Below are 138,450 nucleotides of genomic sequence, written 5' to 3'. Positions count from 1 at the left end.
GCTTAACCAACTGAGCCACCCAGGCGCCCCGGACTCCTGGTTATTTTAATGGTAAATAATATAAGACGCCAATATCTGGGCATTAGGGGTATACATGGTAGTTAGTGTGTGGGGGGGTACTGGACCTCACCTGGTAGTGACAGAGTTGGAAAGAATTTTGTTCAAGATACAAGTTTATATTTGATCTTTCTGATTTGACATAGCAGTGCTATGCCCCACCGTCCTGATCGTCTGTGGACCCCCTGGTCACACTGACAGTCCTTTGAGGCTGCCTTTACCAATATCCCCACCTTACAGCTGAACAAACAGACTGCAAGAAGTTAGGTAACTTGTCTAAAATCACACTGCAACCAAGTGCAAAGCTGCCCAGCTCTGTCAAATTTCAGCAACCGGGTCCCCACAAAGCCCTGCCTCAACCTCCACCTGCTGTCAGAAACACAGAACTCTGTCATTTGCAAAGATTCTCCACCAAGTTGCCCTATTTAAGATTCCCAAGGCAGGGTTTTCCTAGTCTTGGGTGGAGGGAGGAGAAAACACTACCCAGATTCTTCTTTTCCTCCTGCAGGATTCGGGAGTGAGAATGACCAGAAGAGCCCTCCACGAGAAAGGTCTGAAGACAGAGCCCCTCAGGAGGCTCCTTCCCAGAAGGGGCCTCCGGACAAACGCCCGGCCGGGTTCCGCGGTGCTGCCGGACACCAGAGCTCCCGGGGGAGGAAGCAAGGCCCCGAGGGCACCCAGGACGATCCCCCAGGGGAAGGGGAGGTGAGCTGGCTCCCCAGGCAAGGCGAGGCCCTTGGGTCTCTCTTGGCCGCCCCAAGATCCAGCCACCGACCTGTGCCGCGAGGGTGGAAAGAGCCTCCCAGCCCTACAGCTACCGTAGGCACTTCGGGCCCGAGCGGCCCTCGCCCGCCTCGAACCTAAGGTCACAGCACCCATCTTGCTCGCCACAGACCCCCGCACAGTGAGCAGGCCCACCGGCACCCCAAGTGTGCAAAGGGCTTGGGCGCACCTCGGACCTCACCCAGCGCCTGAGGACGCTTCGCCGCCAGAGGCCCCGGCCGCACTGGAGTGCGGGGTGGGGGCCGGGACCGCAGCGGCCACCTCCTCCCGCACCAGCGCGCCCACCCCCGCGTCCACCGGCCTCCAGCCTCCCGCGACACCCTGGCCGGCCAGCCCTGCGGCCGCGTCGCCCCCAGACCCCGGGAGGCCCACGCACGCGCGGAGACCCTGCCCCCCCCAGCCACCGAAACCCCATCTCCGGCCCCAAGCCCCATCTCCACCCCCACCCCAAACCCCACCTCCACCACCTCCTCTGCACCTCCCACCGCCACCCCAGCCTCACCCACGGCAGGCCCACGGAGGCCGGGCCGCGGGCAGGGTTACCTCAAGCACCAGAGGACGCGCTCCAAGAGCTTCTACCCGGTGCCAACCTCACCAGTCCCCTGGGAACCCCTGTGGGACAGAGGCCTTTCTGCCCTGGCCCCCGCCCGCCTCACAGCCTGGCCCCGCCGTCCTAGGCTAGTGGGGAGGGCCTGAGGCTTCTGACAGAGCCCAGAGACCTGGAACATCCTCGCCTGGAGAAGGCCAGGGACACATGAGCCCTGTGAGTGGTTCCAAGGGCTTTCACCAAGCTCTTCCTTCCCAAGTCCACTGCTGGGCCTGTCATATTAGGAAATTATGTCTCCCGTTTATTGAGAGCTTACTCTGTGCCAGGGATTGTGATTTACAGCGATGATCTCATTTAATCCTCACAACATCCCAGTGACACCGGCGTTCTCATTATCGGCGTTTTACAAATGGAGAAACTAAGTCTCAGAGAGGTTAAGGGACCTGCCCAACCTCACACAGCCAGTATGTAGGGAAGCAGCTCACAGCCCCGGGTGGGCCTGCCTGATTCCACGGCCCGGCCTGCGGCAGCGCCCCTGCTCATACAAGAGTTAAAGGTGCAGCTTTGACAGGGCATCCAATTACGGAGCAATTACATAAAACTGTATACTAAAATAAGCACTCTCTGGAATGAGATTGCATAAAATTTGAGCCTTCAGATAGTTCACACTGAGACCAAAGCTTCAGGCTCAGCCCATGGATCCCTGAAGTAACCTTTTCTCAGACCTCTCTCTGCCTTTAGAGGGATGTTGGCCAAGGAAGCTCTACTCCAGGACCTGCTCCTGTGCAGAGACTCCCTGGAAGCCAGGAAAGATGGACTCTCCATAGTTTGCCATCCCACTGGGCTGCTTGGGAAGTTCATCCAGTTCCTCTGGGCTAGGGTATCCAATTTCCCAACAGATACTCATCTTCAGGATTTGGAAATGAGAAATTGGAATTCTTGGGAATTCCTGAAATCATACTATCCTGTATTTTTCATAACTTTCTGTATTTTTTAATAAATAAGAGTCGTTACAAAGAACTGTAGGCTATAGCAAATATTAAAAAACCGAAAAATACCAGAGAACATTATTGGGTAGCATTTGAGTAACAAAATGTTTAAATCTTCAACAAGATATCTGTACCACACAGCAGTATGTGTTGAAATTGCCAATTTGAGGACTAGTTTGTTTCCAAAATTAGATTCTTGTAACATCATTCATAGGATTTGTATGAGATATATGATGCATGTAAACAGATTAATACTGTTTGTGAGAATGACTGTTTACAGCAGATAGGGCCACAGATCCCCTTGTGATATGGCAACAGCTATGAAAAAGAATGATTAGACTGTGACCACTTCTCCTTTTTAAACAAATATTTATTTATTTAAGTAATCTCTACACCCACCGTGGGGCTCGAACTCATGAAGCTGAGATCAAGAGTCACACACTCCTCTGACAGAGCCAGCCAGGCACCCCCACTTCTCTCCTTCTGATCCAAGTCCCCAACATGTTTACCTTAATCTTGGACTCCGTATATCATCATTTCCTTCTCATGCTTTCTACTTGATGTCAGTGATTCTTTCATACCAGGAATGCCTCTATGTTTACTGTTAAGCATGAATTCTCACAGGAGAATTATAACACTTTTCCCTATTTTCCCAATCTCTTGACTGATTGGTCTTGGGACTCAGAAAAACATAGATTTCCCAGAAAATGTCAGGAAGGACTTCCTGCATAGAAATACTATTCCGGGCTGAACAAGACTGGCAAGGCAATTCTGCTACAGAAATAATTACCTAGTATCTCCTCAGACCCAGTCACCAGTGCTTCCTGGTTTCAGGGGCCTCAGAGCCAGAAGATCCAACTGTGGATCTCAGCTCTGCCAGTTTCTGGGTGTGAGACTTTGGGCAAGTCCCTTTATCTCTCTGAGCTTCCATTCAATGGATAAGATGGTGCCTGGAAATAATATACTTGTTTTGTGAGGCGATATTGTAGAAGGGTTAAAAGTGTGGCTTTAGAGTCAGATGGTCTGAGGTTTGAATCTGTTACTTACTACCTCTTTGATTTGGGGCAAGTTCTAGCCACTCTGAGCCCCATTTTCCTCCTCTGTAAAATGGAAAAGCTGAGCCTACTTCATAGGATTTGGGTGAGTTTAAATGAGATCACGTATGGAAATGCTTCACATGGAGCATGGTACAGTGTAAATGCTTGATAAACGAGGAGCAGAGTAGTTATTGTCTGCTGTATCTACCTCACAGGGCCGTTGTGAGGACAAAAGGGGGGTTATGTTGTGGAGTTGCTTTCTAAGCTGTGAAGTGGTGTCCACGTTCTTTCCTTTCCTTCAGAGATGGGATGGTCAGAAGCTACTGGCAGATATTGGAGCTATCTCCAAGTAAGAGGCCTGGGGCTACTTTCTGATATCCACGGAAGATATCTGTATGGGGGAGAGGTGTTACCATGGTTACCTGAAAAACAGGGTTTAGTTGCGATCAAGCGGGCAAACTCTGGCATCATCTGACTTGGGGCACCCTTGGGGGGCTCGGGGGGAGGATGATTTTCAGAAAGAGGCTTTGGAGAAAGGATTGTGTTAAATGGAGCCTGCCCACTATAGGTTTGTTTAATAGGGATTGGATCAGGGGAAGGGGACGTGGAAAAGAAGGTGGCAAGGGGGCTCTTTGACTATTGTCTGAAGCCCTGTCATTGACTAAACCCAAGAAACGATCCTATTAGCTGGAACCAGTGCATCCTGCCCCTGCTGTGCATGACCTATGATGTTCATTCATCCCTAAACGGTAGACCAAACATGGATCAAAGGGCTTTCCAGAGATGAGCTTCTGTAATCCTGACAGCAGCCCTGTAAAGAGAATACTAGCACTACTCCCATTTTGCAGACGGGGGCTCGGGGTCTGGGAAAGTTAAGTCCATTGCCCAAGGTCACACAGCCTATTTGTGGTTGAGTCAAGATTCCTCTTGTCTTGAGACAAGAGTCCAAGCCCTTAGTCCCCACCAGGCCACCTCAGCTCATGAGATGCCAGGTGCTGAGCTTGAACAAGGAAAAAGGAAACACAAATGTATGGAGTTTGGCGCCTAACTGGCTTCCTCGCTTATCTTCTGTGACAACTCTCTCTCTCTCTCTCCCGATATTACTCCTACTTTTCTGAACACTGTTTCTTTGCTTCCAGAGACATTTTTCTCTGCGCAGCCCTGAAGTCTGGGTCCTCCCTGCCCCATTCCCTGGACTCTTTTCTCTTTCTTTTGCACATACAGGTCTGTGAGGGATCTTCCTGTTGCCCACAGCTTCAACTACTGGTCATCTCTTTAATCCAAACTGCCCCTCCGAGCACCAGCCTGATCCAGCCAACCACCTCCTTGACATCCCCCTCTGAGGTTCCAGGCTCTCAGCTGAATTCTTCATCTCTCCCTTAGCATAAGTCTTCCCTCTGAGTTCCCCTTCTTCCTTACCACGGCCTCTTAGTTTCAAGTACTGGTGTAGCGATAGGGAATCCAAGAAGCCTGCACAGACAGCCTCATGAATCTGTTCCTGCAGCTAGACGTGGACTGTAAGGTGTGTTCTCTGAGAGCTGCCAACAATTTAGGGGTGCACTTGGAGAGTGGAATTCATCATTTAATCCGCTGTGTCCTAAGTGCCCAGCAGTGCGTCAGGTCCAGTAGCGGGGTAGAGGATACATTCAGGGGTGAAACAGATGGGGTCCCTGGGTTTAGGGAGCTTTCAGGCTACTAGAGAAGATGGGCATTAGGAATCCTCCCAAAATACGAAATCTTACAAACTGTGATAAGTAACATGAAGGAAAAGTTCAGGGAGCTACGAAAGAATATAATAGGTCTGCATTAGGTTCGAGTGGGGGTCAAAGGCCATTTTGAGAAATGATAATTACTATATCCTTGAGAACTGAGTTGGGGGGAAGAGAATTCCATATAGAGGCAATAGTAGGTGTGGGCATGAAGACCCAGACGTGGGCAAGAACTTGGTATGTTGGGGAAACTGTAAGGCAGCCACGTCAATGGAGCTGAGTATGCTGGCCATGAGGACTGGTCAAGATAAGACTGGACAGTCTGGCTGGGGGTGGTGGCAGGTGCCTTGTGGGCCATGGTAAGGAGCCTGGATTTTTTGGTTTGACTTTTTATTTGGAAATAATTTCAAAGTTATAGAAAAGTGAATATTACAATGGACATCTGTCTGTCCTCTATCCCAAATTCATGTGTTAAATTACTAATTCTTTATCTATATGAAGCATTACAGGTGACTTATTCTGAACTATCTGAGAATAAATTGCATAGATCACATTCCTTTACCCCTAAACAGTTAACAAAAACAGTTATCCACTTCACTAAATTTAACATTAATGCAACACAGTATCTCATTTACCACCCATTTTGTCAATTACCTCAATAATGTCCTTTACATAGCATTTTTCCTCTAGTCCAGGATCCAGTCTAGAAATGAAGTGATGCATTCCACTGTCATTTCTGTTTAGTCTCCTTTAATCTGGAATAGTGTCTTTAATCTTAAAGATAAATCTGGCTTTGTCTTTTATGACATTAACATGATGGAAAAAATCAGTTTTCCCCATTAAGAGACTATTTCTCATTTTGGGGCTTGTCCTCTGTTTCTTCATCACACATCCCTGCTGGGAGATGACATAAATGTTATTGTGTCTTTCTCACTGAGGCAACAAAAGGCACACACTGCCTATCTCCTCCTCCTTGGTGATTTAAATATTGTCTGATTAATCTATAGTTACTGTTTTTCCCTTGTCACTGATAAGCAATCAGGGAGATAGTTACAGCCATGCAGATATCCTAGTCCGGAGATTACTAAATAGATGAATTTTATCATCCATCAAGTCCTCTTGCCTAAAGAAAACCAGTGTCAGGAGGGTTATAGAATGACTTAGCTCTCTCTCCCCTTGACATTCTCCTGCCTATTTATTTATATATTTATTATTAGCAGGAACTTTTGGGTTTCCATTTTCCAATAATTTTAGTTATTAACCTTAATTACTTTGGTGCTCAAATTATCCCAGATTTGGCCAGTGGGAGCCCCTTAAAACTAGAAGCCTGGATTCTATCCCAGCTTCACCGGACCGGCATGGTTCAATTTGCATATTAGACTGTGTGTGTGAGAATGCATTGTACGGGCACAGAGGAGGAAGTAAGGAGACCTGGCAGGTGGCTCTTGTGTAGTCCAGGTGGGAGATGTGGCTTAGACCAGGGAATTAATTTGGATGTTCAAGAAAATTTAGCGATACAATCAGCGGGAACTCGTGGTTCAGGAAATGTGCAAGCAATCAGAGAGGGATCAACCAGAGTAGCTGGGTGGATGGTGGAGATATTTACTGATATGGGGAAGACAAGCAGAGTAAGGGGGTCAGGAGGGATGGGTATTTTAGACAGTTGAGTTTGAGATGTCTTTGACATCCAGGTGAAGATGTCAAGTAGTAATTAGATATGTTTTGTTCTGGAGAGAAGTTCAGACCAGAAAAAAATTTAGGAGTTGTCACATATGGATGATTTTTGAGTCCATGGTCCTGGATGAAAGGCTGAAAGGGGAGAGTGTGTGGTGAGGAATGAGAGGGGCCAGACTGGGAATCCTAAGGGAGTTCACTGTTTGGGGGCATGTGTGTGTGTGGCAGGAGATGGCAATGGAGAGATGGGGGGCCAGGTCATGGAGCCTGCAATGTCAGGCCAAATCCTGAGGGCTATGGGGAACCACTGAAGGGTTCTGAGTAGGGGAGTGAGTGCCAGGGTATGATCTGAGTTTTAGAAAGATTGTTCTGACAGCTAAGGAAGGATGATCTGGAGAGTCATGGAAGTGGCTAATGCCATGGTTCTTTCTAAAGTAAATCTGCTATCCTCTTGCCACTGGAGATTGCTCAGATGGATCCGTGTGTCTGGGATGCCCTCTCTTTACTCACCTGGGCACAAAAAAGATGATCAACACATCTGCCTCAGCTGCACTTACCAGCCTCCGGTAATGAGAGCAGACCCCATCTCCCTGCCTCATTTTAGCTGGAGAGGCACAGCTTGCTTCTGGAATCTTTTCTTTCTTTCTTTTTTTTTTTAGCCAGGTGCATTGTAGGTGGGAGTGTGCACGAGCTGGTCCCTGAGGTTTGTGAGAATCTGGCCACTGTGATCCTCTGCCCTCGCATGCTTTGAGTTCAGTGTGGTCTCTGCCAGCCAGGTAACTGCCCATTCAAAGTATGTTGTCCCCTCCACACCCCTGCTCATGCTAAGGAAAATGGGTTGAGTCTGGATAAACATTCTAGTGCATCTTTCACTTACCAGGGGTGGTGCTATGCAGGAGGCCCGCAATCTTGTCTAGAGCATGTTGACAGCCCATTGGAGACACAAGCAGAGTCAGAATTTCTAGAGACCACAGGGAGGGGCAGATGTTCTGGAAGCCCGAGAAGGCAAGACTGTTACTAGTTGGAGAAATGAGGGAAGGTTCCCTGGAGAAGGTGGCATTTGAACCAGGCCTTGAGGACAGAGAGGACTATTTTCCATTTCACAAAGGAAATATTTGATTATTCAAGCAGAAAAGAAAAATAAGGAAAAAAATTAAAGCCCCCCTTCCTCACATTTTATTGACATTGTCCACACAATCGTTGTTGGTTATGTGAATATCCCATTAGGGATAGTTAGCCCTCTTACTGTTAGAATAATTCATTTCCAGGCCTCAAGACATTGGCTTGGAGCCTGTGGCTGGGCAGTGGGGACAGAAGCAACCCCGGAACCAAACGCAACTCAGGAATCAGTGCTTGAGCCCATCCACTCATTCCTTCATTCAGCAAACGTTTATTAAGGACTCACCTCTCCCAGGCCCTGAGGATACAATGATGATCAGGACATAGTTCCTGTCTAGGAACTCAAGTCTAATAGAACGGGAACCACGGGTGGAGAGAATTTATTGTAAAGCACATGAAGATGCCCCAGGCAGGCGCATTGTGTTCAAGATGCGGTGCTGACATAGAGACACTAGCTGGGGGCACGGAAGCCTTGGTGGTAGAGGAGCGCATGCGCAGTGAGAAGGGGGAGGCTTGAGGACACCTGTCAGAGGACCAAGTTCCCGCGGAGCACCGCAGCATACCTCTGTCCACAGGCTGGAAGGCACATCTCTCCTACTCTTATGCTTCTGGGTGTTTGCTTTTTTCTGTTTTCTATTTTAAATATTTCCTTTCTCCTATTTTTATGGGGGGGCTATTTTTATGCTCTTTTCCAAAATCTCAACTTCTGTGCTTCATTCATTCATTTTATTTTTCTTTTTTTGACCCTAAAAGCATTTAAGGCTGTTAATTTTACCTCTGCAGATAGTTTTGACTGTATCCTATTTTTAAAATTATTTTTTAAATAGTTTGTTTTTTACTTTTGGTTTACTTCTTGTCCTAAGGGTAATTTGATATGCTATTCACGTTTTCCCATTTCGAAGTGGCATGTTTTATATTACTGTCATAGCTGTATTGCATTTGATCAGAGACTGACTTTTAGAATTTCCACTTTTCAAAATTTACCAAAATATTCTCTGTAGCTTAATATTTGTTGAACTTTGTCACTGTCCATGGAACTTGAATAGAAGGTACACTGTTTGTTTTCAGGTTAAAAAATTTTGTATGGTCATATCTTCTATGTCCTTATTTATTTTTTGATTACTTGTTCAGAAGATGTGTTAGAATATTTCCAATAAAACCATTTTTCATGTTTCTCCTAGTATTACTCAACATTTTATTTCATGGATCTTTGGTATTTAACACATGAGAAATTAATTACATTGTGGAGTCAAGACAGCCTGGATTTAAACCCCGGCTCCATCATTTATTCGCTTAGACTCCTTATCCAGAAAATGGAGATAATAATGGTATCTCCCTTGTATAATTGTTGGATTAGGTGAGGTGAATGTAAAGCACGGCACATGGTAAGTCCTCAATAAAGCTAGAATTTACTGTCCTGATCATTGTTATGGCCTGGCTGACCGTTGCTGGCATTCGAAGCCTCTGCTATGGAGGCAGAAAAGGCCTTGAAGAACCTCTTTCTTTTTCTCTAGCCAGTGCACATTTGGTAAACAGAATGCCCCATGCAGAACGTTAGAAGTCACTGTGGAAAACGGAGAAAGCTGAGAGCTTCCCAGCATGCGAACACAGAATGACACATATTAGTTTTGATGGTGGGGTCACTGGGTCAGCCTGTGCATGGACATGTGGGTATTAACGGCATTCTCCAGCCTTTCATGCGGGGATGGGGCAGGTGGGATGCCAGGAAGAGGGAGAGGGCCCAGCTTTCCCCAGATGTCATTTCAAACCTTGGGTCCTCCACCTCAGATCCTCAGGTCCCTTTACCAGCCCCGCGAGCTGGGATTCTGTAGGTTTCCCTGCCAATGGCTAACACCGGCAACCTTCAGAGGTTCACTCTTGGACACTGGAGGCATTTATCCATGGGAACTTTGATGTCCTCACACCCTCCCTGCTCCAGGGGGCCTTATAGTCAGTGATTGGTGTGTCAGCGCTAAAGTCCAGCTCTTTTGGCTGGAGCAGGACAAATTTTGCAGTGCTATTTATACTCCAGAGCTGCTCCCACACTGGCTAGTCTTCTTCCCATGCTTACCTTGTTCACCTACTTCATTCCCTTAATGGGTTTTCCTGAGAACACTTCTTTAATAAATCACTTGCCTGGATTAAGTTTCTGGGAGAATCTGACCTAAGACAAACTGCTTCACTCTTTCCTGGCAGGAGGAATTCTGATAAGGACTGAGCATAGTAGTGAGTTCACGTCTTATTCTTCTCCTTTTTTTTTTTTTTTTTGAGTTTATGTCCTTTTGGTTGCAAGAGACATAAATCCAAAGGTGGTAGCTTGGACAAGAAGGTCAGAAGGATGTTGAGTCTCCCAAGTCATCCCAAGAAGGAAAGGAGTACCCCTGGGCCACAGAGCCATCTGAAATCAGGGCATTCTTTCCCCAGTTCTTTTGATGACTCAGGTGTGCTTTATTCCCTGAAAGCAGTATTTCCAAATAGCTGGTAGTAAGGCTGCAAACAGTGGCCCTACCTCATCTTCCTTAGCTCTTCCCTGCTTTGTTCAGTTTGGGACCAAATGGCCACAATTGGGGCAAAGGAGATATTTAGCACAATGGGGTGATTCCTCACTCTAGATTCTCTTCTATTCCTGGTGAAGGAGGGGCTGTGGCAGAAGGGAGGGGTGCTGGACAGAAAAAAAAAAAGCTGATGACCACCACATAATTCCTTTGATGAAAAGAGCAGTGAACTTAAAAAGGCATGGCTTACTTTTACACCCATGTTCATAGCAGTACTATTCACAACAGCTAAAGGCAAAAACAACTCAAGTGTCCATCAACAGACAAATTGATAAACTGTGATATATATATACACACCAAATGGAATATTATTTGGCCTTTAAAGGGAAGGAAATTCTGACACATGCTACAATGTGGATGCACCATGAGAACATTATGCTGAGTGAAACAAGCCAGTCACAAAAAGACAAATACTGTATGATTCCATTGATATGAGGTAACTAAATAGGCAAGTTCACAAAGACAGAAAATAGAATAGAGGTTACCAAGGGATGGTGGGAACAGGAATAGGAGATTGTTGTTTAATGAGTACAGAATTTCTGTTTAGAATAATGAAAAAGTTCTCAAAATGAGTAGTGGTGATGATCGCACAACATGAGAATGTATTTAATGGTCAGTGGATTATGCACTTAAAAAGTGCTAAGTATTAGAATTCTCCAGAGAAACATAACTGATATATATTATGAAGAGATTTGTTACAAGGGACTGGCTCTTGCAATGATAGGGAAGCTGAGAAATCCCAACCCAGGAGCCAGGGTGATGTATGTTTCAGTCTGAGTCTAAGAACAAAGGAAGACCAATGTCCCAACTCAAAGAAGCCAGGCAGAGAGAATTCTTTCCTACTCAGCCTTTTATTCTATTCAGGTCTTCAATACATAGAATGATGTCCACCCACATTAGGTAGGGCAATCTGCTTTACTCAGTCTACCAACTCAAATTTTTTTTAAAAGATTAATTTGTTGGGGCACCTGGGTGGCTCCATCATTGAGCGTCTGCCTTCGGCTCAGGTCATGATCCGAGCATCCTGGGATCGAGTCCTGTGTTGGATTCCCTGCTCAGAGGGGAGTCTGCTTCTCCCTCTCCCACTCCCCCTGCTTGTGTTCCCTCTCTCACTGTGTCTCTCTCTGTCATATAAATAAATAAATCTTAAAGATTTATTATTTATTTATTTATTTATTTATTTATTTGAGGGAAAGAGAGAACATGAGCAGGGGGGTGGAGCAGAGGGAGAGGGAGAAGCAGATTCCCACTGAGGAAGAAGCCCGATGTGGGACACGATCCCAGGATCCCGAGATCATGACCAGAGCCAAAGGTAGATGCTTAACCGACCGAGCCACCCAGGTGCCCCACCAACTCAAATCCAGAAAAATCCTCAGAGCCATAACCAGAAATAATGTTTAACCAAACATCTGGGCCCCCCAAGGCTCAGTCAGGTTGACACATACTTAATTAACCATCACAATTGGTAAAATTCATGTTATGTATATTTTACCACAATAAAAAACAAAGGCATTGGCTTAATGTTGACCTGTGGCTGAAATGGAGTAACTGGGACCAGGTTACCCTCTTGCCTGAGATAACAAGGCAAAATACACAAAACAATGATTTTCAAGACACTGGACATGACAAGAAAGGACAGTGATCCTTGATGGCCTCACTGGTGAATTCTACCGAACATTTATTTGTTTATTTATTTGTGTGTGTGTGTGAGAGAGAGAGAGAGCACAAGCAGGGGAAGTGGCAGGCAGAGGGAGAAGCAGGCTCCCCACTGAGCAAGGAGCCTGATGTGGGACTCAATCCCAGGACCCTGGAATCATGACGTGAGCTGAAGGTAGACGCTTAACGACTGAGCCACCCATGCATCCCAGTCCATCGGACATTTAAAAAGAATTAACATCAATTCTTCTCAAACTCTTTAAAAAAACAGAAGAGGGAATACTTCCTAACTCATGAGGCCAGGATTACTCTGATACCAAAGTCACACCAAAACAACACAAGAAAAAATTACAGACCATTTTTACTTGTGAATATTGATATAAAAATCCTCAACAAAATACTAGGAAACCAAATGCAATAGTATATTAAAAAGATTGGGATGGGAGTGCCTGGGTGGTTCAGTCAGTTAAGTGTCTGACTCTTGATTTCAGCTCAGATCATGATCTTAGGGTCATGAGATCTAGCCCCATATTGAGCTTTGCACTGAGTATGGAGCTTGCTTAAAATTCTCTCTCCCTCTCCCTCTACCCCTCCCCCCACATGCTGCTCTCTCTCTCTCTCTCTCTCTCTCTCTCTCTCTCAAAAAAAGGATTGGGGTGCCTCACTGGCTCTGTCTGTGGAGCACGTGACTCTTCATCTCGGGGTTGTGAGTTCGAGGCCCATGTTGGATATAGAGATTACTTAAAAATAAAATCCATAGATAAATAGATAGGTAGAGATAGATAGATGATAGATATAGATAGATAGATAGATAGATAGATAGATAGATAGATAGATAGATAGGGAAATAGATTAAACACCATGACCAATTAGGATTTATCCCAGAAATGCAAGCATGGCTTAACACACAAAAATTAATCAGCATAATACAGCCCACTAATAGAATAAAGGGAAAAAAATACATGATCTTTTCAATTGATGTTATAACACATATGACAAATTTCAACAATTTTTAAGATAAAAACATTCAGTACACTAGGAATAGAAGGGATCTTTTTCAACATCATAAAGTGCAGTTATGAAAAACCCACAGGTAACATGGTGGTGAAACTCTGAAAGTTTTCCCTCTAAGGTAAAGGACAAGACAGGGATGCCCACGTTCACCACTGCTATTCCAAGTTCTAGCCAGAGCAATTAGGCAGGGAAAAGAAATAGAAAGCATACAAATTAGAAAAGAAGTAGAATTATGTCTATGCACAGATGACATGATCCTATACATGGAAAATAAATCCCAAAGATTCTACCAAAAAGCACTGGAGCTAATAAACAAATTCAGCAAAGTTGCTGGGTACAAGATTAACACCAAAAAAAAAAAAAAAAATCAGTTGTGTTTCTATAGATCAGCTATGACCCATCCAAAAGGAAAATTCCATCTACAGTAGCATTAAAAAGAATAAAATACCTAGGAATAAATTTAACCAAGGAGATGAAAGACCTGTATGCTAAAAATTGCAAAACATTATTGAAAGTAATTAAGGAAGACCCAAATTAATAGAAAGACAACTTGTGTTTATGGATTGAAAGACTTAATATTGTAAAGATGGCAATGCTACCCAAAGTGATCTACAGATTCAATGCAATCCCTATAAAATGCCAATGGCTGTTTGTTTTTTGTGTGTGCATTTGTTTGTTTTTGTTTTTGTTTTGTAGAAATAGAAGAGCCAATCTCTAACTTATATGGAATTGCAAGGGGTCCTGGAGAGCCAAAACAATTTTGAAAAAGGAGAACAAATTTGGAGAATTCATACTTCCCAATTTTAGAATTTATTGCAGTGCTACAGTAATCAAAACAATATGGTACTTGCATAGAAATAGACACATAGGTCAATGGGATAGAAATGAGAGTCCAGAAATAAATTCATACATCTGTGGTCATTTGATTTTTGTAAGAGTGCCAAACCACTCAATGTGGAAGGAATTGGTGCTAAGGCAACTGGATATCCACATGCAAAAGCATAAAGTTGGACCCATACCTATATCATATATAAAAATTAACTCATAACGAATCAATGACCTAAATAAAAGAGCTAAAGTATAACTCTTAGAAAAAAATAAAGTGGTAAATCTTCATGACCTTGAATTTGGCAATGGAGTTTTAGATATGATACTAAAATCATGAATAACAAAAGAATAGATAAATTGGATATAATGTAGGCACTTATATCTATAAATTTCCCTCTAAAGCGCTGTGTTAGCTGCATCTTATATATTTTGTATGTAATGTTTTCATCTTCATTCATTTCAAAATGTCTTCTAATTTTCATTTTAATTTCTTCTTTAATCCATTGGCTACGGTGAAGAATATGTTCCTTAATTTCCACATATTTGTGAATTTCTCAAATTTCCTCCTGTTACTGATTTCTAATGTCATTTTATTTTTGTCAAAATTGTGTGATTCATTTCACAGTGTATACAAACACCGAATCATTACATTGTACACTGAAACTAATATAATGTTCTATGTCAATTATACCTCAAAAAGTTGTTTGATTCAATCTTTTTAAATTTACCGAGACCAAAAATAAATAAATAAATAAATAAATAAATAAATAAATAAATAATAAATTTACTGAGACTTTTTAAAAAAAGATTTATTTATTTCAGGGGTGCTTGGGTGGCTCAATTAAGTGTCTGCCTTCAGCTCAGGTCATGATTCCAGAGTCCAGGGATTGAGCCCCACGTCAAGCTTCCTGCTCAGTGGGGAGTCTGTTTCTTCCTCTGCCCCTCACCCCACTCATGCTCTCTCTCTCACACTCTCTCTCAAATAAATAAAAATCTTTTTTTTAAAGATTTTATTTATTATTTGACAGAGAGAGACACAGCGAGAAAGGAAATACAAGCAGGGGGAGTGGGAGAGGGAGAAGCAGTCTTCCCGTGGAGCACGGAGTCCGATGCAGGGCTCGATCCCAGGACCCTGGGATCATGACCTGAGCTGAAGGCAGATGCTTAACGACTGAGCCACCCAGCCTCCACCAATAAATAAAAATCTTTTAAAAATACTTATTTCTTTGAGAGAGAGAGAACATGAGCAGGGGGAGGGGCAGAGGAAGAGGGAGGGAATCCTGGAGCAGGGTCCCAGTTGAGCGTGGAGCCTGATGTGGGGCTCGATCCCAGGACCCTGAGATCGTGACCTGATTCCAATGGAAGAGTTGGATACTCAACCGACTGAGCCACCCAGGTGCCTTGAGACATATTTTACGACCTAATGTATGGTCTCTCTTGGACAACATTTCATACGCACTTGATAAAAAAATGTGTATTCTGCTGTTGTATGGAGTGTTCTACAAATTTCTGTTAAGTCTAGTTTGCTGATGGTGTTGTTCAGGTTGTCTATTTCCTTGTTGATCTTCTGTTTAGTAGCTCTATCAAGACTCCAACTATTATTGTTGAATTGTCTACTTCTTCCTTCAGTTCTGTCAGAAAATAAACTGTCAACCAAAAATTTTATACTTGGAAAAATTATCCTTCAAGAATGAAGGAAAAATTAAGACATTTCTAGGTAAATGAAAGCTGAAGGAGCTCATTATTAGTAGACCTGCCCTGTAAGAAATGCTAAAGGGAGTTCTTCAGGCTCTAATGAAAGGACACTATGACTCAAAGTCATTAAGAAAAAAATTAAAGTTTAACACTAGTAAAGGTAATTTCATAGATAAATATAAAAGCCAGTATTACTGTATTTTTGGTTTGATTTGTAACTTCTCTCTTTTTCTTGTATGATTTAAAGGAAAATGCATAAAACAATAATTATAGATCTATGTAGATGGCCATATAATGTATAAAGATATAAACTGTGACAATAAATAAATAAAAGCCAGGAACAGAGATGTGTGGGAGGAAAATGTTTGAATAGTATTGAATCTAAGTTGGTATTTTTCAAACTAGATTGTTATAAGTTTAAGATGGTAATTGTATGCTGTCTACAAGAGATCCCCTTTTTGGTGCCTGGGTGGCTCAGTTGGTTAAGCGACTGCCTTCGGCTCAGGTCATGATCCTGGAGTCCCGGGATCGAGTCCCACATCGGGCTCCCTGCTCAGCAGGGAGTCTGCTTCTCCCTCTGACCCTCTTCCCTCTCATGCTCTCTATCTCTCATTCTCTCTCTCTCTCAAATAAATAAATAAAATCTTAAAAAAAAAGAGATCCCCTTTTTTTCCTAAGATTTTATTTATTCATTTGAGAGAGAGCGAGAGCATGAGTGGGGGGCAGAGGGAGAAGGCAAAGAGGCAGAGGGAGAAGGAGATTCCCTGCTGAGCAGGGAGTGCAACACAAGGCTCCATCCCAGGACACCAGGATCATGACCCAAGCAGAGAGCAGATGCTTAACCCACTGAGCTACCCAGGTGTCCCAAGAGATCCACTTTATTTATTTTTTTAAAGATTGTATTTGTTTATTCATGAGAGACAGAGAGAGAGAGAGAGAGAGGCAGAGGGAGAAGCAGGCTCCCAAGGAGCAGGGATCCTGATGCAGGACTCGATCCCAGGACCCTGGGATGATGACCTGAGCCGAAGGCAGACGCTTAACCATCTGAGCCACCCAGGCGCCCGAGATCCACTTTAGATATAAGAACATAAAGAGGTTGAAGGGTGCCTGAGTGGCTCAATCAGTTGAACATCTGACTTTAATAGTTTTTTTAAAAAAGATTTATTTAGGGGCGCTGGGGTGGCTCAGCCAGTTAAGCGTCTGCCTTTGGCTTGGGTCATTATCCTAGGTCCTGGGATCAAGCCCCATGTCTGGCTACCTGCTCAGTGGGGAGCCTGCTTCTCCCTCTCCCACTCCTCCCCACTCGTGCTCTCTCTCACGTGCTCTGCTCTCTCTCTCTCTCTCTCTCAAATAAATAAATAAATAAATCTTTTTAAAAAGGTTTATTTCTTTATTTTTACAGAGAGAGAATGTGTGTTTATTGGGGGGGGCAGAGGGAGAGGGAGAGAATCCCAAGCAGACTCCATGCTGAGCTCAAAACCGAGGTGGGGCTCAATCCCACTATCCTAAGATCACAACCTGAGCCAAAACCAAGAGTCAGAGACTTTAACCAACAGCACCACCCAGCTGCCTCGAGTGTCTAACTTGTTTCAGCTCAGGACATGATCTCAGGTTCATGAGATGGAGCCCCGTGTCAGGCCCTGCACTCAACACAGAGTTTGCTTGTCCCTCTCCCTCTGCCTACTGCTCCCCCTGCTTGTGCTCTCTCTCTCTCTCAAATAAATCAAAAAAATCTTAAAGAGGTTGAAAGTAAAGGAATGGAAAAAGATAATCCATGCAAATAGTAAACAAAACAGACCCGGGGTGGCTAAATTTCTATCAAAATAGAGTTTTTATTTATTAGACAAAATAGACTTTAAATAAAAAAAGATGGCAAGAGGGGCGCCTGGGTGGTTCCGATCGTTAAGCGTCTGCCTTCGGCTCAGGTCATGATCCCAGGGTCGTGGGATTGAGTCCCGCATCGGGCTCCCTGCTCAGTGGGGAGCCTGCTTCTCCCTCTCCCTCTGCCTACTGCTCCCCCTGCTTGTGCTCTCTCTCTCTCTCAAATAAATAAATAAAATCTTAAAAAAAGATAACAAGAGACAAAGAAGGATATTATGTATTGATAAAAGATTCAATACAAGAAAACATAATAATTATAAATGTATACACAGCTAATAAAAGAGCCTCTAAATATATGAAGCAAACATTGACAAAATGGAAGGGAGAAATAGACACTTTTATGGTAATAACAGTTGGAGATATTACCCTACTTTCAGCTATGGAAAACAGTTTGGTATTTCCTTAAAAGGATAAACATAGAGTTACCATATGATTCGACTATTTCTTCCTTCCAAACAACCTGAAAGCAAGGACTCAAGCAGATACTTGCATGCCAATGTTCATTGCACCATTACTTACAGTAGCCAAAAGGTGGAAATAACCCAAATGTCCATCAAAAGATAAATGGATAAACAAAATGGTGTATGCACACAGTAGACTATTTTTCAGCTTTATTAAAGGAATGAAGTTCTAATACATACTACAACACAGATAAACCTTGAAAACATTATGCATAAGTCAGATGCTAAAGAACAGATATTGTGTGATTCCACTTATATGAGCTATCTAGAATAGGTAAATTCGTAGAGACAGAAAGTAGATTAGAAGTTACCAAGTGCGGGCGCCTGGGTGGCTCAGATGGTTAAGCGTCTGCCTTCAGCTCAGGTCATGATCCCAGGGTCCTGGGATCGAGTCCCACATCGGGCTCCCTGCTCCTTGGGAGCCTGCTTCTCCCTCTGCCTCTCTCTCTCTCTCTCTCTCTCTCTCTCTCTTTGTCTCTCATGAATAAATAAATAAAATCTTTAAAAAAAAAGTTACCAAGTGCTGAGCGGAGGGAGAAAAGAGCAGTTATTACCTAACGGTTACAGGGTTTCCGTCTGGAGTGATGAAAACATTGGAAATAGATAGTGATGATGGTTGCACAACATTGTGAATGCAATTAATGTCACTAAATTGTACATTTAAAAATAGATAAAAGGCAAATTTTATGTTATATATAACCAAAATTTTATTTTTTAAAAGATTTTATTTATTTATCTGACAGAGAGAACACAAGCAGGGGGAGTGGGAGAGGGAGAAGCAGGCTTCCCACTGAGCAGGGAGCTGATGTGGGGCTTGATCCCAGGACCCTGGGATCATGACCTGAGCTGAAGCCAGACACTTAACTGACTGAGCCACCCAGGCACCCCACAATTTATATTTTTAAAGTTGTATTCTGAGACCTTGCTGAATTCACCGATTAGATCTAGGAGTTTGTTGGTAGATTCCTTGGTATTTACTCTGTAAACAATCATGTTATCTGCAAGTAGTGACCATTTTGTTTCTTCCATCACAGTCTGCATGCCTTTTATTTTCTTTTCTTGCCCTATTGCATGAGTTAGAACTTCCATTATTTTGTTGCATGAGAGGAGAGAATGGACATTCTTTAAATTTTATTTTCCAAATGTTGCTAATGCTGTACAAAAATTACAGCTTAAAAAAATACAACTGATTGTTTTTATTTTTGACCTTGTTTCCTAGACAGAGCTAAATTCATTTATCAGTTCTAGTAGCTGTTTTACTGTTTCCTTGTAAATAATGTCACCTGCAAATGGAGACAATTTACTTCTCTTCTGAAACTTATGCCTTTCCTTTTTCTTGTCTTATTGCACCAGTTAGTATCTCCAGTATAGTGTCAAATAGATGTGGTGAAAGTGGTCATCCTTGGCTTGTTCACAATCTTAGAGTGAAAGTATACAGTATTTCACCTTTAAGTATGATTTTGGCAATAGATTTTTTCTTTTTTAAAAAATTAATTATTTTTTTAGAGAGAGAGAGCATGTGTGAACAGGAACAAGGGAGGGGCAGAGGGAGAGAGAGAGAGAGAGAATCTTAAGCCGGCTCTGCACTGGGCATGATCTCATGACCTGAGCAGAAATCAAGAGTCAAATGCTTAACTGATTGAGCCAGCCAGGCACTGCAAATTCCCGTCTATTGAGTTTTTAATTTTGGTTATTGTATTTGGCTATTTGTATTGTATTTGTATTCTATTTGTTTTTTTTTTTTTTTTCAAATCCGCTAGGTCATTTGGTGGTGGTAGTGGTGGTGTTTGCTGCTTCTTGCAATTATTTTTCAAGTTTATGTTTTATTTCTTTAAACACAATAATCAGGGCGCCTGGGTGGCTCAGTTGGTTAAGCGACTGCCTTCGGCTCAGGTCATGATCCTGGAGTCCCGGGATCGAGTCCCACATCGGGCTTCCTGCTCAGCAGGGAGTCTGCTTCTCCCTCTGACCCTCTTCCCTCTCGTGCTTTCTATCTCTCATTCTCTCTCTGTCAAATAAATAAAATCTTTAAAAAAAAAAAAGAATAAAAGTCTAGAGTCTGAACAGGATGCTTCTCTCCTGGGCGCCTGGATGGCTCAGTTGGTTAAGCGACTGCCTTTGGCTCAGGTCATGATCCTGGAGTCCCAGGATCGAGTCCTGCATCGGGCTTCCTGCTCAGCAGGGAGTCTGCTTCTCCCTCTGACCCTCTTCCCTCTCGTGCTTTCTATCTCTCATTCTCTCTCTCTCAAATAAATAAAATCTTTAAAAAAAAAAAAGAATAAAAGTCTAGAGTCTGAACAGGATGCTTCTCTCCTGGGCGCCTGGATGGCTCAGTTGGTTAAGCGACTGCCTTTGGCTCAGGTCATGATCCTGGAGTCCCAGGATCGAGTCCTGCATCGGGCTCCCTGCTCAGCAGGGAGTCTGCTTCTCCCTCTGACCCTCCCCCCTCTCATGTGCTCTCTCTCTCTCTCACTCTCTCTAATAAATAAAATCTTAAAAAAAAAAAAAGGATGCTTCTCTCCAGTCCTGTCACTTGATGGCTGATTTACAACTTGGGGGAAATAATTGTTCTACAAGAGGAGCCCTTTACTAGAGAGTAGATATCCTTCCCGCCCTCCTCCTCAACCTCAGTCTCCACTGATGGACTGACCGCGTGCCCTATGGCAGCCACCGCTCCCGCCACCCCTTCCAGCCCCAACCAGTAAACAAGAGTTGGGGGAGTAAAGATTGTCTCAGTGATTTCATTTATTTATTTATTTATTTAGAGAGCACGCGCAAAAGCGGGTGGAGGGGTGAGGGTGGGGGAGGGGCAGAGGGAGAGGGAGAGAGAGAATCTCAAGGAGGCTCCAGGCTCAGCGCAGAGCCTGACACGGAGCTCGAGCTCCCGACTCTGCGGTCATGACCTGGGCTGAAATCAAGAGTCGGACACTTAAGCAACTTGAGTCACCCAGGCGCCCCTCTTAGTGGCTTCGACTGAAAAGATTTCCCAGGTGATTCTGATAGGACCCTATCACTCATTAGAGACTCACGGGGGTAACTCTTGCCCCTTACAGAGGTGAAAGGAAGCCTTCTTGACCTTTGACTAAGTTACCAAACCCTGTTCTGTGCTCTGGTCCCATCCGTGCTTCTCTGATTGAAACACTCTCCTTGTGAGGCGCCTGGTTGGCTCAGGCGGTGGAGCATGCGAACCTTGATCTCGGGGTTGTGAGTTTGAGCCCCACTCTGGGTGTAGAGATTACTTAAAAATAAAAAAATCTTAAAAAAAAAAAAAAAGAGGGACGCCTGGGTGGCTCAGTCGTTAAGCGTCTGCCTTCGGCTCAGGTCATGATCCCAGGGTCCTGGGATGGAGCCTCGCATTGGGCTCCCTGCTCAGCAGGAAGCCTGCTTCTCCCTTTCCCACTCCGCCTGCTTATATTCCCTCTCGCTGTCCCTCTCTCTCTGTCAAATAAATAAATAAAATCTTTAAAAAAAAAAAGAAACACTCTCCTAGTAAATATTGTAAACATTTATTTTCCCAAGACCCCAAGGCTGCTCCGCCCCCAGCCTTTCTACCTCAGGTGATGGCAACTCCTCTTTCAGTTGCTCAGGTCAAAAACCTCAGAGTGATTCTTAATTCGTGTCTTTATAACCCATTTCCAACCTTTTGAGAAATCCTGGGGGCTCCACCTTCAAAATATATCCAGAATTGGATATCTTTCACCACTTTCATCACCGCCACCATGGTACAAGCTACCATCATCTCCTACACACAGTGGTATTGCAATAACCTTCTAGCAGGCATGCCTGCTTCTGTCCTTGTCCCTCTGGTTAGTTCTCAACCTAGCAGCCAGAATGGTTGTTTTAAAATGTCAGACGATGTCACTCTTCTGCTCAAAACACACAATGGCTCCCTATTTCAGAGTAAAAGCCAAGCATACAAGACCCAACAAAATCTGCACACTCTCTCTCCCCCCAGTCGCTTCCCACCACTCTCCCCTCACTCACAATGCTCCACCCACACTCTTCTCCTTGTTCTTCTTCAGTAACACCCGTCAGCTGTTCCTTCTGCCTGCCATGCTCTTCCACCAGAGAGGCCGTGGAAGCAGAACCATCTTTCCTCCTTCAATTCTCACTTTCTCACTTGTGTGTAATCTGGCCAGACTTGCTCCCTTTACCTTGCTCTACAGTAGTGCCCCCATAGCCATGGTTTCACTTTCCACAGTTTCAGTTACACACGGTCAACCACAGTCTGGAAACAGAGAATTCTTCTGAAGGTCAGTAGTAGTCTACATTGCAATGCCTACTCATTCACCTCACTTCAGCTCATCATGGAGGCACATCATCATAAGAAGAAGGGTGAGTACAGGACAATAAGATATTTTGAGAGAGAGAGACCACATTCACATAACTTTTATTACAGTATATTGTTATAATTGCTCCTTTTTATTATTGTTGTTGTTAATCTCTTACTATGCCTAAATTATAAATTAAATAGGAAAAAACGTAGTACATGTAAGGTTCAATACTCTCTGGGGTTTCAGGCATCCACTGGGGGTCTTGGAACATATTCACACACACACACACACACCTACAGGTGAGAGGAACTACTGTACTTTCCCCCCCCATAACCTTGTCCCATCTTCTAGCACACTACACAATGTCTTGTCTCCCTTGTCTAAGCTACAAGAAGGCAGAAATCTGTTTTGTTCACTGAGTCCAAGAACTTAGAACAGTGTCTGTCACAGTGGCAGGTGCTCAATAAATGTTAAACGTAAACTTTTTTTTTTTAATGTAAACTTTAAATGCCTGTATTCCTCGCAAAACTACAACTAAGAAGTATGACTAACAATATCAGGTGATAGGACCCAGGGGTTCTCGGACTCCCACTACCTTCACCCGCACCTAGGAGGTGGGCAACTACTTTGAATTGGAAACACTGAATTTTCAGTTCACCAAAGCCCTTTCTCTGCTCGGCTTCTGCAAAGTGTGCGTCCCGGGCTCCTCTTGTCCAACCTGGGCGTGATTCCTCTTCTCCCAGCGCCAGGGTCATTCATCCAGCCAACCAATCAAAATCTCCGTCCTTTTGCCCCTTAAAAGGACTTCGCTTTCCGAAAGATTGTGCCAAGAGGGGCGGGACGTAGCAACTTTAGCAGGTGGGCAGGACGCCCGGGCGGTTGCCTACATCACCGCGGAGCCTCACCCCTCGGCGAAGAGAAAATGGGCGGGGTGTGGAAGCGGGCTTCCCGCCCCTATCACGGCGCCGCTTGGGATTGGCTCGCCACTATCGGGCCACGCCCCCAAGCGGGCTCTCGCCACTCCCCTAGCGGTTAGCTGCCGGGGGCCAGATTCCGAGGCTCCCGCCTGGCGAGGAAACCTCAGAGGCCGGGACACAGGCGCCCTTCCCCGAGTAATCGCCCCAGGCCGGCGCGGGGAGATGTGCTTCAGCACCCGGGACCCTGCGATCACAGGTTCCCCGGTTATTCATTCAGGCTGCGGTCCAGCCCGTACCGTCTGGATCCAGGGCCAGGAAATTGCGAGAAACCTCGGCCCAGGGCCGGCATCTCGCCTAAACCGCTATTGAAAGAGGGATTGGATTCAGTAGATGATCTCCAAGGAGCCAACCCCGTCGGACAGATCCTTTTCTTCACCGAAGTCCCCGGGCTTCTGTGGGCTTTGGCTTCCGCAAGTGTAAATGAATAGGCATTGGGAAACCCAGAACTGGCCCCAGCTCTGGCACTCACTTGCTGGGTGACCTTGAACAAGTCACATCCTATTTGTAGGCTTGTTCCCTCATTTCGCTGTGAAGGGGATCGGACTCGATGTCCTCTAAGGTCCCTTTTCGTTCTTCCTAGTTACGAAGCAGCCTTGATAACACGTGTGAAGTTTCTTTGTAAATGTTCACCGTGTAGGGGCACCTGGGTGGCTCAGTCGTTAAGCGTCTGCCTTCGGCTCAGGTCATGATCCCAGGGTCCTGGGATCGAGCCCCGCATCGAGCCCCGCATCGAGCCCCGCATCGAGCCCCGCATCGGGCTCCCTGCTTCTCCCTCTCCCACTCTCCCTGCTTGTGTTCCTGCTCTTGCTATCTCTCTGTCAGATAAATAAATAAAATATTTTTTAAAAATGTTCACCGTGTATACATATTGTCAGCGATTCACATTGCTCTCTGCTCATCCTCCTTCACTTTCTGTGCCCAGAAGTTCCAGGAATGAAGGGAAAAGTCTTGAATGGCACCTAAAAATAAAATAGGGACTGTTAACAGATACTGAAGGAGTGAAAGCCTGCAGCTCAGGAGATGATGCTGGAGAGGAAAATGGAATAATCCTTTATACTTTAACCCCTTCACTTTACAGAAGAGAAAACGATGAGAGTAGCTAAGTCGGGCTGCTAATAGGAAGAACGCAGGTTGTCTGGTTTGACTGCATCATCAGTCCCTTTACACATAGTGCTGGCAAACAGAAGGCATAGCCATGTAAAAGCAGGTAAAGAAATTGTCCACAGAAATAAAAGCAATTTAGTTTGTAACTTTAACTTAATTCTTTTCAATTTAATTAGAAACTTCCCACTTTCGTTTACTTAAGATTTGAATCCTGCCTACATCTGGGGTGACCTACAAAGCAGAAACAGACCAGTAAAAAATAAAACAGAAACAAGTCATTTCCCTCTTCTGCTTTTCCTTTTTGTCACCCTTATGTCCCCAGAAGAGCTTCTCAACTTCTGATGTTCCCAAACCCCCCTCTGTAGTATTCTTCAGTGATCATCCACCTACCTTCCAAAAAAAAAAAAAAAAAAAAAAAAGCCAACTAAAGCCAAAACCCAGGTGTGACATTTATATGAAATGTCCAGACAAGGCAAGTCTTACAGAGACAGAAAGTACATTAGTGGTTGCCCAAAATACGTATGTGTGCGTGTGTGTGTGGAGATTGAGAGGAAACAAGAAGTGACTCCTAATAGATATGAAATTTATTCCAGGAATGATTAAAATGTCATAAAATTATGGTGATGGCCACACAACTCTGTGAATAGACTAAAAAAATCCCTGGATTGTGCATCGCACTATAAGTAAGTGTACAGTATGTGAATTCTATCTCAATGAAGCTGCAACGAGAGACCTACCAGAAAGCAGTAACAGGGGCGCCTGGCTGGCTCAGTCGGTGGAGTGTGTCACTCTTAATCCTGGGGTTGTGAGTTCAAGCCCCACATTGGAAGGAGAGATGACTTAAAAAATCTTTTAAAAAGGCATCGGCGGAGGGGGGATACACATGGCAAAATAGAGGTGAGTCTCACGCGATACTGAAGAAGTGAGATACTGTCTAAGAGAAAATCAGAAAGAAAGGGAATGTTGAGGAGGAAAAGAAATCAACGCTGATCTTTTGTGATTTTTTTCCCCTTCCTGGGCTACTTCAGAGATGGCAGACAGTGTGTGAGTAGCTTTCCTCCCGGTCTGGGCTGTCTTCTTCCTGGAGGAGTTCCTGGAGGGAGAAACACGTGGTGGGTTGTTCACATCTTAGAGAAGTCTCCCCTGGCCTCCCCATCCAAGATTTCAACACCTTCCCTGTCCTGAGCGCTTCCTCCGCTTGGTTTTTTCCTTCTTATTACTTGTCTGTCTTCCTTAGAATTTAACCTCCGTAAGGACAGGGATTTGGGGGTTTGGGTATTAATTTTTAGCGGTTTTGTTCACAAGTGTATCTACAGTGTCTAGAAGAGCCCAGAGTAAGCCCTCAATATTTAGTGAGTGAGTAAATAAATGAATGAATGAACTACAACATGGGGGGAAAATCTTAAAAGAGTATGTTGTAAGTCTGACAGATTCATAGCTGAGGCAAGGGACAGAAAAAGCCTTTTTTTTCCCCTCATTTGGACCCATCTTAAAGTGTGGACATGTGCGCGCGCGCACACACACACACACACACACACACACACACACACCCCTCTAGAGTTCAAGGAGAGAGGTCCAGAATGACATCTGAGTGGTAAGGGACTAGCATGATGAACTCACAACTCATAAGTTAACAGGTTTTTTTTTAACAGGATCATCGATATAGAGACAGCAGAGAGGATGAAAGCCATTCACCTTTTTTTCTAATATTTTATTTTTTAAAGTAATCTCTACACCCAATGTGGGGCTCAAACCCACAACCCCAAGATCAGGAGTCGCATGCTCCTCCAACTCAGGCAGCCAGGCACCACTGCAGTCACCTTTCTGACTACCAGCACTGGTTTCTGATCCAACTCCAGCTCTCAGAATCAGTTTAACGTCTGCAAAATTTCGTAACATTCTAAATCTTCACTTCCTTCTTTCTGCACAATAGGATAATACCTTCCTAGTTGTAAGAATTTGGTGACATAAAATATGAAAGCAGCTGTCAGTCCCTGGCAAGCAGTAGGTGTTTGATTAATTATTGCTTTCTCTCTCTGCCTTTTTTTTTTTTTAAACTACTTTTGTCTCCTGTGAATACGGGGCTTGTTCCTCAAGAGTTTAAAGCTACATTGTCAGTTTGATTTTTTTTTTTAATCCGGGTTTCGCTTTGGACTTTAAGAGTTTTGAAGATATATATTAATTCTAAAAGCGTAATTTTTAATTTTTTTCCTTTTTTTAAAGATTTTATTTATTTATTTGAGAGAGAGGATGAGATAGAGAGAGCATGAGAGGGGAGAGGGTCAGAGGGAGAAGCAGACTCCCCGCTGAGCAGGGAGCCCGATGTGGGACTCGATCCCGGGACTCCAGGATCATGACCTGAGCCGAAGGCAATTGCTTAACCAACTGAGCCACCCAGACGCCCGTAATTTTTGATTCTTTAGGTAGGGAGTTAAAGAAGGATGTGAGAGAAAGTTAGTGAATGGGGAGTTGGGTTTGGCATTCGCTTCAGCTCTACTACTTGGCACATTACCCAGAACCCTAAGAAGCGGAATTCAGAGTCCCTGGGCCCTGCCCCAAATCCCTCTTTAGCCTGAGTTTTGTTTTTGTTTTGCTTTTAAAAAATTGAATTAAAGCACACATAATATAACATTTGCCACCCGAATATTGTCCAGTGTAAAGTTCGGTGGTATTAAATACAGCCTCGGATGTTTGGAAGGAGTATGGAGCAAAGCGTGGGAGACTGGACTCAGCCCGCATGGACTTGAACTCCTGGCTCAGCCCATTACTAAGTGGTCTTAGGCAAGTAGCTCAGCCTTGGGCCTCAGCCTTGTCATCCGCAAAGGGGAGATACTCACAGTATTGACTCCACAGCTGGAAGGAGGCCACGGGGATGAAGCCCTTGGCAGTGCTTGGCTCAGAGAGTGCCTCAGTACATGTGAACCATTGTTGTTATTTTAGAGCTTGGAATTCAGAATCAGAATTAGATTGGGTTTCACTCACAAGGGCACATGGATACAGCTGGGTCCTAGACGCGGCTTCAGCTGAGTCCCGAGCAGAGCCTCCAGGTTGAGGGGTCTGTGAAGTGCTCCTCACTGTCAGGACTGAGTAAGGCCTCTGTTCTCTGTTCTCTCGGGGCTGCCTCTCCATTCCTCTGCATCACTCAGGGTTGAGGGGGGAGCAGGGGTGCCGCCTCCAACCGCAGGACTGGACTGAAACTCAGCATCTATTGCCTGTCTGGGGCACCTCCTTATGGAACGTATTTCCTCAGATCCTATGTGCCAGGCAGTGTGCTGGTCACCAGGGCAGTGCCAAGATGGATCTGATCCGGACCCCTCCCTCCGAGATCTTACAACAGAACTAGGGGGATAAGATGGGCATGACTATGCCACTTACCTAGTTATTAAGTATTTATCGATCACCTGCCATGTGTATGACATTGTATAAGATATTGATTGAGTGAGAGTCACAGAAATCCACAGGAGGGAGAAATGATGGTGGTTTGGTCATAACACAGCTAACCCACAGCCTGGCGTCCAAAAATGCTGATGAGATGGATGCAGGAATGGATGGAGGGATGGATGGAGTTGGTTAGATGGCTGGTTGTTAGGGAAGATTTTACATGGTAGGAGACCGAGCCAAGGACCTTGTGGAATGGAGGTAACTCACTGGAGAAGATGGTGCAAAGATACAGTCCTCAGGTTCATTTGAGAGTCTGTGAGGCCATTAATCTCTGAGGGTTCCTTTAGGGCCTGAGTGGAAAATTCAAATGGCTATGGGGTCCAGGAAAGAAGAGGACGTTCGCGGAGGCTGGGTGCTTAGTCGCTGGTGTCTTTACACCCGAATGCCTCTTGGCTTACCTTCCATTTGTGCACTTTGATAGAGACACAGGAACCAAAACCTGCTTCTCTTACAGGAAAAACATCAGCACAAGCATGGCAGCTGATCCTCAGGCTCAGAGACAGGGAGGACTCGGGAGTGGAGGGTGAAGCAGGGGGTGCAGTCCTCCTAAGGGGGGGCACCCACTTCTCAGTTTGAACCAGTTGCCTAGTGTAAACATGAGCGAACTGTTTCCAGCTCTTCTCATGCATCAAAAGCTAGAAATGTGGTTGTTACTCTTTTTTTTAAGATTTTATTTGGCAGAGACACAGCGAGAGAGGGAACACCAGCAGGGGGAGTGGGAGAGGGAGGAGCAGGCTTCCCGCTGAGCAGGCAGCCCGATGCGGGGCTGGATCCCAGGACCCTGGGATCATGACCTGAGCCGAAGGCAGATGCCTAATGAATAAGCCACCCAGGCGCCCCTGGTTGTTACTGTTTTAAAACTGAAATCTCCCAATTCTAAAGTAAATATCAACTCGAATTTTTGAAAGAAATTGCCCGCCAGTTGAAAGACACTTTGGAACTGTAGCTACCAGTCTGTAACTTCTACTCAGGTCACTGAGACAGAGATCAAGGTAGGGAGATGGGCAGAAGCTAAATTTTAAGGGGGCTTGAATGCCGTGCTAAAGAGTTTTGACTTGAGCTCACAGCTTCAATTTGGCGCTAAAAAGGTTCTCTGAAGAAGGGTGTGGCTTGACGCAAAAGTTTGGGGACCGGTGGGGTGTAGAGTGGCATATGAAATAGCGAGGAAGCAGTCAGGGTTGAAGGTTTCTGCAGTAAGACAGGTTTGTGACAATGCGACTGAAAGACGGTGGCAGTGGGACCGGAAAGATGGAGCGGACAAGAAAAAGATGAAGGCCAAAAGGGTACGGAGAGGATGCGGGGAGCGGCGGGGAGCGGCGGGGAGCGGCGGGGAGCGGCGGGGAGCGGCGGGGAGCGGCGGGGAGCGGCGGGGAGCGGCGGGGAGCGGCGGGGAGCGGCAGGAGAAAAGATAAGCGCGGTTCCATCAGGCCCCGCGTCTCCCGCCCGAAAGGGAAGAAAGGGAAGGGCCGGCCAGGTCGGGTGGAGGGCTGCAGAGCTCACGGACGCCGGCCCGACGATCCGGCCGTCGCCCCGCATCCCAACCGGCCAGGAGCGCCAGGGCCCAGCCAGCGCCGCGCAGTCCAGCTCCGCTCCCGGCCGGCGGGGCGTCGGGGACCGGCCCGTTTACAAAGCAGGCGTCCTAAGCGAGTCGCCCATAAAACCGGGATGATGCCACCGGCTTCTCGGGGCGGCCGTGGGGACCGGGGGAGGCGGGCGCGCCGGCACCTGGGAGCGGGCGCTTTCTGAGCCGGGGCTCTGGAAGGCTCGAGGTCCCTCGGGGGAGCAAGCTGCCCGGCCTCCCGCGAGCACCGCCCGCCGGGCCTGCGGGGAGAGGCCAGGAGCCGCCTCCCCCCCCGCCCGCCGGCCCCCGGCGATCACGTTCAGAGACACCTCTCCCCGCACGGCCCGGGGCGCCCCTGCCCCGCGCGCGGCGCTCGCTCTCTGGAACTCGGGACGCAGGTGCGCTGGGGCCCCGCCCTCTGCGCCCCGAGGCCGCCGCCGAGCACCGCGCGCCCCGAGCCGGCCGGCGGGATGCCTGGAGTCCGGCCGCGGCCGGAAGTGCGCCTTCCTCCCTCCGCCCGCAGGGCCTCTCTAGCAGCCGCGGGCGCCGGCGTCTCAGTGGGAATAACCCCTTCGGCCCCAGCGGGCCCGAACCGCCGCTGGCGGGGCGGGCGGGAGGCTTCGTCCGCTTTTCCCCGCCGAGGGCTGACTTGTCTTGTGTTCTCCCCGGGCGACGGTTCGGTGACCCTCGTGCCCGGATCAGGAGGACAGCGCCCAACTCGCTGGGTTCGTGTGCCCGCTCGGCTAAGGTGCTGAGCCGTCTCGGGCGGGTTATTGAACCTCTCTGAGCCTCGGCTTTCCGATCTATAAAATCACCGTATCTACCTCAAAGGCTTGCGTAAGGATTCAGTGAACATGTAAAGGATTTAGAAGAGGGCCTGTCGCCCAATAAGTGCTCAGTAAATGCTAGTCGTCATTGTTAGGATTTTTACTGCTTCCTTTTGAAAAAGGACAGGTGTTAGAGGGTCAGTTGTGTGACACGAGAATGAAAAACGTGATAGACATGATGGTAAGAGCGGCTATTTCCTGAGGGCCTTCTTTGAGCTAGGTTCCTGACACAGCCTTAGGGCCATTCTGGGAAAGCAGTATTATTTATTATTCCCATTTTTATAGTTGGAGTTAGGAACTGAAGGGATGTCAGCGTGGGATTTGAACTCAAGGCCCTCTGACCCCAGGGCACGTGCCTTTTCTTCTGCTCCACACTGCAGCACTGATTTTATTTTATTTTATTTTATTTTTAAAGATTTTATTTATTTGAGAGAGAGTGTGCATGTGCACAAGTGCCGAGGAGCGGCAGAGGGAGAGGGAGAAGCAGACTCCCCACTGAGCAGGGAGCCCAATGCGGGGCTCCATCCCAGGACCCTGGGATAGCGACCTGAGCTGAAGGCAGACACTTAACTGACTGAGCCACCCAGGCGCCCTGCAGCACTGATTTTAGAAACCTTTTCTGGGAATTCTGAACTGAAGCATCAAAACCAATAGGGCTGTCAGACATGGATGTCCCATTAGTCCTGTGCAAAGCTACCCAATTCCTACACCAGGCTAACACTCAATAATGAACAACGCTGCCCCAGCATGGACGCTATCCTTGCTTAAAGACAAGCATCCTGTGACCTTCAAAAGAAGCAAGTTGCAGACAACCAAAGAGAGAAAGGCACTGAGTAAATATATATATATATATATTTGACAGAGAGAGAGACACAGCGCGAGAGGGAACACAAGCAGGGGGAGTGGGAGAGGGAGAAGCAGGCCTCCCCACGGAGCAGGGAGCCCGATGCGGGGCTCTATCCCAGGACCCTGGGATCATGACCTGAGCCGAAGGCAGACGCTTAACGACTGAGCCACCCAGGCGCCCCATGAATAAATATGTATTTTAAAGTTTATTTTTTAGCAATCTCTACACCCAACTTGGGGTTGGAACTTAACCACCCTGAGATCAAGAGTCAAATGTTCTTCCAACTGAGCCAGCCAGGCGCCCCTATTTTTTTTTAAAGATTTATTTATTTTAGGTGGAGAGAGAGCGCAGGGGTGGGGGCAGAGGGAGAGCGCTTGCCCGCGCAAGAGAGAGAGAGAAAGAGAGTCTCAAGCAGACTCCATGCTGAGCAGGGAGCTCCACGTGGGGCTTGATCTCACAACCCTGAGGTCATGACTGGAGCAGAAACTAAGAATCAAAAGCTTAACCGACTGAGCTGGCCAGGCGCCCCCAAGCACCCCTATTTAAATAAAGCCATGTTTTCATGTGCAAAACCCATCACCAGTCCCACCTTTGACACAACCTGTGGAAACCTGGGGGACCGGTCCGGCCAGCCATTTCTCCCTGCCTCCACTCTCAGGGTCCCTCTGGCCAGTTTCCCCTGGGCTCCAGCGTTTAGTACTAAACGCCCTTCCTTAGAGTTCGTGGAGCCTGGAGGATACGGTCAGGCTGTCCTTGCCTTTCATTCCCTAGGGATTTAGCAACTGGACAATCATACAGGAAAGCAGCCAGGGAGAAGGCAGGCCCAGGACCTGTGAGGGAAAGGGGTGGGCGGCCACGGGAGACAAGGAACCAGAGACTTTCTCACCTCCCCACCCTTGGCCACACTGCTCCCTCTACCTGGTTTAAGCTTCGGGAGGGCAGGACCTTGTCCATCTTGTCTTCTGCACCCTAATGCCAAGAGAGTGTGGGGCTTTCCCGGGTCACTCCACAAGTTAGTGGTTCGGTCAGAAAAGGGCACTGGGCGTCTCACGTCATGTACCCAAGGGCGGGATGTGTGCGGCGCCACCCCGGTCTAATGACCATACACGCTTTCTCCAGCAAGGAAGATCATGCCCTTACAACACAGGGTGGAGGTTGTCTAATAAGACTTCTTTTACATTTTTCCCTTTCACTTCCTTTTATTTATTTTTTATTTTTTTAAAGATTTTATTTATTTATTCATGAGAGACAGAGGGAGAGAGAGAGAAAGAGAGAGAAGCAGAGGGAGAAGCAGGCTCCCAAGGAGCAGGGAGCCGGATGAGGGACTGGATCCCAGGACCCCGGGATCATGACCTAAGCCGAAGGCAGCCGCTCAACCTCTGAGCCACCCAGGCGCCCTTTCACTTCCTTTTATATTTGGGGGGGAAAATTCATACGGTATAAAAAGACAAAAAAGGAAAAGCAGGCTGCCCTCCTGTCTCTGCCTGGCCCCAGCCCCTGTCACCATGCCCTGAGCACTGTGACGGATTTCTTGTGTCTTTCTAAAGGTAGTCTATGCATGTGCAAGTGTCTCCTTCTAGGAAAACACAAATATGATAATGCACTGTAGTCACTTGCTTTTCCCCTTGCTTCTTTCATATAACAGCATATTTTGGAGAATGTCTCACGTCAGTCTGTACATATCTGCTTCCTTTTTTTTTTCACAGCTGCTGAGTATTCTGTTATATGGATATGCCATAATTTATTTCATCGACTTCCTTGTTAGTGGACTCGTAGGTGATGTTCAGTCTTTTGCTATAGAAGGAATATTTGGCTGAAGAGCATTGTGCCCATGTGCCACCAGGCCTGTAGGATCTAGAAGTGGAGTTGTTGGGTCAAAGGGTGTGTACATTTTGAATTTGGATCAGTGTTGCCAAATTTTCCTTCCCCCCAAAAGACAGTGCAGATGTATGCTCTTACTAATGATATTGGAGAGTGCCTGATTCTCCACATAGTCTATAAGCAAACTGTATTTGCAAACCTCTTAGCTTAAAGATAATATTTCATGGTTTTTATTTGCATATGAGATTTCTTTTATAACAAACACTGGTAAGAAGAAATGGAAACCTGACATTGGAGGTATAAAAATTTGAAAAAACATCGTGCTACTTTGAATTGATTCTCACCTCCTCATCTGACTTGGAGAAGTAAAATGAGAAAAATTGCCAACGAGCAGTGCTCCAAGCCACCTAACTCATTGGAGAAGAGATACAAAATCTGGAGACAGACGAACGAAGTCCCAGTTTTCAAAACAAGGGAAAGATATTAATAACACAAACCAAAGGCCAGAAAACTTGATGCTTAACTCAACTGGAATCCTAAATCAAACCATTGAACAGATGATTTTCAAGATGGCTTGGTGCAGGGAAGAATAAGAGTCCCGAGTCCTACAGGATGGCATTAAATCTCAGTTCTTACTAGCAGGGTGCCCTTGGGCAAGTACTTCATATATCTCTGAACTATTTTGTCAGCATAAAACAGGGGCAGCAATAGCCACCTGCCAGAGTTATGGGAAAACTATAAATTAACTCATGTCAAATGCTTGGCACAAAAGATGTTAGTTAAAACGGAAGGAAGAAGGTCAAATCCAAGCCCTCTGGGGTTACAGGTCCTAGACCACTGAGAAAAAGGAAGAAGGTGACCTGGAGACAGAACAGCTGGAAGCAGGCACAGCTTGATTGCCCCTGTATATCTTTTTTTTTTTTTTTAAGATTTTATTTATTTAAGAGAGAGAGAGAGAGGCATGAGTGGGGCGGGGGAATCGGTGGGAGGGAGGAGGCTGACATGGGGCTCGATTCCAGGACCCTGGGATCATGACCTGAGCCGAAGGTAGACACTTAACCAACTGAGCCACCCAGGCGCAGCCTTGATTGCCCTTGTAAAAGGCGGCCTTGCTCCAAGCGGAGTGGTCAGATCTCAAGGGTGAAAAACCAAACAACAAAAGCTCCTATATTAATCCCCCTTACAATGTTGAAACAAAGCAATCTTCTTGCTAGTTGTGTATTTCCAGAGCCACCCTGTTCCATTCTTTGTGAAGGGCTCCTGGAGATACTGTGTATCTACCAACCCCCAGAGCCGAAAGATACATGTTGTAGCTAAGCCCCTTATTGGGACTGCTTAAGGCTGGGATGTGTGATTTGTAACAGCGGCTTTAAAAGCGTACTGGCTGAGCTTAGGAATTTAGCACAGCCATGATCCATCTCCCACCGCACTGGGGCTTTGCGTGCCCATCTGTCTGTGTTGGACTGGATTCAGAATTAGGGGATGGGGTTGAAGACATGGTCCTATGCATCACGAAATGTCATTTTGATGAGGACTCCCAGAACTTTCTCCCGGGCCTCCCATGAATTACGTAACCAACATTTGCTTGGGCCTCTAGAAAGCTCGGCAAATGTGTGCCTCGCTTTCAGCCGTGGTATCCACAGACCTTTACACCATATGTTTTGTGTACCGACCCTGGATTCATGTTATCATTTTCCCCTTTGTTTTCCCTTTGCCTTTTCTGTTTTGGGGGGTTTTTGTTTTTGTTTTGTCTTGTTAATGACACTTTACGACCGCGGCTATTATCAGTGATAGTGGCCAGTGCTGAGCAGCTGCGGGTCTTACTAGATGCCAGGCACCTGTTGTAGGATATGTGGCTCTGTAAAGGCCTACGGTCCTTTTTGAAACTAGGCAAGGCATAAATAAACAAACAAACAAGCCCAACTGCCAGACTCACTCATCTCCTTTATGGTACCCACTTAAAGGTGTCTTTTTAATATCTGATTTAATATCTTTTAAATATCTATAATATCGTATATACTAGAGAAAGGCTGCACATCTTTGACTGCACAGTTCTCTTTACGGACCTGTATTTGAAAACGAACAAGTGTACAAAGCAAAACCGAACCTCTTAGCAAACAGAAACCATTAGTCAAGGGGCTCAGTCAGTTAAGTGCCTTCGGCTCAGGTCATGATCCCGGAGTCCCGGGATCGAGCCCCACATCGGGCTCCCTGCTCGGCAGGGAGTCTGCTTCTCCTTCTGCCTCTGCTGATCCCCCTGCTCATACTCAGTCTCTCTCTTTCTCTCTCAAATAAATGAAATCCTTATTAAAAGAAGAAGAAGAAGAAGAAGCCATTAGTCAAGGGATGATAACCTTACAAGAGTCAAACCCTAAGAGTCTGGTAAGGAAAGCAATGATCCTTAGAGGGCCCAGAATACTCTCGAATCCTTTACAGGGAGAAAACAAGAACAGGAATTGACTAGTCGGTCAGGGGCTCACTAATGCTGGGCCCTGGTCTGAGCGGTCAGGCCACGATGCCTTTAATCTGCACATCCACCCTATGAAGTAGGAATTATTTTCTATGGTTATAAGGTTACTTACTAGGTTCACAGACCAAGGACATTTTCTAGATTTCATTTAGTTGGATTTCAGCAAGGCATGTAATCAAATCTCTCCTCACATCCTTTAGACAAGACAGAGACTGAATATCCTGCACTTGGAGTCACAACTAATTACAAGGTTATGCATCACTAAAGCCAGGGAAAAGCTCCTAGATTTGACCCAGTATTTCTATTTCTGGGACTGTCTTTTAAGAAAACAGTCAAGGGTGCCTGGGTGGCTCAGTTGGTTAAGCGACTGCCTTCAGCTCAGGTGATGATCCTGGAGTCCCGGGATCGAGTCCCGCATCGGGCTCCCTGCTCAGCAGGGAGTCTGCTTCTACCTCTGACCCTCTTCCCTCTCGTGCTCTCTCTCATTCTCTCTCTCTCAAATAAATAAATAAAATCTTAAAAAAAAAAGAAAACAGTCAAAACATCAGAGATATATACTCTGAGGTGTTCACCGGTTTTATTTATAAGAACAAAAACGGGAGACAGTGTAAATATTCAACAACAGGGAAATGGCTCAGCAAAATATGGTGTATGTAGAAAGAATTCTGTAGACAGCCATTAAAATTATGGCTGTGAAGACAACGAAGCACCAAAAACATATAACTAAGTTAAAAAAAAGAAGCTTAGAAAAAAAATACAGGAAGGAAATACAACGAAAGGCATAAATAGTTGAACTAGGAGTAGATGAAAAATGTGTAATTTCATTTTTTAATATTTTCATTAGTATGGGTATATCATTTTTCTAGTGTAAAAAAAAATGTATTTAAGCCAAAGATGAAAGCTGAAGCTAACTAGGGGGAAAAAAACCAACGGTCAGTGTGGGCACACACCTCATTCCGTCTTCACCCTCTGGAGGCGTTTCCCTATTTTACAGATGAGGAAACAGAGATGCAGAGAAGGTCCAGGAATTAGAACAAGGTCTCACAGCTGAATGTGATAGAAACAAGAACTGAGGGCGCCTGGGTGGCTCAGTTGGTTAAGCGACTGCCTTCGGCTCAGGTCATGATCCCGGAGTCCCGGGATCGAGTGCCACATCGGGCTCCCTGCTCAGTAAGGGAGCCTGCTTCTCCCTCTGACCCTCCCCCCTCTCATGTACTCTCTCTCTCTCTCATTCTCTCTCTCTCAAATAAATAAATAAATCTTAAAAAAAAAAAGAAAAGAAACAAGAATTGAAACAAAGTCTGACTGGCGGCTTTCCAGGTGTCTCACAACAGAGGAGGGCTGCCAGTCTGTGGAGCCTTCGGGTGATTTACGGGAAGGTGCCCGCCCCCACCCCCACCCCCGGACAGACAAATTGCAGAAAGATCCCTTCTCTGGGCAGGTCACGTGGCCTTTGGCTAGTGGATTAAACCTGGGTTGAAATGCCATCATTTCTGTCCCTTGTAGCCCAGCACCTTTGCATATGATGTAACCTGCACCAGCGCCCACACGGCAGGCAAGGTGGCGCCCAGGTGATGTCAGGGTCTCCGCCAGTGTGCTGAGACCTCACCAGGAGAAGGGTGGTCCTTCCTGTTCTCCTTCCCAGGAGAACCCTTTGAGTCCACCCAGGGGAGAGTCTCTGGTTGGTGCGAGGCCTTAATCACCTCTAAACGCCCGCTGTGTCTCTCTGTCACTCCTCACATACACACAAAATGAGCCCCTTAGACCCAGAGCCTTGTCCTGATTGTGCAATAATGTATCAGTGGCATTTATTAACATAATTTAATATTAGTTGAATTTTGAAAAGATGTTATTTATTTGAGAGACAGATTGAGCACAAGCGGGGGCGGGGAGGGGCAGAGGGAGAAGCAGACTCCCCCCTGAGCAAGGACTCCAAGGAGGGGGCTTGATCCCAGGCCCCTCTGGGATCATGACCTGAGCTGAAGGCAGACGCTAAACCCATTGAGTCACCCAGGCGCCTCTGATTGAAGTTTTTATTGTAAAATTCACATAACATTAATAATTTCAACCATTTTGAAGTATATAATTCAGTGCCATCTAGTACATTTACAATGATGTGCAGCCATCACCCCTATCTAGTTCCAGAACACTCTCATCACCGCAGTGGAAGTCTTGTACCCATTAAGACGTCACTCCCCATTCCTCCCTCCCCTCAGCCCCTAGCAACCATTCATCTGCTTTGTGTCTCTCTGGATTCACCTGTTCTGGATACTTCATATAAACAAAATCGTAAAATATGCAGCCCTGCATATCTAGTTCCTTGCACTTAACAATGTTTCCAAGGTTCAGGGCGCCTGGGTGGCTCAGTCGGTTAAGCTTCTGCCTTTGGCTCAGGTCATGATCTCAGGGTCTCCCACCAGCAGTGTATGAAGGTTGCAATTTCTCCACATTCTCACCAACACTGGTTACTCTCAGGGTTTTAGAAAGTATTATTATTATAACTGTCCCTGTGGGTGCAAAGTGGGATCTCACTGGGGTTTTGATTTGCATATCCCTCATGGCCAATGATGTTGAGCATCTTTTCAGGTGTTTGTTGGCCATCTCTAGATCTTCTCTGGAGAACTGTCCAAGTCCTTTGCCCATTTTTTAACTGGGTTGTTTGTGTTTTTTGTTGAGTTGTTACAGTTCCTTTTTTTTAAAGGGGGGAGGGGCAGAGGGAGAGGGAAAGAGAATTTCCTTTTTTTAAGATTTTATTTATTTATTTGATAGAGAGAGACACAGCGGGAGGGGGAACACAAGCAGGGGGATCGGGAGAGGGAGAAGCAGGCTTCCCGCGGAGCAGGGAGCCCGATGCGGAGCTCGATCCCAGGACCCTGGGATCATGACCTGAGCCAAAGGCAGACGCTTAACCATCTGAGCCATCCAGGCGCCCTCTTCTGTTGCTTGTATTTTTGGTATCATATCTAAGAAACCATTGCCAAATCCAAGGTCATGAAGATTTACCCCTAAGTTTTCTTCTAAAAGTTTTATAGTGTTAGGTCTTTGAACCATTTAGAGTTACTTTTGCCTTGTATTTATTTTTACACTTATAATTAGCAATTTTCTTATTTTTTATTTTTTTAAAGATTTATTTATTATTTATTTTGAGAGAGTGAGAATGAGAGAGTACATGAGACGGGGGAGGGTCAAAGGGAGAAGCAGACTCCCCGCTGAGCAGGGAGCCCGATGCGGGACTCGATCCCGGGACTCCAGGATCATGACCTGAGCCAAAGGCAGTCGCTTAACCGACTGAGCCACCCAGGCACCCAGCAATTTTCTTATTTTTTAAGTCTTATTTGTTTAAGTAATCTCTACACCCAACGTGGGGCTCAAATTCACGACCCTCAGATCAAGAATTGGATGCTCTTCCGACTGAGCTAGCCCGGCAGCCCGGTAACAAGCAATTTTTAATTTATCACACTGACATTGAGTTTCCTTCTCAGATATGTTTCTTTCCGTGAAGAAAAGTGCACTGAAGAAAAATATCAGCACTATAGAGGGTACCCAAATGTGGCCAAGATGGCAAGTAAAACATAGAAATCCCTGGGCGCCTGGGTGGCTCAGTCGGTTAAGCGACTGCCTTCGGCTCAGGTCATGATCCTGGAGTCCCGGGATCGAGTCCCACATCGGGCTCCCTGCTCAGCGGGGAGTCTGCTTCTCCCTCTGACCCTCCCCGCTCTCATGCTCTCTCTCTCTCTCTCTCTCAAATAAATAAATAAATAAATCTTTAAAAAAACAAACAAACATAGAAATCCCTGCAGTCCGAGTGTGGCAAAAGGGGAGGGCGTTTCTCTAGGAGACAACGTCCTCTGGGAAGGGAGGGGTGGGATGTAGCGGGATTCTGAAGGGTTTCTGACCTGCCGTCCGCAAATCCAAGGTCCACAGATCCCAGGTTCTCACAGTTACTCTGTGACCTGAACGTGTCACCTGTCCGAAGTCCTGTTCCCTCAGGAGTAACGCATGAGGATAACTGCCTTGTGTCACGAGACACAAATGCCTTCATGTGAATGAAGGGGTATGTTATAAGACACTCAGCGGGCCTAGACTTAAGTTGGCTGGCGTTTGAACAGGACCCTGAAGGCCGACAAGATTTGCCTGTGTGGAGAGGAGACCGGGAAGCAGTCTAGAGGGAGGCACAGGGAGCCACGCTTGGTGAAAAGCCCGAGGAACAGGGCAGTTCGTGTTGGGGGGGAGGGTGGGGCTGGAGCCTGTGGCCTGCATGACAGTGGGGGTTACCTCAGGGGACACTGAGTGAGAAGCCAAAAGGCTGGTTTCAGACAGGACCTGGTGCTCTGTCTGGCGTATACACTTCTCCAGCCACAAGTCCTTGGGGTCCTTGGGGTGTGGCAACGGTGCAAATCAGGCTCCAAGTGTCTGGGAGCTTACCGGTTTTTTTTTTTTTTTTAAGTATTGTAACCCTGTGTGACAATATAATCCTCTCTTCCATCTGTCTTCAATCTCCTTTCCCATGCTCAGGCCGCCGTAGAGCACCTGTTCCAGGGGAAATGGGCACCTCTCTCGGAGGTTACTCCACGTGTCACATATGGGTAGGAAATCAGTTGAGTATGATTTAATGTGACTTGGATCAGGACAAACCTGAAAAGGAAATCAACGTGCTGTTGATCTCCACTCCATCCTTATCTACATATTTACCGTTTAAAAAGGGATTTTTACCAATTGGAAATCAGCAAACAGAACCCAAGAATCCAAAGTTAAGCCTTCCTCTTATCTCAGATCCTCAGTCCTCCCCAGAAGCCACTGTCCTTTCCAGGCACTTAAGTATACCCTCCCCAAATAGTCAGATAGACAGAAGAGTTTTCCATATGGCCAGACCCTTACTGTTGAGAACATTTGATCTGACGTGTCGTTTTGTAGATGAGGTGACTGGGCCCCAGAAACGTGATGACTAGAGCTATTTCAGTTCACACCTTCATGCAAATACTTGGTAACGAAACAGTATACATATATTTTATTTACTTTTATGTTTTATGTATTTTTTTTTTTTAAGTAGACTCCATGCCCAACGTGGGGCTTAAACTCATGACTCCTGAGATCAAGAGTCGCATGCTCTACCAACTGAGCCACCCAGGTGCCCCGACGCCATATTTACTTTTATTTTTATTTAAATTATACATATCTACATTTACTTAATACATAAAATTATTTTATTTACCCAACTATATATGTGGCTTTCTTTTTTTTTAATTTAATTAATTTATTTATTTGACACAGCGAGAGAGGGAACACAAGCAGGGGGAGTGGGAGAGGGAGAAGCAGGCTTCCTGCGGAGCAGGGAGCCCGATGCAGGGCTCAATCCCGGGACCCTGGGACCATGACCTGAGCCGAAGACAGACGCTTAACTGACTGAGCCACCCAGGTGCCCCCCCCTTTTTTAAAGATTTTATTTATTTATTTGAGAGAGAGAGAATGAGAGACAGCACGAGAGGGAAGAGGGTCAGAGGGAGAAGCAGACTCCCTGCCGAGCAGGGAGCCCGATGCAGGACTCAATCCCAGGACCCTGGGATCATGACTTGAGCCGAACGCAGACGCTTAACTGACCGAGCCACCCAGGCGCCCCATGGCTTTCTATAGCTTAATCAAAGTTATAGTCAAAATATAAATATATACAAGTTCTTAGTTTTCAAAAATTAAAAAAACAAAACAAACAAACAAAAACTTCTCTGTTGATGATGAGGATGGAGGAGGTGTTCTGAGGGTGAACACATTGGTGCTTTTTGGAAGAATCACGGGGGACCAGACAGGTGAGAAGAAGCCAAGGGGGCTAGAGGCTGGAGAACCTGTCAGAAAGTCACTGTGGTCGTTCAGGGATGAGAACCAGGGCGTGACAGTGGCCTGGGGCAGGGCGAAGAGGTGGGCAGGCTCGGCAGGGGTGCCATAGGCCTGAGGACCTACTGACAAATGTGGTGCAGAGGAGGGCCCGGAGAGAAACGGAGCTGGTGAGCCTGGATGACTGTGATGTGGACAGGTCTGTTAGGCAAATGGACAGAAAGAACAAGGCCTCAAGGACAGGGACAAGGCTAAGCAGCTGACATGGAAGGATTTTTGGAACTGAGCACATGGAGCAGGAAATGTTTGAGGAAGAGAATGTAAAGGAAGGATGTGGTTCTGAGCCTTAGGGACACGGTGGTTAGGAGGAACCAGGAGGGTAGGACTCAATGTGAGAAGTCTTAGGGAGCCACTGTAGGTTCTCGAGCAGAGGAGTGACTCATCCTGGACTCTCAGAGGCAGAAAGGATCGCCCAGTCCTGGGACCCTGCTCTTGTTCCACATCTGAGGACCACATTCCTAAAAAGCAGCCCCTAATACACCCTGTGGGCATGCACATCTCCAGGGAAGAAGGCGCATCCTGTTCTCCTGGCACCAGCAGGAACCCCCCCCCACCCGACCCCGGCCCCCTCCCCTTCCTATCAGTAGGCAGCTGTCCTCATGAGAAGGGTGGGGAGGTAAGCAGCCTTCCCAGGCTGCACCTTCTCAGCTCTTGCATCCTGCCTGAGAGCGTCCCCCACAGAGCAGAGGGTTGCAGTCTCAGGTCACGGCCCCAGGCCCTCCCAAGTTACACACTCCCTGTGGCTCTCGGGACACGGTTTCCAGGCTCCTGGCTCTCCTGCCCACCGGGCTGAGGGCTGTGCGCTCTGATGAGAAAGAATGAGGCAGCCCCAGCTAGAGTTGGTCCACTCTGAACTCCCATATCATCTCATTTAACCCTCCTGTCTCTTTGGGAACCAAGGCTCATCCCCTTTCCAAAGAAGAAGCCAAATCTCCAAGAGGCAAAGTGAGTTGCCCAAGACCACTGAGCAGTGAGGACAGAGCAGAGTCCGGACCAGGGTCCACCTCTAGGACCTCACTGCTCTCACACAACCTGGGTCTTGGGACACAAGGGTCTGTGTTAAGGGGCCACGTGGAAGGCTGCCGTGCGGTGGCTGAGAGGAGCATGGCAGTGGGCTGTCTGTGAAAGCCAAAGGGGGGACAGTCCTCATCTTTCCAGGAGGGTCTCCTTTCTGGCCCCCGTGCCATCTGACTGTAGGCAACAGGACAGCACGCTGTCACCTACAGTCAGAGTGCCCTTTGCTTCTCTAGGAGCAGGACAAGCAAACAGTTGCTGGAGAATGGCTCAGCCTGAGCAGGGGCACTCCACCCTTGCCCATTCTTCTCTCCAGCTCCTGGAGCAAGATGAGGGAGAGGATGGCAGAGCGGCGCTCTCTCTGCCCCCCAGACACACACGAGCCATTCTGAGAGCTGTGCTTAAGAGCCGTGTGGCTCTAAAGGCAGGATGTCTGGATTTGAATCCAGCTCTGTCACTCTGGATTTGAATCCAGCTCCGTCACTAGTTGGCTGTGTACAAGTGACTTACTCTATCCTCGGGATGGTAACATTGGTGCCGTGAGTTGTCGTGAAGGTCCATGGAGCCCTTGGAACAGCGTCTGGCACATAGTAAATACTCAATAAATGTAACTACTCAGAAGACATCATCCTTATACTTGTTACCCTGAACCTGGGGGACACACCAAGGGGTACAGAATCAGTACTACCATTAACTGGGTGTTGGAGCACCCAGAGTGGATGATCACAGATATACTGAAACCACCTCTCAGCCTCAGGGTTGGAGACACAATAGAGCGACAGGGTCTGGCACACTGGAAACCCCTTGTAAGGAAGGAAGCTACAGCCCAGCCAGTGGCTGCCATGTGAAATTTGGGTCTTGTTGCCACATCTTTGGATTTTCCAAAGAAGTGGGAAATTTGGATTTGTATGTGAAATGTACTGATTTTTAAAGGCGGCGATTAATTCGGCTAAACACACACACACACACACCACCACCACCACCACCAAAAAGGGTGTAGGCCAAATTAAACTCTTTTGTAAGCCTCCAGGGTGCAGTTTCCCTATCGTCCCCCCCCCCCCCCCCCCCCCCGCCTCCCCGACTTACTGCCCCCAGGCCAGGTTAGGCTTTTGCAACCATTGCAGGGAGGAGACAGTAGTGAGGGCCGGGTCAGATCCCAAGTCTGCCTCTTCCTCATCTGTCCCTCAGAGTGAGGGGTGGACAGCGGGGGGTGTCTGAACTATGAATGTGATTACGCAGCCAGAGCCCAGCTTTGCCCAACTTTGCCACATCTGTCCCGCCTGGGGGTTGATCCAGAAATGGATGGATGAGGCAGGAGGATGACTTCATCTCCTGCACTGTGTGAACTGAGCACCTACTACATGCCAGTCTGTTCCAGGAGCTGGGGAGACAGCAGTGAGTCCAAGAGGCGCAGACATTAAGGTGTGTGCATGCACGTGAGGAAGGCACGGGTATAGGCAGACAGACGGCAAACATGCACATGTTTGTCAGGAGTTGATGCGTGCTGTGCTGTGAGAAACAGAGCAGAGAAAGGGAGAGCAGGAGGGACAAAGGCCCTGAGGTGGGAGTGAGGTGTCAAAGGTAATGGGAGCCAGAAATAAGAGGGGGATGCGTGTGGCTGGGAAGCTGGGTGAAGGAGACAGCGTTCTCAGGATTTTAAGGGTTTCTCCTGCTATGAGCCAGGTACCTCCTGAGCTGCCGGGAACAGCCGTCCCTGGTCAGGGAAACACCCCCCCCCCCCACCCCGACTTCCCTCCTGCCACCATGGCAGCTCTGAGGAGAGCTAATGGGGGAAGAAGCGTGCTACAAATCCATCCTGGCTGCACTGGTCCCCTCAGCCCAAACTCTGGCTGCCAGGACTTATTACTTCATTTAAGCCATTCTCAGTCTGTAGGATGTTCCCTCTCGGCACCTGCCCAGCCAGTCCCCGCTCCCACCCCACAACCCAGGCATCTGAGCCCCATCCCTGGGTCTCAGTCCCAACAAAGGCAGGCCCCAGGGGACAAGCAGCCACCAAATCCGAGATCAGGCTTGAGGCTGGCAGAGCCCCTTTGGGATGGAGAATGGCCAGCAATCCAGAGACCCTCCACTGGCATCTGGGCTTCCCCCCCGATGACCCGCTCCCGTGGGAGACCGAGAGAGGGGCGTCTCAGCCACCTCCCCGCTCCCCATGCTCTTTTTTTTCCCAGGCTGCGGGAGGCAAAGGGTTAAATCCCATAGAGCTGATGCTCTGACTCCAGGCTAGAGGGGCCCGGGAAGCTGGGGTCACTTCCTGCTCCGTCCCAGTCACCCTGAACTGGTCCCCGGGTCCTCAGCCTGGGATCACCCCTTGAGAAGGACCCCAGAGTCCTCGGCGTCCAGCCCGCCCCCCAAGGCAGGGCATTCAAGGGGTTAAGTCCCCTGGGGCTGGATTCTGCCTTCCGGCCTTCCCCAGACCCCAGAGCCGTGAGTTGGGGACGCCTGGGTTCCTGGGGGGTGGCCCGGAGGGCCCGGGACGGCCGTCGGGAACAATGGGGCGCGGGAGGCGGGGGCGCGCGGGCCTGCGCCCCCTCCCCGCCCCGGGCGCTGGTGGGGTGGGGGCCGGGCAGGGGCCGCGAGGGGCCGAGGATTCTGGGAAGAGCGCGAGGGTCTGGCTGTGGGGGAGGGGAGGGAGGGCGTGAGCATTCTGGGAAGAGGGAATTGGGCGGCCGGCGGGGCCGGGCCGCCGCGGAGCGCCGGAATCCTGGGGGCCCTGGGGGCGGGGGAGGCCAGGATGCGGGGCTCCGGCCCGGGAGCCGGAAGAGGGTCGCGGGGACCGGCCCGAGCAGAAGTCCAGGGTCTGCGCCGGTGCGGGCGTGGGGGGCGGGGGGGGGGGGACGGGGCCCGGGCGGCTGCATTCCCGCAGCTGCCTCCATGTCAGGGTCACCCTGGGCCGCTCTCCACACCTCTCTGCGAGGCAGCCTCCTCCTTCTGTCCTTCCCTCCCACCTTCCCTCCGCTGTGGGGCCGGCCCGAGGTCCAAGGCGGGTGCCCCGGGGCCTGTTCCTGGGTGGGCTCCCAGCACTTCTTGCCTCCCTCGGTGCTCCCACTTTCCTACTCCATGGCGGCCTTGGCTTTAACCCTTTCCCTTCTGCTCGGGACCGCTGAGCTTGAATTTCTCGGGACAGTCAAGGTACATAAGCTCTTACCTGTCCTAGGCAAGCCCAGCAGGCCTCTTCAGAATAGGCAGCCCCCAGCGCGGCGGCGGCCTCTGCTCCCACCGCTCCAAGGACACTTACAGATGGGGGAGGGGGCATTTCATACCTAAAGAGCTGCAGAGATGAAGAAATTAATTTACTTCCCAAAATCCAACTCCCGTCTCTCCTACCGCTATTTGGCAGGGTTCAGCTCACGCCTGCTTCACTTCGGTTGCTTCCTAGCTGCCTCCTCGTGAGTCTTGGCCTTGTCTTCCTGCACCACTGCCCCCATACACACGGTGCCCCTCCCACACAGGCGCTCGAAGCCCGGACCCTCCCCAGGGACTCTGTTCAGGCTCTAAACATCGTGGAAACCTAGAATTTAGCTCCTGAGGCCTTATTCCCTCAAGCTGGAATCCTATCACCCGTTTTGGAGTGATAGCTAGGTGTAGCTAAGTTTTACCAGGAGGCCACTCTGAATGCCTGTTCCTTTGGTGCCAGCCTCTTGCAAACTGACCTTTAAAGGCATTAGACCAGATGGGTTTTCCAGGAACGAGGGGCATCTCACTCATTCACCTTCATTCACTTAACAAAATGTGTAAGGCACCTCTTAGGTGTCAGGCACCGTCCTAGGCATGGGATATAGCAACAAGAAAATAAACGAAATAGAAGAAGGGGTGCCAGGATGGGAGTGTTAATGGGGGGCTTCAGCGGGGAGTACAGTTTTGAGGTCATCCGCGCAGACTGTTAGGCCTAGTCACTGGATGCAACAAGCCAAGGAAAGCGGATGGTCCTGGGAATTTCTCTGCCTCGTGACCAGCAGGTTCTGTCTGAGCTTTCCTCATCACCCGTCTCCTGCCAGCCGTCCACATTTAGGAGTTTCACGTGACTCCCAAGGTCATCTCCCTTGCAGAGGCTGGGGCGAGCCAGACCCAGAACCTTGCATTTCTGGTCACTTCCCAGCCTGTGATCTGGGAGAAATTTCCCTGAGTGTTGATTTCCTGATCTGTAAAATGGACAGCCTGATTCCTGGGTCCCCTCGCAGGCCTGTGAGGAGGATCGGGAGAGAGGAGGAGGACAGCATGAGCACCAAGCACCAAGTCAGCGGCTGGGCGGTCTCCACACACTTTCCCCTTCTCCCTTTCCTTTTCATTTCCCTCTCAAGGTCGTCTCTGTAGAAGCCCCCCGTGGCTTCAAGCTGCCCCCCCCACCCCCGACACACACACCTCTGGCTTGAACTTCTTTCTGTGCTTGGATAACGGGAAAGTGCCCCAGTCCTTTTGGAGGGCCCCCATCCCCTCAGGGAAATCTGATTGCTTTCATGCTTTCTTTTTTTCTTTTTCCTTTCTCTCTCTCTCTCTCTCTTTTTTTTTTTTTTTTAACTCTTCAAGCGTTCCAGGCACTGTCAGCTCTCAGGGCTCATAAGGAAAGTTTATTGGTCCCAATTAGCAGCCCCATTAAGGAGGAAAATTAGAGTCTTAATGAGCTTCCTCTGATTAGCAAAATAACAGGTTTCCCAGCCTCTGGGCATCAGAGGGGTGGGGTGAGAGCCTCCTTCCCCTGTGGGTGTCAGATACTTCTCTAGCCCCCAGTCTGGGTTCAAATGGTTATGACTGATGAGCTTTTAATTACACACTTAAATTCACCTACTGGCTCAGTTGTGATCTTAAGATCTGGAGCGGGAATCAGGCCTGCAGGGGTAGGGGGGCCACGGTGAGAACTGATGCCCGGAAGAATGGGGAGGTGGGAAACTGAAGTTCACATGAGGAGGAATAAGGCCTGGGGCCGGCAGGTGAAGGCGTGGGGGCTTGGAGAGTAAAGAAAGGCAGATCAGCTCCCATTGTGTGTTCCTCTCTTCTCCCTCTCCGCCAGGGTCCCTGGAACACTGGGCAGTCCTGAGCTCTGGGATGGAGCCTGAGTCGGCGCTGTGGGGCCCAGATCTGCAGGGTCCTGAACAGAGCCCCAACGATGCTCACAGAGGTGAGGGGCACAAGAAGGGACTGCAGTCCTGACAAGACAGTGGCCCCAGTTCAGGGAGGGCCCCAGACTCTGGGGGACACCCAGGGGAGGGAAGAAAGACCCAACCCTGTGTTCTGAAAGGAGATGGGGGCTGGAGACTCCCTTTCTCTCTGTAGGTGCCGAGAGTGGGAACGAAGAGGAGAGCCCTCGGCAGGAAAGTTCTGGGGAGGAGATCATCTTGGGAGATCCAGCTCCGAGTCCAGAATTCAAGGACCCATCAGAGATGCCCCTGGAGACACCCTCTCAGGATCCCTCTGTCCCCCAGGACTCCCCAACCCCACTGGGTCACCCCAGCCCCTTGGACCACCAGACCCCTCTGGATCCCCCCGCCCCCGAGGTAGTCCCTACCCCGTCTGACTGGACCAAGGCCTGTGAGGCCAGCTGGCAGTGGGGGACTCTGACCCCGTGGAACAGCCCCCCGGTGGTGCCGGCCAACGAGCCCAGCCTGCGGGAGCTGGTGCAGGGCCGCCCATCCGGGGCCGAGAAGCCCTACATCTGCAACGAGTGCGGCAAGAGCTTCAGCCAGTGGTCCAAGCTGCTACGGCACCAGCGCATCCACACGGGCGAGCGGCCCAACACCTGCTCCGAGTGCGGCAAGAGCTTCACGCAGAGCTCGCACCTGGTGCAGCACCAGCGCACGCACACGGGCGAGAAGCCCTACAAGTGCCCCGACTGCGGCAAGTGCTTCAGCTGGAGCTCCAACCTGGTGCAGCACCAGCGCACGCACACGGGCGAGAAGCCGTACAAGTGCACCGAGTGCGAGAAGGCCTTCACCCAGAGCACCAACCTCATCAAGCACCAGCGCTCGCACACGGGCGAGAAGCCCTATAAGTGCGGCGAGTGCCGGCGGGCCTTCTACCGCAGCTCGGACCTCATCCAGCACCAGGCCACGCACACGGGCGAGAAGCCCTACAAGTGCGCCGAGTGCGGCAAGCGCTTCGGCCAGAACCACAACCTCCTCAAGCACCAGAAGATCCACGCCGGCGAGAAGCCGTACCGCTGCACCGAGTGCGGCAAGAGCTTCATCCAGAGCTCGGAGCTGACCCAGCACCAGCGCACGCACACCGGCGAGAAGCCCTACGAGTGCCTGGAGTGCGGCAAGAGCTTCGGCCACAGCTCCACCCTCATCAAGCACCAGCGGACTCACCTGCGCGAGGACCCCTTCAAGTGCCCGGTGTGCGGCAAGACGTTCACGCTGAGCGCCACGCTGCTGCGGCACCAGCGCACGCACACGGGCGAGCGGCCCTACAAGTGCCCCGAGTGCGGCAAGAGCTTCAGCGTCAGCTCCAACCTCATCAACCACCAGCGCATCCACCGCGGCGAGCGGCCCTACATCTGCGCCGACTGCGGCAAGAGCTTCATCATGAGCTCCACCCTCATCCGCCACCAGCGCATCCACACGGGCGAGAAGCCCTACAAGTGCTCCGACTGCGGCAAGAGCTTCATCCGCAGCTCCCACCTCATCCAGCACCGGCGCACGCACACGGGCGAGAAGCCCTACAAGTGCCCCGAGTGCGGCAAGAGCTTCAGCCAGAGCTCCAACCTCATCACCCACGTGCGCACCCACATGGACGAGAACCTATTCGTGTGCTCCGACTGCGGGAAGGCCTTCCTGGAGGCGCACGAGCTGGAGCAGCATCGGGTGGTCCACGAGAGGGGCAAGACCCCAGCCCGCAGAGCTCAGGGCGACAGCCTGCTGGGGCTGGGCGACTCCGCCCTGCTGACGCCACCCCCGGGAGCCAAACCACACAAGTGTCTTGTCTGCGGAAAGGGCTTCAATGACGAGGGCATTTTCATGCAGCATCAGCGGATCCATATCGGCGAAAACCCCTACAAAAACGCAGACGGCCTCATCGCTCACCCGGCCCCCAAGGCGCCTCAGTTCCGACCCCCCAGGCTCCCTTTCGGAGGCAATTCCTACCCAGGGGCTGCGGAGGGCAGAGCTGAACCCCCGGGACAGCCCTTTAAAATGCCCGAGGGGCAGGAGAGCTTCAGCCAAAGGCTGGGCCTGCTCTCTTCCAAGTCCTACATTTGTTCCCACTGTGGAGAAAGTTTTCTGGATCGCGCTGTGCTCCTCCAACATCAGCTCACCCACGGCAACGAAAAGCCCTTTCTCTTCCCTGACTATAGGATTGGTCTAGGGGAAGGCGCCGGGCCCAGTCCCTTCCTAAGTGGGAAGCCCTTTAAATGCCCTGAATGCAAAAAAAGCTTTGGCCTCAGCTCTGAGCTGCTGCTGCACCAGAAAGTCCATGCAGCTGGGAAACCCCAGAAGAGTCCGGAGCTGGGGAAGAGCTCATCTGTCCTCCTGGAGCACCTCAGGAGCCCCCTGGGGGCCAGGCCCTACACCTGCTCAGATTGTGGGGCCTCCTTTCTCGATCGCCTGGCACTCGCCCGGCACCAGGAGACCCACACCCAAGAAAAGTCCCCCACCCCTGAGGAACCCCCTGCAGAGCCAGCCACCCTGTCCACAAGCCAGGAAGGGGAGGGAGAGGCCCCCACCCCCACGGGGGGCAGCAGCCACAGGGACGGGGAGAACCCCAAGACCCTCTTGGAAGAAAAGCCCTATTTGTGCCCTGAGTGTGGAGATGGCTTCACGGAAGTCGCAGCCCTCCTCCTCCATAGGAGCTGCCACCCAGGGGTCACCTTGTGAAATGGGTCTGGAGACCAGGGGCCTCTCTCTCCTGAGAGGAACACTGGAGCTCCCCAAAAATCATATGGGGAAAGGAGGAGAACCCTATCAGGTTGTAGAGAAGCGGAGGATAAAGAACCCTGGGTAAAAATAGTGCTTTTACATCAGTGATGAGAAACCCTATAAAATTGTTGGTGGGAACCACTTAATAAGGCAGTAGAGAAAAACTGTTGGGTTAGAAACCCTATAAATATGTAGGAAAAAAAAAAGCCCTTTAAGTCTGTAGCAGAAAAACCCTATAAACCATAGTGGATAAAAGCCCTATTAATTGTAGGAAGAGGTCCCAATACGTCTCTAGACAGCCCTATAAAACTGTATCGAAATCCTTGTGAAACTATAGGGTCGGGGAAGTGCAGGGAATCCAATGGCACTGACTCGAGAGGAGTGACCCTCAGAAGGTGTAGAAGAGCCTCCCATGAACTTGTTCCACAGTGTTCTCTCCCCCTGGAGCTCAGAGGGAGCCTCTCTCCCAGAAGCTTGGACAATGACACCGAGGAAAACGCTCAGCTGGGGACTAGTGTGGGGAGAGGTGAAAAATAAGTGATGAGGAGCCCCCAGGCCCACAGAGAAGAAACGACCCAGGGAACTAGGAAGAGAAAGTTCAGCTTGCTGCCCTGGGGGTTCCTTGGGGGATGAGGCCAATCTTAGGTGATTGTGTGTTAGAGGAAGAGGCCCACGGAATTCCTTATGAGGAAGAACCCAAAAATGGGGAAGGAAAAAGAAAAAGCGATGTCAAGCCCTTTTAAAGGCTGAAGTTTGGGGTGCATAGAAACTTCTAAAGAATCCTGGAGAACCATCACAAAAAATTAGGGGGCAGGGAGGGATTTCTGTTAGAGTGCTTTGAGGAAAGCAAACCAAGGTGGAGCCGTGTCCGGATGGAACCCAGCAAACTCGGGGCTGCCCAGTCCTCCCCGTTTCCAGGAGCTTGTTAAGCTGCAAACGCAAGCAGATCCCAGCTCAGGCCGTCAGGCCCCCCCCCCCCCCCCAGCCAGGCAGGATGGGGGACTTCTACTCTGAAAGGCCTCCAGGGATGCAGGGTCCCTCCTGCCCATTCTCAGGTCTCACTGTCAGGAGGTGTCTCCTGCAATCTAACTGCCACCAGTCTTGCTGCCGTGGCAGCTCACTTCCTCGAATTCTGTCCTCAGTGGAGAGGGGGAACCGCTGCTAGTCGACCTCCAAAGAATAAAGCCCTTCAGAGACTCAAGGCCTGTGTGTGGTTAAATCCTCCCTAGACTTCTCTTCTCCAAGTCAACGAGAGCCACGTGTGGGTTCTCTGTGGCAACGAGGGACAACAAGTCGACAGAATAGAGTGCTCTGATTAGCCAGCAACCTGCTTTTCAACCTCACTCTTTCATCTGAGCTGTTAGCCAGGCTGCTGGCGGGCTGAGCCAGCTGGCACGTAGTGGCGGGCATCCAAACACCCCACAGACTGGGCCATAGGTCCCTGAAGAGCATCCGGAGGCCTGGCCACCTTCCTCACCCTGGTACTTGGAGCGCTCCGAGGTGGTGATGACCCAGCCCGATCATGGCCTTGGGAGGGGACAGATCCCACCCACTTGGCTCCCCTCCTTAGCCAGAAACCTTCAGAGAGCAACGGAAGGATGAGAAACCCACTCCCCTGCCAGGCCCATCTCCTGTCCTCACACACCACACGGTAACACTCTTTCATTAACCCAGCCAAACCTGCTAACATGACTGGGTGTGTGTGGCAGGGGGGAGGGAGACTGCTGCCCTAGGAAATGGTTGAGTGGAAACTCGCAACATCTGTAACAAGAACCCCGCCCCCTAACCCGGGAGACCCTTAAAGGAGAGGACTCCGTCCAGTACTGGGTCCAAAGGAAGTGCCCATGGACCCCATGCACCGGTTGTGCACTGTGGTCCTCGAGTCTGAGAACTGAGATGCCGGGTGAGGGGGCCCTTCAGGAGTCGCACCCCTGGAGAGGGCGACCCAGATTCCTCAGAGCTGTGGAAGAGACCTCTAATTTCCATGATCTAAAAGCTCGAAAGCTGAAAGCCCTTCACCTTTCATCTCTCCTGCCCCCAAAGGGATGACCTTAAATTCAAAGGATCAAAATCTAGAATACTGTAGGAGGAAAAGCCCAGGCCTGGGGAGAAGGAAAAGGCAGGCCTTGGCTAATTGTGGGGAGACCCTCGTCATCATCTGCATAAAAGCCCCAGCCCACCCAAGTGCCCGGTCAGAAAGCACTACTGAGAGGGGAGAAGGAGCCTGCCTGCTGGATCTCTACTGACAGAAGCATCAACAGAGGGGGTGTCCCTAGGAGACTGAGGAAGAGGAGACAATCCTCCACGTCAAAGCAGATTTTTTTCTAAGATGGTAGTAGAAAGAAACCAGTTGTAGAGACAAACCCCTTGTAAAGCTAGAAGCAGCTCCCCTCGGAAACAGGTCGGAGGAATCTGTCTTCAGAAGAGCAGTCTTTGGGGCTCTGGGGCCAGTCCAGGGCGGGGGGGAGGTGGTCAGTGTGGTCAAAGGCCAGCCGTCGGCCTATTGAGGACTAGGGTGAAGCATATGTAGTAGGATGCTCGCATGTGTAGGGATGGGTGAGGGCCAGCAGTCTTGGCTCCGGTACTGAATGGATGATGTGGACATGATTAGTCGGGGTCTGGGGTTTCGTAGCAGGAAAGGGGCAGAATCGGAGACCTTTGGGGCGTGACCTGTTCTCTCTTGCCCACCTTCCCAAACTTCTTTACCCAGGTGCTTCCCTCCCAGAGCGAGCTACATCTTGGGAGGTACTAAGCAGGGAGCTGGCTTGGGGAGGTGGCAGTGTCCAGAGTCCCTCTGACCAGATTAGGCAAAGGCCCAGGGGATGGTCATGGCACATGCCCACCAGAATTTAGTCCAGAAGGCACAGTGTAACCAAACTCTCTTGCCCAGCTCCATGCAGGCCTGACTTCAGAAGTGCCCTGGTGGAGGAGCCCAACAGACCGGTCACGGGGTCATCGGTGAAAGCAGAGGGGAGAGTAGACACTGATCTGAGCTTAGGGTGCAACTTGAAACCTCTATGGCTCTGGAGGTCACATGGGAACTCAACAGAGATGGGCATGAATCCGGAATGGTGGGGAAACTTGAAACCATCACAACCAAGAGGTGGGATTCCATGACACCTGCTCCTGAGGTGAGCAGCCCCCAGACTCCTTTGCCCCCATTAGGGAAGCCCCACTCAACCTGACTTGTCCCCGTGAAGAGAGGCCCCACTTTTGAGTGTTGTGTGTCAATAACAGTGTTGTGTCACCGGTGGTCATGTTGATTAGTTGAAGAGAATAAAGGGAATAAGATTTCCCAGATGTTTTCTGTCTTCTCTTTCAAGCCTGGAGCAAGCTGAAGGAGCTTGTCCTCTCCCAGAGCCAGGGTCTGTGTGTCACCTCCAAAGCTCAGCCAGGCCCAGGCTCCCCTTGTACTCTTCGCTCAGATGCCCTCAAATCCCCAAACGGTGCTTGAGGGTGGGAGCCCGAGGGTTTATGGATTGCTAAAATCCATGTCCTTCAGAGAAAGGGGGAGAAACATGCTGAGATGGTGGCAGAGCCAAGGTCTTAACCGGTGCCTGGCTTTTGCCACCAGCATGACCTGCTGACTCCTGGGTGGCTTCCCGGTGACTCTGGTGCTGGCTAGCTCCGGTCCAGCCGTGCAGCCCTAGGGAGGCCTCTCTGACCACCCCACAACTGCACTCTCCCCAGACTGCCACAAGGGAAAGCTCCGAAGATCTAGTTCCAAAAGCTGGTGGCACCTCCCCTGGTTCATCTGGGGGCCCAGTCAGTCCACCGCTGGACCAGAGCCTCCTAGGCCCTGAGGAAGCATGGGTGGAGATCTCACCGCAGGAGGCAGCCCATAAGCCCTCACTGTGTGGAGAGGCTTGGAGAAGGGCAGCCACTTGCACAAGATACACAGGAAGGCAGTGAGGGAAACCAGAACGGCCGGGAGCAGGCTCTGCACCCAACCAAACCTCTCCTCCCCCAGCACTGGGCCTGCCCGGGCCTGCCCTGGGCTCCACACTGTCTGGCCAGGCGGGGCTGCTCCTGCTGAATCCTCAGTGCCAGGCTTGCCTCAGCGCCATCTCCTGGGCCTAGGCCTGGCCATGGCCCCCTGAACAGCCACTTGAGATCCACACTTGCTCTAACCTGTAGCCTGCCTCTGCCCCGGCTAGGAAGCTTTCTCTCCACTCTTTCTGTGCCTCCCTGGCCTAGACTCCCAGGGCAGGCTCGCTGTCTCTCCCTCCCCTTCCCCATCGGGAAAGCAGGGAGTGGGGTGGTAGGTAAGGGAGAAGGGACTTGCCTTTCCCAGGGAGGTGAGCAGTGAAGGCTATCCTGCCTTCTGTGTCCGCTGTCCTGGTCCCAGCGCAGGAGTCTTCAGCGAAATGAGGGGACTTCAGGGAAAGAACAGGCATTGGAGCACAGTGATTGGTTCAGAGACTTAGCAGAAAAGGCTGTGGACCCAGACGTAGTCCCTGCCACAGCAGAGGGTCAGGAAACTGGCCAGAGGAAGTGACTTGAGGCAGAGGGCAGGAGCCAGGAATGGGGTGGGGGATACAAAGTACATAACATTATACGGGGTGGGCAGCAGAGCACTGAGTAGAGACTGAGGTAAGGTAGAGAACAGAAGCCGAAGTGTGGGGCATCTTGTCTGAGGAACCTGGGGGTAGAGCACCACTGCGAGGAGAGTGACAACCTTGTCCCCCCCCCCCCCCCGCCCCCATGGTGGTGTCTTTGTAGGTCTGGAACTCAGGAAGGAGAACTGGACTAGAGGAATGGATCTTAGCAGCTTAGCTATAGCCAAAGCCATGGATAAAGACACAGGGAGAGTAGTGGAGAAGAAAGGAGAGGGTGTAGCTTAGGGTTGGAGGAACAGGGACAGCAGAAGATAGTATGAGAACAATCAGGAGAGTGTAGCACCACAGTCCAAGGAAGTTTTAAAGAGAGTGGTCAATGTCAAATGCTCTACTGGACTCTGTGGCCAACCACACAGCAGCCCTAGTTCTGGCTAAAACAGGCACCTTCACCATGAGGCCAACATCTGCTCACTCCCAAGGCCAGCTAAGGTCAGGGTTGGTCCAGGAGGAACTTTGGCCTGCCCATCCTAGGGGCCCAGGGTATCACAGCCGCTGAGGCCACTTGGGGCTACTGGGGGTTATCAGGAGTCAAACCTCCTGAGTGAAGTGATGTGAAGTTACTAATATTTACTGAAAGAGCCCGTGTGGAGAAGACTGCTGAGAAAGAGGACAGTGCTCACTGAAGATTGGCTGACCCTGACCGCTCGGCGCAGCCCTCCTCTCAGAGCCTGCCCGTGTCTCTATGATGCAATATGCTGCGTTTTTCCCAGCCTGGCATCCGCTGCCCTTGGGCGGTGGACTCTTCCTCGACGGCCCGATGCCATCGCCCACCGCGGCCCGGGTCTCGGTGAGCGTGCCCACCGCGGCCAGCCCAGCGCCGGAAGTCACGGTGGCCCGCGTCTCCGTCTCCACGCCGACCTGGTCCAGCCGCTGCAACCCTGCCGAAACCCTCGACGCCAGGTGGGGCCCGAAGGCGGACAAGGCCGCGGGCCCCCGCGAAGGATCGACCGTCGAAAGGGCCGCGGGGCTCCGCGAAGGCGCGACTACTGTCAAGCCTAGGGCCGCCACAACCATGCACCCGACTCCGGCCCCTAGCCCGGTCAGTACCGGCCCCGGCGCGAGCCCCGTCACCGCCGCAGCGAAGGCTCCGCCCGCGGACCCGATAGCAAGTTGAACCCACAGACACCACTCGACACGCGGTTCCCGAGAACAGAGTTGCAATGAAAAGAAGTCACCCGCTGCGCTGCTCTAATCTGTCCGCCCGCGGAGGGAGGGGCGGGTGAAGCCGGTGGGAAGGGTCAGTCCGCAGATTGGGTCCAGGCCTGCTTTTGGCCAGCACAACCCGGGAACCAGCCCACCCCACCGAGGACCTTGTTACCCGGGGCTAACAAGGGACTACATTTCCCGGAATCCAACACGAGGCTCCCAGCATCCCTGCGGCCAATGACTGCGAGGGGCGTGGTGAGCCCGCTCGGAGGGGGCCGGCAGCGCAGCCGGAATATAGGCAGGGTCAGCCGGGCCGGGTGGGAGGAGGAGGGGCAGGCTGGCGACGGTGGACGAAGGATGCTTTCTCCCTGCAGACATGCTCCTCCCGCGAGCACAGTCTGGGATCCGAGACGGCAGTTAGATCCAAATGTAACTAGATGCTGTGGGTGGGAAGGGTGAGGTTTCTGCGCCGGCCCTTGGGGGTTCACATGCCAGCCAGGGCAGCGACCGGAGAAGTGTAGCAGCTAAAATCTGGGACCACGTTTAGGGCAGGAAGCCTGGCTACTCGGAGTGTAGGCTGAGAGTTGGATGTTTATTCATAACAATTAACAGCCTATACAAGAGATCTCTAGAGCAGGGCCTATGGGTCTGAATGGACCCTTGCACCTGTCAGCAGCTCCACCTTCCAGGCCCCTGCCTGTGGCCTTCACAACCCATGGGAGTTTGCTTGGGCAGGCAGCACAGGAAGCATCTTGGGGACAGGCTCAGTCACAGGGCGTTAGATGAAGCTCCTCTACCTGGAATGATTGGAAGTTGGCCCAGCCGCTAGTCTGTCCCTTCCCCTCCTGGGAAAAATTCCGCCTCCACTGCAGTTAAAGCCATTAGGATGAACGCAGGGTCCGGGCTGGGGACCCACTGGAGTCTTGGGAAGCATGAGGTGGGGGGTGGGGGTGGGCTAAGTGGGCTTGGGAAAGAAAGAGATGGGGGGGAGGCTGATTAGAATAGAGACTGATGATCTTCGTTCAGCACTCCTGAGATGAGGGCAAGGTGACTGCAGCAGCCAAAGTTCCCCAGAAGAGGAGGACCGTGCCCCCCCCCCCCCCCCCGGGGGTACCTCCTTCAGCCCTTAGCATAAGAGCCAGACCAAAGAGCCCAGGGAACTCCACAGGAGGGAAGCCCCACCCAAGCTGGGAAAGTCTCCCTGGGCCCCGGAGTTAAGGGCCTAGGGAAACTGGCCCACCCCTGGTCCTCACTTGTGGGTAAGCAGGTAGTGAACGCACCTCCTCTTGGGTAGGAGGTCACAGCCTAGGGAATTTCACCCTTTGGACTAGGATGGGCCCACGGAGACAGCTGCCTAGGAGTCAGCCTGTGGCCAAGGGTTAGGGCCAGCTTCCAGGGAGCTCAGCTGAGTGCTCCGCTCAGAGCAGACCCTTCCTGCAGGGCAGGTGCCCCTTAGGCTACAGCTCTGACTGGGGGGGAAAGATGGAACTGAGCTTGACGGATCTCACCCCCACTAGCACGCACTGGGACCCCCAAACCAACTAGGTGGAGTGGGGCTGGGCCCACAGGGTCTGGAATGGAGGGTAGGGGCCACTGAACATGGGGTAGGGAGGGACTGGAGGCACAGCCCCCAGGGTCCGTGGGTGTTCCAGAGTCCCCTGAGTTACAGGTTCAGCTGATGTAGACGCGATGGAAGTCGTGGGCACCAAAGGCCGCGTTGCACTTGGGGCACTTCCTCTGGCGGGCCTCATAGCGGCCCCGCACGCACTCGAAGCAGAAAACGTGGAAGCACTTGGTAAGGACTGCATCCTTCTTGCGGGTGTTACAGCAGGGGCAGGTCAACCGCGCCTGGGCCAGGCAAAGGCATCAGCTCGGGCACAGTCCCGATGGCACCCAGACCCCAAGCTGACAGTAGGAGGTGGTCCAGGCTAAGCCCACCACATAGCAGAATCCATCTAACTCTCCCCAGAACCCTGAGAGGTGGGGCAGAGCACTCTCCAGATAAGGAAACTAAGGCTCAGAGGCCGAGCAAGCTCTCAAAACTAGAAAGTAGCAGAGTCTGAATTCTACCCTGCTCAGTGGTGGCCAGCAGGCAACATGTCCCCTCCCCTCTCAAAGCTGACAACCCACAGGCTCAGCCCGGGCTCCTCTGCCCTGGGGCTTGATCTCTCACCCTGCTGGCCTTCTCTGGCAAAATCCCAACTGTCTACCTTCTCTTCATCTGCACCTGCTAAGTCACAGATGGGCATAGCAGTGCCACTAGAAATCTGCCGTCTCTACCCTCAACGGGTCCACCCCTGGTGCCATCCAGAGATCCGGCTGGGTCCCTGGACTCATTCCTCTCTATGAAGGTTTTGCAAATCTCTCCTATCCTGAAACCTCCCACAGGCCACCAGATCTCACCTCCAACTCCAGGAGTTCCCTCAACTCCAAATTCCCCAACATTCTTCCTCTGCCCTGCTTGAAATCCCAGCCCAGCCTACTGCCCAGCATCGCCTCTTCCCTAGCTATCAAACCACACCCATCCAAGTCCATCTCTTCTGGAGAAACCTTCCTCTCCCTCCCCACGGCTGCCCCCCAGCTGCCTCTGCTCCTTCAAGGCCAAACCACAGGCTTCTCTTCCTCTATCACTTAAGCTTTGAGGTTCCTAAGGGAAGAGAATGACCTGTCCCATGCCACAGACCCTCCCTGCGTGACCACAGTTTTATGTAGCTCCCACTGCTGCCTCTACTCATAATCCCCCAAACCCCTGTCGTCCAGACAGTCCCTCTGCTTCAAGTGCCTTCCCAGCCAGCCTCCCACAGGTACCTCATTTTCAATATCCTGGAGACACAACACTGTCCACCAAAACCTGCTTCTCCACAGTCTTCCTAATCCCGTATGTGCCACTTGTCATCCCTCGTTTCTCAAATCAGGAATGCAAGCATTCTTGGTATCTCCCTCTCCCTCACTCCATCACTGAGTCCAAGCACTTCTGCCTCCTGAGTATCTCCTGACCTCCTCTACTTGTCACTAACACCCCACGCTAGCTCCCTGTCCATTTTTGCCTCAATGACTCCAATAGCCTAAAAAATTTCTCTGCCTCTAGTCTTCACCTCCTCTGTACCAAATCTAACAGCAAATCAGACCACATCACTCTCTGGTTTAAAACCCTTTGATGTCTCTATACTGCCTATGGGATGAGCCAACATCTCCTCACCATACCCTTCAGGATCTGACACTGTCCAAGGCCCCCAACCTTCCTGCTCCCCACAAAACCCATGTTCTGTTCCAACTACGGTGTCCAGCAATCTGTCCTCCAGCACACCACTCTCAATGAAGGGCCTCTACCTCTGCCTTTCCCGTTGCTGGAATCCTCTCACCCTCATTCCTCAGATTTTCCTTGGATGACATTCCTTCCAGGAAGCCTACTAGCCCCCAGAGCTGCCATGCACCCCTGGCCTCTGCTATTGCGATGCTCATCACTCAGAATACTTGGCTTCCTCCTCTAACAGGCAGTCAGTTTCAAGACATCTAAGACTAAGGCTCGTTCCTAAGCCCTCCCACACCCAGCGGGCACTGTGCCTGACACAAGTAGTGTACGATACTCAGTTAGTTGTTTGATTCTCCACAACCAGGGTTCTGCCCACTTTTTGCTACTTATTTCTGGGGCCCCCAGACTATCCACTACAGCTCTCACCAACTCCCCATCTAAGATTTCCTGGGTTGATGGGGCACAAGTCAGCCCCACAGCCCCACCTTGTACTCCTTGATCTCCTCCTGGAGGATTTCATCGGCATCTGCATAAACCTCCACCTTCCTCTGCTTCTCCAGCTTGCGCCGCAGCCGTGAGATGTCCTCCTGGAGCAGGAGAAGGGCTAGGCTAAGCACAAAGGTTCTCCTCTTGCACCACCCGCCCTGAGGCCACATCAGTGACCCTGAGCCACACTGCCCCTGCCCCACAGACACACCTGAGCTCTCTTGAGGTTGAAGCTCTCTTTCTCGCGAGCAGCCCGGCTCTCCGCCAGGCAAGGCTGGATCTCTCGCAGCCGTGTCTGCACGTACTCCAGTTGCACCTTTAGATCCTCGGCCAGCTGGGCCGCTTCCACAGCCTGAGGTGGGTGGGACAGGAAAGGGGGGGGGGCGTTCACCTGAGCTTGGGGAGTCAGGCGTGTGGAGCCATGGTCCACAGATGCCTGTTCAAACGTTCCAGTGACTCTTGCTCTTGGGATCAAGTCCAGTATCTTCACTGGAGTTAGTCCTGCCTCCTGACTTCTCCACCTTCACCTCCTCCTATTCTCCACAGTTCCTGACACACTCACTTCTTCACCGGCACAATGCTCTCTCCTATCTTTCAGCCTCCACGGGGCTCTTCTCTCTGCTCCCCTCAACTCCCGCAACACACTTCTTTCTTTCCAGTGGCCCCCTCAGGCCCCAGCTTATATTCAGCTCCCGAGGCAGGCTCCCCTGTTTTTCTCTCACAAGACTTATTGGGATCTGCAGTAGCCTATTTTACCTGTGGGATCGCTGGCTGGTTATCTGGCCCTCAAGACTGCAGGTTCCCACTTCTGGTAAGACCCTCCTGTTCCAGGTTCTCCCCAGCACTCAGTGACAGGGGTTCATAGCAAGGGCACGAATAATACTGCCTTAACTAATGAATTAAATGGGGAAGATAAAAAGCCCAACAGGGGAATGAAAATGAAAACCAACATTGATCTTAAGCCTCTGCCATGACCTAGACGTTCCTGAGGTTTAATACAACTATGTGACAGCGACCAGCATCCCTACTTCACAGCTAACCAAGAGAGTGGGTTCTGGAGCCAAGGAGATCAGCCCCAATTCCTGGTCCAATCTTTCTTGAGCAAGTCAGCTGCCTGCCCTAAGCCTCAATTTCCTCACTGAGAAAAGCAGATAATAACAAACACCATCTCATGATTGTTACGAGACCAAAATGCAACCCAGCAAAGACAAGACTCAGCACAGGAGGGCTTCAGCTGTGAGCCACTGTCCTAGGTTGCTTTCTCCCCTTGGGCCTGGCCTCACCTTCCTCTTGTTGAGCTCCAGGGCCTGGCTGCGCAGCGTCAGCTCCTTCTCCACACCCCCAAGGCTGCCCTGCAAGGCCCGCTCTTTCTCCTCCAGCTTCTGCACGGTCAGCAGCTGGGCATCCACCTGAGGTCAGGGGTGGTGACTCAGTGCTAGGGAGCCGCTGGCCCCTCCAGCTCCACCCTGAAAGCCCAGGGTGGCCATACCTGGGACTTCAGGCCCAGAACTTGCTCGCCCAGCTCATCCTTCTCCTCCCGCAGCAGCTTGTGAATCTGGTTGGCCTTGATCCGCTCAGACATCAGCTTGAAGTTGGCATCATCCTTTTCCCGTAACTGCTGTAGCAGCCTCCCATTTTGCTCCTGCATGTCTTCAAAAGCCTGACCAGTCACATCCATCTCTGACAGCAGAGCCTCCTCTTCCTGTGGTAAACGGGCAGGGATGAGGTGGAACATGGAAGATGATCATGGGGAAACCACAGGAAAACAGGGCTGAACAGAGTGGCCCCGGACCATCTGCTAGAAGCACTCAACAGGGAGTTAAGGGAATCCCAACATTCAGAAGCCAGGGGACCACAAGGGGGTCGGCACCTGCTTGGTAGCACCCAACTTGCGCTGCAGGTGTTCGATCTGCTCCTCCGCCTGCCGAATGCGCCGCAGGGCGTCCTCATCTGCAATTTTTTTGCTCTCCCTTCTGTCCCTTTCCTCCAATTCCCGAATACGGCTCCGTAGTTCATCAACCTACAGCCACCAGAGAGTTAGCTCTTGTCACTGCTCCCCACTGACCTAGGGCTCTGCTCTGGTCAGAACTCCTCAGGGCAGCCTCTGTGCATGCCCCACAGGCCCTACCTGTCCTCACCTCAGCCTTGGCCTTGCGTTCAGCTGCCATGAGCTGCACCTTATCCCGCTGTTCCTTGGGTGCTGACTTGTACATGTCCAGTAGCAGCTTCATCTCCTTCTGGCTCTCCTGGGCCTTCCTGGGGAGGCACAGGAGGAAGGCTTGGTGAATGGGGCTGGAGGCTACTTCAATAGGGGTGGGAGGGAAACAGGAATAGGGCCTCACTTGAGCTCTGCTCGGAGACCTTTGAGGAGTTCTGACTCCTTCCTCTTGGCCTCCTCCACCTTGGCCTTCTCCCGATCAGCCCTTGAGAGAGCTGAGGCTACAGATGGGGGTCCCAGGCCAGGCCCTTCCCGCTCTCGAAGCTCCCGCTTGGGCCTGGCCTCAGGTTCTCGGCCCCGGGAGGAGGGGCCCTGGGACCCAGGAGTTATGGCCTGGGCATCTTCCTCAGAGGGCACCAGCTCCTCCTTCTTCGCTGAGGAGGTAGTAGTGGTGGTGCCAGGCACTGAAGCCATCTCCTTTCTGCCATCGGGCGCAGTGACAGGGCCCGGCCCACCCTCTTCTTTCCCTGGGGCTGGGGCACTGAGCCCAGAGTCTTCTGGGTGGCCCAGGTTGGGGATGGAGTGGGTTGAGCCGCTGGCCTGGGCCCGGAGCTGCAAAGACAGAGAACAGGGCTGAGGTGAGACAGTGCTCACCTGGTCCAGCCAAAACTTTTCCCAGGCAACCCCCTCTCACCTTGCCAATCTCCGCCTGCACTTCCCGCAGCTTCCGCTTGTACCGCTGGGCATCCCCCTTTAGCTGGTGGTTGTGGTTTTGGAGGCTGCTGATCAGGTGGCGCATCTCACGGTTGATGGGCCCTAGGAGAGGGTTGGGAAGGAGTCAGACCGGCCTCTGCATGAAGGGCCCAACCCCTCAGTGGGGGAAGAAGGGGAGCCACAGCCATCACTTCCACTGTGGACGAGAGGGAAACTGAGGCCGTACATACAGTGTGATCTCATCAAAGTAATAACCCAGGCTTGAAAAAAGCTCACCCCAAACTAACTTGAGACTGCCTGTTTGTTACTTCTGTTAATGTAGATTTTTCTAGTATTTCCAAATTTCCTTTAAAGGAACATATAACTGTAATATTCACCAAAGTAAGTTAGTCCGCTTCTTCTGTATTTTTAAGCAAATGTCACTTCTTTCACCTCTCTAGCCTTCCCATCCAGAATCACAACCCCTTTCTCCCAACACTTCCTATCTTTCTTCCCTGCTTTGTTTTTCTTGACATATTTGCCACTACCTAACATACGTGGTCTATTTCTCACTTTGCTGCCTTCCTTTACTACAATACTGCTCCACAGTAGCAGGGATCGTCTGCGTTTTGTTCATGGACATAATCCCAAAGCCTAGAAAAGAGCCCGGCTCATAGGTCTTGTTCAAAAATCCTTGTGAAATGAACGACTACCTCTAAGAGAAAGACACCGTAAGGCCAGAGAACCACGGGAGGGGCCAAGAGTTCATGTTCTGGCGGTGCGTGCTCGGTCAGCCACTTCAGCTGGTTGTGACCCTCACTGTGCCTTTGAGCCACGTGGTATGATCCCTGTTTTGGCCAGGGAGAGGAGGCTGTGCGAAAGGAAGGGGCTCAACCCCTCGCATCTGGATAAGCAGCAGCCCCACACCAGGGACCAGCAATCCCAGATAAGGCCCCACCTCCACCCTGTCCTCACCACATACCTGCCTGCTCGTTGGCCGCCAGGTTCTGCTCAAACTCAATGCGCAGCATCTCGTACTCCTTGCGTACCTGCGCCAGTGTGTCCTCCAGCTGGATAACCTCTGTGCGCAGCTTCTTCTGCAGCCCCAGCTCATCACTCTGTAGGTTGAAGCATTAAGGACCCACACAACCCCTCAGCCCCCTGGCAAACTCCTCTCCTCTTCCTCCCCCACCTCAGGCCTCTGTGGCTTAGGAAGAATTTATTCCCAAGGGACCCCTGGCAGCACACAGGGCCTGCAAAGGCCAGCAACACCTTGACCCTGAGGTCTGTTCCAGGGCCATACCTCCATGTGCTCAATGTGTCTTAGGTGGGAATTCTTGGTAGCCAGTAGCAGCCCCCGGGCCTCATCAAGCTGGGTCTTCACTTGCAGAGACTCGTTGTAGAGCAGTGAGAACTGGGCCTGCAGCATTCGGTACTCCCCTGTTTCCCTCACCACCTCCTCGGGAAGGCTCCTCAGGGCAACCTAGGACCAGGGTGCCCAAAAGCGATCAGCAAGAGGATTCAGGACCCAGCCTCTACACCTCGCAGGTTCAGGCCCTCCCAGTCCTAAACAGAGCCCACCTTGAGGCGCTCATTGGTCCGCACAGCCCCCTGAAGTTCGGCCTGCAGCTTCTCCAGCTCTGCCATACGGCTGTTGGCCAATTCCTGGTTTTCCTCCAACTCTGCATTCAGCATCTCAAACTGTGGAATGGGAGGAGCTGTGGGAGGCAGGGCCAGGCCAGGATGCCTGTTTCCCTCACATCACCACCACATGTGGGCAATGATGGATTCTGAAGCCCCACGGACAAGCCAAACCCAAGCACTTTCCTAAGGGCTCCCAGGTAAGTGGGAGAAAATACTGCATGGTCAGTGCTGGGAACCAAGGCTCATAACTGACAGGGAATCAGGGGAAGCCTTCTTGAAAGACCTGAAAAGGAACCTGAAATAAGGAGTTAACACGGAACAGTGAACCTTACGGTATCAAAAAAATGTGCAATGAACAAGAAGCGAGAGAGCCCTCTGTGAGACACCTCCTTCAGCCAGCCAGCTAAGAATGCCAGTCAGCTCCAATATACTTTCATTTGTCTGTCTTTTTTCTAAGATTTATTTTCATGTGTGAGAGAGAGCACGTGTGCACGTGTGGACGAGGGGGGGAGGGCGAGGGGTAGAGGGAGAAGCAGGCTCCCCGATGGGCAGGGAGCTCGACACGGGGCTCAATCCCAGGACCCTGGGAGCATGACCCGAGCCAAAGGCAGACACTTAACCAATTGAGCCACACAGGCGCCCCCATTTGTTTCTTTTCTATGCTTTTCCTTTGGGTCACCTGTAACCACCTGATGAACTATCTTACTTCTTGTTTGTTCCCCCCACCAGAACCTAAGCTCCATGAAACCTTTGCTTTTTGTCTCTTTTGTCCTCTGATGCTTACTTCCAAGCACTGTGCTTAGGACTTAATGTTAACAATTACTTATTAGTTACACAAATGAATAAAACAGAGCATCGTGAACGACAAGGAAGGGACTCAGACCATGCAGATGGTCTGTCCTTAATTCTGAGGGCACTTTCATGGGTGGGGCAGAGAAAAGGTTACAGGTGGGATTGGGAAGAATGGTGCCTGCTCACCTTCTGCATGCTGAGTGTAATCTGGCCCCCCTGGAAGCCGGAGGAGCTCCCAGACACATAGTAGCCAGAGTTGAGCTGTGGAGAGACAGACCGATGGGGGTGGAGGAGAGAAGCGAGGGCTCCACGTACCCAGCCGTGGCTCCATCTGACCCAGCACCCCAGCCCCACCTGCTCCAAGGCCTCCGCCAGGTGCTTATTGAGCTTCTGCTCACGCTTGCGCAGCTTCTCTATGTCCCACTGCAGGTCCTCCACCGTCGTCTCCATCTCCAGCACCTTGGTCTCTGCTGATGTCACTTTATCCTGGAGCTCAGAGTACTGGGAACAATGACAGGGTGAGATGCTTAGAGGAGGGGACTTGGCTCCCTGAGAGCCTTGGTGCATGTCTAACCCAAACCCTGCCCTGATTTTAATCCCACCTCCAACGAGATGCGATGGTGCTTCTCTTGTAGCTGGGTGGCCAAGTCCTGCAGCCGCCGGTTCTCACGACCCAACTCCCGCGTGCGTGCCCGAGCCACCTCACCGGGGGGCTCACTGTCCCCTGAGAAGGCAGGGCTCGGGTAAGAGCCAAGTCCAGGGCAATGGGGCAAAGTACTAACTCATTCTGGAGTCTGCTATCCACCAGCTGTCTTGTCAATTTCTCATGACAAAGCCAGGAGTCTGTGTCTCCACTGTACAAAGGAGGAAACCAGCTCAGAGAGGAGAGCCATCTGCCCAGAATGACAGGACTAGGGCTGGGAGAAGCCTGTCAGCCTGCAAAGCCTGGGCCCTTGCTACTGTGCCTTGTGGGTCAGCAACTGCAACCAAAATCTGTGCAAAGGGTTCTAAAGAGGTCTCCAGCTGGAAGCCCTAGCCCCATAAGCATCAACAACTCCTCCCACCCAGCTCTCTAGAGCTCAACCCCATGAACCAAAGGCAGGGCCCCATCTACAACCTACCCCTTTCCCTGAGTAAGTGGCTGATTTATTCCTTGGAGAATTATGGCTGCCTCTGGGCTCGGGCATTGAGAGGATATAAGCAGGACACAGATGGGGACAGACACCTCTGCGGCGGGACACAAAGAACTAACCTCGGCTGTATACTCGCTGACAGAGTTCCTCCACCTGGCGCTGTAGGCGGTCTGAAGCCTCTACGACACGGGACACGGCTGCCTTGGAGAACTCCATTCGGCCCTGGAGCTGCAGCTCCACCTCCTCACTACTGCTGGCGCCCAGTGCTACCACAAAAGCCAAGGCTGGCTCACTGAGGGGGGGCCGCAGCTGCACTGGCAGGGGCTCTGCGAGAGAGGGACAGACCCTCATGAAGACCTCAGGAGGAGAACAGCAGCAGTCACCACCACTCCATAGCAAGTTCCAGACTGAGCCCTTCGACACTCTATGGCCACTGAATCAGCACAAGCAATACCCACCATCAATGTGAAACTACGGAGGCTCAGGAAGCTAAAGTAATTTCAAGGCCACAGGGCTTCCAAATCATTCCTCACGGAAGACTTCTCCGCCTTCACAATCTAAATTAGAACCACACACGAGTGCACATACACTAATTCTCTTTCAAGGGCCCCTCTTCTTTTTACTTATTGTTTAAAATCACTTCCTCCCTGATGGTAGAGGCAGTATTTCTTTGCACTTATCTTTATCTCTTCCGAGGCTGTAACAGTACTAACTACACAGCTAACACTCGATATTAATACTTTTTTGAACCAAATGAGGGTCAAACATGACACGCACTATGAACCAAGTCACTCATATTCCACAGCCTGGGGCCTGGGTTCTTACTGCATTTCGCTGTCCAAACATGAAGTCAAATATGTGTGTGTGTGTGTGTGTGTGTGTGTGTGTGTGTGTGTGTGTGTGTGTGTGTGTGTGTGTGTGTGTGTGTGTGTGAGAGAGAGAGAGAGAGAGAGAGAGAGAGAGAGAGAGAGAGAGAGAGAGAGAGAAAGAGAGAGAGAGAGAAGGGTGGTGGGGGAATTCAGAAGACTAATATAAAAGTTCCCTCCTCTCCAGGACCGTTCCCAGGACTTAATTAAGCTCCCCAGATCCTAGGGCTCTGGCCCTACCCCTCAGCTCCGATGTCCCTGGCTCTGTGAGAGGGGTCTCATCACGTGTTGGCCCCTCCTGGGTCCCAGGCGCCTCTGTCCCTGAAGACAGCTCCCCCTGGCTCTCATGGTGTCGGAGAAGGGCTTCCACAGTTTCATCCAGCTGAAGGGAGAAAGCACCAAAAATATTATGAATCCCTCAGGTGCTTCCCAGCATGATACTCCTTTCCCAGCAGAGTAGTCTGAGGATTGGCAGCTGGATCAAGGCCAGGTCTTGGAAAGCAGAGGGGCATCCACCTGGGCCCAGTAGCGATTGACAATGAGGAGTGTGGCATCATCTGTGGCCTGCCGCTTCTCCAGCTTCTCAATTCGTTCTCGGAGTTCATCTTCACAAGCCTGTCGCTGTTCCAACCGCTCTGCCAGTTTCTTGTTCTTGAACTGCAGAACCTTCAGGTCCATCTCCTCCTACCAAGGAAAACAAAGGGGACGAGGAGAGGGTCAAGCAGGGCCCAAGAAACCAATCACAGAGAGAGACAAAAGAAAGCAACTGGAATGGAGAAGACAGTATCCCCAGACTAACCACTAACAAGATTTAAAGAGATTCAGGCACCCACAGAGAAAGCATCTTAATTGTGAGGAGATTCAAGTTCTGCTTCGCTTTCTAATTCTCAAGTCTTTGACAAGTCACACGCCCTCTGGGAATCTGTTTCCCTATCTGTAAAAAAAAGGCAGACGTCATGTCCTCGGTTTCCTTCAACAGAGTGTTCTGTAAAGTGGATCCTGCTAAGCTTGGGGGAACTGGAAGTAAAAGTTCTAGACGATTTGAGCGGAGAACAGAGATGGGAGTCCGGCAAGTTGTGAGGACTGGGGCAGGAGCCCACGAACCGTGGAAGAGATGCCCCCAAGACGGATGGGCTCTATAAGCGTGGTCGTGGTCTTCTCCTCGCGGCTCAGCTTCTTCTCTGGGGGCCCTGAGCCACCGTCGCCGGCGGCGCGTTTGTTGCCGGGTCCAGACATGGCCGCGGCTACGAGGAGCGGCGCAGGGTCTCCCGAGGGACGTCAGGCAGGCGTAAGCGGCACTTCCGTCACCTGCAGAAGACAGAGAGCAGATATGTAGAGGTGGCCAGCGCTCCGCAGCCCCAAGCCTTCCCCGCACACACCTGCTGGATCCCGACCCCGCCTGCCCCCGGCCCCTCACCGGCAGCAGGCTCAGCCTAGCGCCATCTTGGACTTCACCAGACGTCACCGGCCTCCTCAGCCCAGAGCGCAAGCGCCGCAGGCAATGCCGGATGTGGCGAAATTTCATTTCCTGTTTCTATTGGTCGCGCTTTGTCCCGCCTCTCGGGCCCCGTTTGGTTTCTTCCTGAACACCACCTCTTTCTCTCGGTGATTGGCCAGCCGACAGTTCCCGTGGCAACTGACACCACACTCACATCCTCCAGCCCCGAGGGCATCGCCTGCCTCCTGTTAGCCACTTTGAAAAGAGGGCACGGGGGCGGGGCTTGAAACTTATTGCGCACGCGCATTCTCTTCTCACTGATTGGCGAACGTCCTACACTTGCTCCCTCCCTCCTCCACGAGCTCCCTTAGCAACGGTCGCCGTTGAGACGGAGGGAGACGCTCCCTGCGGATTGGCTGCACGAGGCCTCTCTGCGGCGTAGATTGGCTGAGGCGTCGCTGGAGGGAGGACTTGACAGTCGAGGCTCAAGAACCGGCATTCCCAGGACTCGGGCGGGACACAGCCTGTGGTGAGCCGCGGCTAGGAAGAGCGAGATGATCCGCCAGAAGTCCAGCCAATTCATGGCACTGAAGATACAGTCGGAGCTTGAACAGCCCTCAGAACTGCAGCGGGAACCCCAGGAGGACCTTAGCTCAGTGGATGGGTCCGTCACGCGGATGGTAACAGGTGTGCGGACCGAGTCCAGAACCGCGGCCTCGATAGAAGCGGATGAAGATCCTGCAGCCAACTTGTTCCCGGTGAGGATGGGACAGAGTGGTCCGCTCATGAATGTTTATAAAAGGGCTGCGCGGCAGGGCGTCACCCGTCGTTATGTTTATTAACGTTCAAGACATTTCCTGGGTGCCTTGGTGAAGAGGCTGGGGTGTGTGACTCCGATTGTTAAATGCTCATGAATAGTACTTAGGGCCTTTTGAAGCCTGGCCTGCCAGTGTTGCTCGTACATAATCCTTAAAATGAGAAGGCAAGTTAGCGGGTTCTCAGGCCAGCTGGAGATTCCGGACGGGTCAGGGGCTGGGGCCCGGGACGGCACAGCTCCGCCTGCCCATTCCGTTTTCTTTCCGCAGCCCCCGTTGCCCCAGCCCCGTATCTGCATGTGGTGAGTGTGAAGAATCTTGGGGTTTCCTGCCTGCCCAGTCCAAAGAGGGAGGTTGGGAAGAAGACTAAGGATGTAAATGCAGTATCAACTCCTATGGAGCACTGTATAAAGGGAGACACTGAAGCCACAGGGGGAGTGGCAGAGACAAGAACTCAAGTTTCCTAATCCTCAGCTTTATAAATGAAGAGGATCGTTAAGAGTTCTTTTAAGCCATATCCCTTATTTAAAGATGGAGAAAGTTACACCCAGAGAGGAAGTGACTTGCCCAGAGAGGGCAGTGGAAGGGCTTAACCCTCAAACTCAGGTCTCCTGGTTCCCAGTCCAGTGCTCTAGCCATCACAGCCTTCTCATGAGACTAATGCCTGATGGCCACAAACACCTTTTCTCCTCTTTTCTTATGACAGGAAGTACCTGGACATCCATTCCATGCACAGGCTGGAGAAGACAGCCAACACTGAGGAGATGAGGGAGTATGGGGGTGGGACAGGGAAGAGCAAAAGCGCTGGCTCCTGGGGAAGGCTGAGGGGGCTGGGTGGGGAAGGCATGAATGCCCGGCTCCAGAGCACGTGGTGCACCAGTGTGGGGTGGTAAAGGGGGGCTGGCTCAGGCCTGCCTTCCTGTCTTCCCTCCCAAGGGTGCTAGCTGAGCTCTTGGGGCTAAGCTATCCTGAGCAAAGCCTGCGGGATGCCATCACCCTGGACCTCTTCTCCCACGCACTCCTCTTCTGCCGCCAGCATGGCTTCTCACTGGAACAGACATCGACAGTTTGTGCCCTGCTCCAAGATCTTCACAAGGCCTGTGTTGGTGAGAGGTGGCGGCTACCAAAGGGTTTGAGCCCAGGGGACAGTGGAAGCTGGGATGGCACAAGTGACCACAGGAAGCAGTAATGGATTACCACCTGGAATCTTTGTTCTGTCATTACAAGCACTATTGTAATGACACCCACACCGTAACTTGTGACAATTTGTGTGGTGACAGCACCAACTTTGAGATTGTTCTGAGGAATACTGTAGCTAATATACGTAAATATAAAGACAGTGCTCAATAAAATAGCTCCTCCTCCACCTCCCACTTCATTCCTGGAACTGATTTCCTGCAGAATGTTTAACAAGAGCTGAAATCATGTATTTCTTGTTTTATTGTATGTCACTTAAGGGCAGGACCTCGTCTGTCTTGTTCAGTGCCTAGAACAGTGCACTGCGGTACTATCTGTTGAGTGAGTTAATGAAACAAGTAAGGACTTAAACTTAGATCTGTTAATTTCCGAGGCTCATGCTCAATAAGTAGCTGGTGAGTGAGTGAAATGAATGATTATCTGGGAGGGGACTCCCTTGTCACATCTTGCTTTCCCTCCCAGCAACCCCCTTGGGCAACGTGGAGGAGTGTTACCGCTACTTCACCAGTGTCCTTTTTTGCCACGGAGTCAAGGTCAGTTCCCCTGAAACGGGATCTTCAGTATCCCACAGAGAAGGTCTAGCCCTGTCTCCTGTCCTCTCTCACACTCATCACCCTCATCTTCCTCTGAAGGCTGCAGGGGGTAATCCCTGCTCCTAAACGGCTGGGCACTTGGAGAAAAGGTCAGGGTGCCTGGAGGTGGTCAGTCGTCTAACTCCCACTCATCCCCGCAGCGGCCCCCCTTCAGTATCAACCTCTTTAGGGAGGAACAGCTGCTGGCCCTGGCAGATTATGTGGTCAACACCTACTTCCGCCACTTCAAGCTCTACAAATATGTCTTCACACCCCAGGTACGAAGGCCACTTTTCATCTCCCCAGTTCACTCACTGCAGATGTCCTCCTCTCAGCCTCTCTCCTCCTCCCTCTTCCCAGGTGCGGCTGGATCTATCTTTGACTTACATGGGGCTACAGCCACCCAAGCTCTGGCAAGACGATGAGACAGGTAAGGGAGAGGGCTGGGGCTGGGGCTGGGGCTGGGGCTGGGGCTGGGGCTGAAGCCTCCTCCTGCTTCCGGCCTGCAGAGAAAGGCGGCGAGGAGGCGAAGGAGCAGGCAGTCACCCCGCAGGAGGAACCAGAAACAGCGGTCCTGCCAGAGCCAGAGCCAAGTGAGGATGGGTTAGGGTCCCCTGTGACTTTGGGCAGGCATAAAATGAAGGGTTTAGACCATATCAGGACTTCAGGTCTGTTTTAGGTACAGTGTCCTTTCTCCAAATGATTCCTTATGCAGAAGTCCAAGGTGACAAACAGGTAATAAGAGTGCAGCTGCTGGGGGTGAGGCAGGAGCTCCAGGAAAGGATCATTATAAAACCGATGACGGGGGCACCTGGGTGGCGCAGTGGGTTAAGCAGCCGATGCTTGGTTTCAGCTCAGGTCACGAGCTCACAGCTCACGGAGTCTGCTTGAGATTCTCTCCCTCTCCTTCTGTCCCTCCTGCTCGTATGTGCATGTGCGCACACTCTCTCTCTCTCTCTCTCTCTCTCTCTAATAATCTTTAAAAAAATTAAAAAAAAACAATGACAGCCGGCACATATTTGGCAATACTGTGGTGCCAGGCAGGCCCTGTTTTAAGCATTTTACATTTAATCTTCCTTCAGGCCTAGGCACTAGGTGCTATCACTATCTACACTGTACACAGGAGGAAACTGAGGTATGCAAAGATGAAATCACCTGCTAAAGTCACTTATCTGCTGATCAGCAACCCAGAGAGTCCAGCCTGGCCAGTCCCCCCCATCTCTCTCCACAGAAGGGTTAGCTGGCCTTTCCTGAACTGAAGCTACCCTGCCACCTGTGTAGCCCCACAGCATCTCTGCTCACCTGCCCCTTGCTCCCTGCCCCCGGCAGGCCAGGTCTCCATCCTGCAAGCCTACATCAGGACCCAGATGAACAAAGAGCTGAGGCAGCTCCAACAGCTGATGGAGGAGCGGCTCCAGGCCAGCGAGGAAAGGCTCAGCAGCAAGTTGACCACACTAGAGCAGCCCTTCCAGCTACCTTCCGGCAAAGGCAAGAACAAGACCAAGTGACCCCCAGCATTTTCCCCAATAAAGGGCGGGGGCAGAGCAGCCCCATCCCCGCCCCCCCCACCCCCCCGCCTCCCGAGCACCTTCTGGGCTCCCCTGACGAAGCTGGACACCAGACACCAGGCACTGTCTCCCTCCGGCGTGCAGATTTTATTGCAAATGCAGCAGAGGCAGCATTGACAAGGCCAGGCATGCTGTTGCGCGCGACTGCCTTCCCCCTCAGCTCTGATCCCAAAGTCCTGGCTGGTGGGGACAGGTGTACATGGCTGGTCTTTATGGTGGTATGAGCAGTGGTGGGCCTGGCCAGGCAGGGGGGGCCTGAGGCCAAAGCCCAGAAGGGCTGGAATGATAAAAACCCTCCTCCTGGAGAGTCTTGCACTCTGGGGTTCCCCGGGGCCGAAGTGCTAGCCCAGTGCCAGCATGGCATCCTCCTCAGTGATAGCAGCTGAGTCCCCCTCCTCTTCAGGGCCCAGGATGGGAAAAGGCCCAGGGGGCTGGTGCTGGAAGAGGGCGGCTCGGTTCTGTTGCTCACCTTTCTTCACCCAGTGCCCGTAGAGCCGGAAGGCACAGCTGTCAATGAGGCGCCGCACTGGCCGCAGTGCGTAAGGGTCCCTCAGCAGTGCGCTCTTGGTCAGTGGCCGGACACGCTGGGTGCTTAAGGCCACTCGTCCAGCAGCAAGCACGGTCCACACTGCCACCTGGGGGGGGGGGGGGGGGCGGGCAGTGTGAGCTCCAGTGGAGCAGCCACCACAGGAAAAAGATCGCGGGACAGAGGAGCAGGCCCAGACCCTGATGCTCTCAGGCTTACCCGGAACCGCTGGCGAGGGGTGAGGTTCCAGGGTTGGCTGCCTTCACAGCGCTCAAAGAAGGGGTGCTGGAGGGCTTGCTCAGCTGTCAGGCGCTCCTCAGGATCCACCTGGAGCAGCTTTGAGATCTAGGGGAAACCCCAGAGCATGAAAGGCAGCTCTTGGACCTCCTTCCTAGCCCTCTCATGGCCCCAGCTCACCAGGTCTTTGACGGTGTTGGAACGGTCATCCCACTCGGGCGAACTAAACTGGTATTGGCCCTCCATGATCATGCGTAACATCAGGATCTGGCGTCGGTGCCAGAATGGTGGTGAGCCAGCCAGGAGTGTAAACAAAATCACCCCACAGGCCCAGCTGGGAAAGAGAGCAGAGTCAGGCAGGACTAGGTGCCAGGCAGATGTGTTAAAAGATGGGACACAAAGGAGGAAGAAAGTAGGGAGACCAGAAACTCACAGGTCGACCTCCTTGCCGTAGCCGGGGTGGGTTTCATCCATGGAGCATTTAAGGATCTCTGGTGCTAGGTACCCTGGGGTCCCACACAACTCTGGGGAGAGAGGGCTGAGATTGATGAATGCCACCAGCTAACTCACTCCAAACCTCTGCTGGAGCCTCAACCCTGCCAGGGCCCTAAGTGTTCCCATTCTGTTCCTGCCCGCCCTCCCCTAAGGGATGACCTAGCCCCTATCCCTGCTGAACAACTCAAGTATGCCCCAAGGTTCCTGGAGGCCTTCCTGGGAAAACCTGATTTTCAGATTGACTTCAAGGTCCTACCCCACCATATCTTTTGCCACCTCTAACCCACCCACCCACTCCTTACACAACCTTTTGTCACATTTTTATGTGCATAATACACACAGAAAACAAATCTTCACTCTTTTCTGTTTCTTTCTGCCCAAATCGATTCCTCCGCTTATGATCGCTATTCTGTGTAGTGGAATCACCACTCAAACCCAAGGAGAATGAGTGGGAATATGGGATTTCTTAAGGCACACACTAGGTAAGTCCCTTATTTAAAACCTTTCCCTGGCTGCCCCCCCCATATGGCCTCAGGCTCAAGTCTAGCTCCTGCAGCACAGAGCCCTCCCCGACTTGATCCAAGTGTGTTATTTGTAGCTGCTTCTACCACTTCAGGCACCAATTCTTCCATCCCAGCAATTGCTGAATTGTGGCATACTTCCAAGAAATCTTAATAGGCCTTAATAGGCCTGACTCCCCTGGGAAATTCATTCCTATAAAAAGTATTTAAGAATGCCCACCACGTACCAGGCACCATACTAGATGCCAGTGAATTAGATGTGCCCTTACCATACTGTCTACCAGAAAGCAAACAAGAAATAATAGAGTAAGAGGTGTGTCCTGAAGGGAGAAGATACAAGAAGAGAAAGCAGGGGATCTAACCCAACCTGGAGCTTTAAAGGGAAACCTGAACTCAAAGCCAAGGCCAAGGGTGGTGTGGGGCAGGGGCAAAGATGGTTCCAGAACGGGGAAAAGTGTATGGGGAAGCCCAAAGGGAAACAAAGCACAGCATCTGCAAGACAAACGTGTTAAGTCCATAGGTTACGAACATGGGCTCTGGAGTCCGACTGTCCAAGTTCAAGTCCCAGCTACCTGACTGTGGGCAAGTCCCCTTATCTCTTTAAGCCCATTTATAAAATGGTGATCCAGACACTCTCTCAGAGTTGTCGAGAGGATCTAGAGAACCCAGCTGTATAAAGATTTAGTGTGGTGCCAGTGAACATTAGCTGTTAATAGCACAACGCAAAGCCACTGAGGGAGAGAAAGTAGGATGTTAACAGCTCTGGGGAGTCCAGCAACTTTGTGAAGTTTTCCATGTGCACTAAAAATATTTCTGTCACAACAAATGGATTAACATTGGGTGCAGCAGCTGAGCACCACTGTCTGGCCACAGCGGGCTCTTCCTAGCACCTAAGCAGCACGCTGTGGTCCTGTCTGCACCAAAAGCCAAACACACAGCTGAGGCCTGTTATCCCCTCTCCCCCATCTTCCTCAGGGGACAGGCCCAGCTCCGGAGCCCCGTCCTCTGTGGGTCCCTCCAGCTGAATCAGGTGCTCCTCCCTCCCAGCTTCCCCTTGCATGGTCCCTTGCCTGCTATGTAGCACGACCTGCACACTTGTCTCTGTCCCCTCCCCCGCCCAGACCAGGAAACCCACTCTGAGACGCACCCAAGGCTTTGCACACAGAGGGTACCTGGCAAGTGCTCACTGACTTCTCCCCTTTTCTTGGTACCTGGGTACTTGATTGTCAGACCCAGCTAACCAGCCTCAGGCCTGGGTCTCCTTCCCTCCCAAGCCTCTTAGGGCACGAAGCCCCCTCACCTCGAAGCTTCTCGCCAGGTTCCAAGTGGCAGGAGAACCCAAAATCTGAAAGTCGGATCTGCATATTGTCATCTAGGAGAATATTCTCGGGCTTCAGGTCTCGGTGTACAATGTTGTTCGCATGGAGAAAGCTCACTGCTTCCAGCAGAGACCTCATGATGGACCTGGGGGAGGCGCAGTCTCCTCCTCTGCTTCTCCCTCCCTACCCCGCCCCGCCCCCTCATCACCCCACGGACTGCAGGCTCAGTCGTTACCTGGTTTCCTTTTCTGAGAGGGCCACCTTCTCTGTGAGATAGTCAAACAGCTCTCCCTTCCGCATCCTAAGGGATAGGAGGGGTTGGGAGGTAGGTGTACCTTACATGGGGGCTGAGAAAATAAGCCAGTGCTCACAGAAAATACCACGGAAGAGGCCGGTGAAGAGAGAGTCCTCTTTGTTTTTTCTTGAGCGATTAGAGTGCTCCAAGAGTGAACTGGATGCCAGGGGCAGTTTGGCCCAGGGGGTTGGCAGTCAAAATATATGCACTCTGCCAGGAGGGTGCTATGTTAGCAAGATAAGTGCCTTCTTGGAACAATAATTTATAGGAGGTCCTCATTATTATCTGAGACTAATTATATTCAAAGAGGGACCTTTTAAAGTGCATCTATTTAGACCATGGACCAAAATTTCACAGTTAATAACAGCAAAAAAGTTGAATAGGACTTTATTTTTATCTTGTCTTTAAAAACTGAGTTTATAATTGCAACTCCACATCAATCCTTGAAATCAGGTGTTGTTTGGGGGCATATAATTGTTCTGCAAAATTGCATGATGAGGTGACAGACACTTCCTACCTCCCCCCCCCACACAACTTTTGCAGAGGGTCATTCTGTATGCAGACTTTGTGAAATTTTTCTAGGGGTCTCTTAAATATTTGCTATTTAAACCATTCTCTTTTGAAGTACCTTTGCACTGGTTTACGTTATATTGTAGAACATCTCACACTTGGATTCAGACTAACCAGGAAATGAACTGATGGGCAGAGACAAACACCACGTAGGGTGTTAAACAGCAAGAGACAAGGGAGCGAGAATCTGTTGGTAAGTGGTCAGCTCTTCAGTCTTCCCTGCCAATCTTATAACCGTGGGGGACTGGGACAGTGACCCCAGGGGGTCATGAAAACCCTTTTTAATTGGCTGGTCATGAACACTCTGGAAGAACTTGCCTCATCAGGGCACCTGGGGAGAGGGGCCCGAGCCTCGGGCACACAGGAAAGTGTGAGCAGGGTAGTCTTAGCCCACTGTGCTGTCAGGCTGGGGCCATGCACGGAGGGGGAGGAGGAGGAAGCTTCTCAGATCAGGGCAGGGAGATACTCACAGGTCAAACACCAGGAACATGAAGCTAGAAGACTCGTAGGAATCGATGAGAGTGACTGGGAAAGAGGCAGAAAGGCAGAGATACGGAGATGGAAAGGAGCGGATACATGTTAAAGGGGCTTTCCACCCCGAGGTGGCAGTGGGCTGTTACTGGGAAGGAAGGAGAACCAAAAGGAGGCAGTAGGGACCCAAAGGCTGGCCACACTTTGAGGTGGAGTGGAGCCATGGCGAAGGGAGCAGAGGCATGGAGGCAGTGTTGGGGGAACTGGGCTGTGGGCAGGGCCAGGAGGTGGCTGTCAGCTAACAGGAGCAGGGAATGCAGCCTCACTGATGTGGGGGTGGCCGGCGACCTGGCGAAGGATGTGCGTCTCTCGCCGCGTGGCTTCTCGCACCTCCTCTAGCTGTTCAGGACTCAGTCGCTCAGCTGTCACCTCCATGATCTTCACCGCAAACTCCTGGCCAGTAGCTCGATGAACACAACGGCGTACCACGGAGCTCACTCCTCTGCCAGAGTCAGACCACACCCGAGTCAGGGCCTCCTGCTCTCTCATTTCCACACAGAATGGAGCCCTGCCATCCTCATACCCACTGCACCATATTCTGAAGACCCTTGTGAACAACAAGGCAGCCTCCCAAGGCTCACCCTGGCCTACAGCAGCTTCACAGTAGCCTCAGCAAGCAACCTGGGTACCCAGCAAGGTGCAACACAAAGCTCACAGGGAAGACAGGTGGGGGGGTCCTGGGTTTGAATCCAATCTCTGCCATTCTCTGCATGGAGAAGCCTAGGCAGGTCCTTTCCACACTGAGCCCCAGAACCTGCCCCTCCTCCTGGAACCCCACAAGGAGAAAGCAGGAAGAAATGATCTAAGGCTCCCTCCAAATTTTACTCAACACTTCCCTGATTACGCCATCCAAATCCCAAAGTGCTCCTACAATACCTCAAGTGTAAGAGGGTCCAAATAAATATCAGACCATTGACTGGAAGATCAAAGCTGTGAATCAGGAGACCTTGGTGTAGGCCCCATATGTGCCACTAATTAACCTCCAAGTGACCCGCTGATATAAGGTCTCTGGACTTCCGCTTTGTTGGCTCTGAAAATGTAGACAACAACATCTTGAAGAGATGTCGAAAGACATGAGGCAGAGGCAGAAAAGCCCATTTGGCACGGTGAAGAGAAAGTCCTAGACAGGTATTTCCTTGCTTGGAATCTGTCACCAATTCCTTATGACCCTACAAGTACCTCAGGCTAAGTACAAATCTCTCCAAGATCGGATCTCACACCACATTTCCTGTGCTGGTTCCCTGGCCGCCCTTCATGGCTTCCTTGCCCTTACACAACTCCCTTTGCTTAGAATGCCTGTCACCCACATCTCTGGTTCCATCAAGAGATGTAAACCACTGACCCTCCAGCCAAACACAGCCCACAGATGTGTTATGTTTGGTCAGTGAGTTGTTCTTTTCAAATCTGAATTCCTATCTTTTTTTTTTTTTTAAAGATTTACTTATTTGACAGAGAGAGACACACAGCAAGAGAGGGAACACAAGCAAGGGGAGCGGGAGAGGGAGAAGCAGGCCTCCTGCAGAGCAGAGAGCCTGATGCAGGGCTCGATCCCAGGACCCTGGGATCATGACCTGAGCCAAAGGCATGACTGAGCCACCTCCAGGCGCCCCTCTGAATTCCTATCTTAAGTGGGACAAGAACCTCGCAGCTGCTACAATGCTCACCACTTCCTACTGTCTTACTCTTGGCCACTACACAGTTTTAATTCCCTGATCTCCATTAATGGTAATACCATTCAATCAGACTCCCAAACAAGAAATCTTGGTATGATTCTTGGCTTTTCCCTCTCCATCAAAATCCACCACAACCAGCCAGTCCACTCCATTCTGTTTCTCAAATGTTTCCTAGTACTCCACCCCCATAGCCATAACTGCCTCCCCACTGATCTCCCTGCTGCCAACCTCAGCCACTGCAACCCATCCACCGCACTGCTTCCAGAATGAGCTTCTTATGACCGCCCCAATTATGTCATTCACGGCTTAAAAACGTTCCAGCTTAAACGCCCTACTAAGTTCTAAGTGTTGTGTTCCCTCATTCCTCAGCAGGACCCCTGGAGCAACTGTGCTCTTTTTAAGTGAGCCCTAATAATTTCAACCTTATATAGTTAACTATGGAGGGCACTCAAAACTGGTTTCTATCCATACTGTCTCCCTATTCCCTGTAAGATAGAAGTCAAATCCCAGTTCCTTCACCTGTTATTCAAGGCCTTTACCAAATGGTCTCAGTTTCTTTTCAGCCTCATTTTTGGCTATGTCCTGCTATTCAATCTTTGCTTCAGTGACTTACAACTTATCACCAATTTCTAGAATGCAGCAAGCTCTTTCAAGGCTTCAGACCTTTATACGTAAAGAAACTGGTACTCTGGGAATTCATGTAGTGAGAGTGGGCAGGTAACTCACTGTGCAGGAGAAACACAGGGAAAAGATAGAGACCAGGGATGATGCTACTACAGTAATGCTGGAATGATATGATAAAGGACCCTATCCCCTGACCTGCTTTCTCCAAAACTGATCTTTCTGTGCCCCGTGGAAGTGGAACCACTGTTCTTCCCTAAGGGCTCTCCTAGCCTCACCTGGTCCTGAAACCCTGCATCAGCTTAGGACTTGGATCTCAGCTCTCTTCTTTTCCAGATACTCTTTCCCCCGATGACCTCTATCCAGTCCCGGGGGATTTAAGTACCATTTGTACAAATGGCTCCTACTGCACTGCCTCAAACCTTGATTCCTCTCCAGAATTCCTGATCCCAAGGGCCTTTTTAACATCTCCATCTGAAAGGAGTCTGAACAAATCTAATAGTCATAGCCCTTTCTGCTTTCCTGGCCTCAGCAGCACTGATCACAGCAGACCATGCCAACCTTCTAGAAACACATTGTTTTTGTGTTTTTATTTCTAACTCAGAGATGCTCTCTCCTTAGTCTCCCTTGCTGACTCCTCCTTTTGTAACCCCTTAATGGTGACATGCCCCAGGGCCTCAGCTTGGCCCCTTCACTTCTCCCCATGTATTTTCTCACCAGCTACTACGTATATGCTAATGCCTCCCAAATTTATTGCTCTAGTCCAGCTCTCTCTCAAGTTGCAGACGCATGTACCTACTTGACAGCTCCAGTTGGAGATCTCAAAGTTCACGTCTCCAAAATTGAACTCTTGACTTGCTCGGCCCTCCCGGCAGTCCGATCCTCCTTGGCCTTCTTCATTTCAGAAAATGGTACTCAGGTGCTCAAACCCAAACCTTAGACATTATTCTTGTTTCCTTCCCTTCTTATGGCCCATATCCGGTCTCTCAGGAAATCTGTATCAGTCTCTCTTCAAATCATCACCTCAATCTATCCACTTCTCCCCATCTCTACCACCACCATTCAAACCTAAACCATCACCATCTCGTGCCTGAATCCATCAACAGCTTCCTAACTGGTCTCTACACATCCGTTCTTGTTCCCCTCCTATCCATTCTCTACGCAAGAGCCAGAGTGATCTTTTTTAAATGTAATAACACACTTGTGTTGAGCACTTACCATGTGCCAGGAAGTGTTCTAAGACTACCATACTAATTCTTCCCATCCTCACAGCAACCTACAAGATAGGGTCTATTTTTATTCCCAATCTAAATGGTGAAACTGGGGCACAGAACGGCTAAGTTCTTAGCCTCCAAATTACAGAACTATAAATGAGACCATGTTAACTGCCCTGTTTTAAACCACCAGTTTCACTAGAATAAAATCGAAATTCTTTATCATGGCATAAGGCCCTACATAATCTAACCTCTATTTACCTCTCCAACTTGTCCCACGCTTACTAGGTTCTAGTCACCATGATCTTCTTTTTTTTTTTATAAAGATTTTATTTATTCATGAGAGACAGAGGGAGAGAGAGAGGGAGGGAGGGAGAGAGAGAGAGAGAGAGAGAGAAGCAGAGGGAGAAGCAGGCTCCCAAGGAGCAGGGAGCCCGATGCGGGACTCGATCCCAGGACTCTGGGATCATGACCTGAGCCGAAGGCAGACGCTTAACCATCTGAGCCACCCAGGCGCCCATAGTCACCATGATCTTCTGCCTATTGCTTGAATAGGCCCTTTCTTGCCTGTGCCTTTGCATGTGCTGTTCCCTCTGCCCCAAATATATCTTGTTCATTCCCATCCTTCAAGTCTCAGCCCCGTTAATCACTCTCATTCCCTCACCCAAGCAGATGATGACCTTTATCTTGTTTTTGTGTTTTATCGTCTGTCTCTACCACTGGAATACAAACTCTAGAACAGAAAACATGTGGGGCGTGTATCCCCAGTGCCTTGCACATTGCACCCAGCACACTGTATGTGCTTAGGAAACCTTGGATGAGTAAGTGTGCCTGCCACTGTCTCTACAGGTGAGGCCTTCCTGCCATTCTCTGCATGCTGAACTCCTACTCATCCTTCAAGACCCAAATATCACCCCTTGTGGAAAGCTGTGGTTTTCTGAGCCCCATGCCACAACCTGATACTACTTGAATGCTCATGTGTCTCCTTTAGTCACTTCACCTCCAAGGCATAAACATCTCTTCTACCCTCCCTGTGTTTAGCTTTGTGTCTGGCAGACCATAGTTGCTTTAACTATGTTTGTTGAACACATAAATGAGTGAACTTGGAAGAAATGGGGATTGACCCAGAGAAAGAGTTTAGTCACCAAATGTTCCTCCGCTAACCACTGTTCGTTCCCATTCAGAACTATCCAGCCCTCAGATGGAACATTGTATTCTGGCTAGGGCCCGACCTCTCTGGACCTGTTTCCCTGGCTTAAGCCTCACCTGCCAATGACGTCCTTAGGGTCGTACTTCTGGTAAAACTCCTTGGCCGCGACCCAGTCGGGCAGGTCATCCTCCGGCCCCACGTCCAGCGTCATTCTGAAGGTGGTGGGGGCCTGTGTGGAGGAAACGGAGGGCAGCGAGGGCAGTGAGGCCCACAGGCTCTGGGAGGACGCACATCGCGGCTCACGGAGGCGCAGCCCTTGCGGCTGGGGCGCCAGGATCCTCGGGGATGGGGACGGGGTGGGGGAAGGATCAGGGCTGGGGAGACCCTACGAAAGGGCCTAGGGGGCGGGGGAGGGGAAGGGAAAAGGTGCGGAGGAAGAAGGGAAGGGACAGACTGGTTGGTGGCTGTTGCTGCGCAGGCGCACTTGGGCGGGCGCTGGGAAGGGGCGCGGGGTCTCGCGCAGGCTCACCCGCGGGGGAGGAGAGAGAAGCCAGGGTCGACGCTAGGCCGCTCTGTCGCGGGGTTTGCTTCTAGTGCCTTACCTTACACCCGGGCGGCACCGGCAACGACCCCAGGCCCCGCCCTCATCCTATCCGCCAATGGGCAGCGCCGCTTGAAGACTGAGGTTCAAAAACCCTTCCGATTGGAAATTGGTAGTCCAATACGAAGCGGAGAGTCCCGAGGCTGGCGCGGGCGTTGGAGCTCGGAGTTACCTAAGGCTGAGACGCTGGGGCGGGACTTCAGATGCAGCCAATCAGCGCACAGCATCTGCAGAGGACGGCAGGGGCTGAGCTTGTTGACTAGTGGGCTTGGAGGCCCGGAACGGGACCCGGAAGTTAGGCTTACCCGGAAGCGTGGCTTCTAGGTATCTAGGACGCGGGACTCGCTGCGCCTCCAGTTCCCTGACTTGGGCATGGTTCCCGCATTCCCCTCCTAGCATCACTATCCAAATCCGCTCTTTTTAAAATTGGCAGCCTGGTCCAAAGTGCATGCTTTGAGGGGCCGCCTTCAGCTCTTAAAACGCTCGGAGCCCGCAGCTTGGACCGCAACTTGCTTCCTGGTGTGGACGAACCACGGCCCGTCAACCAGCAGTGTATTCTTAGTCCTCCGGCTGCTCCGATTCTTGAATACCTCCAAAGCCCTCGCGCTCACCATCTAGGGTTATATGTTTTCCCAGTCTTCCACCACCGCCTCCCATAAGCCTTGGGGAGTATCGCACTCTGTTCTAAGCCTGCCGAGTTGTGAGATATTGCCAGAAGCGACTTACTTCATAAGCCTTTTCAGTGCACAGCTTAACCCTGGCATTCACCTACTCATTCAGGTAAATATTTGCCGAGAGTCTAAACGCTAAACTATCAGCAGGGGGGCGAGGCGAGTCCTTACCCTTGTGGAAGTTATGTTCCAGCAAAAGAGGCACAGAATGAATTCATTTAACCTTCTAACAACTATCTTAGAAATGTCACGTTGGGATCACAATCATAAAAGAAAAACGAATCCAACAGAGTATTTTGACTTTATACCACCAATCTAAAGACAAAATAATTGCAAGAAACCTTTAGCTTTACTTAGTAGGCTTATCGTTTGGTAGTATAATGGGATAATTATTCAGAAATTGAGCAATATATATTTATATATATTTGCAAATGAATAAACATTTGATGTATTTGGCAGCCAAGGTTATTACTGTGGGACTATGGAATTTGAGATAGGGAGAGAAAGAAACTTATGACTGATTGAAACTGGAGATATGATTTTAAACACAGATTTAAAATAGGTATTTTCTAGCTCTAACCTCTGAAAGGGCCTAGAAGCAGGAACATCTCAGGAGAATGAGCACAGCTAGTCTAGATACTGATTTCAAAGTAACAGTCCCCAGTTCAAGGAACCAGGACTCCTTGGGAGAAATGGCCAGTTGCCAGGCTGGAGCAGAGAAAGTGTAAGATGAGCCTGGAATAATTTATGCCAGAAAGCAAGTGAAGAAATGTGGGGACTTATCAGGACACAAGAACCAGGTTGATGCAATTTCCACGGGTCAAAATCAGGAACAAAAAGAATAATGAGACTGAGAGGGCCATGGGGGAGCCTTCTGATGTGCTAGAAATGTTCTATTCACCTAGGTGGTGATTATACAGTTGGGATCTTACGAAACATTCACCAAGCCACACGCTTAAGATCTGTGCACTTTACTTCATGTAAATTACACCTCAAATATTTTAAGAAGGATGACAGTAATGGATAAAACAAATTGAACTAAAAAACAATCTGAGACCATACTGACGCTGAAAATTGTAAATAAGAATTTAGGAACGAAGGGCCTTCTGCTTACTCTCAAATGGCTCTGCAATACCAGTATGTGTATTCTAGATGTAAAACCACTGTGGTAAAATGTTAAAAATTATAAACTTAGGTGAAGAGCACACATGAGTTCATTGTACCATTCTCTTATTGTTCAGTAGGTTTGAAAGCTTTTCAAAATTGAGTTTAAAAATAGTGAGACCCAGGTCGCCTGCGTGGCTCAGTCGGTTAAGCACCTGCCTTCGGCTCAGGTCATGATCCTGGGGTCCTGGGATGGAGTCCCACATCAGGCTCCCTGCTCAGTGGGGAGTCTGCATCTCCCTCTGCCTGCTGTTCCCCCTGCTTGTGCTCTCTTTCCCTTTCTCTCTCTGACAAGTAAGTATTTTTAAAAAACAGACCTAAAAAAAACAAAAATAAAAAAAATAGCGAGACCACATTTAATCACTTTGGAGGAATGGGATATAGTCTCTAGTAACCTAAAGCTGCTGATTAATGAAATATTAGCTTTAAAAAAAGGTTTCTGTAAAAAAAAAAAAAATCTAAAATGTGTTTCCCTGATGCCCAGGCAGGCAGCACTTTACACCAATTAAATCGGAATCTGTAGGGCTGAAGCCCAGGCATAAGTACTTTTTATTTATTTTATTTTTTTAAAGATTTTATTTGTTTATTTGACAGAGAGAGAGGGAACACAAGCAGGGGGAGTGGGAGAGGGAGAAGCAGGCTTCCGGCAGAGCAGGGAGCCCAATGTGGGGCTCGAGCCCAGGACCCTGGGATCATGACCTGAGCCGAAAGCAGATGCTTAACGACTGAGCCATCCAGGCACCCCCATAAGTACTTTTTAAAGCTCCCCAAGTGGTTCTATGGTGAAGCGGAGCTTGAGAGCCAATGCCCTAGGTGTGGCTTCTAACCAGTGTTGTAACTCTAACCTCTGGGACCAGCAATGGATACTCTTCACTTTTCCTTCCTGGGGCACTTTGGAGCACTGAAGACAACCATCTTCCCCTTTAATCTCTCTTCAGAGTGCAACAAATATCTCTAATTCCTTCAGGTGCTCTGCTGGTCTCTGAATTATGGTGAAATAACCCAAAAATTCAATTCCCAGGGCACATGTACTCCAAGAGACATGTATAAGAATGTCCATAGCAGCAAGATTCATAATATCCCCAAAATGGAATCAACCCAAAAGTTCACCAACAGAAAATGGATAAATTGCTAATATATTCATATAATGGAATACTACAGAGTAATGACAACTACAGCTACACCAAATATTGATGAATCTCACCAACAATGTTATGTAAAAGAAGCCAGACATAGGGCGCCTGGGTGGCTCAGATGGTTAAGCGTCTGCCTTCGGCTCAGGTCATGATCCCAGGGTCCTGGGATCGAGTCCTGCATCGGGCTCCCTGCTCCTTGGGAGCCTGCTTCTCCCTCTGCTTCTCTCTCTCCCTCTGTCTCTCATGAATAAATAAATAAAATCTTAAAAAAAAAAAAAGCCAGACATAAAAAGAACACATAGGATTCCATTTATATAAATGTTCATATGCAGGCAAAACTGAACTCCATTGTTAGAAGTCAGAATGCTAGGTATCTGTGTGAAGAAAGGAAGGAGCAGGGCGCCTGGGTGGCTCAGATGGTTAAGCATCTGCCTTCGGCTCAGGTCATGATCCCAGGGTCCTGGGATCGAGTCCCGCATCGGGCCTCCTGCTCCTTGGGAGCCTGCTTCTCTCTCTCTCTCTCTCTCTCTCTCCCTCTCTCTCTCATGAATAAATAAAGAAAATCTTTAAAAAAAAAAAAAAAGAAAGGAAGGAGCAGTGATTGCGAGAGGTCTAAAGGAGGTTTTGGAGTGCTGTCAATGTTCAATTTCTTGACTGAATGGTGGTTTTCAAATGTCTGCTTTGTTAAAAGCTATTCTCATTTTGGACATTTTCCTGTATATGTGATATACTTCACAATTTAAAATATGTTTAAAATATTACCGGGAGGCCCAAGATAAAGGATATGAAAATTCATTATAATCCTACAGAGCTTCATATCCAGGGTAGAAATTCACTGCAGCTGCCATCCAAACCTTTCATTCCTTTCTCAACTCTGGAACCAAAACGTCTGGGTTCAATGTCAGCTCTGCCTCTTACTAGCTGTATGACCTTGGGCGCCTGCTTCCTCAACTATAAAATGAAAACACTGGGACCTCCTACTGAGTGGCTGTGAGGGCGGAAAGGGTTAGGTAATAGAAAGCACCTAAGACCGCAGCCTGGGACACAAGAAGCACTCCATGAAGAGTAGCTGCTGCGGCTCCTCCTCCTAACTGGCCGCAGGGTCTCTCTGCTGATGTGCAAGGGAGAAGCTGGGGTCTTTCCAAGAAGGGAAACTTGCAAGAGAAGGAAAAAAGAAAAATCCTCTTGGAGCTCCCAAGTAAGGGAAAACGCAGACTTTTGCCATCAGTCAGATGTCCAGTCTGGCTCTTGCCAAGGGCCCGGGGAAAGTAGGGGAACAACAATTAGACAGGAACATTTCACCACTAAAAAAGATTTTTATTACAAAACAAATTCTAATAAAATCAGGCCTGGTCTTCAACCCCACCTCTGGGTTGAGGCCCCTAGGATGTAGTAGGCTGGGGGAAATAGGGGATGGTGGGCACTGAAAGAACAGAGCAGGCTGGCCTCCCCTCAACAGTTTCAGCTGCTGCCTCCTTTTAGAAAGGTCTAGAAGAGCTCTTCCAAAGACCTTTGAGAGAGGCACCATCCTTCCAGCCAGGAAGGACCACTGCCGGCCTCAGACCCTAGCAATGCCGCACTGCAGGATCCAGGAGGTCTCGCTGACTCTCAGCAGAGGCCACCCAGGGTCACTCAGCCTGGGCGATGGCGTAGGAGAGCAGCCACAGAAGCAGGGGGCCCAGAATGAGGACAGCAAGCCAGACGGCAAAGCTGGCCAGGATGAAGTTCCGGGCCCGGGCCCCCCAGTGCACTGCCTCCTCGAACCGGCCTGCCTTATGCCGCTCTTCCGCCTGTGGGGGCAGGTTTTTGGTTAGGTTCTCCCCCTGCTTCTGCCCCAAAGTGCCCACTGCCCCACACCAATCCTCCATCCCTGTCATGGCTCAAAACCTGACACCCAAACCCCCTGCCCTCCCTTTCCAATGTCTATTTCTCATGCCTCATCTGCCAAGTAAGGTTCCCACTCAGCACTGTGTACTTTTCCGAGTAGCCACTGTTAGCTCATAAGATCACATATGGGAAAGTACTTTTCAATCCTTTTAGCCCCCATCCTTTTCTACTCAGCCCACGCTCATTCAGAATTTGGAATCCTTGGCAAGAAACCGAGAGCTATCTTGGAGTATTTCCCTCCCGTCCAGCCAAACACCACCCCCTTCTCATTAGCCCAATGGGCCTCGTCGCTTTCGTTATTAAGGATTCTTTTTATGATTTTGACCTGACAAAACCAGAAATTCTCATGCTGATAAGAATACAGTTTCTGATTGTCAAAACACAACCAGGGTTGAGAAAATTCCAGCATGTTATTTAAGTTAGCCTGTGTAGCCTTTCCAAAGGTACATGTGCAGTCCCGGTGTTTGGAAATGGTGGAGCCCTCTCAAAAACCCCAGAGCTTCTTCCCGACTCTAATCGCTGCTCAACTGCCTCAAGTCCTGCCACTTCCAATCCATCCTCCAGGTAGGCCCTGAAACACAGACCTGACCATGTCACTCTCCTCTGCAAAAACTCTTGAAAGTACTCCCCAGTACTTTCAAGATGAAGTTTAAACTCCAAGCACAGCATTGGGAGGCCCTTAGGAATCTGGACCCTCTGGCTTCATCTGTCACCATTCCTCACTGGTCCGGTCATGCAGAACTAATAGTCCAGGCCTTTGTACACACTGCTCCCTTTACCGGGAATGCGCTTTCAACCCTTACTCACTAATCGTTTGTTACTTTCCTGTCACCTACTCTACATACACATGTATGTAATCACACATACATAACCTCCCTAGCTTCCAGAATACCTTGTGTTTCCTCCATCACAATACTGATGAGCTACATTCCATTAATTACCCATTTTCACAGTTCTCTCTTTCATTAGACTGTGGGCCCTCTGAGGGCAGGAACCATGTCATTCTTATTTTTGACACCAGGCTCAAAGCCAAGCTCTGACAGGTACTTAGTAGCTGTGGGATCAATGTAGACAGATCATTGCCCAACTACACCCAGCCCCTGCTCCCATAGGAATTGCATTCCTCACCTTGATGGCAAACACAAGGGCCACGACTCCCAGGCAAGAGCAGCCACAGATAATGCTAGTAGCTGCCAAGTAGCGGAGGCGGAGCCAGCAGCAGCGGATGGGGGATGGAGAATGAGCAGCTCCCATGTTGCTCACCAAGGTGTCCACTGCCTTCTCCTCGTCCTCCATCACCTGTGGGCGATAGTCAACGTAATTGTAAGCCCAACAACTGAGCCATTGGCCTGGCTTGGTCAGACTCCACCCCTCTCTCTGATGTGTCCTCGTGACCTAGCCCAACTCTCAGGAATGCTGCCTTACTGGGGAATTCCCCTGACTCAGAGACCAAAGAGAGGAAATGAGCAGCCGGAATCCTTTTTTCTCAGCCTAAGATTCTGAGTCTTCAAAGGCAAGCCGGCACGAATACAGTATTATCTGTATTACTTAACCGTTTTGACAAGTAGGGAAAAACAAAATGACAGGTGCACACTGACAAGCAGGAGAAACACAATCTCAAAAGCTGCTAAGAATCAGACTACACAGATCAGTGATTTTAAACTATTTCAAAGGGCCTTAAAATTCTCTGAAGTCCCTCAGGAGCTGCCCTGAAGATTAAGGAGGGGTCACAAAATGGCACCCTAAGCCCTGGTACCCCACTTCAAGCAAAGCAGCCACTTCATGTGAAAACACAGTGGATGAAAGCACAGGGATGGGGGAAAGGAGGAAGAAAGGACCCATCTAAGCTCTCTTCATAGTTGAGGAAGCTGAACATCAGAAAAAACTTACCTCCCCAAATTGGGCCTCCTTCACTATGCTGACTCCCTGCCACCTCTTCTCTCCGTTTTAATCCAGGCCACACAATATATTCAGATTAACACTATGACCTCATAACCCATACAGAAACCTGCTTAATCATGCATCTCCCTAACTTCTCAAGTCCTCTGAGCTGTGGCATCGAACCACCTTCCCACCCTCATCTCCAACCATCCCCCTACATGCTACACAAAATGGAGCCATTTACAGTTCTCTGAACACAAGCAATAAAGGACAGAGTGAAAGGAGGCAAGAGAAACAGAGCACAAAGAATCTCTGCCACAAGGCTGCAGGAGAGTGGGTATGAGGAAAGAACTGATGAGGTAAACACAGATACAGTCATTAGGGGGAGAATGCAAGGGGAGGGTCCAGGGAGTTGAGACCAAAGAAAATGTAAAAACGAACAGGGGCTCTTACCTGGCTATAGGCCTCGAGGGACTGTGAGTTTCGGCTCCTGCCTCAGGTTTGATTTGGCTTGGGTGGAGTTGGAGCTGACTCAGGTCTCCAAGCCAAGCCTAGGGGTGGGGTTGGGTGGCCAGCCACCACCCAAAAGGCCCCAGGAGCTCAGAAGGGGGTGTGGCTGACTCAAACTAGTTTGGCAAGATGGAGGAAAGCAAAGGGGTGGGGGGGAGGAACAACTGGAGGTGGGATGCCTGCCTTCTGGAAAAGGAGTGAAAGCACCTGAGCAATGGGGGTAAAAGCAGGGAAAAGTCTGAGGCATCAGAGAGCTCTGAGGGAAAGCCCGGGAACTAAGGGAATAGGAAAGAAAAAGTATGAGTTGGAGTGACTTAAAACTGAAACTTTAAGGAAAGGCACCCTACCAGATCAGATTTGCCAAATCTTCCTCCTCTTGGGTGATTTCTGCCTCAAAGACACATAATTCTGGGTTAGAAATCAGGTACCAAGGTGTTGGCAAGAACAAGAGAGGAGGAAAACGATGCCCAAGTTCCCACCCAACCCTCCACCAGACCAGAAAATCAGAAGCCTCCTTACGCGGATGCTCATACAGAAACTAAGTTTATTATTTTTTCTTCTTAAAAAAAAAAGAAAAAAAAAAAAACTCATGGTAGAGAGAAGCCCCTCCCCCTTCCCCTAAGGGTGGGGGGCTGTGAAAGATAGCTGGGGAATCAAGTACAAGGGGGTGGGGACAGAGACTATCTTGCCACCCTTAACACTGCCCAGCCATGTGGGGTGGAAGGGAAGGGGGTATGTGAAGAGCCCCATTTCCAAGACAACCAGTTGCCTACCCCCTACTTTGGTGGAAAGAAGGGAGAAGGCCCCTATGTCTCCCTGGAGGCTTTCCCCCTCAAGACTTCAAGTAGTGGTTACAGAGTCAGGCCTGGTTGTGGAGGAAGAAGGGGCCATGGCAGAAAGCCTAGGTGGAGGGGCAGCCCACTCACGTCTTGGCCTTGCGGCCTCTGTGACTAATAGTAGGGCCAGCCAGGTGGGGAGGGGCACTGCTACGCAGGATGCGCTGGTCCCCTTGGTTGGTGGCCCCACCAAGTCGGCGGGGGCCAGGCCGGCGACGTGGGGTCCCATCCCCTTCCTCCTCCTCACCTGAGGCTTCAGCCTCAGACTCCTCTACTGAACCTTCAGGTCCCAGGGGACTTGGGGGCTGTAGGCGGCCCCGCTTTGCCAGCCCAGGACCACCAACTGGGGCCCCTGCCCGTTTGCGAGGCACCTTCTCAGTCTCTAGTGGGGGAACTAGAGACCCTGGACGCAGCCGGGTCGAGCGCAGTTTTGGAGCTAACGAGACCACGGGAGGTGTCAATTCTAACCCGCCTGGCCCACTATCTGCTAAATCCAGGTCATCCGGAATTACAGCCACCACCATGGACCCTTCACTCTTTCGTCCCCGCATTCCCTCTGCTTCCAGCCGCAAGCGGGCCAGGCGGGTGAGGGGGCGGCTTCCGTCCTCATCAGAGGAACTACCCTCACTCTCCCCCTGGCCCTGGGGTTGCCGCCGCCTCCCCAATCCACAGCTCTCAAGGACAGAAGAGCTGTCACGGTCCAAGACAGGGAGCTGGCTGGGCCGAGGTGACGGTGGATTCTTGGGAGGTCGGCCCCGCTTCCGCTTGGGTGGGGATGTTGACATGGTGAGATTGGTGACAGTGTTGGCGACAGTAGCAGTGGGACAGGCTAGGAGTGGTGGGAGTGGTGGCAGGGGAGGTGGCAGCGGGAGTGGCTGTGTCCGGCTCTCTAAGTTGCCATCCCCTGGAGAGGAAATGGTCCCAGGAATGGGCAAATCTCGTGCCTTAGGGGGCCGCCCACGCCTTCTTTTCTCCACAGGTGAGAGGATGATGGGCTCGGGTCTGTGAATTGGCTGGGGTCCAAGAGGCTGGGGCCCAGGACTAAGCTGGGGTCCCAGGACAGGCTCCGCAACAATAAGGGTCTCAGCCCCAGGGACTGGGTCAGCCCCATTGGTTTTTCCCTTAGAGGTGGATGAAAGTACCTCATCCACCCCTCGCCCAGCATCTGCTGGAGACCTGTTCTTCTTGGGGGGCCTCCCCCTCCGACGTTTCACAGCTGGAGGGGTGATGGCAAGCAGTGCCCCTTCTCCATTCTCTGGGCTGCCCCCACCAGTCACCCCCAGCTCAATGCGACGGCGAGCTATGAAGGGCTGCTGAGTTGGGGTGGGCAGTGTGGATGGGGGAGCAGCTTCACAGGGCCCACTGGTGGGAGGTGAGGATTCTGGCCCCGACATGCTGCGGGCAGATGGGCTTCCGGGGCTGGCACCAGTCTCAGAGACCCCAGGCACTAGGGTGCTGGCAGTTCCCCGCTGCTGTCGCCGTCGCCTCACCAATTCCTTCTCCTCAACCACAGTCACCAGCCGTCCTGGCAGCTTGCGGAGCACTTTGGGGCCTGGAGGCTGCCCCGGGCGACCAGCCCCCTGACCCCTAATTTCTACATCAGCACTGGTGCGACGCCGAGGGGGCCGGGCAGGTGAAGGACTCTCAGGCGAGGAGGTGGTGGAGGATGAGGTTGATGGGGCTGTGACCTCTGCTGAAACAAGTTCCTGTGTCTTCTCTGGGCTGGAGGTTGGGGTCTGGGCCTCCACCAGCTCTTCTGAGCTCTTGTCAGCTTCCAATGGCTCCGGAAGTAGCTCATCAGATGCTGCTGAAGGTGGGAGATCCAGCCCATTGCTCTCACTCAGACACGAGGGCACCTCCTCACCATCAGGCAGCACTGTGAGGATGGTCCCCTCAGCAGGCTCTGGCACTTCCTGCTCTTGACCGTTGGGGACGCTGTCAGCCTCCAGGGTTGGGCTAGGTGCAGAAGAGGCGAGAGAAAGGTTCTTCTCTGATATAGGCAGGATCTCAACAGCAAGTGGCAACAGATCCTTAGGGGGCACAAGAGTAAGCGGGGAAGTCTCGGAACTGGCCATATCAGCCAGCTCCGGGGACTCAGTAGATGCCAATGCTTGTGCACACAGCTCTGTCTCAGGCCCCAAGCCAAAGGGGAGGTTGGTGACTGGGGGGGAGATGGGTACAGAAGGTAGACCAAGCAGGAGAGGAGAGGAAGGAGTTGAGAGAGAGGTTTGGGTGGGAGGTGGGGTATGAGCTGGTGGAGGGGTACAGGCAGGAGGAGGGGTACAGGCAGAAGAACAAGAGGGAGGAATCTGTGAAGGAGGAAGTGGGGGAGAAGGCAAGATATGAACAGGAAGCATGGTTACTGGATTTGGGGCTGAAATGGGGATCGGGGCAGGGATTGGAACAGGGATTGGGGCAGGAATTACAGCAGGAGCTGAAGCTGGAGTGGGTCGAGACCTAGGTGCTGGCCGGGGAACTCTCTCCCTGGCAGGGCTGCAGCGTGGGGGTGTGGAAGTGCTACGGGTATGATGGGTGGATGTGAAAGGAGTGTGGTTTGCCCCTTGAGTCTCAGCCCGGGCTCCACGAAGACGCTCACTGACGCGAGTCCCTGGCCTTTCAGGGGCCTTGGCCTTCTTACTGCGCCGGTGACTGCCTCCACCAGTCCCACAGGAAACCTCATCCCCAGCCCCTGGCCCCTCCTCCTCCTCTTGGGGTAGGCGGAACACCTCCTCCTTGGCTTGGTCCAGGTCCTTGCGGGCAGCTTCCACTTGTTCCTACCAACAAGAGAGCCCAAACAGTGGGTGGTCAGAGGGAAGCAAGCAAGGTGGGAAGTGGGTAGAAAGCAGCCACTTTTCACTTCTGTCCCCACCCCCTAGAAATACTCACTTCTGCCTGCTTGAGCTCCTCTCGGCTCACCTCCTCCAGTGAAGCTTCCAGGAATTTCATGGCATAGCGCTCAATGGGGGTCAGCTGTGGGAAGGAGCAGTGGTCGTGAACGTAGGGACTTGGTAACCAGGGCCCATCACCCTTAGTTTCACCAGAGAAGATAGAAGGAGGACCACAAGGTCCAGAGGAAAAAGTGAAGGGTGAGGTTGAGAACTAGTGGGTACAACACTGACCTGTTCTACAAGGGCAGCGATTTCCTGCTCAGCTCGGGACATTTCTTCATCCTCAGCCCCAGGCCGGCTGGCCTCCTCTCCCTCACCAGCAGGAAACCCATCATTCTCATTGAATTCTGCAAGTTCAGCCACTTGTTCGGCCTTGGCCTGGGTGGCCGCACGGATATCCTCTTCATCCTCTGCCCGACACAGTGCCTGCAAAGATGTGGGGAAGAAAAACCAGGAGAATTAAAGAACTCTACATCCTGTGGTTTGATTCTGACAAAAATTTGAGGCCACTTTTATAACCAACCAGGTATATAACTGAACTCAACTCTCTCCTGAGCCCTCAAAGTTATCAAAGCAATGCAGTATTCCGCATAGGATGAACTAGATTTCACTCGGAAGACCATCAGTGTGAAAGTAACTGTTTTAGAAACCTCTAGTTCTGCTTCCTTTTCCATTCAAGTCAGTCTTAGATCTCCTCAAAAGAGCAGTCCCAGAAAGCCTTAAATACAAAAAATCCCTAATTCTTTTTTTGCACTGAGATACCTCTTGACAACAGACTAACCACCTCTGATTGTCCCCTGTGATTAATATCCAGAAAGTTCACACCAAAGTCACCAAGGAATGCAACCTAGAGTGTGCTCAGCAATGAGGGGATGGCACCTGGTAGGGAAAAACACCTCCATGGTACTGTACCCTGTAGTTCCCAACATCTACTCCCCCCCCGGCCCAAGATTTTATTTACATATTTGCCTAACATCTACTTCTGAAAAAATAATACAAATGCCCAGCCTTTGCCCCCCAAAGTCATAATTTAGTAGATTCTCAGATCAGGTCCCAGGAATCAATCCTTTAAAGAAAGCTCTCCAGGGGCACCTGGCTGGCTCAGTCAGTAGAGCATGCGACTCTTAATCTCAAGGTTGTGAGTTCGTCAAGCCCCATGTTGGGTGTGAAGCCTACTTAAAAAAATAAAAATAAAAAGCCAAAAGGTTCCCCAACTGATTCTATGCATCAATCAGTGTTTGGAAAACAAGAGGTTACACCACATAAAAAGCACTTCTTAATCCACTATTCTCTTTCATCCTGTTACTTCCTTTCCATTTAGCAGTTCAGAAAAGTGAAAAGTAAGATTCCAGGCTCAGAAGATTAAGCAGACTTGCTTAACAAACACAATTAGTAAGAAGTGCTATTAGAATTCAAACCTGTAACTGAGGATTCCAAATCCTGTCTTTCTTCTATGAAACCTTATGAACCAATAAGCAATCTACTCACAACTATTAAAGGCCAACAGTCATCTGGGAAGCAGCAGAAACGATCTTTCCCCCTGGAAAACCCACACAATAACTATTAGCTCTACTCTAGAGAGACTGCCTGCTCTTTCTTCACCTGCTCCAGGATATGGGTCTGCTTGCTGGCCACAGTCTCTTCTTCCTCTTCAGGGGCAGAGGGTACGGATGAGCCAGATGGCTCTTCCAGGGGCATATCAAACAGCTCTCGGATGGTCTGCTTTGGAGAGAACAGGAGAAGTGTCAGAGCCCATGGAATGCTGGGCCCCAATCTACTATGAGATAATAGCTCTTAGAAATAATCAGAAATTGCCACTAGTTGAATAGGCAGATCTGTGAAGACCAAAGTATCTTCATTTTTTTTAAAGATTTATTTATTGGGGCGCCTGGGTGGCTCAGTCGGTTAAGCGACTGCTTTCGGCTCAGGTCATGATCCCGGGGTCCTGGGATCGAGCCCCGCATCGGGCTCCTTGCTCTGCAGGGAGCCTGCCTCTCCCTCTCCTCCCCACTTGTGCTGTCTCTCACTATCTCTGTCTCTCTCTCTCTCTCTCAAATAAATAAATAAAATCTAAAAAGAAAAAAAAATTTAAAGATTTATTTATTTATCTTAGAAAGTGAGAGAGAGCACACACACTTGAGGGGAGGGGCACAGGAAGAGAATCTTTCAAGCAGACTCCTTGCTGAGTGTGAAGCCCAGTGTGGGGCTCAATCCCACAAAATCACAGCCTGAGCTAAAACCAAGAGTGGACGTTTGACCAACTGAGTCACCCAGGCGCCCCAGCATCCACTTTAATAAGCAGGAGCAACTCCTCTGGGCATACAGTTCTATCCTGCATAGACTGGAAGATCTTAGTACCTGTTTAAAATAGGCTGTGGTGAAGTTGCCTCCCTCAATGGCCATGTCTCCCAACATTCTCTTCTGATTTGCCTTTTTTAGGATGTTCTCCTCCACTGTCCGTTCACTGATAAGTCTAGGGAGTGATGAAGGCCATGTATAAATAGCCAAATACGTTAATAAAACCGTATCAGTAAAGAGGATGCAAGGTGAGGAGAGACTAGGCAATACCTGTAGATGTGGACATCTCGGGTCTGGCCAATTCGGTGACAGCGATCCTGGGCCTGAGCATCCATGGTGGGATTCCAGTCGCTGTCATAAAAAACAACAGTGTCTGCTCCTGTCAAGTTCACACCCACACCCCCACTCCGAGTTGAAAGGATGAAGCAAAATATGCGTTTGTCTGCATTGAATCGTTCCATCAAAGCCTAGAGAGAAAGAAAAAAAGACAGTATCAGGAGATGTATCCTCTGAAACAGACTGAAGGCTTAGTAGTGGTGCTCCTTCTGGAACCCTGAGGTCTGGAAAATGGAGATAACAGCTGAGGTGGGCCTTGAAGGGCTGCAGATGCCTGGGGTTACCTGTCTCTGTTCAACTCTAGTAGATCCATCCAGACGCAAGTAGAGGTGGCCATGGTAGGTGAGAAACTGTTCCAATACATCCAGCATCCGGGTCATCTGGGTGAATATGAGCACCCGGTGGCCCTCCGCCTTGAGCTGTCGCAACAGCACTGCCAATGTTTGCAACTTTCCTAAAGAAAAATGAAGGGTACAGGGAGCTTGTTATAAGCTGCAATAGGAAGAACACTTAGCACTGAAAGACTCTGGTTGAAGAATAATAAAACCTATAGGTGACAGTTTCAATTAGCCTGGGAGACCAAAAATATTTAACTTTCAGGGTGCCTGGGTGGCTCAGTGTCTGACTCTTGGTTTCAGCTCAGGTCATGATCTCAGGGTCATGAGATTGAGCCCTGTGTTGGACTGTGCTCAGCGCAGAGTCTGCTTCAGATTCTTTCTCCCTCTCCATCCCCATCCCATGCCCATAAATGTGCTCTACTTCTAAAATAAATTAATTATTTTTAAAGAAATATTTAACTTTATTTTATTCCCTTAGGGGATCCCCCTCTTCAGTCTGCTCCTGTCTTGGATCTATCTTCTGTGTCTAACCAGGGGTAGGATAACATATAGACCCCTTGGAAAAAAGGGACCCCTCAATGGTGTATGAGCAGGAAGGAAATCCTTAAGAATTACACTGAATTATGCCAGCTAAAACACGAAACAGATTCACAGGACAGACATCAACAACATCCACTGGATGTCAGGACTTACACACAAGGATTGAAGACCCCTGGGATCAGAACCACGGAGAGAGGATCTTAGGAAGTTATCTAGTTCAACCTCCCATCAAACACAGAAATACCTTCTATGTTTCTGGTTAATCAGTTTCAACGCTTTTAACAAAGACTTTCAATTCATCTACTCTAAATGGTTTGAAATGTTACACAATTGTTTTTTTATGAAAATGCTTTTTGAGTATATGTATTAATAAAAAATTTGCTGTCTTATATTCTAAGGCCATTTAGAAAATCTCCAAACATGTTACTACAGAAATATCTCTGCTGGATTGTGGCAGAAACAATTCACTACGGTCCAAAAGATATTCTTGATTAATAGAACCTGATTTACACTGTAGACACCCTGGCAGAGATCCCTTGATTCCAGGGATGATAAGCCCCAATCCAACCCCAAAAGATAAATCATGATCAGTCTAAAAAAGCCATAGTTCCTCTTTGCCATTTCCCTTTGTCAGTGATTATTCTAGGGATGGGCATATGGACCAAATTAAGGCAGTGAGCTGTGAAGCACAGTCAACAGGGAGAACTTTCTCCCCATTCCCCAAAAAGAGAAACTTGCTGAGAATATTTTATCTCAAGCCCTGCTTCCTGCTCACAGCATTGCTGTGCTCCCTGGAGTTGTGTGACAGCCATGATAAGACCATCAAGAAATAAACATGAGAATAAAAAGACAAAAGCTAAGGATGCAGAAAGACCAGAAGGTCCTGGGTCCATGAAAACATCAGTAAGCTGTACCAGTCATATACCACTGTTCTCAGAATTTTTCATTAAGGAAACAGTAAATGCTTGTGGTTGAAGCCACTATTGGTCAATTTTCCATTACTCACAGCCAAATGCATTCTCACCAACAAGATTCTAACCAAAGACAGGAAGATCCTTGTGTTTTCCCAAAACAAAACTTACTATTTACTGTGCAGTCTTGTACCACCTTGCACCTTTCCCCACGAATCTGAAAATTCTCTGCTGTGCTATCTTATTTGCCACTGTATCCCAAATGATTAGCAAAATACAACAGATACTCACAAAATAATTACTGAATGAATGAGTTAGCACACATTTTCAACTGTCATCAAAGTCAAATTCATGAATACCAAGAATCCATAAGGCCTACACTTCTCCATCTTGCCTATAAGCACAGCCTGAAAAACTGTCTAATTTTTAATGAAATTCACAAAAATCTATGTATAGCATCCCTTTGATATAGTGCTACTAACAGAGGAGAAAAAAGAGTCAAGGGATCCTCACTGATCAATGAACTTACCACAATCATACTGGATGAGCCTCAAGTCAGGGAACTGGGTGCGCATGTTACACACAATACGGTGCAAAGGACGAGCCCGGGGCCAGAGCTCACAGGCCAACTGCTCCTGGAAGGCTGCCTGACGTGGGGCCAGCCAAGGAGGTGGGTGGCAGGCATGCAGGGAAGGGGGAGGTGCCTCCACAGGAGGCATGACAAAGATGAACCTGTGAAGGAAGAAGGCAAGCAGTATAAAAGATGGAATTCTGAAAGGCCCCAAAAGTGCACCTTCACCAGCCCTAACCACTACATCCACTCAGAGGCCCCAAGACCCGCTTCTGCCAACCTCTCAATGATTTCTGACAGCTGGTCTAGTCGTTGCTGGGGAAACAGTACAGCCTGGCGGGCAGCCTCGGTATAAGTCCAAAAGGTGGGGTGGCTGGGGCCAGGAGAACGAGGGCCGATGGGGCTGGCAACAGGTTGGGGCAGGGTACAGAAATCCAGGACTTCAGTCCCATACACAGGTGCCAGGGCCCCATGAGCCTCACTAAGTTGGAAAATCCGTTCCAGGCGTTCAGACCGCTGCCGCTTCCGCTTTTCCTCCAGAGAGTCCTGGGGATGAAAGAAAAAAAAACAAAACAAAAACAAAAACACAGAAAAAGTAATCAGTGTCCTCACAGAAAACCTGACCATTCATCCCAGAATTAAACATAACCTATGGAAACCGCAGGATTTGAACCACAGGATTCAAAACTACATTACACTTTTAGTGGTTTTCAAGTTGTCAATAATGAGATTTACTCCTTTCATAATGTTATATGAAATAACTTCTCTGCAATGTATGCTACCAAAACAGATAGCCTGAATATTCAAATTTAAGATCTGTGTATCTAATAAGTTTATAAATGATTTCTGGGAATTTTCTTAACACTTATTCCACAACATTCAAGTTAATTTGCCTTCTTGAAGTGGATCCAAAACTATTATTAAAAGCCCTCCTCCAATCACTGAGCAGGACAGAGTGGCTAATCAAATCCATGGCAGGTTTCTGCCAACAGCCAAACTGGAATGGGGTAGGATGGGAAAAGCTAATCAGACATCTAGATTTCATCACCCTAAGAGAGAAAAGGGGCAGATAGGAAATCTGTAGGACTTTGACCCAGTCTTTTCCCATCACTAGCACTTCAGGTATCACAGGCTATAAAACTACCTCTTTTTTTGCAGCACTTACCAGATTGGTACTTTTACATCTGTATGAGTCTTTGACTAATGTCTTCTATCCACGAAACTAACCATAACACAAACCGGATCTGATCTTGCTCACTATAACCACCCACTATGCAGCTCAGTTATCTGGCACCAAGTAGGCTCTCAGTAAATGGCTGCTATTAGAATGAACAAACGAAGGAAATGGACCCTAGGAGATGGTCCTGAAACAAAGCAATGTCCCAAATCTCCCTTCCTGACTGCTCCCTTAAACTTGACCTCTTAAGCTCCTGGTGATCAAGGTAAAAAAGGAAAGCATCCTAGCAGAGCAGGCCAGCTCTCAAAAGTAGTAGCAAAGGAGGAAATATCTGCAAATCATGTATCTGAAAAGGTATTTGTATCCAGAATATATAAAGAACTCTTTCAAATCAGGAAAATAACCCAATTAAAAAGGGTAGGGGCGCCTGCCTGGCTAAGTTGGTAGAGCATGGTCTCGATCTTGATCTCAGGTTGTGAATTCAAGCCCCATGGTGGGCGCAGAATTTACTTAAAATCAAAAAAATTCTAAAAATAAATTCAAAAAAATAAATTAAAAACACAAAGGATCTGAATATCATAACATTTCTTCAAAGACACACAAATGGCCATCCCCTGAAAAGATGCTCAACATCACTGGCCATTAGGAAAACATAAATCAAAACCACAAGATACCACTTCACACCCACTAGGAGAGCTATAATCAAAAAGACAAATAATAGCAAGTGTTGGCAAAGATGTGGAGAACCTGGAACCCTGATGTAATGCTGGTGGGAATATAAAATGGTATAGCCACCTTGGAAAACAGTTTGATAGTTCTTCAAACAGTTAAACATAGCTACTTTCTGACTCAGTAATTCTGCTCCTAGGCATACATCCAATGTAACTGGAAACATATGAAGACACAAAATCTTACAAGTGAATGTTCATAGCAGCATTATTCATAACAGCCAAAAAGGAGAAATATTCCAAACGTGTCCATCTACTGATGAACAGATACATAAAATGTATATCCACACAATGGAATGTTAATCAATAAAAAATAAAATTCCAACACATGCTACAATGTGGATGAACCTCAAAAACATGAAAAAAATGAAAATGAAATGAAAAAAGCCAGTCACAAAAGACCAAATACCGTATGATTCCATGGGCAAATCTAAAGAGACAGAAAGATTAGTGTTTGCCTAAAGTTAGGAGAGATGGAAGGGTTGGAATATGATGGCTAAGGGTGTGGGGTTTCTCTTCAGGACCATGAAAATGTTTTAAAGTTGCTTACAGTGACGGCTGCAACCTATGTGAATATACTAAAAGCCACTAAATTACACATTTTACATGGGTAAGCTGTATGGTATGTGATCTTTTACGTCAAACTGTTTAAAGAAAAAAAGTGTTAAGAAGCTTCTACATACTGGGGCGCCTGGGTGGCTCAGTTGGTTAAGCGACTGCCTTCGGCTCAGGTCATGATCCTGGAGTCCCAGGATCGAGTCCCGCAACCCTCCCCCCTCTCATGTACTCTCTCTCTCTTTCTCACTCTCTCAAATAAATAAATAAATCTTTAAAAAAAAGAAGCTTCTACATACTTGCAAAGCAACCAAAATTTAGCACAGACCATGGAGTTGCCACTCTTGGGCTAGGATCTAGATCTAGCTCTCTTCTACTTTCAACAAGCCAGACCAACCTGGCAGCATTAGAAAAAGACCAAAGGTGGAGTTAATGGCACTGCTGGAGTGAGGGCCTGGGGCTGAGGCAAAAAATAAGCAGCAGCTCCCTTTATTTTAAAGGGAGAAAAAGACAGAGGGCCTGGAACAATTCTCTCAATCTTTCTTCCTATTACCTCCCAGATTATTTACTCTAATTTGAGATGTAAGTTTAACTTAACCAAACATATATGCAGCCATACGTGTAAAAGAAAAAAAAATGGCTACCACAAAGTTCATGGAAGGACAAGAAACATAGTTCTTTCTATTGCCCACTTAATCACCATGGAGGTTAAAAAAAAAAAAAAAAAGGCCTACAAGAGATAACCATCAGTCAGAGGCTCGTGATCTTTAGAGAACTGTAGTCTATGTTGTCACCCCCCACCGCTCAGAAGTTCAAATACTTGACAACTGTGATGGTTTTAGCAACTGAGAAAAGCCTTCCTATCTCTGAGGAACACCTCTTGTGTGGAAGAGGAGAAAGCAATGCAGTCAACGCGTTTGGGTTCTCACAAGTTGTGTCACCTTTATAACATCATTTAGTGGACTAGGTTCTTCATCTGTAAAATGAGGCAATTAGATGCCAACACTGACTCAAGAATAATCAAGTACCAAAAAGACCAACAGTAACAAGGCAGCCTTGAACATATCAGTAATTCTTCATAGTTTCAAAAGCACATTAGGTCCTCAATTACTCCTCTGAGAAAGGCAGAATATAGATTATTATTCCCATTATACAGATAAGAGGACAGGGCTGGGGAGAAGGGACTTGTCCAACTGCACACTCAAGTTATCGGGTCCACAAAACTAGGCCTTGTAATTTACCAAGATAAAAATAACATTGTTCTGTTCCCTCCACTCTACCAACACTCCAAAGAAACCCAACTTCCTGTTCCCTCTGAGAGAATAAAACTTACCAGATAGAAAGGGGAACGAGGTGGTGGTGGGGGCTGGCGTCGAGGCCGGGGACCACTGAACGAGGTAGCAGTGGATGGAGGACTGGGGGGACCAGGGCGCAATGTCAGCGTCTCAGGCTCATCCTTGGAAACAGGCAGCCGGGATACCATGGTGACAGGCAAGGGAGCAGCGCCAGATGCCGAAACCATAAGGGAGGATGTCTGGGAAGCTGAGGCCTGTGTTGAGACCGGGGCCAGCGCCAGAGTCTGGGCTGCAGCTGGACCCAGGGTGGACACCGGAACTGGGGCAGGGCTCAAGGTCAATGTTTGCACTGAAGCTGGGGTCAGGAGTGAAGCAGATGACGATACTGGAGCCAAAGTCAGCGTGTGAGCTGGGGCTGGGCCCATTGGAGAAGCTGGAGTCAAAGCGGGTGCTGGAGCCAGAGACAGCGTCTGCGAGGGACCCAGTGGTGGTCCTGGCGCCAAAGACAATGTCTGGGCTGGAGCTGGTACTAGGGATGACGCTGGAGTCAATGACAACGTCTGAGCTGGAAAAGGCCCCTGAGGGTTCCCCGTTCCCAAAGAGAGGGTCTGAGATGGAGACGAACCACCAAGAGTGGATGCTAAAGCTGGGGCTAAGGCCAGTGTCTGCGTAGAAGCCGGGCTTGGGAGAGGTGATGGAACCGGGGCTGGTACCATGGTCTGAGTTGATGATGGAGCCAACACAGGAGTTGGGGCTGGCACCAGTGAAGAAGCTGAAGCTAAAGAGGTTCCTGGAGTAGATGGAGAAGCCAGAACTGGAACCGGAGTCTGCGATGGAGCCAGGAGGGGAGCAGGACCTGGCGATGGAGCCAGAACTGGAAGAGGAGCCAGAGAAGGAGCTGGAGAAGGAGCCAGGATTGCTGTCTGTGGAGCCACCATGGGAGCCAAAGAAGTGGCTAGAGCCTGAGATGCAGAAGGTGCTGGAGCCAGAAGGGAAGCCTGAGCTGGAGCTGGATTTGGTGCTGCCGGAAAAGGATTGGCCAGAGCAGAAGCTGGTACCAGGACAGGTGAACATGTTGGGGCCACAGCTGAGTTCAAGCCTGGAACATGTGAAGAGGCTGGAGCCAACAACAGAGGGTGACCAGGTGCCTGAGATGAAGACAGGGATGGAGTTGTGGCCAAACCTAGAGTCAAAGCTGACGGTGATGGGGAAGCCCCAGCTGGTGCCAAAGAGGGAGGTCCAGGAGCCGCTGAGACAACAGGTGCCAGTGTTGGAGTCACATTGGTCAACAGAGCTGGGCCAGAAGCCGAAATAGGCAAGGGGGTTGAGATGGGGATGGTGAGTGAAGCTGAGGTTGGGGCAGGAGGTGTGGTGGAGACAGAGATGGGAAGTGAAGATGACACTGGAACGGAGACTGTAGAGGACACAGGACTAGCAAGGGGGGAGGAATTGGGAACTGGCATTGGAGAAGAGGCTGGCCCAGGGAGTGAGGACTGCACAGGGAGAGGAGAAGAGATGGTCAAGGGAGCAGCTCCGGGTGCTGAAGCTGTGGAGACAGAGGATGAGTTAGCCCCAGAATTCTTTTCTTGCTCTATTACCCTGCCCCACCCTTTCCTTTACCCCCATGCTTCATCCCTTTCCCAGAAAAACTTCACTCCCACCCCGTGAGGTCAAAGATTCAAAGACTGACAATTTAACATTTCCTTTCCCTCCAAGATTCTAAGAAGTATATTCTAAAATAAGGCAAAACCTCGGCAGCCTAGTTCTGGGGCCCACTACAAAGCGAGTCAGTATGCTGATAAACCAGCAATCTTTTGTGACTAAGAAATCCTCCGGACCACCCTATGTCCATTCCTGGCAAAAACATCTGCTCTTAGCCACCTGGACTCACCACTGACTTCGGGCGAAGGACTGTGGACCAGCTTGAGAAGGGGCCTCACCAGAGTGGACGTGGGGATGGGGGCCCGGGCAGTACCCAGAGTAGGTGTGGGTAGCCGGCCAGGGGTTAATGTGGGGCGTGGAGTCAACACAGCTGGAAGCCCAGAACTCGGAGGCCGGGGTGCTGGGGCCAATGGAGGAACAGGAGTCAGTCCATCCCGAGGGGCCTGTCTCACTACAATCTTCACCACGCCTGTATTATTCACCATGGTTGGTGGCACTGCAAGAGGAAGCTACATTGAGGGGAAGGTAGAAAAGAGACAAGAGACCCAAAGGATGGAAATAGTCCAGGGGCAGGAGAGGGTAGCAGACAGATACTGAAGATACCGGCAAGGGAAAACAACACTGAGGGAAGGCCGGACAGACAGTAGTCCAGGGCATGCCTGAAGGGACCAAGGCCAGCAAGGGCTAAGTAAGGAGGAAGGCCAGGAGCCTCACCCTGGTTAGCAGCAAGCGGAAGGCTGAGGCCAGTGGGGGCAAGGGTGGTGCTGGGGGTCGAAGAAGGCAGCACAGAGACAGGGGTGGGGCCAGGGGTCGGGGCCACGGCCTGGATGAGAGCCACATGGGCAGGCTGGCTGATGAGGTGGTGCTGCCCCCCTGCTGACACCAGGTGCACCACATTCCCTGGGTTAAGGGAAGAGAGAGAGAAAGACAAGCAGCTATCAGCCGGAGGAGGACAGAGGCAAGGGCAAGAGGAAAAGGAATGAACAGAGAGAGAATAACTTCTCTAGAATGACCTCATCCCTATCTTTTCCAAAAGACCCCCTCCAAAGATTCCCTTTGGCCCCACCCACCAAAAGCTAGGGAAAGAAACATAAAGACTGTGTCTGAAAAGAGCAACAAAAAGAGAGACAAGGAAGAGGAGAAAAAAGGCAGGACAGGGGGTGGGTTTTACCTACTTTGCAGCGGGCGGGGCTGCCCCACAGCAAGCTGGCGCACCTGCGCACCAGTCAAAGTCAGCTTGTTGCCCTGGATCTGGAAGGTGAGAGGTTTGCTTCCCCCTGCGCTAGCCACTGGACGTTGTGCCAGTGAGGCCAACTGCCCGATGCTAACCACTTCGCCTGCTAGGAACAAAGAAGGGGCTGAATGTACACAGGGATGACTCTAATGCCCCTTCGCCCCACGAAGCACAGGTCTCCAGTTCCTCCAATCCTCCCCCCTCAATTTACCAGATTCTAACAAACTCAGCCTCTGAGCCTTTGATGTGCTGCTACTTCCAATCCTACTTATTTGCCTAGCAATCTCCTTTATATCTTCTAATGGCCTGCCACCGTACGGAGCTAATCACCACCCCCAACTCCATGCTGCCCTTTGCCCCAAATAACTTTCTACTGCTAGGTTTACCACTCTTTACTCATCTCTGGGTCATCTCCCCCACTAGCCTGAGAACTCCCTGACAGCTCTTACTTGATTATGAATTTCCAGCATATGCCAAAATACTTCACGTACGTTAACTACCCAGAATTTTATGCTTTCACATTCCCGAGCTTTTCTCCAGCCCTATAGCATATAAACCTTCCTCCCATCTCAGAGCCTTCATTCACAGACGCCTGAGAACTTACAGGGCAGGCGAGCCTGCATATCAGGAGACAAGATGAGACGCTGCGGTGCAGGAGTAGAAGCTGGCACTGCCGTGGTGGGAGCAGTGGCCGTGGTGGTAGAGGTGGTGGTGGCAGCAGAAGGGAAAGTGTAGCCTGGTGGCACCGTCAGGGGCTTCAACAGGCTGGAGGAGCCTGGAGGCGGGGCAGGGCTTAGGCGAACAGGAGCAGGTGGGGCCGGTTTCAGGGACAGGGTTGGCGTAGGAGGCCGTGAGGTCCCACTAAGGACCCCCAGGGGGGATGGCAACACTGTAGACACAAAGCAAACATCTGTCAGATATACCCTGATTAGAGCCTTCGCCTGCTCCCAGAAATCTCCATACAAGCTCCCAACCCATCAAACACCACACCTCTGTCTCCAACTTAGCTCCCTCAACACTCTAATTTCATTACTTCTTCCCTAATCTGAACAATCTGCCTGAGATAACCCCCAAGCATGCTGGCCCCCTTGTAACTCACCCTGGGGCAGAGGCCCACTGTTTGGCTGCAGTGGGGGCAACAGAACAGGGCCAGGAGGCCGGGACGCTGGAATAAGCGGGGGCCCAACAGGCGAGGCCGACACCATCAGTGGTGCTGGCAGCACTGGGGGGGTTGGGCCAGGGGTGGGCTGGGTGGAGAGCTCAGGGCCTGGAGGGGGTCGGACCGGGACAGGGCCCATGGGGGTCCGTGGGCTGTTCACCACCACTACTGTACGACCTTCCTGCTTGGGCACTGGCTGCAGCATCCTATAAGGACAAAAACAAAAGGGCGGGTAGGGAGAAAAGGAGAGTAAGGAAGAGGAAAAGAAAAGAATAAGGAAAATGAAGCAGAAACATAAGACAAAGATTAACAAAAACCAAGGGGGTAAAGGAAAAGGACACAAAGGAGAAAAGAGGGAAAGAAATCCAAGATAACCGAAAAGCACCAAGCGGAAAAAGGGGGAAACAATCAGTGACAAACACAAGGGGCCCTCCCAGGACCCTCTTCTCTCCCCCAATTCCACCAGTACTTTGCATCCATCCCATATAAACATTCTAGCCTCCAACTCTCTCCTTTCCACCCCAATTTCTGCTCCCAGCCAGCTGTAGCCACCTTTTCTAGGAACCCATCCCTTTACCCCTCAGCCCTGGTACCTGTTGACCTTCATCTTGACTGGTTTGGGCCGGGGTGGGGGGTCAGGAGCAGTAGCCACCTCTAGCAGTACCCGACGGGACAGGCGGTGCCGGGGTAGAAATGTGTCAGCCTCATATCTAGACACACGACCCTCCAGGCCAATAAGATCAAACCGACCCATGTCTATCCGCTGGTACAAGAAGGAACACAAAAGCATGGTGTCAAAGGGACCACTATGGCAACGATTTCTTGGATATGACACCAATAGCACAGGCAACAAAAAAAAACTCATCACTGGACTGCATCAAAAGATACTACCAACAAAATGAAAAGACAAGTCACAGAATGGAACAAAATATTTGCAAATCATGTATCTGATAAGAGATTAATGTCCAGAACATATAAAGAACTCCTACAACTCAACAACAAAACCACCCAATTAAGGGGCGCCTGGGTGGCTCAGTCAGTTAAGCAGCTGCCTTCGGCTCAGGTCATGGTCCCAACGTCCTGGGATCGAGCCCCACATCAGGCTCCCTGCTCATCGGGGAGTCTGCTTCTCCTTCTCCCTCTCCCCCTGCTTGTGTTCCCTCTCTCGCTGTATCTCTGTCAAATAAATAAGTAAAATCTTAAAAAAAAAAAAAAAAACCACCCAATTAAAAAATCAGGCAAATATGCCAAATAGATATTTCTCCAAAGAAAATATACAATAAGCCCATGAAAAGATGCTCTACATCACTAATCATTAGGGAAATGCAAATCACAATCACGAGCTACTGCCATCTCACACCTTTTAAGATGGCTATTATAATAAAGAAATGTGGAGAAATCAGAACCCTTGTGCACTGCTTGTGGCAATGTGAAGTGGAGCAGCCACTATGGAAAATACTACGGCGGTTCCTAAAAAAATTAAAAATAAAACTACCATATGATCCAGCAATTCTGTGTCTGGGTATGTACCCAAAAGAATCAAAAGCAGGGACTCAAACTGGTATTTGTACATCCATGTTCGTTGTAGCATTATTTATAATAGCCAGAAGGTGAAAATAACGCAAAGCATCCATTGATGAGTGAACAGATAAAAAGAACACAGTACATATACATGTATAAGTGTGAATACATACGGATACATAGACAAATATGAAACTGCATCACTCAAACTTAACAAGGAAGGAAATTCTGGCACATGCTACAAGATGAACCTGGAAAACAATCTAAGTGAAATAAGCCAGTCACAAAAGGGCAAATACCATATGATCCTATTTATAGTGAGTACCCAGAATACTCAAACTTAGACAAAGTAGAGTGCTGGCTGCCAAGGGCTAGGGGAAAGGGGAGAATGAGGAGTTATCATTTAGTGTGCATGGCGGTTCAATCTGGAAAGATGAAAAAAGTTTTGAAGACGGATGGTGGCGGTGGTCACACAACAATGTGAATGTACTCATGCCACTAAAACATATGCTTAAAAATGGTTAAAGTGGGAAAATTTGTGTATTTTACCACAACAAAACCAAAAGTTTGGTTGGGGGGAAAGTGGCCAAAAAGAGAGAAGGAACAGGAAAACAAAATATTATTTAAGTATCACTAACATGCCAGGCACTTTCAAAAATATTAACACAATTTTCACAAACATATTGCAGATAATAGGGCCTTTATAATCCCTACTTCCAAGGGCAAGCAAACTTAGGGTTAGAGATCAATTAATAATTACGTTGCCCTAAGACACACAGCTAGAAAATGATGAAACTAGGGGAACAGTGCTCAGTTTACAAGGAGGGAAGGATGCAAAAGGTCGGACTCCAGCCTAAAGAAAAGGATGCAAGGTTGGGGGTAGGGCCAATAACCTTGGGAACAACTTACCTGGAGAGGGTGGACATCAGTGGCCCTTAGCACCAGAGAGGCGGTGCTGAAGCAAATTCCTGGGGTGATGAAAGGGGAGGTAACAGGTCGAGGGTCAAACAGGTTTGGATGATTGCAGACTTTTCGCAGCTGCATCAAGATGTTGATGACACTCATGAAATGGCCTGTGGCTAGTGTCTCCTTAGTTCTGGGAGAGAGGAAAAATAAATGGGCCATCCTGACAATCACATCTGTTCCAATATAGGGCCCCAGAACCCACCCTCGGTCCTCCCTTACGTGGTCTGCGCCATGAAGTCATCATAGAGACAGCGCTGACGCTTGGAGAGCCGGCAGCGGATAACATGCTCATATTTTTTAGGCATCTGCTTCTCAACATCCACCTTAACTCGGCGCAGCAAAAAAGGCCGCAAAACCTAAAAGTAAATAAGCAGGAAGCTGACAGGAGAACGATGGGCACTGAGCCCCAGCCTAGCCCTTCTAGCTGGGTCATGGCCTGATGTCCAGCAGAACCCTGGCTCAGCCCTTTAGTAAACACTCATGAAGCCATGAAGCATGCCAGGGATCAATCACACGAAGAGCAATCAAATGTAAGCCCTCCTCTCAGGACTTTACTGTCTGTTGAAGGAGACATATAAAGATGATAATACCACTCCTTAAGAAATGCTTAAAAAAAAAGGGGCGCCTGGGTGGCTCAGTTGGTTAAGCGACTGCCTTCGGCTCAGGTCATGATCCTGGAGTCCCGGGATCGAGTCCCACACTGGGCTCCCTGCTCGGCGGGGAGTCTGCTTCTCCCTCTGACCCTCTTCCGTCTTGTGCTATCTCTCATTCTCTCTCTCTCGAATAAATAGTAAAATCTTAAAAAAAAAAAAAAAAAAAAAAGACACCGAGGGCAGAGTAACTATGCAAAAAAGATGACTCAAATTACATTCCAAGAAGGAACTGTAAATTTATAATATTATGAAAGTAAATCCAGGAGAAAAGCTGAGAACAAAAACTGTGGCAGTGACAGCACCATAGAAAACAAAAGGCAAGTCTGAAATCCGAAGAGGTAAAATCTGATAGGACACGGTCTTTATGACATGCAAGAAACAGAAAATAGAAATATAATGAAGGAAAGAGACATAGCTAAAGACTCTGGTTTCTAGTTTGATGTACCAAGGTAACGGTGTGATTGAACAAAATGGAGCAAAAATAGTAGGCTTTAAGACTCGAGATGTTTTGGGTGCCTGGGTGGCTCAGTTAGTTAGGCGACTGCCTTCGGCTCAGGTCATGATCCTGGAGTCCCGGGATCGAGTCCCGCGTTGGGCTCCCTGCTCAGCAGGGAGTCTGCTTCTCCCTCTGACACTCCTCCCCCTCATGCTCGCTCTATCTCATTCTCTCAAATAAATAATCTTTAAAAGAAAAAAAAAGACTTGAGGTGTTTGGCTTAAATAGTGTATTCAAGACAATCTCTAAATTAAAAATATCAAGTGAGGAATTTAAAATACAGGTTGACTGGTTAAGAGTAAAAATACAGGGGCGCCTGGGTGGCTCAGATGGTTAAATGTCTGCCTTCGGCTCAAGTCATGATCCCAGGGTCCTGGGATCGAGCCCCACATCGGGCTCCTGGCTCAGCAGGGAGCCTGCTTGCTTCTCCCACTCCCTCTGCCTATCCCCCTGCTCACGCTCTCTCTCTCTCTACCTCTGTGTCTCAAATGAACAACTAAAATCTTTAAAAAAAAAAAAAAAGTAAAAATACAAATCAGAGCGTCTTTAAAGCCTTAAGACATATAAACTGAGACAAAAGAGTTGTCTCATCAGAATGCTGAGACATGTTACTTAGAAGCTGGACAAAGCAGTTGAGTGTCTGACTTTTGATTTCAGCTCGGGTCATCATCTCAGGGTCGTGGGATCCAGCCCCGCATCACACTCTACACTCACTGCGGAGTCCGCTTGTCCCTCTCCCCTGCTCCTCCCCCTCCCCTTCTCTAAAATAAGTAAGTAAAATCTTAAAAAAAAAAAAAAAAAAGCTGGACAAAGGAAGAGGAGCCAGAGAAAACAAAAGAAAAAAAAGAGAGAACCCAACGAAAGGTGAGGAAATCCTGGTAAGAAGAAATCTAAGCAAGGACTGATCAGCAGTATCATTCTACTCAGAGAACAGAGACAGAAATATCACTATTAGAAAAAAACAAGTAAAACGATGACTAAGATGAGGTCACTCAATTTGGCAATGGGTCAGTCACTAGAACACTGCCACCTGACAACTGAGTGAATTCAGCCCAACACTGACATCCCTCTCCCTAAAGCTTTTTTAGGTACTGCCCTTAGTTTGCCACTACCAATACCCCTGCCAAACTGTTACAGGCCCTACCTTGTGGAGGCGTTTGACTAGACCTTCATTGTACTCTTGGCTGCCCTCAATCATGCCAGTTAGGGGGTTAGAGAACCATTCTTTAAACTCGCGATGAGACTGGAAGACATGGGGCATCAAAAAGTGCATCAAGGACCACAGCTCCATGAGGCTGTTCTGCAATGGTGTTCCTGTGAGAAGCAGGCGTCTCTGGCTGCAAAGAAACAGAGGGAATTAGAGGGAGGATGATCAGCAAGGTCCCAACCTTCGGAGTATCCCACTTTTCAGGTCAAGTCAACCCTCCTCCAGATGCCCATTTCCATCTCCACCTGTTGAAGTTGAGCAGTGACTGCCAGCGCTGTGACTTGAAGTTCTTGATGTTCTGAGCCTCATCCAGAATGAGATAGCGCCAGTTCTTGCGACGGAAGGCCTGGTGGTCCTGCAGCACCAGCTTGTAAGACGTGATACACACATGGAAGGCATTGGGCTTGGTCCAGCCCTAAAGTATCAGAAGAAAGCAGCAGACGATGGGGTGAAAAGAAAAGAAAGGATAAGAAAAGACATGCTAAGGTCCTCGAAGGATATAAATCAGGTATGGAGAAGAGAGAAAGTCCCAGGAGCAGAAGGCAGCAACAGAGAGGAGAGGAAAAGGAACTCCTCTGAGGAAAGGGCCTAAGAGTAAAAGAGGCATCAGTGGGAGGCGGGGAGTGATCGATCACATGGAGCGCGAACCTGCCGCTTGAGCTTCCTCTCTTTCTGGGCTCCATAGTAAGTGAGGATTTTAAAGCTGGGGCACCACCGTTTCAGCTCCATCTCCCAGTTCAGCATCACACTGGTGGGGACAATGATCAAATGGGGACCCCAGTTACCTGTTTAGAAAAAGACAGAGAAATGTACAGCATGGTGACTATAATAATACTGGACTGCATATCTGAAAATCATTAAAAGAGATGTTAAAAATTCTCATCACGAGAGAAAAAAAGTTTTTGGAACTGAGTGGTAGTGGACGTTAATTAGACTTGCTCTGCTAATCATTTCACGATGCGTACTAATATCAGACCTTTATGCTGGATACCCAAAACTTACATAATGTTGTCAGTTATACCTCAACTTAAAAAAACAAAATAGAAAAACTTTAAAAGAATTAAAAAGAAAGATACTAAGGAAATACAAACTTTGGGGCTCTGTTCTAGTTCCTCAGGCAGAACGCTGCCCACTCTATCCCAATGCCCCCCCCCCGCGCCAAGAATCCTAGCACCTACATTGGCATCTCCACAGTTCCTGACCAGAGTCAATGAAGCTACCAAGATAGCACAGAACAGTGAGTGTTTCACCATCCCGAAGCTAGTCACCATTAAACAGGCTTCGCAGGGAGCTGGCCAAGGAGACCCAAGAGGGAGGGCTCTGCCTCGTTACCTTTTTCACAGGCCAAGTGGGCAAGAAGGGAGATGGTCTGGATTGTCTTGCCTAGCCCCATCTCATCAGCAAGAATACCATTAAGCTTCTTCTCATACATAGTAACCAGCCAGTCCAGCCCAATGTGTTGGTACTCCCGGAGCTGGCCCCGCAGGAGCAGGGGGATGGGAGTCTTCACCTGGTAGGAAGGAAGAAAGGTTATCACAGCAGAAATGAGGCACTAGTCACTGAGAAACAAAAAAGTCAAGACATGAGAAAGCAGAAGCTGGTGTCTGGGGTTACCTGCGTGGTGGCCAAGGTATAACCCTTGGGCTGAAGACTTTCAGCTGCCGCAGCGATGTCACTAATTTCCTTCTTAGGGCCTAGAGTAGTGGCAGGTCCTGGGGTGGGAGGTCCACTGCCCCCATCTGCCTCACTCTGCTCTTCATCCCGGGCAAGCAAGTACTCCACCCCAAAGTCATCATCTTCCTCCTCCTCCTCCTCCTCTGCTTGGCTCTGTGAACGAGACTCCTCAGACTCATCAGACTCAGATTCCTCTGATTCTGAACTGCCACTTGTTTCTTCCTCCTCTGAATGCTCATCTTCCTCTTCCTCGCTCTGCTCCTCAGCAGATTCTAAAGCAGACAACCAAGGGTTAGCACTCACCATACCTACTCCTCCAGTGTCTCCCCTCCAGTGTGCCCATGACCACACATTCACCTGACTGACTGCTACTATCCTCTTGAGGAGCCTCTTCGGCTTCCAGGGCCCCCTCTGGTTCACAGTCAGAGCTGTTAGCCTCAACCTCATCTTCGTCTTCCTCTTCACTACTCCCAGAGGCATCAGAAGCATAGGCTCCTGCATACTGCTGCAACAGCTCCTCCATAGATAGCTCACCTGGAGAAGAAGCAACGGATAAGCTTCTGGGTGCTTCAAGGGAAAGGGGGTAAAGGAGAAAGAGAGGTCTGAGTGGTGCCAGTTCATTTTATCTAGGTTTCTACAGACACTACTGGGCTTATGTCTGAAGGGAGACAGAAGAGTTTGCTTTCAGCACCAGGCACTACAGCCAAGCCCACAGCCTGGGCTAGAACTATGGATGATGCTGCCTTCCACTGGGAAGGACAACATCAAACTAAACCTCTCTTTAAGGTACAAGTCAAACATGGCCAACATCCTCTTGCATTAGCTCCCCTAAGCTGTCGTACCACTTTGTTCAAGCTTCCATCGTAACCGATCATCATATTCTATTTATAATTATTTATTTACATCTTCGTCATTAGACCTGGAGTTCCTCCAAGGGGGATAAAAGGTGTCTTATTCATCTCTTTATCCCTAGCATTCTGCACAGAAGAGACACCAAGCGAATGCTCAGTAAATGTCTGGTGAATGTCACCTTCTCGAGCCAACTCGCTCAGCTCCATGGCATGATCCACCTCCCCTTCCAACTGCTCCTCAGCTGCTATAGTATCCTCTTCATCCTCCGCTAGGAAAGAGAACAAAGCAAAATCAATGGCAACAGAATCATAGGACCCAGTCCAAATTGAGGAGAGGAGAAAGCATGAAATGTTAGGTCCAGATAATTTAAAGGAAAAGGGGCAATAGGATAAAGAGAACAAGCCTGACCTTCATCCTCGTTGGCAGTAAACTCTTCGTCATCCTCATCCGGATGCCAAGGCTGTTTGTTGCGCTGTGTGACAGAGGGTGGGGGCTTCACCTGTATGGCAAAGGATGAAAAGGGAGAAGACCTAAGCTTAGAGCAGCAGGAGAAAGGTACAATGTTGAACACGATGTCACAGAACAGCCTCTCTGTCCCACTGAGTGACAGCTGCCACTGGCACAGTCCCAGGGCAAGGATGCAACCAAGGGTTTTCTTTCAGCACCAGCTACCAAATCCTGGCCCCACTGCCTGGAGGAGGATCTGTGAAAGTGCTAGATAAGAAACACAGGCCCCCAGCACCATCCCCACACACTCATACACATGAGAAAGAGACAGCTTAGTCCCGAAAAGACTTCAAGATTATCATCCCAGCTCCAAACCTACAAACCAATAGGGAATATTAGGACCATTTCACAGAAATGGCCAGAACCAGATTCAAGTATTTTGTTCAAGGCCACATAGCAATTAAAGAGTAGAGTACAATACGCTCTTCCAGTACAGCATCAGAAACTACCCGCCTCAGAATGCAACTTTCCCCAAACCCAGATTCTTCCCTATCCATCCCTAAATGAGAGCCAACTGCCCTTAACCAGAGAGGACTCCTGAAAACCACGACCGACCTTATCAACCAGAACTGAGCCCTGGAACCTCTACCTCTGCTCCCACTGAGTCCTCCCTCTACCCATTCCCCTTATACCTGTAACACCTGAGAGGGCTCTTCTTCACCACCTTCTTCAGGCCCATCTCGGGTGTCACTGTCACGAGATGAGGGGGTTCTCGAGGGGCTGGAAGGCCCTCCTAGCAGCTGAGGGGGGAGGGAACGGAGCAGCTCTTCCAATGGCAATTCTCCCTCACGTCGAAGCAGTTCAATCTCACGCCTCTGGGTCTCTGCATCGTTGCCTTCCTGTTGTTCTTCAACCTCAATCGTCTCCTCATCATCCTCTTCCTCCTCCTCTTGGGGTTGGAAGTCCCCATCTATAGCAGGAGAACAAGGTCACAAAGTCCACGGGGCCCTGCAAGCCACAGGGTGGGTTTTCAGCTCTGGAAAGGGTACATGAGGAAGAGTAACAGAGCCAAAGAGGACACACACCTTCATCGTCCAGCCGGGAAACCGGGGGTGGAGGACTAGAGGCAGCTGAGGAAGAGCCAAGGCAAGGGGAAGAGCCAGCTTTGCTGGATGCTAGCGGCTGGTTGAGGCTCTGAGATAAAAGGTCTGAGTACTTTTCAGTTTGCCCCACAATGAAGTCCAGGTGCAGGTCCAGAGCTTTTTTACGTTTTTCCTCAAGCCGGGACTGTTGCTTGAACTGCACCACCTGCCATAGCATGAAATGGATGGGTCACTAAGATAATATTTCATTTATTTTTTGACTTATTTATCTGAGACAATGGGAGAGAGAGAGAGCGCATGGAGGGGGAGGGTCAGAGGAAGAAGCAGACTCCCCGTTGAGTGGGAAGCCCGATGCGGGACTCGATCCCGGGACTCCAGGACCATGACCTGAGCCGAAGGCAGTTGCTTAATCAACTGAGCCACCCAGGTGCCCTAAGATAATCTTTTATTCATGTATCCTTTTACCCAACATTTAGGGAAACTTCCTCTGTGCTAACCTCTTGACTGGCTTTTCTTTTTTTTCTTTTTTAAAGATTTTATTTATTTATTTGACAGAGAAAGAGTTAGCGAGAGCAGGAACACAAGCGGGAGAATGGGACAGGGAGAAGCAGGCTTCCCGCCAAGCAGGGAGCCGGATGTGGGGCTTGAACCCAGGACCCTGGGATCATAACCTGAGCCGAAGGCAGACACTTAACGACTGAGCCGCACCCCTTGACTGGCTTTTCAAGAGGGAAAAACTAAATGACCTTAAAAGTGCTTCTGAGGAAAGCACAAAGGGAGGACACGAAAGAGAAAAGCCACTTTAATTTCAGGCAGCAAAGATTTACAAACGTATCTGGGGCTGAATCTTAAAGACTAAGTAGGTGTTCCCTAAGTGGGCATGCGGAAAAAGGCATTCCTGGCAGCAGAAAGAACGTGGGTAAGTTACCAGGGAGGTGCAAAAAAAAAATATTTGAGGTAGAAAAAAAAGGAACTGGCAGGAAACAAGACTGAAAATACAGACAGAAACCAGGTGGTACTTGAGAAATAAAACTTAATATATGAGAACAATTTGATTACTGAAAACTTCGATGGTATTTAAACAGGTAAATGGCACTGAGAGGTTTTAGGAAAAGCATGCTGAATGCCCTGCAGACGACAGAGGGCCTAGGGGGATCAAGAAGTCCTGTTAACAATCCCCAAAGGCAGGACCGTATTTTTCCACTGTATTTCTTTCTTCTTCATAGCACTCAATGCTAGAGATCCAATGCACAACAGAAGTGTCACCAGAGTTGCCTGAAGTTAGAATACTCATTCTCTCAAGATTTTTTTTTTTTAAGATTTCGTTTATTTGACAGAGAGAGACACGAGAGAGGGAACACAAGCAGGAGTAGTGGGAGAGGGAGAAGCAGGCCTCCCACGGAGCAGGGAGCCCGATGCGGGACTCGATCCCAGGACCCTGGGATCATGACCTCAGCCGAAGGCAGACGCTCAATGACTGAGCCACCCAGGTGCCCCTCAAGATGTTTTGATCATTCCTGCTACCATGCTATCCACTAAGCAAACCTAAGGCATTTCCCTTTCCCAATCCCTGCTGCCTACCTTCTCCACATTGCTCCAGAACTGCCTGACGTCCTTGGCCATGGTGGAGGCGATTCGGCGTAGCTTGGCCTGCTCTTCTCTCCGAGCCCGTTCCTCTTTCTGCCGTTGCTCCTCGTGGTGCCGGATGACCATGCGCACAACCTGTGGGAATAAGGAACCAGAGTGAAAACACTCCAAGGCCAGTCTCCTACTCCCTCCTCAAATCAAGAGCAAAGAGAATAATCAAGTCCAAGAAATCCGAGAAGTCAGAGCTTGCTTCCTGAGACTATGGGCATTAGTATGCACCTGATACTGTTTGTTCTGTTTGGTTCCCTTCAAACCAACTCACTTATCGAGGAAAAGGAAACCTGGAAAAGAAATATGGAAGGTAGGTCCAGTTGCTGACATACCTTACGGGCCACACCCCGTTTCCAACGTCGCTCCTGAGCAAAGTCAGCAGAGAGCCACTGCATCTCCTCACATAGATAGTCCCAGTGGCCTTTGGGGCGGGGAGGCTCGGGCACTTTAGGCAGCCTCTTCAGTGACCAGAAACCTTCCTTCCGCAGCTCAGCAATCCGAGTCTCAATCTCAGCCTCCTAACGAGGAAGAGCTAGGTCAATCAAGTTAATGCACATATATGCTACCTCATGAACACAGCTGAATTCCTGGGCACTGATTATATACAGACACTGTCTGGACTAAGTATTTTATGCGTCTTAAGTCCACATACCAATCCTGCAAGTAAGTAGGTATTGTAACTTTTTCAAGTGAGGGGGGAAAATAAAATCAGGGAGATTAAGTGATTTACTTGAGATCACATAACCAGGAAGTGATAAGAGCTGGGAATTAAAAATAGGTCTAATGACTCCAGACACCAGATTTCACGTTCTTTCCGTTATTTCATTCAATCTCCATGCCCCTTGAACGTAGGAAAGACTGAGGAAAACATATTCCAAGGGAAACCTCCAGAGAAGCAGGGAGTATACCCTTCCTTATATACTGGATACAAAGGATCTTCATCACTGTCGAATTCCGCTTGAGAAAGACTACATTCATGCTTGGAAATATAAAGCCCAACATACACCATCTGATTTGTTTTTACAAAACAAATGTATGTTTTATAAAAACATACATTTTGGTGAAAACACTGAAAAGTTACCCATAAAAAAATTAAATAGTATGATAAAAGGTAATATGTTTCACAAAGGTTAAATTTCATAAGCAGAAAAGTAAAAGCATTTGAAATCAACAAAAGTGACTTAAAAACTCAAGACAACTGGGGCGCCTAGTGGCTCAGTCAGTTGAGCACTGGATTCTTGATTTCTGCTCTGATCATGATCTCAGGGTTGTGGGATCCAGCCCCCCTGTCAGACTCCCCACTCGGCTTTTCTCCCTATCCCTGTCCCTCCGCCCCCTGCCCTTCTCTCTAAAATAAGTTAATCTTTTTTTTTTTTTTTTAAGATTTTATTTATTTGAGAGAGAGAGAGCTAGCATGCATAAGCAGGGGGAGAGGGACAGAGGGAGAGGGAGAAGCAGACTCCCCATTGAGCAGGGAGCCTGACATGGGGCTCGATCCCAGCACCCTGGGATCATGACCCGAGCTGAAGGCAGATGCTTAACTGACTGAGCCACTCAGGTGCTCTTAAAATAAATAAATCTTTAAAAACAAACTCAAGATAACCGCCTTCATTATTCTTGTTCTCTCCTGACAAAAACTAAATCAGAGGAAATAACAGCCATAGATAACGCAGGGAACTAAATGACCTGATGAAGAAAAAAACCAAGATAGACAAGGGTATTAGACTAATGACTCTCAAATTTAAGCATGCATCAGAATCATCAGGAGTGGGGGTGCCTGGGTGGCTTAGTCAGTTAAGCATCTGCCTTCAGCTCAGGTCATGATCCCAGAATCTTGGGATCGAGCCCCGCATCAGGCTCCCTGCTCAGCGGGGAGTCTGCTGCTCCCTCTCCCTCTGCTGCTCTCCTTGCTCATTCTCTAAGTAAAATCTAAAAAAAAAAAAAATCATCTGGAGTACTTTTTAAGACAGACTGCTGGACCCCACACTCGAGCTTTAAATTGTTGAGTGGAAGAGGGGTACGAACAAACTTGCATTTCTAACAAACTTCCCAGGTGATGCCAATGCTGCTGGTAAGGCAACAGAGGCTAGAGAATAGAAATGAGAAGTAGAAACCAGTAAATATTAAGAACCTTACAGTTTACAAAGCACTTTCATGTCTATTTTTTCCTTTAACTTAGACCTCACAACAGTCTATAGACTACTACGCCACCTCTACCTTACAGAAAGGAAGGCTCAGAGATCAACCAACTTGCTCAAGACACGTTAAGGCACAGCCTATACTCTAAATCCACAAGGAAAGAAATGTAAAATGCTCATGGGACTTAGAAGTTGAGGAAAGAAGAATCCTCATAGGCCTTCCCAATACATACATGCTTGGCCTGCTCTGCAATCTCAGCATGGCTCTTCTCCCACTTTGGGCCCTTGTTAGCCAGGTCAGAAGCCTGGGGTAAGCTGAGCCCCTCCAGGGGCACTGTGGCACTATCTGGGGGCCCTGGAGGTCCATCCAGAGAGGAATCTTGAGCTATATGCTGGGGGGAGATGCCGCCTGCCCCACTAGAGGCTGGGGAACTGGATGAGGCAGGGGACACAGGATTGCTGCCTGTCATGCCGTCCGACACCATCTAGAAAAACGGAAAATGATAGAAAAAATGAATGCTTAGCACCATGAGAAGTTCTCATCATATTATTTCATTCTATCTTACAAGAAAAAAAACTCCAGAGTAAATGACCAACCACATTTTTATACACACAAATTTTTGGGTAATGTTTTGATGAGGTGTTCAAGATAACAGACCCAAGTTTATACACGGTTGGCATGCAAAAAGAGTTACAGCCTGACATTTACAGTTCCCAAATTCAAGAATAATACCATAGCATGTGATTTCAAACGCTAATGATCCTTTCAGAAACTCAAGAATTCCACTCACATAAACAACTCCCTATTCTTCCTTCCTTTACACAGCAAGTATGGCAGATTCACCTATTAGAATAAATTTGTTATCACCAAATTCAAAAAGCAACAATGACTACCACCAAGATCACTTAAACCTCTTTATGTTCTTCATCAATCTTGGTAGTTTCTTTTACTAGGAAGGTGGGAAGGGGCGTGGGGTTGGTCAATGTTCTCAAATACTCACCTATTTACAAGGTACTGAACGAACAATAATAAGTAGAGAACAAAGTCTCACTTGAATGTGGACAGTGAAGAAACTCATAAAAATCACTCCAGCACACTACCCTCACAGGCGTGCCACTGAAATTCCTACCTCAGTTAAATGACAAAAGACCGTATGTCACAAAATTCCCCAGCTGCTCAGGAAAATTATAAGTATCAAATCCATACCGGTCAAAAGCCTACTCTTTGCAAACCTATGTATAGATATACTCTCAAAAGCCGCATTTTTTCTACTCTTACAGTTCCTTAGTATAAGAAAAGTATCAACACTACACACCATCCATAACGTTTATGTTGCTCCAATTCCTAAAGAAACTGAGCTACTCTCAAAGCTCACAGTCTTAGGCAAGTTGTCCCAAACTCCTGGCCTAACTGAACCCTTTTCAGGTAACAAGGAGTTTCTACACTATCAGTGATCAATATCATATTACTGTCAAAAAGAATGTGAGTATCTCATAGGATTGATGCTCCACCTGAGCACCAAAAATTTTCTAAACACAGATAGCTAGGATCATGAAAATGTGGCTAAAACTTGCCACATTTTTTTCTGCCTCAGACCCAACAGCTCACAAAGCACAAGCAGAGAAAGAACCCTCCCCACTTTCAAACCTGTGTCTGCAGGATTGGGAGCTGAGGGTGAGCAGGGGAGGGGCTGCTCTGCATGGTCCCACTCCCAGGCTCCTCTTTGGACGCCTGAAGAATGACTGGGTCGTTATCACCACTGCTGCTGGCCGAGGGGCTGGCGTCCGGCTGCAGGGCATGCTGGGAGCTGGCCTCATTCTGGGCCACCGGCCACCGGGACCCGCCTTCCAGGGCCCGGGGCCCACTAGGGCGTCCCAGCCTCCGCTCAGGTCCACCGGCCTCTGGAGCACCTAAAATAGGGTAAAAAAGTAAAAATGGAATTTAAAAAGATTACTGAATCTTTAAAAAACAAAACCAAACAAGAACAATGTTAAAGAATAAAGATAACGAACAATGATAATAGCCTACATTTCCTGAGCTTCCACTATATGTCATACTTTACTAAGCATCAACTTGATATGTTCTATAATCCTCACACCTACCCTGTAAGTCAAGTACTTTTCACACCTTTAACAAATGTTTATTTAGTTCCTTCTATATGCTAACGATAAAGACAGACAAAAAATATCCCTAACCTAAATGAAGCATGCATTCTAATACTTACTCTATTTTATAAGTTAGAAAGTCAGCACACACAGAGACCTAAATGCCTTGCATAAGGTCACACAGTAAGGAATTGACAGACTGAAACTCAGGTAGTCTGATGCCAAAACCATGGAGAATGTGCTACACTCCTTGGGAGAACCAGGGTGATCAGACCTTTCTCTATCCACACGTCTAGTTTTGTTCTTGCACCATGATCATCAAACCAAAAATACTGACTTATAATTTCCCTCGTTATCTCAAACAACTCTCCCATTAGCATCAGTACATGAAACAGTATCTGAACCCTCACCTGTGTGAGCTGAGACCACACCCCCTGTGAAAGTCTGTACTTCCACGGTGCCGCCGTACTGAGGGAAATCACACCTGAAACAAACAGAAGGGCAGGAAAACAGCAGTGAGGAACCAATCCGCATCTATCAAAGCCTTCTTTACAACAACTTTTGAGGCTTTTTTTTTAAAGATTTTATTTATTTGAGAGAGAGAGTGAGAGAGAGAGAGCACACGAAAGGGGGGAGGGTCAGAGGGAGAAGCAGACTCCCCGCTGAGCAGGGAGCCTGACGCGGGACTCGATCCAGGGACTCCAGGATCATGACCTGAGCCGAAGGCAGTCGCTCAACTGAGCCACCCAGCGCCCACTTTTGAGGCTTTTAAGTATACCCAAATCAAAGGTTGAAAAGAAGAGAGTTACAGTAGTAAGAAAAGCTCACATTTCAGAAAAATAAAAGCAAATCATGTTTTTCGAAAACAGAATTCCCTAGAGACCTAAGATTCTGGCTGGAGGAGAAGCACTGAAGTGAAGCAAAAAAAAAAAAAAGTTTAAAAAGCTTAAGTGTAAAAAGCTCCAACCATTGAATGGAGAGCAAATAACAAAGCAAAAAGAGCTGTCACATCCAGAAGCTCAAAGATGTTGGCTCTCCTTTGCAGTGAGGGCTGCACAAATCACAGGAGAATCCACCCTTCCTCTCAGGGCAGGGCCCTGTAACTCCTATACCTGAGCCCTGAGACACTTCCCCAAACACAAGAACTGCAGCAGGAAACATTAGAGGATAAGTCAGAAGTGAGAAAGACCGCTCAGCAAAGAACCATGCCCCGGAAACAGGTGGGGTAAACCCACCAAAGGCCCGGAAGTGTTTCCCCAGTGTTTAAGGAAATTCCTTCACTACGGTGCAGCCTTTGATTCACTCCTTCCTCCACAACAGATTCACAAGACCCGAGCTAACCAGAATCCAAGACGCCTGAACTCTTGACCGCCCCCCTTGCTTCACTGCTCTCTCCCAACTCCTTCCAACAGACTGACCCGTCGTGACCCCTGACCTCTGCCCCAAGTTGCCACTAACCCTAAGCTAGCCCCGCCCCCTCCTAGACTCCCACCCCACCCAACGTGCGCGACAGACTGGGGGAGGGGCCCGCGCGTGCGCGCCTGAAAGCGGAGAGAGCCGGCTGCGCGCACCGCCCGGGGGCTCCCGCCAGAGCCCAAACCCACGCACACAAGGGTTGCAGGCTGGGAAGTCTCTCATCCCTACCCGTCAGGGAGCCCCCCACCACCAGACCGCGAAGGGCTGACATAAGGGAGGGTTCGTGCCGCCAGGTCCTGGTTACTGACTGGATATGGTGGGCGCGCGCCCCGACTCCTCGTCCCACGCCCCCCTTCCTCTTCCCGCGCGCCCCTTGGGGGGGGGGGGGAATGGGGTTGGTGGGCGGGCAGGAGCGCACCTGGGTCCGTCCTCTCAGGGCTCGCTCGCTCGCTCAGGCACGCGTGCGCAGACGGGCGGGAGGGGAGAGGAGATGCGCCCGGGCCCTGTGCTGGCCGGCCTGGCCCCCCTCAGCCTGTCTCTATGGGCGCGCGCCGACAGCCTCGCGCACCGGCCCCGGGGCCCCGGCCGAAGGTGCGCGCGCAGCACCCCGGGAAGGTGGGAGGAGAGGCGGTGGCGGAAAGATGCGCGCGCAGTCACCCGTCAGGGGAGGGGGAACTGTGGAGCGTCCGCCATCTTGTCTCCCTCTCCTTACCTGCGTCCTCGGGGGCGTGCGCACCACCCCCCCTCCCGCCGAGGAGGGGGGAGGGCCCCCTCTTGGCTGCCGCCTTCGCGGCCTTTAAATTCCCCTGGGGCCCGCGGCTACTGCCACCGCCTTGCTTCCACTGCCTCCTCTCACGGCACAGAGATGCGGGCGGTGGGTGGGAAAAATGGAAGACGCTACTCTCAGCGAGCCGCCGCCGCCGCTTCCGAGGCCCCACCAAAATGGCCGCCGCCGTCTCGGCCGCCACCACCACCACCAGCACCACCACCACAGCTCACTATCGCTACCGCCGGGGCGGCCCGTCCTCTCGCGAGAGACAGTAACTGGAGGTTGGGGGAACGAGGAGGCTCGCGTGCTAGCGTAGGGCGCTGCCTGAAGCGCAAAGCAGGCTGGGTGATGTAGTCCTCTTGGAGACTCCGCGCTTGCCCGGCGGCAGAGCGTCTTTATCCTACACCAGCGAAAGTGCCCCTGGAGCTGCATTGCGGCTGCCAATTCAGACCAGTCCCCCGTTTTTTAATACATCAGCCGGAGAACTAAAGCAATTTGTCAGGTCCTATCAGCAAGTTAGCAGTAGAGCCTGGGCCTCTGGATTCCCCACGGCAGTCCACTTACATAGAGAGCTGCTTCGTTTTACGCAAGGAAGTTATTCCTGATAGCTCCAAGCACCTATATGCCATTTATTGGCCAACTTTCTAGGTTAAGAACTCCTTTGAGATGCCCTCACCCCAGGAAAGAATAATAACAGTTATCTTCTACTGAGATCACTTTGTGCACTAATTCTTTTAATCCCAACAAGCTCCATTTTACAAATGAATTGGAGCTCATAGATTAACCAGTGACAGAGCCCAAAGCCAGGATTCATAGCCAAGCAGTCTAAATCACAAGGGTACACAGGCAAAATTTACCAACTAAAGCCCACCCTGGGAGCCAGGTTAGGAAGCCCTGATAAAGTTCTCATTCAGGTCCTCTTCATCCACTCAGTTTAGTTCTTATCTGGTTTACTCAAAGAGTTGATCCTTCTCTCGGTGTCACTGATTTGAAGATCTGTTTTTCTTACAGCAAAGATCAGGGTTGAAAACTCAAAAACGGGGCTCCCTGCTCGGCAGGAGGCCTGCTTCTCCCTCTCCCACTCCCCTTGCTTGTGTTCCTGCTCTCACTATCTCTCTCTCTGTCAATAAATAAATAAAATCTTAAAAAAAAAAAAAAAAGAAAACTCAAAAACGTGTACCCGTGAAACTAACATAACATTGTATGTTCATTATACTTCATTAAGAAAATAAATGTAAATAAAGAAAACTCAAATACCTAAAAGAGCCAGGAAGGTAATATAAATAAAATGAAGAGGGTCGGATGAGGAATGTGAGGGACTGGAGACTCTATGATCTGTCCCGCCACTGTTCAAACCACTGTTCCAGTGGTCACCTCGCCGGCCAAAAGGATCAAATTCAGCCACAGGTTGCCAGTTTTCTACCTCTGGCCTATGCTGGGGCCTCGAGGCATACAAAAGCACCCAGGACAGATTGTTTGATTGAAAAAGTGGTTGAATGCCTATCCATTTAAGCCCAGTTCAGTCTTTTTTTTTTTTTCCATACCAAGCTTACATATTTCTGAGACCCCATCATAGAACCTCACTAAGCTTCCAAGAGATCTCACATCTCTTGGCCTTTCCATAAACCTTTTCGTCCTTTTTCAGCTATTCTTCCTTCAAAATTCAGCTCAAGGGCGACAACCCCCAGGTGATCTCTCTCCTTTGACCACACCTAGGCTGGTTTTCATACTGTTGGCTCCCATAGCCTCCTGGGTTTCATAAAGCACTGATTGCATTATATCTGGATTCATGGTCTGTCCCCTCCACCCCAAAAAGTATTATTAACCCCTTGAGGATAGGAACATTGTTTATACATGAAAATCCACTAAGCCAGTCTCAGATTATTCAGGAAATTTATTAGTGTGAACTACTTGTATTATAATACTTGGTTAAAAACAAAAATAACTGGTATTGGATTCATGAGCTCAAACTGAAAATAAACCCCAAATCTCTCTTCTATTTCCATGACTATCACCCTTGAGCGAGCCACCATCATCTCTTGTTTGGATTACCCCTGACTGGGTTTCCCACATCCACTCCTGTTTCTCTACTCCATTCTCCACATAGCAACCAGAGTGACCTTTACATATAAATCAGATCATGTTGCTCTCACACCTATGACCCCCTAAATGGCATCTTAATTCACTCAAATAAAAACCCAAATTATGTATCATAACTTAAAATCTCCACAGGACAGACATGTTGAGCTGAAGAAGCCAGGCACAAGAGAATATATATAATCCCATTTTTTTTTTCAAGGTTTACGTAGACTTTATTGTTACAAGGAGGGCCATACCGAGTAGGGGGCCTTATAAACCAATATATGTGGTCCCAGGATGTCACCATGGAGAAATGGAGAGGTCATGACTGCAGAAGAGGTCACTGTAATTGAAGGACATGATCCCGGGAAGACCAGCCAGGGATGCAGCAGACATGATCAGGAGAGGCCGGGGGTGGTCAGGTCACAGGGTGAGGGACAGGACAGCCCCCTTCACTCCCGCTTCTTGTAGCTCTCCAGATGCAACAGGACCCAGCCCGATGGCAGGAGGAAACACAGGAAGCAGGAGGTGAGCCCAACGGCAACATCCATGGTCCCGAGCTCCTCCCGCGGAGGCTTGGAATGGATCTGGGCACGCTGCACCGGGAGCCTCCGGGTGAGACCTGTCAGGCCCCTGAGCAGCTGCGCGGTCAACAAAGACATGACCGCAGGGAATGACGGCAGTTACCAGCTCCTGCCCAAGGTCGGGAAGTCCTATATAATCCCATTTATATAAAGTTCAAGAGCAGGTGATAAAAATAAAAATAACAAAAAAACTAAATTAAATTAAAAATAAATAAAAATAACCATTGAGAGACAGGGATTTTACCCGGGAAGAGCCACAGGGCTCTACTAGAAATGTACCCATTGATTTACATGACATCTATGGCTGCTTCCCTACTACAGTACTAGAGCTGAGTAGTTGCAACACAGGCCCTAGGCCCACAAAGCCTAAACTATTTTCTGTCTGGTGCTTTACCAAAAAATGTCTGCTGACCGATGTTCTCTATCTTGATCTGGATGAGGTCATTTCCATGGTTATATACAGATGTAAACATTCATTGAACTGTGTACTTAAAATCTGTGTACTTTGTGTACCTCAAAGCATGTATTTTATACTTAAATTTTAAAAATAAATATCCTACAGGCTACGACCCCTGTCTACTTTTTTTTAAAACTTCATTTACCCCTTGTTCACTGTACTGAAGCCACCATGCCCTTCTCCAAACCATCCATCAAGTTCTTTTCTGCTTCCAGGGCCTTCATTTTTGTTGTTTCCTCTGAAAGTTTTTCCTGAGCTCTTTTCATGAAGGTCTCAGTTCAAATGTTGCCTCCTCAGAGGAGTTCCCTGGTATTAAATAACCCTTTCACTGCCAGTCACTCCCTATTCCATGCTTTCTTCACAACACTTATTTGAAGTCACTGATTTATTTGTATGCTTGTTTATTGTCTGCCCCCTTCCCCTCTAAAAGATAAGCTCCCTGAGAGCAGGGACATTGTCACAGGGTTTACAGTACTCTAGATAGTTACTGAATGATGAAAAACATTTCAAACAATCCTGTGAAAAGGAAATTGTTCCATTTGACAAATGAAATTTCAGTTGAATCAAAAGTGAGTGATGAAGACTGAATATTGTCAAGATGTCCATTCTTCCCAACTTGATCTATAGATTCTGTGCAATCCCAATAAAAATCGCAGCAAGTTATTTTGTGAATATCAATAAACTGATTCTAAAGGTTATGCTGAGAAGCAGAAGAGCCAGAATAGCCAAAATATTATTGAAGGAGAACAAAGTTGGAAGACTAATACTACCTGACTTCAAGACTTACTGTAAAGCTGCGGTAATCAAAACAGCGCGATGTTGGCAAAAGTATAGACAAATAGATCAATGGAACAAATAGATCAATAGAGAGCCCAGAAGTAGACCCACATTGATATAATCAACTGATCTTGACAAAGGAGCAAAGGTAATACAATGGAGCAAAAATACTCTTTTCAACAAGTGGAACTAGAACAACGACATGCACAAGCAAAAATATTAACCTAGACACAGACCTTCCACCCATCACGAAAATTAACTCAAAATGGGTCACAGACCTAAATGTACAGAGCAAAACTGTGAAACACCTAGAAGATAACATAGGAGAAAACCTAGATGACCTTGACAGTGGTGTTGATGCCTTTTTAGAAACAATACCAAAAGGATGGTCCATATAAGAAATAATTGGTAATCTGGACCTCATTAAAATTAAAAACTTCTGGGGCGCCTGGGTGGCTCAGTCGTTAAGCGTCTGCCTTCAGCTCAGGTCATGATCCCAGGTTCCTGTGGGCTCCCTCCTCCGCAGGAAGCCCGTTTATCCCTCTCCCACGCCCCTGGCTTGTGTTCCCTCTCTCGCTGTGTCTCTCTCTGTCGAATAAATAAATACAATCTTTAAAAAAATTAAAAACTTCTCTGTAAAAGACAGTGTGAAGAGAATGAGAAGACACGCCACAGAATGGGAGAGAATATTTACAAAAGACATCTGATAAAGGACTGTAATTCAAAATATTCAAAGAACTCTTAAAACTCAGTAAGAAAACAACCTGATTAAAAAATGGGCCAAAGGGGTGCCTGGGTGGCTCAGTCGTTAAGCGTCTGCCTTCGGCTCAGGTCATGATCCCAGGGTCCTGGGATCGAGCCCCGCATCGGCTCCCTGCTCCGTGGGAGGCCTGCCTCTCCCTCTCCCACTCCCCCTGCTTGTGTTCCCTCTCTCGCTGTGTCTCTCTCTGTCAAATAAATAAATAAAATCTTTAAAAAAAAATAAAAAATAAAATAAAAAATGGGCCAAAGACCCTAGCAAACCCCTCACCAAAGAAGACATACAGATGGCACATGAACGTATGAAAAGATGTTCCACATCATGTGTCATCAGGGAAATGCCAATTAAAAAACAGTGAGATACCACTACACATCTATTAGAATGACCAAAATCTGGAATACTGACCACACCAAATGCCAACAAGGGTGTGGAACAATGGGAACTCTCATTCATGCTGGTGGGAATGGTACAGCCATTTTGGAAGATGGTTTGGTGGTTTCTTACAAAAGTAAACATACTCTTACCATACAATCCAGCAATCACACTCCTTTTAATTCCCAAAGGAGTCAAAAAAAACTTATATCCACACAAAAATCTGCAAATAGATGTTTATAGCAGTTTTATTCATAATTGCCAGAACTTGGGAGCAACCAAGGCGGCCTTCATTGGTGAATGGATAAACTGTGATACATCCAGACAGTGAAATATTATTCAGCACTAAAAAGAATGAGCTATTGAGCCAGAGAGAAACATGGAGGAGGGGCACCTGGTTGGCTCAGTCAGTTAAGCATCCAACTCTTGAGTTTGGCTCAGGTCCTGACCTCAGGGTAGTGAGATCAAGCCCCGCATTGGGCTCTGCACTGGGTGTGGAGCCTACTTAAGATTCTCTCTCCCCACTCCCTCTGCCCCTTCTCCCCCGCCACCGATTCCCTCTCTAAAAAAAAGAAAGAGAGAGAAACATGGAGGAAACTTAAATGCATATTATCAAGTGAAAGAAACCAATCTGAAAAGGCTACATACTGTATCATTCTAACTGTATGACATTCTGGAAAAGGCAAAAACTATGGAGACTAAGAAAATCAGTAGTTACCAGGGGTCAGTGGGGGAGTGATGAATAGGAGGAGAGGACAGAGGATTTTTAGGGCAGAAAATTCTCTCTATGATACTCTAATGGTGGATACATGTTCTCATACATTTTTTTAAACCCATAAAATGTACAATACCAACAGTTAACTAAAGTGTAAATCATGGACTTCGCATGATTAGACTGTGTCAATGTAGGTTCATCAATTGTAACAAATGTCCCACTATCGTGAAGGATGTTGATAATAGAGAGACTCTGCATGTGTGGGGACCAGGTATGTATAAGAAATCTCTGTACCGGGGGCGCCTGGGTGGCTCAGTCAGTTAAGCGGCTGCCTTTGGCTCGGGTCGTGATCCCGGGGTCCTGGGATCGAGCCCCGCATCGGGCTCTACTGCCCGGCGGGGAGCCTGCTTCTCCCTCTCCACTCCCACTTGTGCTCTCTGTCTCTCTCTGTATCTCTGTCAAATAAATAAAATCTTAAAAGAAAAGGAAATTGCAAATTAAAAAAAAAAAAAAAGAAATCTCTGTACCTTCTCCTCAATGCTGTGAATGTAATGTTGCCCTAAAAAATAGCCTTAGTTTTTTTTTTTTTTAAGATTTAGGACTCTCAGATTTTTTTTTAAGATTTTATTTATTTGACAGAGAGAGACACAGCGAGAGAGGGAACACAAGCAGGGGAAGTGGGAGAGGGAGAAGGAGGCGTCCCGCTGAGCAGGGAGCCTGATGCGGGTCCGATGCAGGGCCCGATGCGGGGCTCAATACCAGAACCCTGGGACCACGATCCGAGCTGAAGGCAGACAGACGCTTAACGACTGGGCCACCCAGGCGCCCCAAAATAGCCTTAGTTTTTATTTATTATTTATTTATTTATTTGTAAATTTTTTAAAAATATTTTATTTATTTATTTATTTGAGAGAGAGAGAGAGAGCATGAGAGGGCGGAGGGTCAGAGGGAGAAGCAGACTCCCCGCTGAGCAGGGAGCCCGATGTGGGACTCGATCCTGGGACTCCAGGATCATGACCTGAGCCGAAGGCAGACGCTTAATGACTGAGCCACCCAGGCGCCCCAAAATAGCCTTAGTTTTTATTTTTTTATTTATTTTTTAAAAAATTTGTTAAAGATTTTATTTATTTATTTGAGAGAGAGAATGAGAGAGAGAGCGCATGAGAGGGGGGAGGGTCAGAGGGAGAAGCAGACTCCCCACTGAGCAGGGAGACCCATGTGGGACTCGATCCCGGGACTCCAGGATCATGACCTGAGCTGAAGGCAGTCGCTTAACCAACTGAGCCACCCAGGTGCCCTAGCCTTAGTTTTTAAAAAGTGAATGATACCCATCTTTTTAGACCCTCTTCCCATCACCTTCAGAAGACAGGAAGCCAGGCCAGAGTCGGAATGGGTTGGACCTAGGCTTGTGCTACTAATTCCTTGCTATGTCATCTTAAGCAGTACCTCACTTCAGGGCACCTGGGTGGCTCAGTCATTAAGCGTCTGCCTTCAGCTCAGGTCATGATCCCAGGGTCCTGGGATCAAGCCCCACAGCAGGTTCCCTGCTCAGTGGGAAGCCTGCTTCTCCCTCTCCCACTCCCCCTGCTTGTGTTCCCTCTCTTGCTGTCTCTCTGTCAAAAAATAAATAAAATCTTTTACAAAACGAAGTACCTCACTTCTCTGAACCTCACTTTTCTCACATGTATAAGGGAGATAGAGTTGCTGATGTAAAATTGCTTTGAAAGCTCTAAAGAACTGCCTAGATAGAGGGGTGTACTTTGGACCCATATTTCAGAGTCTCAAACTCATGACTCTCCTGGTCAAGTTTAGTTTTCAGATATGCTTTACAGAGTGTTTTAATGTTCTGAGTGTTATTAATACTTTAGGCAGAAGAATGAAGTCTCCTACTTGCCATAGGCCCTACCATTCCTAATTGTCTTGCACTGGGCAACTTTGCGCATTTGTCATATTTGTCTGGCTCCTGGGGGTAGTTGAATCTGTGACTTCTTGTTCCTACATTTGGGTGGTAGTGGGTGTTCTCTCCTGACCAGCATTTCCTCTGCCACTGAGTGTCCGGCCCTGTACTGGGTAAAATGGGAGAGACAGCAGAGAAGATGACACAGTCTCTACTCTCAAGAATTTAGTCTCATTGGGGGTGATCTGTGAGCTTGTGAAAATCAGGGCAGTGTTTTGATGTCACAAGAGAAGGTGGTCAAGGGTCAGATCAGATCCAGTGGGCATCAGGGAGGGCTTCCTAGATAAGATGTCATTTGAGCCTGACCTTGAAAAATTTAGGCATGAAGGGTGGGCAATTCAGGAAGATGACCCAGCCACAAAAGGTGGAGGGTTGTGGGGATAGTGAATAGATCAGCTTATCTTCTTTATGAGGGAGCAGAGATAGATAATTCACCTGAAACCAGGCGGCCAAAGGTCCAGCATACCAGGCTGGGTAGTGGGATTAGTTTGGAGGTGACAGGGATCTCCTGAGAGTTGTTGAGGAGGGATGGGCCCCGTCCAGGCTCCACTAGAGGCTGGAAATAGAGAAGCCCGAGCAGTTGTAATGAGGACTATTGGCCAGGAGGTGGCAGTGGAGTTAGAGGGAGAGACACGGCAGGGGAAGCCTCAGCAGAACTTGGCAGTTGATTGCTAGTGATAATGATCCTCTAAACAGCCATTCTTCTTGCCTTCTGTGAAGCCTTTCCCAGTCTCCTCCTACCTCCTACCTCCTACCTCCCTGGATGCCCCTTCTCAGACTCCCTCACAGCCCACTTCTCCTGGACCCGTCCATCAATTGTAGGCATTCCTCAAGATTCTTCCCTCAATTGCCTTCTCTCATCCAACACATCCACAAGGGTAGAGGCAGATACCCTGAAGCTAAGGAAGTTTAAGCTTCTGGACCCCTTCTTTACAGGGACCCTCCATTGCTAGAAGTATCTGGGGGTTGTAGAATGGTCTAGATGAAGTGGAGAAGCCCGTCTGCAACCAGAAAGCATTTGCATGTAAACATTTCTGGTAATTTGCCTAAAGAGATCTCAGAAGAAAAAGGCATTTTGTCATGATTTCGTTGTGCATTCCAATTACCATCTCTTAAGCCAAGCATTTTCCCCCAGCTCAGAACTTGTGTTCCCATCAGTCTAACTCCTGGATTCCTCCAGGCCTCCCAGTTGCTCTGAGTAGATGACAACACCATCCCCCTCCCCCTGTTGCTTAAACTAGAAACGAAGCCATCACCCTCCCTTTCCTTCATGCCCCACATCCGGCCACCAAGTCTTGTCCATTACATCTTAAAGATTTCTGTATTCTTGGGGCACCTGGGTGGCTCAGTTGATTAAGCATCTGCCTTCAGCTTGGGTCATGATCCCAGGGTCCTGGGATGGAGGTCTGTAGGGCTCTTTGCTCAGTGGGGAGTCTGCTTCTCCCTCTACCTGTGGCTTCCCCTGCTCATGCTCTCTCTCAAATAAATAAATAAAAGATTTGAGACAGAGAGAGAGTACAAGCCGGGGGAGGGTGAGGAGTGGGAGAAGCAGACTCCCCGCTGAGCAGAGAGCCCCACAGGCCTCCATCCCAGGATCCTGGGGGATCATGACCCAAGCTGAAGGCAGATGCTTAGCGGACTGAGGCACCCAGGTGCCCCAATATTTCTATATTCTATTTCTCTCCAGCCCCACACTTGATCCTTAGCCCTTGATGACTCAAAATCAGTGACAGTACCAAGAACTGGCTTGTTGGGACTGCTGGGACTTTATTTCCCAACTGAGCCAGCCAGGCGCCCTAGGACTGCCGGGACTTTAGTCCCCCTTCCTCACCACCACTATCTCCATTGCCTCCCCACTCCATTCTTTGATATGGACAATTGCTCTTTTCTCAGTCTTGCGTAAAATGCTATGCAAATGAAGCTTCAAGCTGTCAAGTCCTCTAGCCTCCTGCTCTCTACCAGCCAGCTAGCTGCTCCTGACCCTCCTAGCAAATCAAAGTTGTAGAGCTTGGGCCAACCCCCTAACTGGTCTTCCTGTGGCCAGTCCCTCTCCTCCTCCCCAAAGTCCCAGCTCTTTCGCAGGTTCCATTCCAATGGAGGTGGTGACGTGAGAACAAGCATAAGACAGTGTGATAGAGGGGCGCCTGGGTGGCTCAGTCGGTTGAGCGTCTGCCTTCCGCTCAGGTCATGATCCCAGGGTCCGGGAATCGAGCCCCACATCGGGTTCCCTGCTCAGCAGGGAGTCTGCTTCTCCCTCTACCCCTCCCCCCACTCATGATCTCTCTCTCTCTCGCTCGCTCGCTCGCTCAAATAAATAAATAAAATCTTAAAAAAAAAAAGAGAGTGTGTGTGATAGAATGCCAGGGCTCATGATATAATAAAGCAGAGGAAGAGGGGCAGAGGTGGGGGCGGCAGGGGAGATGCCGTTTTAGACAAGGTGGTCTCCGGTGGCAGTTGAACAGAGACCTAAAGTGACAGGGAAAACTTGGCTAACTGCTTAGCGGACAGAATCAGGCTCCAACTCTGAGTCCTTTCACAGCTCCTGTGAAACTCCTGAGACCACCAAAGCCCCGCCTGGTGGTCCCTCCAGATTCTCCGGGTTTATCTCCCCAGCCCTGCACTCCTGCCACACTGGTCTTCCCACTCTACAGGCTCTTTCTCCTCTCTCAGCTTTTTCACACGTGGCTCTCTCTCTCCTCTCCACCAGGTCAGAACCTACAGAGTGGAGGTTTCCAGGATCTCTTGCTGGCCCTCAGACTAAGTTATATCTCCTGAAAAATTCTGTGCTTTGTTGCCTCTCAACACTTTTAACACTAGCAATAATTATTTGAGTTCCTGAAGACTCGTGGTAAGGGAGGGGTCACATCTGTCTTGTTAATTTCTGTGTGGGTGTCTATGCCCATCGTCTGGGGGAGTGACAGGCACATACTAAATATCAGTAGATTGGGGTTGGGTGACGTTTGCATGTGTGTATAATAGTAATAATCCGTCGGTGTTAAATTCGCTCAAAAACTGTAATAGTGACAAACACTAAACACCAGCCTATGTTTTCACATGGATTAACTCATTTAATTCTCACAATAACCCAATTAGGGCGCCTGGGTGGCTCAGTCATTAAGCATCTGCCTTCACCTCAGGTCATGATCCCAGGGTCCTGGGATCAAGCCCCACATCAGGCTCTCTGCTCAGCGGGAAGCCTGCTTCTCCCTCTCCCACTCTCCCTGCTTGTGTTTCTGCTCTCTTGCTCTCTCTTTCTGTCAAATAAATAAATAAAATATTTTAAAAAAATAACCCAATTAAAGTAGATTGTCATCCCTGTTTTACAGACGGTAGAAAGGATGGTTAAGGAACTTGCCCCAAGTGACACAGCTGGAAAGCACCAAGCAGAGCAGGGGCTTGAACCCAGAAAGACTGACTCACCGCTGTGCCCTTAACTGCTGTGCAGGACAGCCTGTCAGATCCAGGGCTGAGAAGTGCCAGGCATCATCCTAGGCACCAGGGAGATAATATTGGAAAAACAAACCAGTAAAACACTTTAAGTTCCAGCTTTTATCAAGCTTACATTCCTGGTGAGGGAAGACAAAGAACAAACACATTAAGCAAGTCGAAGTATAAAATAATGACGGGTAATGTGTGTTAGGGAAAAATAAAGCAGGGTTGGGGCAGGGGAGGTGCTGTTTTAGACAAGGTGGCCTGGCAAGACCTCTCTGGTGTGGTGACATTTGAGCAGAGAATGCTTGGGGGAGAGAGCATTCTAAGCAGAGGTAAATAAGTACAAAGACTCTGAGGCTGGCCCAGCTTATCCTAACAGGAAACAACCAGGAGGCCCAGGGGGCTGCAGGGGACTGGGGAACAGTTGGCAATGAGGTCTGAGAGAAGGGCCAGGCCTGTATCTGGCAGGGCTCTGAAGGCCAAGCTCAGGAGTTTAGATGGGATTCTAAGTGTAGCAGGAGGGCTATGAGCAGAGGCTGGTGTCGAAAAGGGCTGTAGGGGTGAGACCCGGAGGTGACCGCTGCACTCTAGGTGAGAGGAGTAGAACGGGAACCTGGGGGTAGTGTTGCCAGATTTAGCAAATAGCTCTTCCGGGGGGGGGGGGGACCTCTGAGAAGAGCCTCCGGAAGGCAGTGGTCAAGTGGCTGAGGTCCTAGGAGGCTAGGAGAGGGTGGCGAGCTGCTAGAACCCCTCTCTCCTCTCTAGGACACCCGGGAACTTTTGAGAACACAGCCAACACGGCACAGGGACTTTACAGGTGGAATCCAGCACATCTTAAGCAAACACATCCCCAATCAAAAACATCCCCAACCCTCAAAGAAGGAAACTAAAATCATGACACTCAGTTCTGGGAAGGGTGTGGGAAGATAGGCACTCACGTGCTGCTGCAGGGGGGAGTGTAGATGTACACAGTATTTTTTATTTGGATTTCTATTAAGACTTTATTTATTTATTTGAGAGAGAGCACAAGTGAGTGGCAGAGGGAGAGGGAGAAGCAGAAGCCCTGCTGAGCAGGGAGCCTGATGCAGCTCAATCCCAAGACCCTGGGATCATGACCTGAGCCAAATGCTTAACCAATTGAGCCACCCAGGTGTCCCTTTGATTTGGATTTTTAAATGATTGTTTCTTAAAAAGAAAAAAAGTTGTAAATTTATTTTTTAAAAAGATTTTATTTATTTGACAGAGAGAGACACAGCGAGAGAGGGAACACAAGCAGGGGGAGTGGGAGAGGGAGAAGCAGGCTTCCCACTGAGCAGGGAGCCCGATGCGAGGCTCGATCCCAAAAAGTTGTAAATTTAAACTATATCCTTTGTCCCCGACATTCCACTTTTAGAAACTTATGATAAGGAATGAATCAGAAAAATGAGCAAATGTGCATGTGTGAAGTTGTTGATCACAGCACTATTTATAAAAGCAAAACAAGGGGCACCTGGGTGGCTCAGTCGGTTGAGCGTCTGCCTTTGGCTCAGGTCATGATCCCAAGGTCCTGGGAACGAGACCTGCGTCGGACTCCCCGCTCAGCGGGAAGCCTGCTTCTCCCTCTCCCGCTCCCCCTGCTTGTGTTCCTGCTCCCACTATCTCTCTCTGTCAAATAAATAAATATAATCTTTAAAAAAAAAGGCAAAACAATTTGGACATGCCATGGAAGTTTTAACAACAGGAAAATGGACAAAGAAGCAGCAGTTGGGAAACAAGGAAACTCAAATAGCCAATAAATAGATTGAAAAGATGGTCACCCTCTTGAATAATCAGGGGAAATGTGAAAGTGATAAGAACCATTTCACAGAGCAAAGTGGACTTCATCTGTATCTGTAAAGCTGCATTTATTTTGACAGTTCTGCATCCTAACAAAGCATCTTAGCATTCAGATCATAGTCTCTAAAAGGAACTAGGTAGGGCTCGTTGCCAAAAAGACCGAGTCTGTGACTAGGGCTGAAAGGTACAAGGTGACCCTGCAATATCTTGTTGAACCAGGAAGCAAGGAATTTTTCTAAGATTAATGAAGTCTTGGGGCGCCTGGGTGGCTCAGTCGTTAAGCGTCTGCCTTCGGCTCAGGTCATGATCCCAGGGTCCTGGGATCGAGCCCCGCATCGGGCTCCCTGCTCTGTGGGAAGCCTGCTTCTCCCTCTCCCACTCCCCCTGCTTGTGTCCCCTCTCTCGCTGTGTCTCTCTCTGTCAAATAAATAAATAAAATCTTTAAAAAAAAAGATTAATGAAGTCTTGTTGGAAAGACGCAAGAACTGGGCGCCTGGGTGGCTCAGTCGATTAAGCGACTGCCTTCGACTCAGGTCATGATCCTGGAGTCCCAGGATCAAGTCCTGCATCGGGCTCCCCGCTCAGCGGGGAGTCTGCTTCTCCCTCCAACCCTCCCCCCTCTCATGTGCTCTCTCTCTGTCTCTCATTCTCGCTCTCTCAAATAAATAAATAAAAATCTTAAAAAAAGAAAGAAAGAAAGATGCAAGAACCTTCACTCAGGGCCAACTCTAAGACTACTGAAACCTCAAAATATCGAGCTGTCAATATTGGCCTTGGTCCATTGAAGTTTTCACAAAAGAGTGAACATAAAGTACTGTATGTAAACAAGGTGTAGGATAAAATACATTCTGTTTTGCCATCTTGTTAAATAAAAAAAAGGAGGCAAAAAAAGAGAACATGTATTTGTTAATTCTAGGAGAGAAGTACACAGGTGTTTTTTATACTTTCCTTATTTTTTTAAAAATTTATTTATTTATTTATTTTGAGAGAGTGAGAATGAAAGAGAGAGAACATGAGAGGGGAGAGAGTTAGAGGGAGAAGCAGGCTCCTCACCGAGCAGGGAGCCCGATGCAGGACTCGGTCCCGGGACTGCAGGATCATGACCTGAGCCGAAGACAGTTGCTTAACCAACTGAGCCACCCAGGCGCCCTATACTTTCCTTATTTTTTGAAAAGTTAAAAACAATTTTATTTTTAAAAAAGATTTTATTTATTTATTTGTCAGAGAGTATGAGCACAAGCAGGGGGAGTGGCAGGCAGAGGGAGAAGCAGGGTCCCCGATGAGCAAGGAGCCCGATGAGGGGCTAGATCCCAGGACCCTGGGATCATGACCTGAGCCAAAGGCAGACACTCAACCGACTGAGCCACCCAGGTGTCCCAAAAACAATTTAAAAATAATGTTTCTAGGGTAGAGGTAACATAAATGTTTGCTTTATAATTACTCTTTTAAAAATACATGTACTGGGGCGCCTGGGTGGCTCAGATGGTAAAGCTTCTGCCTTCAGCTCAGGTCATGATCCCAGGGTCCTGGGATCGAGTCCCGCATCGGGCTCCCTGCTCCTTGGGAGCCTGCTTCTCCCTCTGCCTCTCTCTCTCTCTCTCTCTGTCTCTCATGAATAAACAAATAAATAATCTTTTAAAAAATAAATAAAAATAAAAATACATGTACTTAGGGGCACCTGGGTGGCTCAGATGTTTAAGCATCTGCCTCCGGCTCAGGTCACGATCTCAGAATCCTGGGATAGAGCCCCAAATTGGGCTCCCTGCTTAGCAGAGAGTCTACTTCTCCCTCTGCCCCTCCCCCTGCTCATGATCTCTCTCTCTCTCTCAAATGAATAAAATCTTTTATTTATTTGTTTATTTATTTATTCATTCATTTGACAGAGAGAGAGAGACAGCGAGAGAGGGAACACAAGCAGAGGGAGTGGGAGACGGAGAAGCAGGCTTCCCGCCGAGCAGGGAGCCCGATGCGGGGCTCGATCCCAGGACCCTGGGATCATGACCCGAGCCGAAGGCAGACGCCCAACGACTGAGCCACCCAGGCGCCCCATGAATAAAATCTTTTAAAAAATATATGTACTTATACAGTCTTCTAATGTGCGTTATACTTTCCAATTAAAAAGTTAAAAAGGGGGCACCTGGGTGGCTCAGTCGGTTAAGCGACTGCCTTCAGCTCAGGTCATGATCCTGGAGTCCCGGGATCGAGTCCCGCATCGGGCTCCCTGCTCGGCGAGGAGCCTGCTTCTCCCTCTAACCCTCCCCCCTCTCATGTACTCTCTCTCTCTCTCATTCTCACTCTCTCAACATAAATAAATAAATCTTTTAAAAAAAAGTTAAAAATGGGGGGGGCAACAGCAAGGGATCACATGATTAAGTTATGGGATAGATGCTATAACGGCAAAATGTGCAGTCATACAATAATGTACTGACATGGAACATATTGAAAACAGCAGGGCACAGAGTAGTGTGTTCTGGATGATTCCGGTTTATAAATTGAAAGGATGAGTATGTTTCT

General features: G+C 49.3%; 7 protein-coding genes, 1 long non-coding RNA gene and 1 other non-coding gene across 23 annotated transcripts; 2 read left to right on the top strand and 7 right to left on the bottom strand.

Annotated features, from left to right (window-relative positions):
• Nucleotides 1-22,020: 22,020 nt before the first annotated feature.
• LOC113933102 lies at nt 22,021-28,540 on the bottom strand. 5 transcript variants are annotated; one of them, XR_003523241.2, is made up of 5 exons: nt 28,200-28,540; nt 28,009-28,091; nt 27,343-27,884; nt 25,098-25,453; nt 22,021-24,215 (listed from the first exon to the last, which is right to left on the bottom strand). It is a non-coding gene; the product is annotated as an uncharacterized LOC113933102 (long non-coding RNA). The 5 variants fall into 5 exon arrangements; XR_003523239.2 differs by having other exon boundaries at nt 27,343-28,091; XR_003523238.2 differs by having other exon boundaries at nt 27,343-28,540.
• ZNF629 (zinc finger protein 629) lies at nt 27,353-53,392 on the top strand. Of its 3 annotated transcripts, none has more exons than XM_027612832.2 (3): nt 27,353-27,447; nt 47,254-47,361; nt 47,517-53,392. In XM_027612832.2, exons 2-3 carry the CDS (start codon nt 47,289-47,291, stop codon nt 50,048-50,050), a joined length of 2,607 nt encoding a protein of 868 aa, XP_027468633.1. In that variant the 5' UTR covers nt 27,353-27,447; nt 47,254-47,288; the 3' UTR covers nt 50,051-53,392. The 3 variants fall into 3 exon arrangements, with proteins under 3 accessions (XP_027468633.1, XP_027468634.1, XP_027468632.1); XM_027612833.2 differs by lacking the exon at nt 27,353-27,447 and adding an exon at nt 28,574-29,084; XM_027612831.2 differs by lacking the exon at nt 27,353-27,447 and adding an exon at nt 44,502-44,672.
• Nucleotides 53,393-56,430: 3,038 nt separating this feature from the next.
• Nucleotides 56,431-68,455, bottom strand: RNF40 (ring finger protein 40). 3 transcript variants are annotated; one of them, XM_027612829.2, is made up of 20 exons: nt 68,300-68,455; nt 67,987-68,190; nt 67,399-67,566; nt 67,123-67,264; nt 66,136-66,342; nt 65,486-65,607; nt 65,238-65,384; nt 65,070-65,144; nt 64,029-64,148; nt 63,751-63,930; nt 63,430-63,565; nt 62,449-62,570; nt 61,939-62,366; nt 61,735-61,852; nt 61,467-61,616; nt 61,086-61,298; nt 60,880-61,005; nt 59,808-59,948; nt 59,596-59,697; nt 56,431-57,705 (listed from the first exon to the last, which is right to left on the bottom strand). In XM_027612829.2, the coding sequence occupies exons 2-20, from the start codon at nt 68,116-68,118 to the stop codon at nt 57,529-57,531; spliced, it is 3,006 nt and encodes a 1,001-aa protein (XP_027468630.1). In that variant the 5' UTR covers nt 68,119-68,190; nt 68,300-68,455; the 3' UTR covers nt 56,431-57,528. The 3 variants fall into 3 exon arrangements, with proteins under 3 accessions (XP_027468630.1, XP_027468629.1, XP_027468631.1); XM_027612828.2 differs by having other exon boundaries at nt 65,070-65,384; XM_027612830.2 differs by lacking the exons at nt 67,987-68,190; nt 68,300-68,455 and adding an exon at nt 67,716-67,918 and having other exon boundaries at nt 65,070-65,384.
• A 318-nt stretch (nt 68,456-68,773) lies between these two features.
• Nucleotides 68,774-72,443, top strand: CCDC189 (coiled-coil domain containing 189). 2 transcript variants are annotated; one of them, XM_027613494.2, is made up of 9 exons: nt 68,774-69,078; nt 69,406-69,437; nt 69,842-69,907; nt 70,072-70,241; nt 70,795-70,865; nt 71,066-71,182; nt 71,265-71,334; nt 71,414-71,497; nt 72,234-72,443. In XM_027613494.2, the coding sequence occupies exons 1-9, from the start codon at nt 68,875-68,877 to the stop codon at nt 72,410-72,412; spliced, it is 993 nt and encodes a 330-aa protein (XP_027469295.1). In that variant the 5' UTR covers nt 68,774-68,874; the 3' UTR covers nt 72,413-72,443. The 2 variants fall into 2 exon arrangements, with proteins under 2 accessions (XP_027469295.1, XP_027469296.1); XM_027613495.2 differs by lacking the exon at nt 71,414-71,497.
• An 82-nt stretch (nt 72,444-72,525) lies between these two features.
• Nucleotides 72,526-82,391, bottom strand: PHKG2 (phosphorylase kinase catalytic subunit gamma 2). Of its 2 annotated transcripts, none has more exons than XM_027613491.1 (10): nt 82,154-82,282; nt 81,741-81,853; nt 77,233-77,408; nt 76,906-76,960; nt 75,806-75,871; nt 75,552-75,715; nt 73,669-73,759; nt 73,416-73,569; nt 73,218-73,343; nt 72,526-73,107 (listed from the first exon to the last, which is right to left on the bottom strand). In XM_027613491.1, exons 2-10 carry the CDS (start codon nt 81,833-81,835, stop codon nt 72,814-72,816), a joined length of 1,221 nt encoding a protein of 406 aa, XP_027469292.1. In that variant the 5' UTR covers nt 81,836-81,853; nt 82,154-82,282; the 3' UTR covers nt 72,526-72,813. The 2 variants fall into 2 exon arrangements, with proteins under 2 accessions (XP_027469292.1, XP_027469293.1); XM_027613492.1 differs by having other exon boundaries at nt 72,531-73,107; nt 82,227-82,391.
• A 4,101-nt stretch (nt 82,392-86,492) lies between these two features.
• Nucleotides 86,493-89,633, bottom strand: TMEM265 (transmembrane protein 265). 2 transcript variants are annotated; one of them, XM_027613496.1, is made up of 3 exons: nt 89,418-89,633; nt 88,212-88,382; nt 86,493-86,986 (listed from the first exon to the last, which is right to left on the bottom strand). In XM_027613496.1, the coding sequence occupies exons 2-3, from the start codon at nt 88,377-88,379 to the stop codon at nt 86,825-86,827; spliced, it is 330 nt and encodes a 109-aa protein (XP_027469297.1). In that variant the 5' UTR covers nt 88,380-88,382; nt 89,418-89,633; the 3' UTR covers nt 86,493-86,824. The 2 variants fall into 2 exon arrangements, with proteins under 2 accessions (XP_027469297.1, XP_027469298.1); XM_027613497.2 differs by lacking the exon at nt 89,418-89,633 and adding an exon at nt 88,974-89,352.
• Nucleotides 89,634-90,226: 593 nt separating this feature from the next.
• On the bottom strand, nt 90,227-123,249 carry LOC113933424 (Snf2 related CREBBP activator protein). Of its 4 annotated transcripts, none has more exons than XM_027613488.2 (34): nt 122,932-123,249; nt 121,214-121,287; nt 120,346-120,608; nt 118,931-119,182; nt 116,892-117,077; nt 116,503-116,643; nt 114,904-115,126; nt 114,511-114,788; nt 113,780-113,870; nt 113,550-113,639; nt 112,877-113,053; nt 112,460-112,791; nt 112,178-112,355; nt 111,494-111,630; nt 111,091-111,260; nt 110,783-110,975; nt 108,709-108,845; nt 108,433-108,619; nt 106,596-106,765; nt 105,943-106,208; nt 105,448-105,732; nt 104,785-104,949; nt 104,324-104,509; nt 103,839-104,105; nt 101,986-103,493; nt 98,473-98,738; nt 98,151-98,353; nt 96,117-96,286; nt 95,767-95,963; nt 95,557-95,671; nt 94,801-94,920; nt 93,430-93,624; nt 93,197-93,280; nt 90,227-93,084 (listed from the first exon to the last, which is right to left on the bottom strand). In XM_027613488.2, exons 3-34 carry the CDS (start codon nt 120,397-120,399, stop codon nt 90,397-90,399), a joined length of 9,711 nt encoding a protein of 3,236 aa, XP_027469289.2. In that variant the 5' UTR covers nt 120,400-120,608; nt 121,214-121,287; nt 122,932-123,249; the 3' UTR covers nt 90,227-90,396. The 4 variants fall into 4 exon arrangements, with proteins under 4 accessions (XP_027469289.2, XP_027469290.2, XP_027469291.2 ...); XM_027613489.2 differs by having other exon boundaries at nt 104,785-104,946; XM_027613487.2 differs by lacking the exon at nt 122,932-123,249 and adding an exon at nt 122,638-122,819 and having other exon boundaries at nt 90,397-93,084.
• Nucleotides 113,961-114,089, bottom strand: LOC113933785. Its single transcript, XR_003523492.1, has one exon. It is a non-coding gene; the product is annotated as a small nucleolar RNA SNORA30/SNORA37 family (small nucleolar RNA).
• A 2,024-nt stretch (nt 123,250-125,273) lies between the features above and the next one.
• LOC113932958 (cytochrome c oxidase subunit 8A, mitochondrial-like) lies at nt 125,274-125,774 on the bottom strand. Its single transcript, XM_035722401.1, has one exon. It carries the CDS (start codon nt 125,727-125,729, stop codon nt 125,520-125,522), a length of 210 nt encoding a protein of 69 aa, XP_035578294.1. The 5' UTR covers nt 125,730-125,774; the 3' UTR covers nt 125,274-125,519.
• Nucleotides 125,775-138,450: the final 12,676 nt, after the last annotated feature.

Source organism: Zalophus californianus, chromosome 10 (genome assembly GCF_009762305.2).
Source record: "Zalophus californianus isolate mZalCal1 chromosome 10, mZalCal1.pri.v2, whole genome shotgun sequence".
In the NCBI taxonomy this organism is placed as follows: domain Eukaryota; kingdom Metazoa; phylum Chordata; class Mammalia; order Carnivora; family Otariidae; genus Zalophus; species Zalophus californianus.
The sequence above is the reverse complement of the archived record's forward strand: the minus strand, read 5'-3'. Positions and strand labels throughout refer to the sequence as shown.

Bases quoted from the DNA above. Each gene is read 5' to 3' on its own strand.
- ZNF629 (XM_027612832.2), top strand. From the start codon at position 47,289: ATGGAGCCTGAGTCGGCGCTGTGGGGCCCAGATCTGCAGGGTCCTGAA. The intron at 47,362-47,516 runs GTGAGGGGCACA...TTCTCTCTGTAG, and splicing joins CCCCAACGATGCTCACAGAG to GTGCCGAGAGTGGGAACGAA.
- PHKG2 (XM_027613492.1), bottom strand. From the start codon at position 81,835: ATGACGCTGGACGTGGGGCCGGAGGATGACCTGCCCGACTGGGTCGCG. The intron at 75,716-75,805 runs GTAACGACTGAG...CGCCTCCCCCAG, and splicing joins CTCTCAGAAAAGGAAACCAG to GTCCATCATGAGGTCTCTGC. The intron at 73,344-73,415 runs GTGAGCTGGGGC...GGTTTCCCCTAG, and splicing joins CCAACACCGTCAAAGACCTG to ATCTCAAAGCTGCTCCAGGT.
- RNF40 (XM_027612828.2), bottom strand. From the start codon at position 68,118: ATGTCTGGACCCGGCAACAAACGCGCCGCCGGCGACGGTGGCTCAGGG. The intron at 61,299-61,466 runs GTGCCGACCCCC...CGTTTACCACAG, and splicing joins AGTTGGGTGCTACCAAGCAG to GAAGAGGAGGCTCTGCTGTC. The intron at 59,698-59,807 runs GTGTGTCTGTGG...CTCCTGCTCCAG, and splicing joins TCAACCTCAAGAGAGCTCAG to GAGGACATCTCACGGCTGCG.
- LOC113932958 (XM_035722401.1), bottom strand. From the start codon at position 125,729: ATGTCTTTGTTGACCGCGCAGCTGCTCAGGGGCCTGACAGGTCTCACC.
- CCDC189 (XM_027613494.2), top strand. From the start codon at position 68,875: ATGATCCGCCAGAAGTCCAGCCAATTCATGGCACTGAAGATACAGTCG. The intron at 69,438-69,841 runs GTGAGTGTGAAG...TTCTTATGACAG, and splicing joins CAGCCCCGTATCTGCATGTG to GAAGTACCTGGACATCCATT. The intron at 71,335-71,413 runs GTAAGGGAGAGG...TCCGGCCTGCAG, and splicing joins CTGGCAAGACGATGAGACAG to AGAAAGGCGGCGAGGAGGCG.
- LOC113933424 (XM_027613488.2), bottom strand. From the start codon at position 120,399: ATGCAGAGCAGCCCCTCCCCTGCTCACCCTCAGCTCCCAATCCTGCAG. The intron at 117,078-118,930 runs GTATGTATTGGG...CTTCCTCGTTAG, and splicing joins TTGCAGAGCAGGCCAAGCAT to GAGGCTGAGATTGAGACTCG. The intron at 93,281-93,429 runs GTCAGTGTTGTA...TCCTTCCCACAG, and splicing joins TCGCTGCCCTTGTAGAACAG to CTGACCCCCATTGAGCGCTA.
- TMEM265 (XM_027613496.1), bottom strand. From the start codon at position 88,379: ATGGAGGACGAGGAGAAGGCAGTGGACACCTTGGTGAGCAACATGGGA. The intron at 86,987-88,211 runs GTGAGGAATGCA...CTGCCCCCACAG, and splicing joins CCCTTGTGTTTGCCATCAAG to GCGGAAGAGCGGCATAAGGC.